The following is a 141,778-nucleotide window of genomic DNA, read 5'->3' as shown; positions in this document are numbered from 1 at the left end:
ATCCAAAGAGGAAATATAATTCAACTTAGTTGGGATGAAATGAGTATAATTTTTCACTATAATTTGATTTCTGATTTTTAAATATGGCACTTATTTCATTTTTTCATCGAATAAAAAAAGTTCATGAAAGTGCTCAAGACTCCGATGTCCGACCTATTAGTTGAACGAGAAATATGTTATCAACTAGGTTAGTGTTTTGCTGTGTGATGATATTGAGAGGATATATGTTAGAAATAACAAATCATATACTCCAAACAAACACGTCAAAGAGGGGGTTTAGTTTTCAAATTTTTGGGATAAAAATTCCTTTTTACCTCAACAATTTAGTGAATTATTTATCAATCAGAAAATAACTACTACCCCTATTAGACAATTACTACTCATAACCATTTAATAATAACGATCTGAAACTACCAAACAGTAATCAATTTCAAATTTGAAATTAAAATTGAAATTTAAAACTGAAAATATAACCCTGTTTGGGTAAAATGACCTTTAAATCTCTAATTGACAATAATACAAAATAATAAGATAAAATTAAAGAGAAGTATTATCACTTCGGCCATGGACGTAACATAAGAGCATCTCCAATGGTCGGTTAGCGACCGGCTAGCCGAACCATTGCAATCGGCGAGCGCGATTTCGGCGAGCGGATCGGCGTGGGCTGGCCGAAGCGCTGGCCGATCGGCTAGCCGCCATTGTGGAGGCCCGATCGGCCAGCGACCGGCGAGCGCCGATTTTCCGTTTTTTTTTTTTTTTTTTTAAATCATATACAAACGCGATTTTCGTTCCATTTTCATTTGCACCACTTGTTTTAATGAGTTTTCTCTCTCTCTATCTTTCTGTTCAAGAGCATCATCGAGTAATGGATCACAACAACGAGTCCAGTCCGGCGACGAGCGGCTCTCAGACTCCCACAGTACCCGTGGGATCTGGATGGGGGCAGATGGGCCCGGGGTTTAACATCCCTTGGAATCAGATGATGGGGATGATGGCTGGTGCGCCGGGGGGGGGGGGGGCGATGGGGGGGAACCAGGGGGGTATGCCGGGCGGCGGGCAGTCAGCGCCCGGGTGGGGGGGTATGCCCCAGATGCAGCAGCAGATGATGGGGATGATGTGGCAAGGGGGGATGCCGGGGGGGGGGGGGTGCAGGGGTCACCGGGCGGGGACGCGGTATATCGACCCTCGCTTGATTTTTTGACGGCTTCGTCTCACACGTCGACCCCGGTGGAGACGCAGTTCTCTGGCGATGACCTTCTGTCATTGCATGATATGGGGATCGATCTCGGGGACGACGATACTCCCGTTCCAGCCACGCCGGCCGCGCCGAAGAAGAAGACGAGGGGGAAGGGGAAGGGCAAGGCGGTCGACGAGTCATCGCAGCCCGCTGCCACTGGCCGGAGGAAAGGATGAGTACGTCGCGGTGGCCAAGGGGTGGTTGGAGGTGTGCGACGATCCACTGGTTGCGAACAACCAGCGGGTCGTCAACATGTGGGCGAAGATCAAAGCTGCCTATAAGAGGCACTGCCCGCGTGGGAAGGACTTCAGCAACGAGGAGGTCCGGAAGGGGTGGGAGCGCACCAGGGCCGCGGTTGGCCGTTTTTCGAATTTGTACGCCAACGCCCTCCGTCAGCTCAGAAGTGGGCAGACTGAGGACGACGCCCGGAGGATAGCCGCGAGTCAGTTCCCCTTGGAGGGGAGGTATAAGGAGTTCACCTTCTGGGAGTGCTTCTTGTTGTTGAAGGACTCCGAGAAGTTCCGGGCGGGGTGCGACGCTGGGTGGCCGAAGAAGCAGCGACTGAACTATAGCGGCGACTACAGCGGCAGCAGCGGCGGATCCCACGACCTCCCCCCAGATGCTGAGGAGTTTCCACCCACTCCTTCATTTACTGGTCGCCCCCGCCCGGTTGGACAGAAGCGGGTGCAGCGGGCGGCGAGGGGCGGATCCCCCCTATCGCCCCGCGAGGTCCAGTCCTCCGCCCTCCCAGCCGCCCCACTCGAGTACACTCTCCATTCGCGTAACCAAACGCGGGCTCAAATGTTACAGGTCTTCCGAGAGTGGAAGAACGCCACTGACCCCACGGAGAAGAGGTTTCTTTACGAGATGCTCGAGAGCATGCGTGCTGATTTAGAGATCGCGAGGTCACGGCTGGGGGGTTCCGACGTGGGCTCAGATACCACGGGTGGCGGCGGCGGCGGCAGCGGCGGCGACGACGAGGACGACGGCGACGACGATGAGGAGTAGAGAGTGGCGGGGCTCGTGTGTTGAAGCCCATTTATTTTTTTAAAAAATCATGTATTTTTTTTTAAATCTCTGTACTTTTTTTTTATGAAATGGATTATTTTCCCATATATTCGTCGTAAATTTAATTCCGTATATCGCAATTTTTTAATTCCGTAAATGTAGTATATTTTGAATTATTTTTATTGCGGCTGGCCTATGGCTGGCCTAAATCTGACGTGGCAGGTGGTTTTTTTAGTGTTGCTGACGTGGCAGGGAAGAGAATGGCTGGCCTATGGCTGGCCTATTTGCCATTGCGGATGCTCTAATTAGCAGCATAATTTCAACAAGAGGAAAATAATAGTAGTAGTAACATTTACTAAATACTTCATCTGTCTCAAGTTACTTGAGTCGTATTCCATTTTAGGTTGTTCTAAGTTACTTGAGTCGTTTTCCTTTTTGGCTAAAAACAGAACATCTAATCTCACCTACTATATTCTTTCTTTTACTTTACTCTATCTTATTTTATTCTCCCCTCTATTTTATTTTACTTTATTTAACTCACTAAATACAACCTTCTTACATTTCCGTGCTGAAACAGAACATGCATTAACCACTTTACCAACACACGCACACATATTTAATCTGTTCTTATACCACTTTACCACTAGGCCAACACACGCACACATATTTAATCTATTCTTATACCACTTTACCACTAGTGCCTCATACATGCGTGGAAAATGAAGTATAAGCTCTCTTCTTTTAATCATATATTCATCCACATCCCAAATTTAACTTGATGACAAACAGAATGAATTAATGCATGCATTGTCTCATCACGAGTATTTCATTCAGTTTGCTTGTATTGTAAAAAAAGTTTCAATCTTTATGACTTATTGTCTAAATGCATCCATTTTAATGTGCTTTTGGTGCCTATATATACCCTTAATTATTGCATAATTGCATCAATAATAAACTAGTCATCCCATAATGGCTCATTTGTTGTACAACTTGCTAATCATATGGCCTCTATTGCTGATGCCTTGCTTCTCTCTGGGACTTCCAAGCAATGCAGTGGAACTTTCTAGAATCAAGCATCGTAGCATGAGATACGACGATTCGATTGCCTTTTTGGCGGTCGGAGATTGGGGAAGAAATGGGAACTTCAACCAATCTATAGTTGCTACTCAGGTCTAATATTTGATATCATTCTTGAATTTTTTTTAGTCTATAGTTTTGTATCCTTTTGTTTAATAGTACTATGCTATAGCATGGAAATATAGTAATTATCTGATTATTTTTGCAGATGGGATATGTTGGGAAGAAACTGGGAATTGATTTTGTGGTGTCAACCGGTGATAACTTCTACGATGACGGATTGAAGGGCGAGGACGATCAAGCTTTTAAAACGTCATTTTCTAACATCTACACTGCTAAAAGCCTTAGAAAGCCATGGTTCTCAGGTAAAAATTCTGTCTTGATCTGCTGCATTAAGGCCTATTGCTTTGTATTTTTATGTACCAATGTCGTTGCATCGAAAACAGTGCTGGGGAACCACGATTATCAGGGGAACGTCGTGGCTCAGTTGAGTCCAGCACTTAAGAAGCTTGACAGGAGATGGAATTGTAAGAGAAACTTCATACTTGAAGCAGGTATGGATAGTGCTGATGCTTCTCTCTGGTTCAAAATCTTGGCCTTGCAAAGCACTTATAGCTCGTTCGTGTGCTAGGATCCGCGGATATCTTCTTTGTTGACACAACTCCATTCGTACAGAAGTACTTCGACAATCCTAAGAAGCAGGTGTTTGATTGGAGAAATGTGTTGCCAAGAGACAGATATATGTCTTCCACCTTAAAAGTGAGTATTCCAGTTCTTGTTGTTTTTTTCTTGGAATGTAATAAACTTATTTATTTGGTTTATGTCAATTTAGAATCTGAATGTGTCACTGGAGAATTCCAAGGCACCTTGGAAAATTGTGGTTGGACACCACACAATAAGAAGCATTGGATATCATGGTGACACTCAAGAAATAATAGATCACTTTCTCCCAATTCTTGAGGTGCTTTCTTTAACAATCAAACACATTAAATAAGTTTAAAGAATATAATTTTATTATTCAACCATGTTTTGAAACTTGTGATAGGCTCACAAGGTGGATATGTACATCAATGGGCATGACCACTGCTTGCAGCACCTCAGCAACGAGCGCGGGTATGTTCTAAAAACTTCTTACTTTACGCCCTCCTCGTCTTTGACATGGTTGTTGTGATGCAGTTCGATGCAGTTCCTAACAAGTGGGGGTGGTTCGAAGGCTTGGAAGAATAAAATCCGTTATGGATTGCACAATGACAGCATGCACTTCTATCATGATGGCCAAGGCTTCTTGTCTGTGGAGATTGCTCATGATAAGGCCAAGTTAGCATTTTACGATGTTTATGGGAGACCTATTCATCGTTTTAAACTCGAAAAGTAAAAAACAGAAAGAAGCTGTTTATCTAGTGTTGAAACAGATTTCACCTTCTGAAAAATAATGTGTTGTGGTGAATGTTATGTGACATTGTTGTCTTGTTTGGCAGGGAGTGGCAATATTTTTTCTTTGCAAACATAGTTTAAGATAAATTTAAGTGTAAAACTCTGTATTAATCTGAACAATATCAAAATGTAATTGCAGATGTTTCCACCAACAGAAAATGGGTTGGAAATTCACAGCAAAAGCACATAAAAACAAAGAAAAATGCATATATAGCTGACAAATCAAATGCAGCTTTTATTAGCATCATGACTGAATCACACAGAAATTCGAATCCTCTGCTAATGCTACCTTTGATGATAATTTGGCTGTGCCTAAGCCAAGCATATGTTTCAGCCACACTTGTGCAGAAACGACAACCAAGTGAGCTTCTTGGCTGTGGGGCAATACTAATAATAACGCTAGATACAAGAAAAACTTGACATTCTACTATGATGGGAAAGGGTTCGTCTGAGTTCAATTTAAAAGAACCGAAGCAAATGTAGCTTTCTATGATGCTTCTGGCAAAGCCCAGGATAGTTTCGAGCTAAATAGTAAGCCGAGTTCAAAGTGAAGGCTCATCTCAGTGGCGATGTACAAATAACTTTCCCTGTATCCATCCCATCATCAGTAGTACCAGCAATAGTACCAGCAAAAATAATAGTTGGAGAAATAGGATTTAGCTCTCCATTTTGTAATGAGACAACTATCAGTTATATTCACTTGCTGTCACACTCACAATGCATAAGAGTAGATATATGAATGGAAACATAATAGTGGAGACGATCAATTCCATAATCATAAGTTTGATAAATACAAAGCAATCAAGAAACATAGCAACCATACTACTTATTACAATCTCCATTTCTGCATGTGACAGGAGATGTTAAAGAACTAGCTGAGAATAGGATTTTGAATCCACAAACATTCAATCAATTTGAAGCAAGGTTACTATGTACAAGTCAAGTAGAACAAGACAGCAGCATCTCCACTCAAAAGTAAAATCATTTCCGATACCATCAGCCGCATCACCATCACAAGGCTTAGTTTGCAACAAAATGGTACCTTGAATCCACATAGCTCTCAACATCCCAAAGGAAAGAACCAAAAGTCACAGCTTCCAAAACAAGTCTCCTCAGGCCGCCAAAGCTAATTTTGATGGCTTCATCCTTTTGGGGATCAATGGTACCTTCAGGTGTGATTGCGATCTCAGGCCTACCAAATAATGATTCTGTATGTTTCTCAATGATGCTAATAGCCTCCTTAGATCTGATGGTTGCATATTTTTGAAGCGACTCACCATCAAATGACATGACATAAGTTCGCAATCTGGATGGCTTTAACCCATCAACACCAATACCAACACCGGCGCCTCCAGAAAATGATGACATTTCTGGGTGAGGTTGAGCTTTCCTGCGAGACTTATTAATGTCGCCATCACTTGGTCTTGTTCCCTCCAATGCAACTTGTTCATCAACATTGTCAATACTCTGGGGAAGGACTTTCATACTCTTCTCCAACTGAAACCTTTGGTCTATACGTTTAAGGAAATATCCATACATAACAGAAGCGGCATAAACCTGCCCAACCCTTATTCTGCTTATTTGAGCTACAGAAGTAGAGTCCCCAAGCCGGTTCCCAAGAATGAGAGACAAGTGGTTCTGAATCATCTCGTACGCTTCAGGAGAGTGCACGTGCTCCATTTTATCATCTTGGCCGGGCCACTTATCGACATGAGCAGGACCACCAGGCGTTGATGGAGTGATTGTAGGAATCAGGGATACGCTGGCATCCATGAATTTCTGTACCACCAATGCGTACAAGATCTCTTCCAGGGCCTTCTTTCTTTCATTAGCTTTAACCTCCGCAATTCTCCTACAGTCGAAAGGAAATGCCAGAATAGACATTCCACTTCAGTCTTTACTTAAAGGATAATACCATAATAACAATAATTTCACACATGAAAAACTATTTGATAGCTTTGAAATCCATATTCTTCATACTTGGTTAGACTATAAACAATACTATATATTATGCATCTTCAAAAAATCACAAAGATGTGGCTCTATCATGGACCATTTTAAGCTGTAACAGTTACTCCTGTTACCTGTATAAAACAAGATCAGTTCCAGATGCAGATGGCTCTTCCTTCTCTCTCTCTGCCTCACGGTCGGTTTGCAGTTGTTCAAGTTGCTGTTCTACAGCAGCAGGAACAAGATGCGGGTGACTTGCTAATATCTGAGAGAGAAATTGCCCTATGGGAGACTCCATCTGTAGAGGAGCAATAGGAGCTTCTGAACTGCCAGAGTCGGAAGGTTGCATAGAAGCTCTGGTTGCAGTGCTCCTCCCGCTCAAATAGCTCGTTTTTTTGTTTCCCGTCTTGAATTTTGAAACAAGTGGTGTTTGCTGCAGTTCACAATCCCAATTCAAAAAAGCTACTTTGTCATAACTAGTTCATCAACCAAGCAAAAAAAATAACAAGACTGCACATTACTATTACTATAGTTAGAGGATATCATAAACAATTTAGCATTAGTACATAAAGGTGAACTAAAACACAAAACCCAATTCCCCAAGTTCTCATACAAAGCCAGATTCAATTGTAGATGGATAAACTTCTCCTGTAACTACATACATATAATTATCCAATACAGAAGGCCCGTAAACCCCCTCCCCCCCATTCCCAAACCATAAAAAAAAAAAAAGAGAGAGGAAGAAAGAAAATGGCAAAAATGTATGCTAAATCAGCTATTTCCTTATCATGAACAAAAAATTGAAACTTTTTAAATCTACTTCTCAAAACAATTCATCTTATTGATCCAATAAAATTGAAAATCATACTAACTCGCCCACCCCAAAATTAATCAAATCCCAGCCCTAAATCGTGCCTCACCATATCAAAATTTACAGTGCAGATGAAAACGACCGATCATTACCTGAATCCAGGCGTTGGAGAGCACAGGCCTCAGCCCGACCCTAACATCGGGTCTTGTCGGGCCGGACCGGGAAGCCCAATTGGGGGAGATACTGCAAACAGAAGCCCGAAATGCCGCCACTGTTTCCATCCTGAATTGCTGCAGCAACTACCAGACAAGGAATTGATCACCCCCGTCAATCCGCAAGAATTTCCAAAAGGGAGAGGAAAATGTTGTAGAGAATTAAATACCTAGGCTAGATGACTGGGAAAATGTAGTACTACTATAATTAATTGATTTATCGTTGCTTCGCTCGATTCGAAACAATGTGCTAAAATTTCTATCTAATCCATAGGAATGGAAGCAGTGTACATTACTCCGAGTTGAGTTGTTAGAATGTGTCTAATTACCAGAATATCCCTATAATATGTTTTTGTTTTATTTATTTATGATAACATAATTATGTGTATCACATTCAAGTCGTTCATAATACTATGTTTTTGTTTTATTTATTTATGATAACATAATTATGTGTTTCACATTCAAGTCGTTCATATCCGTTGGAGCATTCCCATCCATGGAAATGGCCCGGACCTATTTCCATGGATTTTTTACTCCTTACTCTTGTGCAAGAGCACAATATCTACAGTCGTGCTCTTTCGCAATAGCATGCTCATGGGTCCCACCATTCCATTGTTCAATTTAAATACTTCAATTACTAAAAACATTTCCACAATATTCAAATGCTTTAATAATACCCGATACCATTACAAATGAAGTACTAAAAAATAAAAAATTACATAATTAAAATCCTAAAAATTAAAAGTTACATAATTAAAATCCTAAAAATTGAGATTGAGAGAGTTATTTAGTATATTGTCATTTTTTTGTGTTTGAAATGAGAGTATTTATAGATGAACGTATAAATGTTTGAGTAAAATAATGAAAAAATAAATTAAAAGTGCGAAAAAATAGATATATTTTATCAGGAAGTGGGAAAATATTTTTTTTATTAAATCTGAATTTTTCAGATTTTTTCGAATTTTAAAAAAAATAATAATAAAAAATGATAAACCAACGACCAATCAGAGCATGTCACGTTAGCTGCTTATGCTCTTGCCGTTGGCACGGACGTGCTCTATGCATAGAGCAGGGTTGTGCCAACGGCAAGAGCACAGTGGCGGACAGCAGAGTGCCGCGCTGTCGGTACTGACAACGTCCTTCCCCAAGAACACCGTTGGGATGCTCTTAATATCTGAATAAACTACAACTCACATTTTGTCATCTTCATTATGTTACATGTTAAATTCTCCGTAGAAATAAGTATAAACGTATTCATTTTGATATTAATAATCCACAAACGGTATCTCAATACGCCATGATATATGAATTGTTCGTATTTGTTAATATTCGAAAAGAATTATCCATGCCGTGATACCTTTGATGAGACATTTAATTCCAGCATGAAGTATACACTAATATCATTTATTGAAGTGTAAATGATACGTGAATAAGAAATCAATAAAGTCCTATTTAGGTTCTATTCCAAAAACAAATTAACTAACAAGGGGAGTGATCCAATATTTAAACTGATTTTTTATTTTTCATTTATAATATGAAACAATTAATATACAAATATATTAATTTATAATATGAAATATTGAATACTAAGGAATTAAGACATATTGAATTTCCTTCTCTCATTCACAGAATTCTTTAGGCAACTAGTTTATCATATCCCACCTTCACAAAGTAATCCCCCAATATAGCCAGTACAGGCCCAATTTCAATTCTTATTCAGCCCAACCCATTTTCATAATTAAACTTTTCAAAACTTTTAAATAAATTTGTTCGTCTTGGTTGTCATTTTACTTTATTTTTTCAATTAAACAAATTGAATAAAATTGAAAAAAACTGAAAAATAAATTTCCACTTCCTCAAATATTATCGTTTTATTACCATCTTTTCATTCGAGTAATTTTTGTTTCTTCTCACACATTACAAATGCATTAAATTTTGTTTAGAATAGGAAATCTTTCTGATTAGATTACGCCTAAAGTGTGATTCTTCTTTTTTTATAAAGTGTATATAATTATAAATTTTTTAATTATTTACAATTTATTTTCTTTAGCCGAAATAATAATAATGATAATGAAAATCGAACCCAAATTATAATGTCTTCAATTAATTAAACAATATTTACTAAGTTTATAGAACAAAATACTGAATTAGATGAAATTATTAAATAATTAAAATTAAATCTAATTTAGAATTAGATTAAATTATAAATATTTAAAATTAAATCTTCATTATAAAGTTTGTATGACGTTTTATAATATAGTCTGTCCGCGAATAGGAGTCCCGGTTCACTTTTACCATAAATGGTAATAGGGTCCCACCTTCCACTAACTCATTCCACTCACATTTCATTTAAAACTTATATATATAAGTGAGACCCTTGTTCCACTAACTTTTTTCCACCCACTTTTCTTACCATTAAAAATTTCTTAAAACCCGTGCCGCCCATGAATAAGACTCCTAATGGCGGACGGAGGGAGTAAAGAGTAATATAAATTTTACTCCCCCGTCCCACAATAAGAGTTATGTTTACCATTTTAGTCTGTCCCACTATAAAAGTCTTATCTCACTCTTTTTTACCATAAATGGTAAGTAGAACCCACATTCCACCAACTTATTCCACTCACATTTTGCTATAAAACTAAAATTTCATATAAGGGAGACTCATATTCCACTAACTTATTCAACTAACTTTTCTTTACATTTCTTAAAACACGTGACATAACTAAATAGGACTCTTATTTCGGGACGGAGGGAGTAAGTGACAAAATGTTATAACTTATTTTCAGTGATAATTTACTTTTTATACGTATATATGGCAAAAAATAAGAAATTTATCTTTTTCCTATACTAAAAATACATTTAGTCTTTGGCCACGCATACCAAGTTATGCTATGTTTCAAAATTAAACATAAGAAATAAGTAGTCAACTAAGATGTGATGATGTGATTATTGAATGACCCAAATTTTCTATCTTAGATCTCAAAGAAATTTAAATTTTATGATCTAATTTTATATTTTTAATATGGGTATGTTTAATTATTTATTTCTTACTATTAATAAAATATTTGTAAAATTTGTTGATTAGTATAGTTTGTTGCCATGAATTTATTTTAAATTTTATTATATTAAGAAGATTGATGAACACATGATCAAAACAAAAATAATAATAAATGCTCTAAATATGGATCCTGAAGAGTTGAACAATTGTTTCTATGATCGTGCTATACTTGCTCCCACGCTTGACGTTGTTGATGAGGTTAATCAGTTCATGATTTCGTTGGATCAGTCTCAGGGTTGAATATATTTGAGCTCTGATAGCATTTCAAATTCTGATTCGACATCGAATGGTTCTACTGAGATACATTCAGTTGAATTTTTGAATAGTTTGAAGTGTTCGAGTACACCTAATCATACATTGTTGTTGAAAGTTGGTACTCTTGTTTTGTTGTTAATGACACCAGATTGATAATTACACGGTTAGATGATTTTGTATTGGAGGCTCAAGTATTGGGTGGCCATAATATCGGTCATAAAGTCTTGATTCCTCGAATGTCTTTAATACCGTTTGATCCAAGGTTGTCATTCAGATTCTAACGACGACAGTTTCCATTGGTTGTGTATGTAATGACCATTAACAAAATTCAAGACCAATCTCTCTCTCATGTTGGATTATTTTTGAAAAAGCCAGTCTTCGGGTATGGATAACTGTATGTTGCTATATCTAGAGTCACAAGTTGTGAATGTCTGAAAAGTTTAGTTTGTGGACATAATGATGAATTATGATAGTAGAAGTGATTCTACTGTTAATGTTGCTTACAAAGCAATTTTTCAAAATGTATGAACTACTCCCTCCGCCCCTAATTAATTGACACTGGTTGACTTGACACGAGTTTTAAGAAATGTAGTGGAAAGTGGTTGGAAGAAGTTAGTGGAATGTGAGTCATACTTTGATACTATATCAATTTTATAATAAAATGTTAAAATGTGAGTGGAATGAGTGAGCTAGTGGAATGTGAGTTCTACTTTTTATCAATTTTATAATAAAACATTAAAATGTGAGTGGAATGACTGAGTTAGTGGTTAGTGGGTTCCATTACCAAAAGTAGTAAAAAGGAATGGTGTCAATTAATTGAGGACGGACGAAAAAGGAAATTGGTGCCAATTAATAGGGGACAGAGGGAGTACTGGTTCGTTGTTGTTTTCCTAAGTACGATTTTTGGACTTATGAATACATAATATTTGTTGATAGAATGAAATCATGAACTATTTATTCGTTCAAATAATTTTTTTTTTAATTTTTATCTTATGTACATTTAGGAATAAATTTTCCTTTATTTGTATATCTTATACTATTTAATTCACGCATGTCCATTTATGTTATTTTTTTTATTTTATGTTTCTACACCTTTAATTGATATTAAAATAATGCAATAGTATGCTAAATATGAAATGTTTTACCGTGGGTTGAGAGCATTACTAATGTTTGTATGTTGTTGTTTATAATGTTTTTAATTGTTTATAATCTTATTAATACTATTTTTAATTAATTCATATTCTTATTTTTTTTATATTCTTTATTTTTAGTTATTTAACTATAAATATATTTTCATATTTTCATTATTTGAAATTTTTTTGTCTTGTACATAGCACGAGTGGAAACACTAGTATTAAATATTTATAGACCAGTATCAGACTTTGGGCTTTATTTGCTGAAGCCCGAAGAGATAAAATACTGGCCCATTTTATATGTGAGGCCCATTTTACTCACTCACTTACCTGATAGCACGGATTGCTGACACCTGGTAACTCCATGCGGATCACGAGTCCTGACATAGTCAAACCATAAATAAAAAACAGGGATAAACAAATATAAATATGTCGCATAATTAGCATATTGGTCGTGTCGTATAGGTTTCATCTTACTCTCTCTCTCTCTTGAATCGTGGATTCTGCAAATAAATATAGTTGTTATGTTATGCTTATTTAAACGTACAGTTTGTTTTGCTTGTGTCGTATGGGTTCCGTCTTACTAGGCTCTGGAAGTAGGAAGCTATAGAATAGAGTCAATAGACGTCAGGTACTGCAATGCATATTTATGAGTTTCTTGTTCCCCCAATTTGTAAATGAATTCAATACAGTACACATTAGGTAAATGGTAATATTGAAGCCACAACAAATAACATCTCAAAACAAACTAGGAATGGATAATACAAGACCTGAATCCTTATTAATAGTGTTAAAGATAAAACCAAAAGTTGATCCAAACAATACCCTATTTGCGCTTGAGCACAACAAGCAGTTGAGTATGCTCATTATACCCAGATTCCATAGTGTGTGACAACTCTTGAGCTCTGTCTGAAATCTTAGCAAACATTTTGTCAACGACAGAATCTCCAAAGTGAGCAGTCAAGACCCCCTCTCCAGCTCTCATGTGCATTATCACTTTAGCTACATCAGTGGGTCCATCAACCATGGACCTTGGATCTGTGAGCTCCATTTTCTCAATGCTAAAACACCCATTATTTTCTATCACCCTCTTCACCTCCCCAACCGCCGGAGCATAGATTGGCAAGTTGAAGTTGTCTATTTTATCTTTATCCACAACTCCTCATCAGCCAACTCCATAGGCTATATCCAAAGTAACTGAACATAACAGCAGTAGGGTGGTCGGAAGGGGAGATCCCGTCAGGGATTCCCGGCACGACCAGAACCAAAACTCCTCCTTTCACAATCTCCTCAGCTCTCGCGCTAATAAAACATGACAAATCCTTTTCGTATTGATCCGAGTAGGCCTTGACCACATCTTGGCCCGCGCCGTGGTAGTGGACTCTGCCCTCGTTAGGCACCCCTTGAGGCTGCTGGGAGAGCCACTGGAGTGCGTATGAAGAATGCGCCACGGTGATGGAGCTGCGGGGGAAGAGGCGGCCGTGGCATCGCAGCAGCGTGGTAGTGCCTCTCCGGTGGGAGGGAGGAGAAGAGGGTGTTGAAATCGTTTCCGAGGTGGTCATTGAAGAACACTTGGAATTCTAGTAGTGTTTCAGATGGCCATTTCTTCTGCACTGCTTCTATCAGATTTTGAACGGCGAAGAACGTGTTTGGCCCAATCGAGCACCCTAAATCCGCTATCGCCACTTTGGTCGACCTTGGTTCTGCGTCTAGGCTCCCGATCACGGCTTCTTCTATCATTTCCTTCACTGCATCCGACGCTAGTTTCTGCGCCGGATCGGAATTGTAATAAGATCAGAGGAATCTTCAGTTACTAATTACTCATTCCGTCCATGAAATATTGTCCAAGTTTGACACGGCATGGGATTTTAAGAAAAGTGAATTGAAAAAGTTAGTTGAATAAATAGCCCCACATTTGTATATTAGTTTTATAATAGAATATGATGATAAAGAGTTGGTGAAACGTGGGGTCCGTTTACCTAAAATAGAAAAAAGCAAAGTGGACAACTTTTCATAGGCGATAAAATGGCAAGATTGGAAAACATTTCACGGACGGAGGGAGTAATTAAGTGCAAAATGATGTAAAAATCTGTGGTTATATAAGTATTTACCTGGTAATTGGAGTTTTTGGTGTAGCTGTATTCAGAATCACCACCATTCATTAGAAAAGTTTCCCCCATTTCTGCACTCTTCTCTACTTTGACAAGATCTAAAATGTAAGATTGTTATATAGTAGGGGTGCGTTTGATTGCCCAGAGAGTATTGGGTATGATAGGGTGGTTGTACTCAGTTTTTCATGATAGTGCTATATGGCTTATATCTCAGTTCGATGTTTGGTTGCCCTGATAGCACATATCCGACACCGTCCGATAACATATATAGTTTTTGATTTGGCATCCATAAACTACTGATAGCAACGACAATAGACAAATATGCCCTCATATGCATTATCTATTAACAATGGATGATTAATTAATTCTAATATCCATATTTTTTAAAATATAAAAAAAATATCCAACAATAATTTAATTTCAATTTTACTTTTACAAACATTATTGTTATTTAACTATTAATTAAATCAAACACACATAGACACACATGCTAATAGACAATGGAGTATTTAAATGTACAACAAAAAAAAAATTAATTAAAAAATTTCTTAGGTTTTCCTAAAACATAATTACAGATGCGCCGCTTTCTTCTTCATCTTCTATCTTTCTCCAAACTTCTGCAATTTTTCTTCTTTCTCAATTTTTTCATGAAGCTTTTTCTAATTTTATTCCCTTCCTCATTTCTCTTCCATGAACACGAAGTAGCCATAGCGTGGGGTCGACGAAGCTAATGCAGCCTGGGTCGACAACTGATTTTGGGAGGTTCTCGGAGGTATTCATGGACCGGCGGTGGGGTCGGCCGACCCCACGCGACCCCACCTGGGTCCGTCATTGGTGGGTTACCTAAAATCGTTGGCGGCGGTGGTTACGGTCAATTGGCGATGGCGCTGGAAAACTATAATTTGTGGAACGCCGACGGATGGTTTAACAATTCTGGTGTATTTCGGTGGAGTGAGGAGGAAGGGCAGGCGTGATATGGTCAATGTTCTGATAATCCCACAATCGGGAATGTCGACATAGTTCCTATCGCACATGAAAGCCTGGGTAGACTTATATCAAAAAGTTGGGTAACTATCTTAATTGCAGCCGGGTCGTGATATTTATCCCGGGTCGTCGTGGAGTATATCGTACCAACCAAAAGAAGGATAGAACCTAGGAGCCCTTATCTTGGCCTATCATACCAATCAAACGAGGCCTAGTAGTAAAGAAGTGGAGTAATTTTTTTTGTTTGAAGCAAAGTGGAGTAGTTATAATGTGAAAGAACTAAAAGTCAGACTTGTCTGGCTTAATATATCTTCTAACTTTGAATGGTCAAGTTTATTATACCATCTTCCCATAGTAATTGAAAAGATTCCAAGGCTGGCGCATAATTATTTAGAAAATACTTAAGATATATGCCATGACGATATAAAGCACACCAATCACTACAGCATTATTTTTTAAAAAATTTGCATGACAAATGCATGATAATATAAAAATACGCATGACAAACTCGAGATGTACATATGTATTCTTTTATTAAAATTCCGTATGTAATAGATTAAAGACAATCTAATTTTGCATGTGTTTTATCTGTCATTTGCAAAAATTTTATTTAGCATTCCCAGTAAACTCATACAGATTAAATTAGATAATCTACTTTTGCATGTGTTTTATCTGCAATTTGGATAGCTCCGATGCCGGCCCGAGCGGTTCCCAACGCCGGCCGCAAGGAAGGAAACAGGCGACGGCCAACCGCCGTCGTGCCGCGACCCCAGCCGGCGGTGCGGCTCCTGCTCCCTTTGTGCCGCCTCCACCCCCACCAGCTCGTTGTGGGCCATTTTGGCTCAAACCAATATGGACGATACGTCTCGGATGAGACCCAATCAACTTGATTCACATATTGCAATGATACGAGCGCTCCGACAACAATTGGGGATATCGTCATCGGACTAGTCTTCTTTTTAAATTTCCACGGATGTATTTTTTAGTATTTAATTATGTAATTTTTAATTTGTAGGATTTTAATTATGTAATTTAATTTTTAGGATTTTAAGTGCGTAATTTTTATTTTTAGGATTTATTTATGTTATTTTTATTTTATTTTTTTGTAATTTGTAATAGTAGTTCGGGTATTTTTAATGCATTTTAATATTGTGAAAATATTTTTATTTAAATTGAATAATAGAATGGTGGGACCATTGAGCATGCTCTTGCGGAAGAGCATGAATGTGGGTGTTGTGCTCTTGCAGAAGGGCATGGAGTAATAAATGAATAAATGTGGGTCCAGACCCACATCCATGCTCTTGGATGCTCTAATCCGGGTGAATCTGTCCCAACAAACCCACCATATGCCGGAATCAAAATTGATGAATTCTCATTTCTTATCGAAATTCAACGAAAAAGGAGCTCCAACGTATTTATGCACAAAGAGTATGAACTTTGGGTTCGACACGAGTTTTAATCATTATTGGTAAAGTAAGAGAGAGAGAGAAAGAGAGAGATAGAGAAAGTTTTTTAAGTATTGTTTGTGGAGAGAAGAGAGTTTCTAAAATTGGAATGTTCATACTCTTTGAGATAGAAGACAAAAGAAATAGTGCATACTCTTTGAGGACGGAGGGAGTATTATAGGACTAATTGCTTGTAAAATATACAAATCTCTAGTTTTTTCCATAAACTTTTATTTTTCAATCTAAATCCAAGAACTTTAAGTTTTTAAATAGTACTAATAAATAATCCAAAATTTTAAAATCGCATTATTTAAATAAAATAATTTAATAAAATCTTTGTGCAAATTCTTACATAATCATGATAAGTCACAAAAATATTCCGTCCCAAAAATATCTCCTTTTATTTTTTATTAACTTCTTTCTCTCTAATAAGGTGGACCTCATTCTCCGCTAACAATACTCTAGTTACTTTTTCTTTCTATCTTTTCTACTTTACCAATTTTGCGTTAATTTCCGTGCCGTTCCAAATGTCCATATTTTTGTGGGACGGAAATATATTAAAATGAAAACAATCATTATCCTAACCAAATGCAATTTGTATGATAAAACTCGCAAGTATCTCTATTTACAATCTCTCTAAAAATTAGTATTAAAAAAAAAGATTTATCGTCTAAAAAACTAAACATTACAATTTACATGAGTAATTGATGTTGATGTCAATAGACTATAATCACCAAAACCATGAAGAGTAGCCACCAATCACCACATATTCTATTCTTACATGTATATCTTCATTTGAAAAGCTTACCTGATAATATGAAGATATAATTATATTTGCTCCTGCTTCAAGGTAATCCAGATGAACATGTCCCACTACATGCAAGAAACAAAATTGATGAATTCAAGTTTCTTATCGAAATTCAAGGAAAAAGATGCTCCAACTTGTTATTGTATTCCAAACTATATATACTTACTAAATATACTTAACAGCGTTATTTGCTTTGTAAATGCACAAACTTTCGACATTTTCTAGTTTTTCTCCTAAACTTTTATTTTTGAATCTAAATGCATGGACTAAGATTTTCTGATTTTTCCCTTGAAATTAATTCTTTCAATTTCTTTACATAGAAGCTGACCTTGTTCATTTAGACTTAATTGGAAGTGCCAGCGTGGCAAAAATCCTCGAGCATTAGAACGACATCGTTTGAATACAAATAAATAATTTTTCCTTAAATACATGAACTTTTCATATATTGCGTCTGTTGTTTTAATTCTGTAGTTTGTCTGACTTGTAGATTCTGCAAATAAATATAGTTAAGTAATGCTAGACGCACAGTTTTTTTGCTCATATCGTATAAGTTTCCATCTTCATTCTGCAAATAGATATAGTTGTTAAGTTATGCTCATTTAAACGCACCGTTTGTCTTGCTAATGTCGTATAGGTTCCATCTTACTTGCCCCCTCTCATGAATCGTGGATTCCGCAAATAAACATGATGTAGTTTAGGGCTGAGAAAGTGGTTTGAGATGAATGAGTTAGCTAGATCTACTGTAATACTAAACCTTTCTGATTTTGTGATTAAAAAAGTTGGGTCCATTGAGTCTGCCTCTGAGATGTGGACAATGCTGGATACTCTTTTTACAGAAACTTCTATGTCTTCCAGAATATATCTTGAAAAGCTTTTTAAATTCAAACTGGGCCTTTCAAAGAACATAGATGAAAATATTGATCATTTTCAAAAACTTGTCCAAGACATTAAAAGGTCTGGGGACAAAACTATTGATGAGTATACCAACATTGCCCTCATGAATGCTATCCCTGATACTGTCATTAAGTATGGCAGGGATAGTGCCCTCTAGACCTTATAATCAGTTCTTTAAAATAAAAGGAATGAAAATTAAAGACAACTCAAACTCTAAATCTTCTTAAACTAAGGTTTTAAATGTTAGAAATAGATCTAAATTTAGAGGGAAAGGAAAAAACCCAGATGGAGATGGTAAAAAGCAATTTAGAGGCCGATCTAGATCAAAAGGCAAAGACCGGTGAGCACCTTAGAGAAACTAAAACTGCGGCTGAAATCTAAGAATCCGTTTTCATTTAGGTTGGAGAAGTTATAATTAATGGCAAAATTCTGTTGATTATCTTCTGCACCTTTATGACCTCCAAATGGCACCAACAATTATCGACATTGCCGCGCCCGCGATCTCGCCGCCGCAATCAATGGCACGCCGTCCTCGCCATGAAATCCCTGAAATGCAAATGCTTCTCCAAGCTCAAGATCCAATCCCAGGAATTCTTCGAATTTTCGGACCATTCTGTCCTGATCAATATCATCTTCCATTAATTAATTAAAAATAAATAAAAAGTATGAAAATGGACGAATACACCCTTAAACGACAAAAGGGTACAATGGTAAAAAGTATGACTTGAATTTGAGATTTTTGAAATTTTATGACTAAGAATGTGATTTTCTATTTGTTGAATACTAAAAGGGTATAACACTATTAAATAATTTATTAAGATAGTGAAAGAAACGAAAGAGAAAAACTTAGGATTAGCACGGGGGAGTAGCACTCCAAAACGCTACTTATGCGGCCTTTCAAGGAGACCGTGCTTTTTCAACTCCCTCAAAATAGAATCTATTCCAAACGCTCTAATCTCCAATCAGAAAAATTTCTAATTCTTCTTTTGGTGCTTCGACTCTTACATAAAGTTCTTGTTTGAATAATTCAAAAGTGGGAGAAGGCTTTTTACGACCACATTTTATTACTTTTTTATTCTTATTTTTTATTTACAGTTTTACTATGTCAGGAATATTAAAATTTGAGTCGGTAAATTTGCAATTTATTTTAATATGGACAGTTCACCTGTCCCTATATATATAGAATACTGCTTCATCTGTCTGAAAAAATATGCACTTTAGGATCTGACACATGTTTTAATGCAAAAATTAATAAAGTGAAAGAGAGGTAAAGAGAAAAAATAATTAAAGTATTATTAGTGGGGAATGAATCTCACCTCATTAGAAAGAAAAAAAGTTTCTAGAATTGGAAATTAAGTGCATATTCTTATGGATAGACTAAAAAGGAAGAGTGCATATTGCCGTGGGACGGAGGGAGTATGATGATTGTAACTATTAATGTTTAGTACTGTTGGATTTCAAAATCACACCTCGCGAACCCAAAACTCAGCCAACCAAAAGATTAGCCAGAATTGATTATTATAAAATTAGCATAACTATGAAATATACATATACATATACATATACATAAAATAGGTAGTAGTAGAAAACTATGATAATATTAGTTCTTATGATTTCGCGTGTTTAAGTGACAGTTACACGTTGAATGATCTTATAATGTCCTTAATGTGTCATATTTCTATGGGACTAGTCAGGTAGAGAGTATCAGTGTTACAGATGCTCTAAGAAGATACTATTGAATTTCTTTGTGAGTGTGCTATATATGCTGCCATCACTAATATTGGGAATTTAAAATATTGTTGAGTCGTTTTCGAGATAGTAGGTGTATAGTGCCTAAATTGTGGGAGTATAAAATATGTTGAGTTGTAATCTTTTGAATGTTTAGCAGGTATAGGATAGTTTCCTAATTTAAATATTTAGACATGTGATTATTTTGAATATGTGTATAAAAAGAACAAGTTGATTGGTTACATGGATATATAAAGAGTAACAATAATAGTGGTAGCTCAGAAACAAAACAAGCATGGAGAAGTTGATAACTTATTTTGTTGCTGTCCTTGTTCCTCTATGTCTTTATCTGTTGTGGTTGATTCGCAGAAAGGGCAGCGGCCGTGTGCCCCCGGGCTCGGTGGGCTGGCCGATCCTTGGAGAAACTGTGGAGTTGGCCCTGTTAGGGCATCAGAGATTAGTGAAAGAGCGGATGCAGAAATATTCAGTAGACGCTTTCAGAACATCGTTGTTCGGAGAGAAACTGGCTGTGTTATGTGGTGCAGCCGGAAACAAGCTCATATTAATGAACTCGAAGAAGCTCTTCACGCCCTGGATTCCTGTGTCAGTGAGCAAGGTCTTCTTCCCTGACTTCGACCACGTGAGGCATCAGGAGCCGGAGGCCACGTTCCACAACTTCAAGCAGGACGTCCTCAAGGCGGAGGCCCTGAGGCAGTACATCCCGGTGATGGACAAGTTGGCGCGTGCCTAACTCAGTGGTGAAGGCAGGCCCCGCCACGAAGAAATACACCTTCGAGCTGGCGTGCAGGTTGTTCATGGACGTGGTGGATCCAGAGCGGCTGGACAAGTTGCTGGGGCCCTTCTCTCTCATGACGGATGGCCTCGTCTCCCTGCCTGTCAACCTTCCTGGGACGGACTTCAACCGCGCTTTGAAGGGAAGCAGGGTGGTGCGCGCAGAGCTGCTGAGGATCGTGGAGGAGCGCAGCAAGGAGCTGGAGTTGACGAGCGAGGGACGAGGCGATGTCATGTCCAAGATGCTGCTGGCCAGGAGTGAAGAAGATGGGAGACCTATGAGTCATACCAAGATTGCTAACATTCTTATTGGTTTGCTTGTTGCTGGCCTCTACGAAGTTTCCTCTGCAATCATTGTTGTCACTCACTATCTTTCCCAGCTTCCTCACATTTATGACTTGGTTTTCAAAGGTGCGCATAACTATATAGTGCAGTGTACGTAAAATATTCACGAGTGTGTTTTTCCGTATAGAGCAAATGGAGATTCTAACATCGAAAGGCGCTGATGAGTTGCTGATGGATAAGGATGTGGAGAAGATGAAGTACACTTGGAACGTCGTGCTCGAATCCTTCAGGATAGCACCTCCTGCAATCGGAACATTTAGAGAAACAAAAACTGAATTCACTTTTGCAGGTTTCACCATTCCTAAAGGATTGAAGGTATATACATATTCTATTTATTACGGAGTAATTAAGTTTTCATGTTTCTTTCTTCATTTTCATTTGACAACTTAATTACTGAGCATGCAGATAATGTGGACGCCTCATTCCACCCACTCCAATCCCGACTACTTTCCAGAGCCAGACAAGTTTGATCCATCGCGCTTTGAGGGGACTGGGCCGCTGCCTTACACGTTCGTCCCGTTCAGAGGAGGAGCAAGAATGTGTCCCGGGAGAGGCTATGCTAAGCTAGTAATATTGGTGTTCATCCACAATTTGGTGACCACCTTCAAATTTGACAAGGTCTTTCCTTCTGAGAAAATATTGTTCAATCGTACTTCACCTGCACCGGCTCATGGACTTCCTATTCGCCTCCATCCTCATCAAAAATAAATTTACATTGCGTTACATGTAAAACTACTAAAGATCTATTATTCAAATAAAAAGTAATGTAAGAGCATTAGCAACCGCGCGTGCTTTATAGAGATAATGTTGAGAGTTCAGTGTGATATTTTTATGAATGGTGTAGTATTTACAAACAACAAGTTCGACCACATTCTCATGTTTCAGCGTAGATAATGATTTTGAATCCTAGCCATTCCAAATTGATAAACTTTTTTCATCCAAATAGCTAGGCCAATATATAATATTGTTGTGCTCCTCCACGATCCTCCAGCAGCTCATTTCTGGTATAACTGTAGTCAGAATCACCACCTTTCATTGGAAATGTTTTCCCCATTTTTGCACTTGTCTCTACTTTGAGAGTGATGAGTATTTAGTTAATCACAGGCAGTTACATAATACTTCCTTGCTCTGTTTTCTATTTTGAGATAATCCATGAACAAAATTAGCACATTTTTCTCTCTGCAATTATCTATTTTATTCTCTATCATACGTTATTCTCTCTACGTGGTCACTGATGAAAAGAAATGTCTCTATTAAAAAAAAGAAATTCCAACACTTCCATGTACTTTTTAATTGAAAGATAGTACACAACTTACCCCAGTTTTTAAGAACGTGACTCATGCAATTGTTTTATCTATCATTTGTCATAAACAACAAGTAAATGATAGTACTCCACTAGAAATAACCTAGCATTTGAATTTCAAGAGCCTGAACATTCACGAAATTTCATTTTTTGAACTTAAATGGTTGAAGATCATACTGTTTTCTTGTTTCTTTAATTTGTTTGAGTTTAAGGTCACTTTCTAGTCCATGTATACTTTTAAATTTTAATACTAACTGCAACAACGTCACAAAGCATAAACATCAAACTCAAAATTACTACAACTTGGAGGTTGGAACTAATGCATTCATAATTTCAAATTATATACTACTATATAATTATATACAATAATTAATTATTTGATATCTATTGAGATTCATTTCGAAATTGCTAATCAAATTGCAAATTGGGATGTATGATATCTCGACACAAGTTAACAATAAGTGCCAGCAATAAGGCTGAAAATTTTGAATAAATTGGATTTTATCATACAAAATCAGAGCAACAACATTCTTGACAATTATAGAAAATAAATGCTACATAGTTAAACGTACAGAACTTCAATACTACTGTATAAAACTTTGGCTGAACACTAAACTTGAGAGAGTGAAAATATACATCAATGATACATTTCATGAGCTATTAATATTTCTTATATCCAACTCTAAAGGATATTCTTGTGAGCCGCCGTGAAATAATATGTTCTTGTATAGTTGTGTTTCGTTATATTTTACTAATATTACTTTGTTAAGAGGATGAAAGATGATCGTGGAAGAGAACAAGTCCTAGGGTTGGGTATTTAGTTTTTGGTTTTTTTTTTTCAAACTAAACTGTAAAATCAAAAATTGTGAAAATAAAAATTGACCGAACCAAACCGAACCGAATTAAATCTAAATTATAAAAATCAATCAGAACCAAAAAATTAAAATTGCATAGATATATCCAAAAAATACAAACCAAAATCCAAACTACAAAGTCGATCCGAAAAACCAAAATTGCACAATACAAAAATAAACTGGAAAAAAAGTCAAAAAATTAAAAATTATTTTTCTATAAATATCACAAAATATAGTCTTATCAACTAATTAAAATATCCAAAACAAGTACAAATATAAAATCTAAATATTACTACATTTATTACTTTATAAAGCAATAAAAATAGAGTTTGTTTTTAGTTATAGTATATATATATATATATATATATTATACAATATAAGTAGGATTATAATATTAAAAGGAAATTTGATTTTTTGATTTTTATTTTCAGTTTTATATATCCAAACAAAACCGAAAAATCAAAATTTGTGTTTGATTAGAATCGGATACTCGGCTATTTTGCCCACCCCACACTAGTCGACGCGAGAATCAAAACATCTTAGTGTGATTAGAATTACACATTAAAATCATATCACATAGATAAAATACTCATAAAATTTCAAAGTCTTACTCAAATCTAAGTCACACAATGTGTGCAAAGATTGGATAAACCAATTACATTTTAGAAAGATGCACAATCATATTTGCAATTACAAACTAATATGCCACCATCTACAGAATTGGAAGCACAAAATCCTTCTCCCTTGAACTCAGCCTTGCAATTGTCTACACAATTTGTAAGACTACAACCTCTGTTATCAATTATAGTCGTGCATTTTTCCCCATTCACTTCAAAAACTGCACCAAACACAACTGCAAAAACAAATTTTAAAATTTTTCCAATGAAAAATACTATGTTCAAAATTTCAAAATAAAATATATCTATATACCTGATAAGAGAACGAAGAGAACTAGAGATAATTTAGCCATTCTACTTAATTCAACCTTTTTTCGTATACTAGTAATGTTATATTGCTCGCCTCGAATAATACGTTGTAATGGAGTGTCATTGTCTCATTTATATAGGGCTGTAGTTGAGCGATATCCAAAATAGGCAAAGATATCACATTGTCGTCACAATAAATTCCAATTACTCACTATTTTATTTCAAATATTGTTTCCATATATAGTAGCGCCAATTAAGGAATTACAAATAATTTTGAAGGAACACAAAAGTCAGATTTGGCTGCTTAATCAAATACTCCCTTCGTCCCGCTTTAGCAGTCCCATTAACTTTTCTACACTCGTTTTGTAAAAATGATAATAAATAATTAAAGTGGAGAAATAATAAAATAAAAAAGAGAATAATATAGAGAATAGTCTTATCTACATTATTCTCTTTTTTACTTTATTATTTCTCCACTTTAACTATTTATTATCATTTTTACAAAACGATTGCAGAAAAGTCAATGGGACTGCTAAAGCGGGACGGAGGGAGTACTTACTACGTATGACTTTCAAATTCATCTCTTTATAGGAGATTTGAAGTCTACATCATTTTTTTTTTTTTGAAATGGCATCTGCCGACCTGATTCCTAGCTTATTACAAATATAGTAGTATCTATTATATGACACTAATTAGGCAATCAAATTAATTCCGAGTGTTTTATCTTTTAACCACAAACCATCGATTTTGTATAAATTGTAACCCAGAGTCACATTTGACCGTGGCCCAGCTCAAGACAATTTTAAAAAATTCAGAGGTATTTTTTGGTTTATTTTAATTTTAAAATTTTAAATATTAGTATTATTAAATTAGCTATAGAGAATTTGAAAAAATTTTATTATTTAAGAAAATGGTTTAGTTTCATGTATGTATATAAACTTTTTTAACTAAAAAAATGAGTACCTACATAAGTTTTTAATGGAGTTTGACGTTATCCAAATCTCGCCAGCTAACATTCGTTATGTAAAATCAATTTAAAATTCAAAGATATAGTTGAAAAACTTTGGAGTCTTGGTAATGTTTCCCTAAGTGTTGCGTTCACCGAAGGTGGTCAAAGTAAGAACTAATTATGGTATATATACCTAATCCAGAATAGTCGAATAAATCAAAGTCTAATTATCACCAAAATTTTTTGTGATATTATTAAATTTTTGTATATTATCTCAAAACAAATTACTAAAATCTTTGTAGTGTAATCTAAAAATAAATTATTTAAATTTTTATTTTATTATTTAAATTATTGCATTACAATCGGAAAATTAATATGCATTTGTAGTATTATTTAGAAAATATTGAATGATTAATTTTAAGCATTCATTTTTAATGTTTGATTGCAATTATAATTTATAATTTATACTCCATTTGTTAGATACCGATTTTTCTACATGAATCATGTTGTAATTTATTTTGACTTAAATTGAATTGAGTTGTAGTTTATTATATTTAAATGACTTTATTTGAATTATTGTTGCAATCAAGCATTATACTAAAAATGAATTCTTTAAAAATAAACCATTCAATATATTTTAAATAATACTACAAATGCATAGTATTAATTTCCCGATTGTAATGCAATAATTTAAATAATACTACAGAGATTTAAATAATTCATTTTTAGATAACACTACAAAGATTTTAATATTTATTTTTAGATAATATACAAAGATTTAATAATACCACAATGATATTGGTCCTTAAAAATCATAAAAGAGGTATATAAACATTCAAATATCAAAATCACAAGTTTGGTCCTCAAATCGAACTAAATGGACAAATATACCCCTCAAAGGCTAAATGGTAGAATAGTAAAAATTGGGATTGAATTTAGGATTTATAAAACTTTTTAACTGAAAATGTGATTTTATAAATGTTGGGTACTAAAAATGTGCAAACCCTATTTTCTGGATACTAGTTTTGTAGTTCATTCTAATAAATAAAACTCATGTAATTTAATACTTCAAGCTTTATGAATTAAGCAGAATTCGATCAAATTTCATAATTTAAATAATTATTATCTTAATATAAAGACTCATTTTCATAGATACTCGAAAAATCTGACCATTCATTGTGAATAAAAGGAATAGTTCATTATTGGATCAACACTCTCATTTATTTTTTAAAATATTTTAATAAATAAACTAAATTATTAAATTTATGTTAAAATTAATAAAGTGGAACTATGTTTCAATATTAACATTCTTACTCACATTTTTTTCATATATTTAAATTCTGCATGAGTAAAAAAATGATATTATTAAAATTTTAAAATCTATATCAAGTCAAAAGAGATATTAAATCGCATATCACAAAGTATTATTCATGAAGAAATCATAACAAGATGACAGAGTAAAATACATAAAGGTGGTGTTCGGTTGCCAAGATAAAATAATACCAAGATATAATCTAGGATTGAGTTGTGAGATTGAATCTCATGAACCAAACACACTACAAATTTAATCCGGATACAATCTTGCACCACAAACAGCTGAATAGAAATATGATGTAGAGCCTTGAAGCAATCTGCGATCCGCGGAGTCATGGGCACAACATTGTCGAACATCTGATCGGCCACGGAGGCTCCAAAATGAACCGCGAAAAACTCCTTCCATGGCTGATCTCATGTGAGTCACCACATTCGCGGCATCAAGCGGTCCCGCCACCTTCGACTTAGGGTTCTTCAGCTCTATTCTCTCAATCCTAAAACTCCATTCTTCTCTATCACTTCCCTCATCTCCCGCAGCCTCGGAATATGGATCGGCAAGTTGAACTCCTCTATCTATTAGAAATGGACCACTCACCCCTTAAAAGGCCTTATAAGGGGGAGGGTTATCCACACTTATATAGAGAAGCTAGGATCATCACCAAGCCGATGTGGGACAAGATATTAGAATTTTAACACGCCCCCTCACGTGTGGGCCGGAATGACACATCGGACTTCCATCACGTGGGTAGGCAAGAGAAGAGATAAAGAGATAAACCATCATCGACTTGGGCCCTGCTCTGATACCATATTAGAAATGGACCACTCACCCCTTAAAAGGCCTTATAAGGGGGAGGGTTATCCACACTTATATAGAGAAGCTAGGATCATCACCAAGCCGATGTGGGACAAGATATTAGAATTTTAACACTATCCTCCTCTTCTCCACATCCCCCTGCACAAATAAAACAAAATAAAAATAGTTTATATTTTTAAAGCGAACATGTTTCCTAAAATAGAAATTTTTTAATTTAAATACTCCCTCCGTCCCATTGAAGATGACTCACTTTCTTTTTTAGTTTGTCCCAACTAAGATGACTCATTACTTAAAATGAAAACACATTTATCTCTACTTTATTCCCTCTCTCTTACGTTACTCTCTCCTCTCAACACACAAAATAAATTTGCATAAAATCCTGTGCCGCCCAAGAAAGGGGTCATCTTCCTTGGGACGGAGGGAGTAGCAGACTAAAATAAAAATAGTTTCTATTTTTAAACAGAACAAGTTTCCTAAAATAGAAATTTTTTCATTTTAAAGAACAAACTAAGATGAAAATAGTTTCTATTTTTAAAGAACAGACCTTCTCAGCTAAGTCTGTGAGGCTGTAGCCATAGAAATCGAAGAGGGCGCTGAGCTCGGTCTGTGACAAGCCGTCAGGAGTTTCCGGCATGACAATGAACATAATCCCACCGCTCACAATCTCCTCGGCTCTGGCAGCCAAGAAGCATCCTATGGCCGGCCGCAAATTGGGCCGAGTAGGCTGTGGCCACGGGCTCTGGGGCGCCAGAGCCGTGGATCCCGGCCTCGTTGTTGACCCCCTGAGGGGGCTTGGAGAGCCAGTGGAGGGACTGGGAGGGAGGAGTAGGCGATGGTGAGGGAGTTGCGGGGGAAGAGGCGGCCGTAGAAGGAGCCTCCCACGGCTGCTGCGTGGTAGGGCCGCTCCGGCGGGAGGGAGGTTAGGAGGGTGTTGAAGTCGTTGCTCGAGTGATCGTTGAAGAATACTTGAAAATCGAGGTTTTGGTTTGGAGAGGTTGGATTAGATTTTGAACTGCGAGGAATGTGTTTGGACCGATGGAGCAACCAAAATCGGCTATGGTGATTGATGACGTCACTTTGTCTGTGCCTAGATACTTGATCACTGATTCTCGGATCATTTCCTTCACTGTGTCGGATGCCAGTTTCTGTCCCAATTCATATTCATTAGTAAAAGTCCCACCCTTTAGGTAATTATATCATTTAATATCAATTGTTTCATTGCAATGTCATGCAAAAAATATATGGTGACATGAAAGCTGAAATTACACGTTGATTGAGTAATTGATATGTAATTTTGGTTAATCGACGTGTAATTTCGATTGTCGAATCAATATTCTGATTGCCTGAAAGTTTTGGCGGATATTTTATTCGCAAAAATGATGCGATGTGTATTAAATGGTAATTACTCAAATAGTGTGACATTTTTGGGTGATCACCTCAAACAACAGGACAAAATCGACCATTTACTGTGTATTAAATCTAGGATGGATTATGGATAGTGTTAGTACCTGATAGAGGGAGTTTTTTGAGTAACTGTGAGAATCATCACCACTCTTCATTGGGAAAGATTCACCCATTGTGTTGCTTCTCTCCCTACTTTGAGCTTCTTTTCGAAATGTAAAATTATGTTATTTTGGGAGTATGGGGGTCATGTATATATACTTATTTGGGTGGCTCAACTTTCTTGTTTTTCCCCTTTTTATATTGGACTTTATTATATTCAGTATTATTGAGTTATTGACTTCTTCCAGAACTGGAGTGAACAAACAATCGGATTTCATTAACTACCTACACCTCATTATATTGACTAGGCCTGTCAAATCGGGTATCCGCGGATACTCGATCCAAACTTTTCGGGTATCCGATCCCGAAATTCCCAAAAATCAATACCCGATACCCGATCCGAATTTGATTTCGGGTATCCGGATACCCGACTCGGATATCAAGTCCCAAAAAATCAGATATCCAGTCCCGATTGTAATTTTGATTTTGATTTTTTTTAGAAAATTAAATACTACTCCCTCCGTTTCTTCATAGTTGAGTCATTTTTCTATTTCGGGAAGTTTCTTCATAGTTGAGTCATTTCCATATATGGTAACTTTTTTCTCTCTCTTACTTTACTTTCTCTTACTTTATTCTATCTACTTTATTCACTTTAGAGCATCCGCAATGGTCGGCTAGCGACCGGCTAGCCGAACCATTGCAACCGGCGAGGGTGATTTCGGCGAGCGGATCGGCGTGGGCTGGCCGATCGCTCATCGCTGGCCGAAGCGCTAGCCGATCGGCTAGCCGCCATTGTGGAGGCCCGATCGGCCAGCGATCGGCCAGCGCCGATTTTCGTTTTTTTTTTTTTTAAAAAAATCATATATAAACGCGATTTTCGTTTCATTTTCATTTGCACCACTTGTTTTAACGATTTTTCTATCTCTCTAACTTTCTGTACAAGAGCATCATCGAACGATGAGTAACGCGGGTGGTAGCGGTAGTGGTAGTGGTAGTGGTGTGGATCCTGAGGAGTACGAACGGAGGATGAACGAGGCTATGGAGGCCTACATGAACCGCGGGATGGAGCGGTACATGCGTATGGTGGAACAGCAGGCGATACCTCGCCCTCCACGAGTTGTCCACCACCGAGCGGTGATTGATCGGGATCACGTAGCTGCACATCAGCGGCTGTACGAGGACTATTTTGCAGAGTACCCGCGGTTTCCCGCCAACATGTTCCGGCGGCGTTTTAGAATGCGCAGGGAGTTGTTTATGCGCATCGTTGGGGCATTGGAGCGTCAATATCTGTGTTTCCGCTTCAGGCACGATGCGGCTGGCAGACCCAGCCACAACCCTATCCAAAAGTGCACGGCGGCAGTCAAGCAGTTGGCCTACGGAGGCGCGGCAGACATGTGGGATGAGTACCTCCACATCGGTGAGTCGTCAGCCCTGAAATGTCTGAAGGAGTTCTGTGGGGGCGTGATCAGCATTTTCGGTGAGCAGTACCTTCGAAGCCTACTCCCGAAGATTGTCAGAATTTGATGCAGATGCACGGGGAGAAGCATGGGTTCCCGGGGATGTTAGGCAGCATAGACTGTATGCATTGGGAGTGGAAGAACTGTCCGACTGCCTGGAAGGGGGCCTACACGACCGGCTACAAGTCAAAGAACCCCACGATAATCCTCGAGGCCGTAGCTGATTACCGGCTGTGGATCTGGCATGCGTATTTTGGGGTAGCCGGGTCGAACAACGACCTCAACGTCCTGAACTCGTCTCCCCTCTTCAACGAGAAGTGCCAGGGCGTGGGTCCAGCCGTCTCTTTTGTGGCCAACGGCAACCGGCATGATATGGGCTACTACTTGGCGGATGGGATATACCCTCGGTGGCCGGTCTTTGTGAAGACGATCCGACAAACAAGTGATGAAAAGAAGGCCTACTTTGCGCAACGACAGGAGTCGGCGCGCAAGGACGTGGAGCGCGCATTTGGTGTGCTCCAGTCTCGATGGGCGGCAATTAAGGGCCCAACGCGTTTGTGGGATGTCGGATGCGTTTCCGAGATAATGTACGCCTGCATTATCCTGCACAACATGATCGTCGAAGACGAAGGCGTACAGCTGACTAGTTGGGTCAGTGACGATGAAGCCGGTCCAAGCCACGGAATGGCCACCCCTAGTGTACGACAGGGGGTACCTCTCGATGAAGCCGGCCGACTCAAGGAATTTGCCAACATGCGCCAAGTGGATGCTCATATTCAACTCCAAAAGGATATAATTGAAGAGTTGTGGGCACGGAGGATTGCACGACGATAGTTTTTTCTCTTTATTATGCATGTAATTTTTTTTATCTATGTAACTTTTTTAAATGCAATTACTGAATTTTCCCGTATATGTGTCGTAAATTTAATTCCGTATTTTAATCGTAATTTTAATTCCGTAAATGTAGTATATTTTGAATTATTTTTATTGCGGCTGGCCTAAATCTGATGTGGCAGGTGGTTTTTTTAGTGTTGCTGATGTGGCAGGGGAGAGAATGGCTGGCCTATGGCTGGCCTAAGCACCATTGCGGATGCTCTTATACTATTCTCTCTACCTTTTTCTCTCTCTTACTTTTTTATCTATTTATTTAACACACCCAACATTCATTTCTAAAACTTCGTGCCGAAAAGCTCCACCTCAACTATGGAGAAACGGAAGGAGTACAAATTTTTAGAATTTATTTAATACTAATATTCAGTTCTAATGATCAAGACACCATTTTTCTTTAGTGTTTCAGAATCAAGACGCCATTTTTCTTCTGATTTCTAATCAACATCCCATTTTCCTGTGTTTTTAGAATCAAGACACCATTTTTTTTTTGTGTTTCAGAATTGAAGCTTAGAATTATAAACTCATTGTAATTCTCAAGGCATAAAACCATCCCTTCAAACAGAATCTAAGAAACACAACTCAAATAAGGTGCAGGTGACAGCATTTTAATTTGATTTTAATTTGATATGGGGATTTAATACATTGCCAATAATTGAGGCAGTGACAGAACTACTATTCCGACGCCTCCGGAGGCTTTGGCAGTTGCAGATGGCGGAAGAAAGGGAGGCGGCAGCTGGGCTTAGAGAGCGGGAGCTGAGAGGAGAGGGAGAGACTGCCGAGAGGAGAGCACCCGATGCTGGTAGAGGAGACGCCGCGGCGGCAGTGGGCGGCGGAGGGAGGCGCAAGCGAGAGGGCAGAGCAGGAGAGATGAGGGAGGCGCTATGAATTTTTGCAATACCATTATACGACTCTCACTATTACACTAACTATTAACTAAAATGTAACTAAAAAAGAAAATTATATTCCATTTAATTAGAATAAAAATATAATTTATTAATTTAAAAAAATAATTTGAGTATACCTAATTGGATATCGGATTATCGAATAACTAATATCCATTTTGACTGGCCTAATATTGACCAACGAAAGCAATGCCATCTTAAGTAGTTGAAGCATAATTTTAATATAGGTAGACGACTAATAAAGGAAAATATGACAATTGTTTAATGTTTTAAACAAGTGGATTCAGAAATGTATAATAAAGGAAAATATGACAATTGTTTAATGTTTTAAACAAGTGGATTCAGAAATGTAGAAGTTTACTTTTGCACGGCGGCAGATATAGTGAGGGTGGTATTGGGCGGCGGCCAACAAATGTATGTCCAAATTTTTGATGCAAAGTTTATGAAATTATTTGACTTTATAAAAGAAAGTGAGATAAAAATTAGTGGAATGAGAATCTTACACTTCAATCCCTCTGACGTACACATTTATAATTTATGAATATTCTCTTTGTCTCATTAAAATAAAGAAACATTTCTCAAAATAAAAGCAACATCGTCTCTACTTTTTCCTCTCTCTAACTTTTCTCTTTCTAAATTTTCTTACAAAACAAGAAATATAGTCATACACCCTATACAACAAATATCATAAACAATCTCATATCCATATGCATATACTAATTGCATCACCATCCAAATACTATAATTACAAAAATCCACCATTCAGCGTATATAAATTTATGCCTTTAATTTCGCATTACACAAACATCAATCACATTCTTTTAATCAACACATATCATCCAAATCAATACGCAACATATATATAATCAATTTCATATACATATGCATATGCTCCATGTTTATTTTTATTATTCTGTACGGATCAAGCCTGATATCTTCCCGGGATTCCTCTATGACCCGAAGGTCCCTCTGTAATTGGACTCATAGGTCCCTCTATATTTGACCCGAAGGTCCCTCTGTAATTGGACTCATAGGTCCCTCTATATTTGACCTGAAGGTCCCTCTGTATTTTCAGATCCAGGACAAGACCATCACAGATCCTCTTTAATCATATGACTTATATAATTTCAATATCATATATATATAACATATTAGTTACACCAATCACATACTCATATCATATTCCACCATAAATATCAGAGTACACATAATCATATCATCGATGCATCATATAATCTGATATTCACTCTTTCCGTTCATATGCGTATGCCTCTCTATTCCATTTATTATTCTGGGACAAATCAAGCATGATATCTACCCGGGATTCCTCTATGACCCGAAGGTCCCTCTATAATTGGACTCATAAGTCCCTCTATATTTGACCCGAAGGTCCCTCTGTAATTGGACTCATAGGTCCCTATATAATTTCAGATTCAAGCATGACTGTCACAGATCCTCTTTAATCATATGCTTTGAAAACTCTAATGTCATATGGAAAACATATCCATTACACCTATCATATATCCATATCATATTTCATCATCAATATCAAATAACGCATAAATGTATCCAATTTAAATTATATAATCCAAAATTCACTCTAAATCAACATATTGCAATCAATCATATAACACATAGAAATTAAAAGTGTAATTTATACCCACCTGATATGTCGGATAATCTAATCGAGCTCTGATTGTGATCTACAATACTCAATCCAATTAAAATATTATTCTTCGAGTAAAACAATCTCTCTCCCTAAATTTTATTTTGTTCTAGTCTTTTATTCTGATACTTCTAATCTATCTTATGATACACTCATTTTCCGTCTCCCCTCCCTCTACAAATTATGGCTATCAATTTCAATAAGAAGCCAACCGACCGACGTGTGAAAAAGTTTTATTATCTTTATTTCAAATATTTGCATGATTGATACTTAGTTGTTTGATTTTAATACGTGTATGTAGACCAATATTTACTATAATGACATTGCATGGAAAAATAATATACTATAGTTTAAAATTATCCATTCATATATTTCTATTGTATTTCCTCTCCATCAGTAATATATGCTATTCATTTCTATAGAAAGTATATATAAATGTTTGACTTATTTCCAAAAAAAACTTTTGATTCCTTTTCCTATATATATACGTATGATAATAAATGAGAAATATATATTATAGCTCATTTCTTTAGCTAATATTTTCATATTTAAATACATGTCTTTATAAATAGTATATTTTATGCACATTTTCTTTTCAAGCACACATATTTAAATTATACATGTAATATCTAAAACTAATTTATGATACAAAGGCATATTTTGAATCGGGAATGTCACAAGAATAGTTGGAGTGATTGATAAATTCGATTTATTAAGTTACCAAATACAGTGAAACTCCAATTGACAAATACAAAATGATGCCACATTATTACTCCTTACTCATGAGGAAATTAAACTTGAAAATAGAAGCAATCCCAATGAATCATTTGCGCTTCAACACAAGAAAGAGCTGAGCATGATCATGCACACTCTCCAACCTCTTAGCAATTTCATCAGTTTTGGTTAACATTTTGTTGAAAAGTTTCTCCACCACTGAACTCCCAAAACAAGCCATGAAAACACCTTCTAGTGCAGCCCTCAACGACACAATCATGCTACCCACCTCAATCTCTCTAGTCTCTAACGGATACAACAACTCCATCTTCACAACGCTAAAGCACCCGTTCCTCTCTATCACCCTCCTCACCTCCCCCTCTCTCGGATCGTAGAGAGGCAAGTTGAACTCGTCTATCTTCTTCTTCTCAACCACTCCCTACATAAAAACCACATTATTGTTCAATTATATCATCATTTGAACTACATTTTAATTTGGTCTAAAAAATAAGCAGTTAGTTAAGTGACCTCATTAGCCAGCTCCATTAGACAATGTCCAAAATAACTATAGAGGACACTGGTGAGAATCTCCGAATGGGGGATTCCGTCAGGAGCAGCCGCGAATACCAGAATCACAATTCCTCCGCTCGCAACCTCCTCTCCTCTCGCACTCACAAAATCTCCTAAATCCTTTTCATACTGATCAGAGTAGGCCTTGAGCACGGCCTCAGGCGCATCCGAGCAGTGGATCCTGCCCTCGTTAGGCGCCCCCTGAGGCTGCTTGGAGAGCCACTGGACAGCGTAGGAGGAGTGCGCCACGCTGATGGAACTGCAAGGGAATAGGCGGCCGTGGAAGGAGCCTGGCACCCCAGCTGCGTGGTAGTGCCTCTCCGGTGGGAGGGAGGCGAAGAGGGTGTTGAAATCGTTGCCCGAATGGTCGCTGAAGAATACTTGGAATTCTAGGGTTTTGGAAGGATGTTTCTTTTGCACTGCTTTGATTAGGTTTTCAACTGTGAAGAATGTGTTTGGACCCACTGAGCAACCTAAATCTGCTATTGCAACTGTGTTTGAGATTTTGGTATCTAGATTTTCGATGATGGCTTGTTGGATCATTTCTTTCACTGAATCCGACCCTAGTTTCTGCCGATACAAGGAAATAGTCAATGAAAGAACCAACGGATTGAGTCGTCAAAAGGCACAAAAATTTACTTCATCAAACATGGAAAATTGACGGAAAAGTAAGTGAAACAAATGTGTTGACTTTTACTAAAAAAGGAAATGACTCAATTACCATGGAACGTATCAAAATGGCAAAACGACTCCACTATTCTTAAACCATTTAAGTGTTTCATCTCTAGTTAGTGTGTTACCTGATATTGGGAATTTTTGGTGTAACTGTAAGCACCATCTCCACCATTCATTGGAAAAGCTTCACTCATATTGCTTTAATTGAGGATTTCTAAAAAGAGTTAATGTGAGATAATATGATGCAGTGAATATTCATCTCCTATATATAGGAGTATTTTAGAGACCAAATTATAAAGTACTACTACTAATTTAATAGTCCCAGTCTTATTTGGCTGTCTCGTCTGTCAAGTTTACTTAGAGTTATTTATATATTTTAGCTTAGACTTTGGACATGCATGAAATTTCTTCCATTGATGTTTATTGACCTTTCTAGTAAATGTACATTTCACCTTTGTTACCCTACCCTTATTTGTCTTTAATTCCACAGTGAGTGTATACATCACATTAATTTTTTATTCTCATATATTTTGAAAGTAGATTAGATATCGACGATAAAGCGGCAGTGTCCGGGATAAGGATGACTGATAGTTGAATAATTTCCCATTTTGATAAGGAAAAAACAAAGAATTGAATTTCGAATGTTTGAATGGGGTTGCATACGTATAACAAAGAATATAAACTCACCTTTGAAGGAGAAGTATAGTTAAGTCATAAATGTTGTTTTATATAATTTCATTAGTTTTGGTTGCGTACTTATATTGAGTTTCTTCCCTCAACCGGCATTTGGAGGTTTTATTTAGTTTATGTTAAATGGTGAAAGAAAAATATAATTGAATTTATAGTAATACTGAATAGAGAAAATAAGTGGTCAGATATATTAATTATGATTTATTTTTGTCCATTTTAAAAAAAATTATATAGTTAGTGGAACATATCAAAAGAGGAAATATAATTGAATATATTAATAATGATTTACTATATTCTAAAATGGATTATGATATATTTGTTGGAATATGCCAAGAAAGAAAATGATGCAACTTCATTGAGGTGGAGGGAGTAATAATACATATCACTAACTATTAGATTTATTATTTTAACATTTTAACAAAATATCTCACTCCAGAGGTAATTGCATAAACGTACCTAATGTTTAAATTTTAAAAAGTTAAAATAAATGAACAATAACTGCATGAGATGTTGAACTTATTCTTTAGGCAATTTCGTTCAAATTTCTTTTGCTAAGGCGTTTTTAATCTAAATTGAAACATTCAATACCTTTGCATCTGCCTTAAGACCATATCATTTTCATTAATACAATGAAACAAAATCTTATATTTACCCATACTTAATCATTGTATTGTTGCATCTACAGATGGTAAGATACTTTAATAAAGCACAAAAATTTACAAATAAATTCCTACAAAACAGAATGATGCTTCTACTAATTCATTTGATTTAGATACCATCTAATGCATCTTGACCCATTGGAACATTTAACATGTTCTTGTGAATACTACGTTAGCAGTGGGAGAAATCATTGTGGATTGATGATGTCTCAATGTCTCAAAACGGCTGCCATTGATGCAAACTTTTAACAGATTAATCTTGTTCCAGCTGAGTGAAATCTTCGATCACACCAGCTGTGGCACGTTGTGCATTAAGTGATCGCATTTCATCAATTTCCATTAGTAAAAAGGGGTCGCAATCCACTCTGTCTGCGACCAATTTTTTCGGGCAACCTGAAAGGAAAACATCATCAAGCTCACACACTATCCAATAGCTATACTCATAACAGGGTAAATTTCATCAAGAAGAGGTGGCAAATATACCTGTCACCGGGCAACGGATCTGTGCGGTTCTCGTCCTTAAATGTTGCATGATAGCCCTCTTCTCGTATATGTGCTTGCAATCCATGCTATGGAAATTGCAAAATATACAGGAAAAGAATCAGTATGGATGCTCAAAGACAATATCCAGTTTGTGCTGAATGAACTTTCTTATTAGAAAAGGTAACCATTAAGAAAATAGGTTTATAACATTTTGAGAAGAGAGAAACAAAGGCTTGCAACATTTGTCTCATCAAGAATATCAAAAGTTATGCGGGAATAATATTTGAGAGAGAATTCTAGAGCCAACTTGACTAACGGAGAAGCATCATTAAGCAGAAGCACATACTTTACAGAGTAAATGCTGAAAGCATCTTGTAGTCAAATGGAGAAATGAAGTGATCAAACGATTAATAGTACCTTCTAACAGGTTCCGTTAGTTCAATGATAGGTTTTCCAGTCAGTGGACAGGTGGCGTTTAGAATAGTGCACTCCGTGCTGGTCATTATTATGTCCTCTTGCTCTTCACCTGGCATGGGTTGTCCTTCGTGATGAACTTTCTGCAGAAAACAACAAAACCCAACCAAATGGAACGTGTATTAAATCTAAGTTGAAATATCTTGGCAAATCCAAGCATGTTTCAGAGGCAAGATTGTTGATTCAGTGAGTGCAAAAATATAGCTATAATCACAAAAGCATGTATACAAACACATCCACAAAAGCATGATTTTGAAGCAAATGCTTAATTTCAATGCCAATACTACAATTAGTGATGGTAGATATTCAGGTCATGTAAACATACCCAGATAGCTTCACGGAACTGTCGTAACCATAACTGGCTCTGTGAGAGAGATGTCACATCAGCCTTTGATCTTTTGATTTTCTTATCGAAGAGCTTACTGAAGTTAGTTAGCTGGAACGCCGAAAACAGTTCAAACGAAACAAAATCAGCTATAACTTACAGCAAGATCAAATAAAATCAATACCCTCATGAAGGACTCCATAAGTAATGATACCTCAGCTGCAGGCTGGTAATCTTTTCCTATAGATTGGATACTGCTCGAAAGATGAGTACACTCATCTGCAGCTTTCACTAAGTCAACAACTCCATCTTCAAGCTGCTTCACCTGCAGTGCCAAATTGACAATACATATTATTTGATTATTTGAATCACATAATATACTTACTAACATATGATGGTTTCCTCTTCCAAACAAAACATATGATGGCTTCATGCAATACAAAAAATTCTGACATAATGGGGTAAAATTTGACGAGTTTAAGTAGGGATGCTGAATATTTATCATCACAACCAAATGGCATTTTTCTTATACCAAAGTAGGCTCATAAGCAAAGTAGACTAGACCATTACCAGAAAACACTTACCCACTTAACCATAGACAATATAATTCTCTACCACTGATTAAACAAGCATTCTTGGAAACTTATACCAGCATGAACACAAAGAACGCACAAAAAAGAAGCGACTAGTGCCGAAAGAAGAAAATCATGGTAGTTCAATAACCCAAGACAAACACAAGCTTAACTCTAGAAAATTGTAACAATGAATAAATATTACTCGATTTTCTCCTTTAAAAGGGACAACTTGTCATATCTTTTATTACTGGAGCATAACTTTTCTCACAAAACGAGCTAATCCATCAACAATTAGCTTGAATTGAGAGCAGAAATGCTATTAAGCCCTTGTAAATGTTCGGTAGTCAATTTACGACTGGAAATCCCAAAAATTCTTAATCACTTCAACATTATAGTAGGGTTTAAGCGAAAATACCATGTCGAATTCGTTGTCCCTCTCGAAATCGACTCCAACTTCTTTCATCATAACTGTAGCCCTTCTAATCTCCTAAAGCAATTGAATAAGAGCATAGATGAATAAAACGGATTCGAGAAGTGAAATTGCTAGGATATGCCAAAATTGAGCGAACTTACAGCAATAAGAGTCTGGTTCTCGGCGGCAAGCGTTGTAGCCGCCGACGCAATTCTTCCCTGTACACCGCTACGCGGAGCAGAGGCGGACGCCATTGCAGATTTTCAGTTTCTTCCGATATTTTTTGGCTCGATTTGTTGGAGGGAAAAGAAAAGATGGAAATTGATTTCACTTCACACTTTAATTAACAAAACAACAAATTTATTTAAAACCTGAAAATTTTGATTATGAAAATGGGCTGGTTTGATAAATGGATAATGGGTTGGGCTGAATATGAATTATTATTGGGCCTGTACGCCTATATTAAGGGATCACTTGCCTCAAAGTATTTTGTGATTGAGAAATAAGAAATTGATTTCTCATATGTCATAAAATCAAATTTCAATTCCATAGTATTATAAACATTGAAATATTTATATGTTAACTGTATCATATTATAAATGAAAAGTAAAAAAATCAATTTAAATATTGGATCACTCCCCATATTAGTTAATTTGTTTTAGAATAGAACCTAATTAAGACTTTATTGGTCTCTTATTCACGTATCATGTACACTTTAATAAATGATATCACAGTATACTTGATGCTGGAGTCAAATATGCTGTTAGAGGTATCATGGCATGGATAATTCTTTTCGCATATTAATAAAATACAAACGATTTATTATATGCCATGGCGTATTGAGATATTACACGTGAATTATTAATATCAAAAATTCAAAAATTATTTTTCTATAATTATCACAAAATTATAGTCTTATCAACTAATTAAAATATCCAAGACAATTACATATATAAAATCTAAATATTATTACATTTATTAATTTATAAAGCAATACAAATAGAGTTTGTTTTTAGTTATAGTATATTATACAATATAAGTATAATATTAAAAGGAAATTTGATTTTTTTGAATTTTTTTTCAGTTTTTTATATCCAAACATAACCGAAAAACCAATAGTTGTGTTTGGCTCGGATCGGATATTCGGCCATTTTGCTCACCTCACACTAGTCGATGCAAGAATCAAAACATCTTAGTGTGATTAGTGTGACTACAATTACACATTAAAATCACATCATATAAATAAAATACTCATAAAATTTCAAAGTCTTACTCAAATCTAAGTCACACAATGTGTGCAAAGATTGGATAAACCAAGTACATTTTAGAAAGATGCACAATCATATTTGCAATTACAAACTAATATGCCACCAACTGCATTGGAAGCACAATATCCTTCCCCTTTGAACTCAACCTTGCAATTGCCTACACAGTTTGGAAGGCTACAAACCTCTGTTGTTAATTATAGTTGTGCATTTCTTTTGCCCATTCACTTCAAAAACTACACCAAACACAACTGCAAAAAATAAATCTTAAAAAATTTTCCAATAAAAATACTATGTTCAAAATCCTGAAATAAAATACATCTAAATATATACCTCATAAGAGAAGGAAGAGAACTAGACATAATTTAGGCATTCTACTTAATTCAACCTTTCTTTTTTTTTTTATACTAATGTTATATTGCTCGCCTCTAATAATATTTTGTAATACTGTGTCATTTAGAGGTGGCGAAACGGGTTACCCGCGGGTACCCGTACCCGATTTTAGCTAAATTGGTTGTCCCAATACCCGCCCCGTGATATACCGGGATTATCCGATACCCGTGTCGGGTATCCTGTACCCGACCCGAAATTCGAATAAAAAATTTGAAAACCATAATAATCGTCAATGTTCCCTAATTTACTTAATTAATATTGATGGTAAACTTTGAATAGATTAAGAATAAAAGTGAGGGGACTCTATAGCTAGTTCCGATGAGTTTTCAATTGTATGTTCGTCGGAATATAAAAATGTTTCAAAAGAACTCTTAGAAACATTTCATTTTCTTCACTCATTTTGGAAAAATAATAATATAATTATTCTTCTCTACATTATTATTTCTCTTACTTTATTTTTTCTCCATTCTAACTATTTATTTTTAATTTTTCAAAATGATGTGTATATGGCTATTATTATTTAACTATTTATTTTTTTCTCTAATTTAACTATTTGAAACGCCTCTATTAATATGGAATGGAGGGAGTATTAAAAATGATATATGGCTCTAATACTAATAATAACGGGTATTAACGGGACTATCAGGTATACCCGTACGGGCAGTGGGTATACCCGCTGAAGGGGTTGGCAGCGGAAGCGCACACATAAATCAATTACAAATAATTCAGATCTATTTAGCGGATTATTTAGACAAATTCTATTCGCGTAATTATCTCACGTATCATGCTCATAGCTCAAATGATAACATGCTTTAAATTAATTGAAACCTAAAACATGCTTTTCTAAGGTTCAGCCATTATACCTTGATGATTCTTCAAAGAATCGAAGATAGCTAGCGTCTTTTCCACGTGAAGAACTTTAGTACAAAACCACAGATCTTCTGACTGGTTCCCGGACTATGAACTAATATCAGGGTGGGCTGATCTCACCAGTGCACTAGGACTTAAATAGAGAAGACAGAAATCCTTTCCCACGGAGGAGAAGAATTCGACCACTCCTAGGAATAGGGGGGGCCGAAAATTTTGAATAAAAATTAAGTGTATTTTCTGTCTTCTTTATTCTCCTATTTATAATAAGTCACATATTGGGCCCAGTCAGGGATCTATGGAAGGCTTTGGATATATGCTCCTCCAATTAGCTTTTTACTGATTAAATTAAACCCAATTTAATATAAGCTTAAAATCGGAATATTACGAGCAGCCACTACAGAAGTAATACTGCACTCCCCATCCAAATCCGAAATTATAAGTACTTCGGGTTTCCATTACTTTATATTTATTTCCCGCGCTTAAGATAGAAACATCCATTAATTAATTATTGTCTGCTATGGACTTAATTAATTAATATCTTATTTATTCCAAGAGAGGACTCAACAAGAAAATCTTATTTATTATTCATAGAGTAATTAAACTCCAACTAGCTAGGTTCCGAATAATAAAACTTTATTTCAAGCTTCTCTTGAGGATGTTATCAAACGAGACTCACCTCGCGCACGATTTAACATAATAGCAATCCTAGCACCGCTAGATATTAATCACCACTACCCAATATACCAGGCTTATTGGGTTGCGAAAAACCCACACCATTTGGTAAGTCAAAGTAGTGCATAATCAATACTGTATGCTCAATGCTAACGTACATTGATTGAGAAATAATTTACGAGACCTCGTCTTTCAGTAGATAGCATAAAGACTGTCTCGATGTTAGATCCATTCAGTGCTATACCACACCAACGTCATCTTATTTCAGTAAGGCTTAGAAATAATCGGACTGACATTGCAACCTTTCACGATAGGTAGTCTAAGCCTATCTAGGTTGTGAAATTATTCTTTTTCTTTGTTTAGAACTGACCGTGTTACCTTAAAGTGAACGACGCCCACAACCGGTCTACTAAAACAAAGACTTAGACTTTGTTAAGTTACTTATACATTTAAATATGCAATGAACATCCATTAAATGTAAAACATAACAACATTATGACAAAAATAATCTGTTTATTCATTTGGAAAATAAAATAAGAGGTTTAACAGTATTCAATCACTCGAAAGGTGATTTCTAGTATACAAACTCTAACACCCGCTACCCGCAAAACTCTAAAACACACTACCCGATCCCGCCCCATTTCCCGTTATCATCGGGTATCGGGTACCCGATACCCGGTAGGTAGCGGATTGAGATGGGAATTACCCATTACCTGCTACCCATTTTGTCACCCCTAGTGTCATTGTTTCATTTAAATAGGGCGTGTAATTGAGTGATATCCAAAATAGGAAAAGATATCACATTGTCATCACAATAAATTCCAATTATTCACTATTTTATTTCAAATATTGATTCCTAGCTTATTACAAATATAGTAGTATCAATTATAGTATAACACCAAAAGGCAATCAATTTTTGTATAAATTATAACCCAGAGTCACATTTGACCATGGCCCATGGGTTCAGGACAAATTTAAAAAATTCAGTGGTATTTATTTATTTATTGTAATTACAAAATTTTAAATATTAGCAGTATTAAATTAGCTATTGAGAGTTTGAAATTTTTTTATTATTGCAAAAAAAAAAGGTTTAGTTTCTTGTAAGTAGATAAACTTTTTTAACTAAAAAAATGAGTACCTACGTAAGTTTTTAATATTATCCAAATCTCGCCAGCTAACATTCAGTTATGTATAATCAATTTAAAATTCGAGCAGTGATAAACGTACATAATTTCTACGTAAATAATTGGATATTTTAGATATTTCAATTCAAAATTAGTTTATTATTTTTTATTATCTTAAAATAGATTACTATATTACATATTTGTCCTTTAATAATACATCCGAAAAATTAAAACTTTCAAATTAAAGATTATAGAATTAGAAAAAGATTTTCTTTTCTAATGTATATCTATTTGAGTGATGATAAATTAACAAAAATTGTATATACAAAATAGGATATTTTAGGTATTTTACATTGTAATAAATTTATAATGCAATTTATGAATTTGATATATTACATATTTATCCTTACATGACCACTTAAGAAAGTATAAGTTTCCAATCAGAATATGTAGTGATTTAGGAAAAGATTAATATGTCTTCCTCATTGTATCTAGAGATTAATATAATTGCTTAATTTACGTGAAGGGTGTAGGCAACGAAATTAAATTTCTGCTTCCTTTTTTCAGTATACATGGTCTTTTTAATTATTTATATATTTTATGATATAAAATTAAAAATATGTTACACAATACTAGTAAAAAATTATTTATTTTATTATTAAATAATTGTTATGATTATAATTATTATAAAATTGACTACATGCATATATATTTTTCTTATGCTATCCCCAACTGGGTCCTATTCTAATGCTTATAGCACCCTAATCCAAAATCAAGACTAAATCTCTACCCTTGAATTTTAAAATGAGTGGATGAGATTAAAGCTCACAAATCTCAATAAATAGTAGACAAAATATCAACAAAAGAGTAATATCGTCATTATGTTATCATATGATAATTTTCTTGAATGTTTTTTTACATCAACATTGTGTATTACAAATATCAACAATATGACATTAGAATATCAACACAAGGACAAGAAAATATCTAACACATTTTTATTGAGATTGGACATGCATAATATTGAGATTTCGTCTACAATATATTGAGAATTTTTGTTGCATTTGTTGATAAAAGCTGCTTATCAACATGTACAAAAATTGAAATATAATTTATCAAATTTCATCACCCGAACATCGTCGGAACATATGCAATTGAGATCTCGTTGGAATCCTTATTAAATTATCTTTAATTTGATATATTTTTTGCTAAAAAATAATTTAAATTGAGAGAGTTACGTAAATTTAAAGATTTGAGATGATTTTGAGGAGAGAGAAAATAGTTAGTTATAATTACTACATGTAGAATTTGACATTAATGTCCTTTTAATTTAATTAATAATTATTTAAATTTAAAATATATTACACTTGACATTATATCAACTACAAGATCTTCTAATCTAATGGTTAAAAATTGATCTCAATTTTGGATTCCTAATTAGTTAGCAGTTGATCACCTCTCATCCTCAACTAACTAATTATGATTATTAATCGATTTACTTGTATGCTCTATATCTCCAATAAAAATTTATAATACACAACTAAATAGAGAGTATATAATAGTTAAAAATAACTTAAAATGAGTAATAGTTATTCATGTCCAGTTATTTTATTTTTAAATAAACCTTAATATTGTATTATAAAAATAATACATGTATATATGCTACTACTAATTCATTTCTCATTATTAGTATCATATGATTAGTTGATGATCATTAAGTCGATTTTATTGCATATACTACATCTTCACATAAAAATCATGTAACAAAATTAAATATTAAATATAATAGTGAAAAAAAAATTAAAGTGATAATAGTCATTTGCATCCAATTATTTTATTTTTCAGTAAACCTTAAAATTGTAAAATATAAAAATGTCTACATGTGTATATATTTAATTTCTTAGTGATCACACAACTAATTGATGATCATTAATTCGATTTAATTGTATACTCTGCACCTTCTTCACGCAAAAACCATAAAACGAACTTAAACATGATATACTCCATGATAGTGAAAAGAACAAATTAAATTGATAATAGTCATTCGCTTCCAATTATTTTATTTTTAAATAAATCTTAAGAGTGTATATTATAAAAATGACTACATGTATGTATACTTAATTTTCCATTGCTAATATCATCCAACTAATTGATGATTATTAAGTCGCTTTTATTGTATACTCTACATCTTCATGCAAAAATCGAAATTAGATATGATATGTAATAGTAAAAAATAAATAAGTTGATAAAAATCATTTTGTCTAATTATTTTTTATTTTTGAAAAATCTTATAATTGTAAATTATAAGAAAGACTACATATATTATTTAGTACAAGTACCTAATTTCTCAGTGCCACTTCGATTAAGTAGATCGATGACAATCCAAAACTAATGATCATTAAGTTTATTTCACTTTATACTCTACATCATCATTCCAAAATCATAAAATAAAATTAGATATGATATATAATAGTGAAAAATAAAATAAATTGATAATAGTCATCTATGTATAATTATTTTATTCTTAATTAATTATTAAGATTGTAAATTATAAAATTAATTGCATGTACATATACAAGTGCTTTATTTGTTAGTACTATCACTCAAATAATTGATGCTTATTAAGCCGATTTTTTTGTATATTGTACATCCTCACACAAAAATCTAAAAATAAACTGAATACGATACATCCAATTAAACTACATTCACATCCAATTATTTTTTAATAAATTATTGATTATTAATTATAAAATTGACTATATGAATATATACTTAGTCACTTAATATTATCATTTAACTAAATGATCATCATTAAGTCAATTTCCTAGTATACTATACATCTCCATGTAAAAATCTTGAAACGAAATTAGATCTGACATAGAATAATACTAAAAATTAATTTAAATTGATAATAATCATTCTCGTTCAAATATTTATTATTAAATAATTTTTTAAATTATAAATAATAAACTACATGTATATATAGTTAATTTCTCAATGTTATCACCCAACTAATTATGGATCATTACGTCGATTTCCTTGTATATTTCACAACTTCACTCAAAATTCATAAAACGAAATTAGCTATGACATAGAACAGTTAAACTGACAATAGTTATTTGAGTCTAATTGTTTTATTATAAATAATTATAACAATTAAATTGATAATAGTTACTATAATTTAAATTATAAAAATGACTATACATACATAACCTTAAATTTTCTTAGTGATACCACCCAATTAATTAATGATCATTAAGTTGATCTTTTTATATTCTGCGTCTTCATGCAAAAAATATGAAACAAAATTAGATACGATATATAATAAGTGGTAACAATAAAATGACTATAGTGCGCGTACATCTATTTAATTTTCAAACAATTCTCTAATTGTAAATTAAAAAATGACTATATTTATATGTAATACTTATTTTTTTAGCATTATCGCCTAACTAACTGATGATAATCAAGTCGATTTTCTTGTATTTCTATATCTTCACCCAAAACCTTTACGAATTTAGTATTACGGTATATAATAGCCAAAACATTATTTAAAATAATAATAGTTATTCTTGTTCAGTTATTTATTATTATCATCATCGTCATTATTAATTTCTCTTTACTGTGGAATAACTTATTGATGAATAATCATTTTTTCATCCCCTATATTTTCTCGCGAAAATTATGAAATAAAATTAGATACGATATAGTATAAGAAATTAGATATGATATATCAAATTAAAATGATAATAGTTAGATATAAATTTAAGAAATTTAACGGATTACTTCCAAATTTTAAATGATAATATTAGTAAGAGAAAAAATTTACTAAGTGAAGAAATTCTATTTATGAATGCCTAAATAATGGGACGTTTTAATTCCCATGATTGTTTATAATTTCATACTATATATAAGTCTTGTGATTTAATAGTGATTTGACTTTACAAATCTAATAAAAAGGCAATTTAATATTGAATTAATAGTTAATGAGATAACCGGTTTAAATAAAAATCGATTTAAAATTTGAAGGCATTTTGTATATACAATTTTTGTTAATTTATTTTTACCCTATCTATTTAAATATATCTAAATCAAATGCAAATTATTATGAATCTTACAAACTCGTTCCTTCAAAGCATTTACGTCAATTAAATGTTAGTCATATAGTTTTACAAAGAAAAAGAAAAAATATTGTTGATATAGCTTTAAAATATTAAAAGCATTACGAAAAATTAAAAATTATACTATAATTCTTATAATCAAAATAGTAAACTCAATCAATATTCATATACCATCAAAGTTTTATTTATTTATCGTATAGTTAATTGAGTTAAAACCTACCTACTCCATTCATCTCTAGTAAGTGATAAATTTCTTTTGCTCACGTCTGTTTTGAGAAAATGATAATAAATAATTAAAGTACATTATTTTCCCACTTTGCATTTTCATCATTTAACTATTTATATTATTTTTTTCAAAACATGTGCGAAAAAGAAATGTGTCATTTATCTTGGGATGAGTGAAGTATAGTATTTATATAGAGCAAACTATAAAATATTATATATAGCTTAAAAATATTAAATACTACATGAGTTAGGAACATGTTACTATTCCCTCCGTCCGCCATTAGGAGTCCCATTTATGGGCGGCACAGGTTTTAAGAAATGTTAAGAAAAGTGGGTGAAAAAAACTAGTGGAATAAATGTCTCACTTGTATATATTAGTTTTAAATGAAATGTGAGTGGAATGTGTTAGTGGAAGGTGAGACTCTATTACCATTTATGGTAAAAGTGAACCGGGACTCTTATTCGCGGACGGACTAAAATAGAAAAACGAGACTCTATTCGCGGACGGATGGAGTATTATTTTATCGAAATTCAACTATAACAATCTAAAAATTAAGAATTTAGTGGATCTAAAAATTTGGAAAGTGAAAAGGTAAAAAAAAATTATGAAATTCTTAAATCAAAATCGTAAACTCAATTGTTGGTATCTTTAATTCATAATTGTTTCCAATTTTAATTTCTTTCATGATAAATTAAAATTAGTTAGGAAGTCTAATCTTTTTACAAAGAAACGAAGGAATATAAAATATGTATAAAGTTAAAATATTAAAGCTATTACAAAAGGGAATGTAAAATATGTATAAATTTAATATATTAAAGCTATTCCAAAAGTTAGAATTTAATTAGAAAACTAGAAATTTGGAATGTCAAATAAATTGAGCTAAGGTATTTGAATAAAAAGATATTTAATCTTTATTTTTAAAATATTAATTAAGTAGACAAGTTAGGAAAATGTAATTATTTTCTAATATAATTTTCCTGTAAAATTCTAAAAAATAAGAATTTAATAATACTAAAATTGAAAATTAAAGTATTAAAATTAAATTAAAGTCAGAAATAGCCAGGATATTGTTTGTTTAGTATGGGATAGTAATTATAGGATAAATAATTAAATATTTAGCTTAAAATATAAAATAAAAGAGTTAAAAATATGTGATTTTTTTATATCAAGGTTCAACTATAGCGTCCGAAAATATAATAATTTAATGAATTTAAAATTTTAAAAAATAAAGATAAAACATGAAAGTTTAAATATTTAAATATTTATAAACGCTACACAGCAATCTATAGATTGTTGTATAGTGTGTTGGATATTGATGGCCAAGAAAAATTGTTGTATAGTGTACAAAATATTGTTGGCCGTCTTTTTCAGAATTTTTTTTGCCACGTGGCAGCTTATTATTCGTCCACGTGTACAAATGAATGACTAGGAATGGTGGTATGATGTTATTTTAAGAAGTGGTGGCACCCTAACACTCCCCTAAAATTGTATATTCAATTAGGATTTCAATAACATATCTCAAATTCTAATTTGTTACCTCATATTGTGAATCGAGTTTGAACTCTTATATTTTATGAAGAAAAAGTTAAAATATTAACTATATAACTTTAAAATACTACTATTAAATAGATGAGTTATGAACATATGGTGTTTTTTTTTTTTTTTTATTTTTTTTTATCGATGTTCGACTGTAACGTTTCAAACATTGAGAATTATAGAAATTAATCTTTTGGAAAGTAACGTATTCAAATCAGACTACGAAATTTTTAAAAAAATAAAACTAGAAACTCAATTAGTAGTATTGAATTTTAGTTAGTCGTTTATTATAGTAAATTGAACTAAGAAACCTAATACTCCACTTTATATAAAAAAAAAAGTGAAATTTTAATCAGTACTATATATTTATAATACTAAATAGATAAGTTAACAACATATTGATTATTGAGGTTCAACCTAAGGTTGTAAAAATTAAGAAGTTGAAGAAATGGAAATTTTGAAAGTAAAAGAGTTAATTAAAGTTCTTAAAATCAAACAGTAAACTTCTTTAGTATTAATATATCTCAAATTTTAGTTTGTTGCGTTATATATTAGTGAATTGAGATAGGACATATAATATTTTATAAAAAGAAAGATAAAATATTAACATATAGCTTTAAATTAGTATGGAAGAGATGAATTAAGAACATGTGATTATTTTTTTATTAGAGTACAATTGCAACGTTAATTTAAAGAAATTAAAATTTTGAAACGTAAAGAATTATTATCAAAAGAATGAAATTCTTAAATATAAAAATCATAACCTCAATTAATATTAATATATTTTATATTAAATTCTAATTTGTTACATGTTATATTGAATTGGGTTTAGAACAACCAAAATAGAAATATTAACTATATATCTTAAGATAATTTGATAAATGAGTTAAGAACATGTAATAATTTTTGTAATTGAGGTTTAACGTAATGTTCTAAAAATTATGAATTTACATAAAAGAAGAATATAAAGAATTAAATAAAAATTATAAAATACTTAAAATTAAAATTGTAAACTTAATTAGTAATAATATATCTTATGTATCAAATTTAAAATTCTTTAAATTCTTTTTTTTTTTTTTTGAACTTTTCTTTGAACCCCAATAAAAAAATAATCAAATATACTTTTATAACTCATTCAATTAACATTTTATAAATATAACTAATATTTTACTATCTCATTAAAAATAAATTGAAATTTGGAAAGTAAAGGTATATACCTTATTAAAATACTACTCCATGTATTTTGGAAAGTAAGATATTATAATCTTTTAAATTTGTATTTTTGAAAGTACACGTATATAGTTAACGTTCCAAAATTAGTATTCTTATAAACAAATAATCTGTTTTATGATTACAGGAGTAATTAATAATGTATATGAACAACTTTGTAATTTAATTAAAAATAAAATACGTATAATGGAGTATAGAATTACAAAACATCATTTCCCATCAAGATTTTAATTTGTATGTTTATAAGATTGAATAATTGATTTGTTACCGGTAGATTTATAACAGGGATAATTTAGTAAATAAACAATATAATTAATAAAAAAATAATTCTTATAAAACTGATTGGTCCTATTTAAAAGGTAAATTCAAAGATATAGTTGAAAAACTTTAGTCTTGGTAATGTTTTTCTAAGTGATGCGTTTAATCGAAAGTTGTCAAAGTAAGAAGTAATTAAGTTATACGGTATACCTAATCCAGAATTGTCGAATAAATTAAAGTATAGTATAGACTAGAGGTGATTACGGTTCGGAACCGCCGGTTCCGGTTTTGGAAATTCTTGAACCGGAACCGAACCGTGAGGGTGTTTCGCGGTTACGGTTACGGTTCCGAACCGGCGGTTTTCCGACTGATTTTTTTACGGTTTTTCACGGTTCTGAACCGCCGGTTTTTTGCGGTTCCGGCTTGATTTCACGGTTTTTCGGCGGTTTTTCGCGGTTCCAGTTTGGAACCGCCCGGAACCGGCGGTTCCGGCAAGGTTTCGGTTCGAAAATTTTTGAACCTGAACTGAACCACGGTTCAAAAATCGACAGTTTCGGTTCGGGTAAATTCTCACGATTTCGGTTCGGAACCGTAACCACCGGTTACAGTTCCGGTTTTAACCGTTGGTTAGGTAAACCTTGGGCAAGTCTAGTATAGACCACATTACTGTATAAACAAGAGCTTCACATATCGTATCTACTACTACTCCATTCAAGATTCACTATCAAGTGGATGTTCTAAGAGTGTAAAATTAGTAAAATGGAAGAAAGAAAAAAAGTGATAGAATTTCATCTAAAGATGAGTTATTTATCGTTTAGATGAGTTATTTATCCTATTAAATATGTGCCAACATGCAGAATTTTGTGACGTTGAATGGTTGGAGCATAACTGAAAAAGAGTATTTTTATATGGATGGAACAATTGATAATAAATAAAACTCTGTAGCATAACTGAAAAAGAGTATTTTTATATGGATGGAACAATTGATAATAAATAAAACTCTGTAACTTTAGTACTACAGGCTTTAGGAATTCAACCAAACTTTCATCGGAGAAGTTTACCCCATTTCTGCACTTCTCTTTACTTTGACAATATCTAAACGGTAAGATTATGATATATCTTTCATATGATGAGTAATTAAGAATCAGAGGTTAGTAATGAAGTACTATAAAAGTTGAACTCACTCTACTGACGTTTTCAACTCACTTTTAATTTCATATTTTAAAATTCGTATCAGATCAAAGTGTAATAATATTTAAAGGACGGAGGGAGCATATGAAAATAAATCTATCTTCTCGCTCCTCAATAAAATGTGCAATAGCAATTTTCACTCTACTTTAGAACATTCCCATCTGTGCTCTTAGTTAAGAGCACGGAAGTAGGCCCGGACCCACTTTTACTCCTTGCCCTTAGCTAAGAGCACAACACCCACATCCGTGCTATTAGCTAAGGACAACCTCAAGGGTCCCACCATTCTATTATTCAATTTAAATACTTCAATTACTAAAAACATTTCTACATAATTAAAATCCTAAAAAATAAAAATTACGTACATAAATAAAATCTTAAAAAATAAAAATACATAATTAAAATCCGAGAAAATAAAAAAATACATAATTAAAATCCTACAAATTAAAAATTACACACGTGGAAGACTAATCCTCTATCCCCAATTGCCTCTTGAGACCCCGGATCATTTGCTCATGTGTTGCAAGTTGCTCCAGAGTCATCTTAGATGTATCGTTCAAATAAAGTTGAGCCAGGAGGGTCCACAACGTGTTGTTCGGGGGTGGAGGAGGCACAAAGGGAGCAGGAGCGGGAGCGGGGGTGGGGGCGGATGGAGTCGGGGCGCGACGGCGGGTGGCCGTCGCCTTCTTCCTTTCTTGCGGACGGCGGGAACTGCTCGGGCCAGCGTCGGGGCTACCCAAGATAGTTCCGGCAAGCTGGGTAGCCACATCATCGGAGGCGCCGTCGGATAGGGCTACCAACCTCGACCGTTTGCTAGAGGAGTTGGAGGAGGATGCTACTACGCCGCCCCTATACTTCGGATGAAGATGCCCCTCCTGCCAACAAGCGAGGTACTTGAACGCTTTGAACTCCAACCTTTGGTAGGTCGCCAAGGCGGCACTAATGATGTCGAGCTCGCTCTTGCCGCTCCCCGCCGCCTGCTCTTCCTGTTGGAAGTACCCCTGGAACTTGTCGATTGCCTCGTTGCATCTGTAGATGCAATTGCGCACCGTACTATCATTGCGATAGATGGTTCCCCCCGGCCGGGTTTCATTGTAAAGACGAGTGATGCGTCACCAATACGTATCCCCGGTTTGGTTAGTTTCAACGTCCGGATCTTCGGAGACTACCAAGTAGGCTTTGAACATTGCCATCATCTCATCCGGAGTGTACGGGGTGCGGGTGCCACAAGTAGGAGTAGGAATAGAAGTAGGAGTAGGAGAAGAGTTGCTGCTCCCTCCCGATCCGGGTTCGGGTGCCCACCCGAACCCGGAGGCATTTTGGTCGTCCACCGGGTAAGGACGGTAGCCACCCAAAAATTGCAAACCTTGGGTTCGAGGAGGGGCCGTAAATTGCGTTTCCGGACTAGGGATTGACTCATCGAAGTCGAACCAATCATGGTTCCAGCCGCGATTGCCGGAGGGGTGATCGCCGGAGTCGTACATTGTGTAGTGTGGTGGGAATTTAGATGAGTGAATATGAGAAAAAAGATGAGAGAATGTAGATGATAGAATAGATGAAATGTGATTTTTTTTGTGTTGAAGTGGGGGTATTTATAGATTAAAATATGAATTTTGGGGAAAACAAATTGAAAAATAAATTAAAATTTGGTAGAAAACGAATATAATTTTTTGGGAAGTGGAAAAATATTTATTTTAAATAAATTTCAAATTTTTTTAAATAAATTTTTTTTTGAATATGCCAACGGCTATGCCGTTGGCCAATAAGAACACGCCACGTAAGGCTGCTCAGCGGCACGGACGTGCTCTTAGCTAAGAGCAGCGCCGTGCCGGCGCGCCGCTAGCACGGACGGACGAGGCCTGCTCAACTGCACGGACGGACGGACGCCCTTTCTTCAACCGCTTATCAGGGTTCCATTCTACTTTATCACACTTATCAGGGTTTCAATTAGAGATGTCAAGTGGGCCCGGCCGGCCCAGTCCGGACCGGGCCCGATGAAGCCCGGCGATATTTAAGCCCAGGCCGGCCCAGACCCATGTCTGTGACGGGCCAGGCTGGGCCTGGGTTTTGGAATACAGAATGAGCCCAGTCCGGGCCCGGGCCCAGTTGATAAGTGGGCAGGACTGGGTCGGGCCGGGCCAACGTAAAAAAAATTCTAACCAAAAGAGATTGGCACTATATGTAAAAATAAAAGGAATGACATATATATAATTTCATTTACAAAATTTACAAAAATGTGTATACACCACACGCATGTAATATGTACATTGTACACACAAAAATGTTACTCTTTATAATTCCACAAAATCAAGAATCTATCATATACAATATATATAATTATGAAACTATTTTTAATTTAGACAAATCAATTAACCATTAATATCCATAATTATGCAAATCAATTAATAATTAAAATCTACAACTAATGCAAATGAAATGTAATCATGGAATTCAAATTTGTTACTGTAAATGGTGGAATTCAAATGCAAATAAAATCAATTAACGATTAACAATTTGTGTAAATCAATTATCAACTAATATCCATAATTATACAAATCATTAAATTAAATTCTATAATTATGCAAAGTAACTGAACATAACAGCAGTAGGGTGGTCGGAAGGGGAGATCCCGTCAGGGATTCTCGGCACGACCAGAACCAAAACTCCTCCTTTCACAATCTCCTCAGCTCTCGCGCTAATAAAACATGACAAATCCTTTTCGTATTGATCCGAGTAGGCCTTGACCACATCTTGGCCCGCGCCGTGGTAGTGGACTCTGCCCTCGTTAGGCACCCCTTGAGGCTGCTGGGAGAGCCACTGGAGTGCGTATGAAGAATGCGCCACGGTGATGGAGCTGCGGGGGAAGAGGCGGCCGTGGCATCGCAGCAGCGTGGTAGTGCCTCTCCGGTGGGAGGGAGCAGAAGAGGGTGTTAAAATGAGTGGATGAGATTAAATCTTACGAATCTCAATAAATAGTAAACAAAATCTCAACAAAAGGGTAATATCGTCATTATGTCATCATATAATAATTTTCGTAAATGTTTTTTTATATCAACATATTGTATTACAAATATCAACAATATGATATAAGAATATCAATACTAGTACAAGAAAATATCAACACATATTTATTGATACTTTTACATGGTTTTATTGAGATTTTTTTTATGTATTTGTTGATAAAAATCTGATTACCAACATTTACGAAAACTAAAATAAAAAATATCAAATTTCATCATCCGAACGTCGTCGGAACATATGCAATTGAGATCTCGTTGGAATCCTTATAAAATTATCTTTAATTTGATATATTTTTTGCGAATAAATAATATAAATCGAGAGAGTTACGTAAATTTAAAGTTTTAAGATGATTTTAATAAGAGGGAATTGATATTAATACCCTCTAATTTTATTTATTACTTTTCTCAATTAAAAATCTAATTCATGTGGCATTATTTCAACCACTAGATCTTCTAATTTAATGGCTAAGATTTAGTCTTAGTTTGGGATTGCTAATTAGTTTGCAATTGATCACTTTCCTATAGGACATATATGAGATTCTGCCGGTCCTGGGCCTGGGCCGGGCTTCGAATGAGCCTGGGCCTGTCCGGTCCTGGGTTTGTAAAGAGGCCCAATTGGAGCCCGATTAACACACTCGGCCCAGCCCAAGCCCGCTCCATTTCATTTAATGGGACGGAGGGAGTACTATGTTTTTGTTTTATTTATTTATGATAACATAGTTATTTATGTGTTTCACATTCAAGTCGCTCATATTTGTTGGAGCATCCCCATCCATGGAAGTGGGTCCGGACCCACTTCCATGGATATTTTACTCCTTACTCTTCTGCAAGAGCACAACACCCAGTCGTGCTCTTTCGCAATAGCATGCTCAAGGGTCCCACCATTCCATTATTCCCACCAATCCATTATTCAATTTAAATACTTCAATTACTAAAAATTTGGGTATCTGGGTATGTTTACATGACCTGAATATCTACCCTCACTAATTGTAGTATCGGCATTGAAATTAAGCATTTGCTTCAAAATCATGCTTTTGTGGATGTGTTTGTATACATGCTTTTGTGATTATAGCTATACTTTTGCACTCACTGAATCAACAATCTTGCCTCTGAAACATGCTTGGATTTGCCAAGATATTTCAACTTAGATTTAATACACGTTCCATTTGGTTGGGTTTTGTTGTTTTCTGCAGAAAGTTCATCACGAAGGACAACCCATGCCAGGTGAAGAGCAAGAGGACATAATAATGACCAGCACGGAGTGCACTATTCTAAACGCCACCTGTCCACTGACTGGAAAACCTATCATTGAACTAACGGAACCTGTTAGAAGGTACTATTAATCGTTTGATCACTTCATTTCTCCATTTGACTACAAGATGCTTTCAGCATTTACTCTGTAAAGTATGTGCTTCTGCTTAATGATGCTTCTCCGTTAGTCAAGTTGGCTCTAGAATTCTCTCTCAAATATTATTCCCGCATAACTTTTGATATTCTTGATGAGACAAATGTTGCAAGCCTTTGTTTCTCTCTTCTCAAAATGTTATAAACCTATTTTCTTAATGGTTACCTTTTCTAATAAGAAAGTTCATTCAGCACAAACTGGATATTGTCTTTGAGCATCCATACTGATTCTTTTCCTGTATATTTTGCAATTTCCATAGCATGGATTGCAAGCACATATACGAGAAGAGGGCTATCATGCAACATTTAAGGACGAGAACCGCACAGATCCGTTGCCCGGTGACAGGTATATTTGCCACCTCTTCTTGATGAAATTTACCCTGTTATGAGTATAGCTATTGGATAGTGTGTGAGCTTGATGATGTTTTCCTTTCAGGTTGCCCGAAAAAATTGGTCGCAGACAGAGTGGATTGCGACCCCTTTTTACTAATGGAAATTGATGAAATGCGATCACTTAATGCACAACGTGCCACAGCTGGTGTGATCGAAGATTTCACTCAGCTGGAACAAGATTAATCTGTTAAAAGTTTGCATCAATGGCAGCCGTTTTGAGACATTGAGACATCATCAATCCACAATGATTTCTCCCACTGCTAACGTAGTATTCACAAGAACATGTTAAATGTTCCAATGGGTCAAGATGCATTAGATGGTATCTAAATCAAATGAATTAGTAGAAGCATCATTCTGTTTTGTAGGAATTTATTTGTAAATTTTTGTGCTTTATTAAAGTATCTTACCATCTGTAGATGCAACAATACAATGATTAAGTATGGGTAAATATAAGATTTTGTTTCATTGTATTAATGAAAATGATATGGTCTTAAGGCAGATGCAAAGGTATTGAATGTTTCAATTTAGATTAAAAACGCCTTAGCAAAAGAAATTTGAACGAAATTGCCTAAAGAATAAGTTCAACATCTCATGCAGTTATTGTTCATTTATTTTAACTTTTTAAAATTTAAACATTAGGTACGTTTATGCAATTACCTCTGGAGTGAGATATTTTGTTAAAATGTTAAAATAATAAATCTAATAGTTAGTGATATGTATTATTACTCCCTCCACCTCAATGAAGTTGCATCATTTTCTTTCTTGGCATATTCCAACAAATATATCATAATCCATTTTAGAATATAGTAAATCATTATTAATATATTCAATTATATTTCCTCTTTTGATATGTTCCACTAACTATATAATTTTTTTTAAAATGGACAAAAATAAATCATAATTAATATATCTGACCACTTATTTTCTCTATTCAGTATTACTATAAATTCAATTATATTTTTCTTTCACCATTTAACATAAACTAAATAAAACCTCCAAATGCCGGTTGAGGGAAGAAACTCAATATAAGTACGCAACCAAAACTAATGAAATTATATAAAACAACATTTATGACTTAACTATACTTCTCCTTCAAAGGTGAGTTTATATTCTTTGTTATACGTATGCAACCCCATTCAAACATTCGAAATTCAATTCTTTGTTTTTTCCTTATCAAAATGGGAAATTATTCAACTATCAGTCATCCTTATCCCGGACACTGCCGCTTTATCGTCGATATCTAATCTACTTTCAAAATATATGAGAATAAAAAATTAATGTATAGACTCACTGTAGAATTAAAGTCAAATAAGGGTAACAAAGTTGAAATGTAGATTTACGAGAAAGGTAAATAAACATCAATGGAAGAAATTTCATGCATGTTATAAATTCCAAAGTCTAAGCTAAAATATAAATAACTCTAAGTAATCTGACAAATGTTACAAATATTGGAGAAATATTGCAAATATGTACTTGACGAGACACCCAAATGAGACTGGGAATTTTAAATTAGTAGTACTTTATAATTTGGTCTCTAAAATACTCCTATATATAGGAGATGAATATTCACTGCATCATATTATCTCACACTAAACTCTTTTTAGAAATCCTCAATTAAAGCAATATGAGTGAAGCTTTTCCAATGAATGGTGGAGATGGTGCTTACAGTTACACCCAAAATTCCCAATATCAGGTAACACACTAACTAGATCTTGTTAGATTATTGATGGAAAATACAATTTGGAATGCAGAAAATAAAACACTTAAATGATTTAAGAATAGTGGAGTCGTTTTGCCATTTTAATACGTTCGAGTCATTTCCTTTTTTAGTAAAAGTCTCATTGACTATTTCCTTGTATCGGCAGAAACTAGGGTCGGATTCAGTGAAAGAAAGGATCCAACAAGTCATCATCGAAAATCTAGATACAAAAACCTCAAAGACAGTTGCAATAGCAGATTTAGGTTGCTCAGTGGGTCCAAACACATTCTTCACAGTTGAAAACCTAATGAAAGCAGTGCAAAAGAAGCATCCTGACAAAACCCTAGAATTCCAAGTATTCTTCAACGACCACTCCGGCAACGATTTCAACACCCTCTTCGCCTCCCTCCCACCGGAGAGGCAGTACCACGCAGCTGGGGTGCCGGGCTCCTTCCACGGCCGCCTATTCCCTTGCAGTTCCATCAGCGTGGCGCACTCCTCCTTCGCTGTCCAGTGGCTCTCCAAGCAGCCTCAGGGGGCGCCTAACGAGGGCAGGATCCACTGCTCGGATGCGCCTGAGGCCGTGCTCAAGGCCTACTCTGATCAGTATGAAAAGGATTTAGGAGATTTTGTGAGTGCGAGAGGAGAGGAGGTTGTGAGCGGAGGACTCATGATTCTGGTATTCGCGGCTGCTCCTGACGGAATCCCCCATTCGGAGATTCTCACGAGTGTCCTCTATAGTTATCTTGGACATTGTCTAATGGAGCTGGCTAATGAGGTCACTTAACTAACTAACTGCTTATTTTTATTCCATCAACATTGTTATATATAACCTAGTTGAGATGATATATATAACTGAACAATAATGTGGTTTTTTTATATAGGGAGTGGTTGAGAAGAAGAAGATAGATGAGTTGAACTTGCCTCTCTACGATCCGAGAGAGGGGGAGGTGAGGAGGGTGATAGAGAGGAACGGGTGCTTTAGCGTTGTGAAGATGGAGTTGCTGTATCCGTTTGAGACTAGAGAGATTGAGGTGGGTAGCTTGATTGTGCCGTTGAGGGCTGCACTAGAAGGTGTTTTCATCGCTTGCTTTGGGAATTCAGTGGTGGACAAAGTTTTCAGCAAAATGTTTACCAAAACTGATGAAATTGCTAAGAGGTTGGAGAGTGTGCATGATCATGCTCAGCTCTTTCTTGTGTTGAAGCGCAAATGATTCATTGGGATTGCTTCTATTTTCAAGTTTAATTTCCTCATGAGTAAGGAGTAATAATGTGGCATCATTTTGTATTTGTCAATCGGAGTTTCACTGTATTTGGTAACTTAATAAATCGAATTTGTCACAACAGAATCAATTTATTAGGGGCAAATTGTCAAAAATATCATGAAATATGATCAAATTCTGGCCCGTCCAACACTTTTTACAATATGAAAATTAAACCACAAAATGAAAATTTTGCAACTATACATCCCACTTGTCTATTTTCCATTTTCCAGCAAAATAAGAGATGATGTGGCAGCCGGTGCAGAAGAAATGGCCTTCCGAAACCTCTTCAACGACCATTCCGGTAACGATTTCAACACCCGATGAGGTGATCATACAGACTGTATTTAATTATAAAATTAAAATATAAAAATAGATCACATATTTTATTAACATTAACCTAGTCGGATCAATTCAAAAAAGATTTTAAAGGTTTCCGAGCCGGCAGAGCGGTAGAAGTAGTGAGAGGAGGAGTGATAGCTTCTCCTCCTCCCTGCGACCCTCCCACTTGCAGTTATCCCGGACTTAACTATCAAGGGAGTTGTCGACAAAGCTAAAATGATAGAGAAATTAAAATGGGTGTTTCACCATTGAGAAAATGGAGCTAACACTGATGTGCTGAGTTGATAATGCATTTGAGAGCTGGAATGCTTTGGAGATTATGTTGTTGAGAAAATGTTTGAGAAAAGCATCAACATATGTGGGAATTCATCGAATCTAGTTATCGATCGTAGGGATGATGCTACTCAGCTCTTTCTTGCTTCTATCTTCTATCTCTTTTCTTGCTTCCTATCTCAAACTCATGGCTTGTATTATCAATTAAATCACCAATTTTAATTAGCTTTTGAGTTTATTATTTGATGTTACAAACTTTTCAATCTGTATATTACTACCATTTATGTAATATATAATATCAGAATTAGTATTCACTAGTTATGGAAAATAGTTGTTTTTTATTATTATTATTATTATTATTATTATTATTATTATTATTATTATTATTATTATTATTATTATTATTTTCTTGGCTGTATTATTCTTCTACTCATAGAGAAAAGTAAATATGATTATAGAGACATAACTGGCTGCCGCATAAAAGTAAATTAAAAATGTAATGACATTTTCATTCTTATTTGTCTTTCCTATGCTATTAAAATGGGCGGCGCAGATAGACCAATGATCGATTCCCATTACTATTGTGTAGTTGTAATATTTCTTAGGCCAAGGATCGATTTCTATTACTATTGTGTGGGAAGAATGACCAAGGATCGATTCCCACTACGACGCATATGATGTGGTTCCAGAGGAACAAATTTGCATGAATGGTCAAGATTCACACTACTGTTTTGTAGTTGTAACATTTCTTAGACATACCTTGGGAGGTGTCCTTCTGGCAGGACAATGGTTCTCCTTAGTGGACCACTGTGTACTCAGATGGCCTGATTGAACACTCTTGGGGTTGGGATTTCAACGTTTTGCAAGAATGATAACGCTGCAGTGGTGCACGTGTTATGAGTTGCTGTAGATAATTAATGATATTTGAAATAAGGGGTGATCATTTGTTTTTCAATTTGTTTTTATTTTATGTAAACTAAATTGAGTAGAAAGATGAATTTTCATAAAAATAAAAAGTGAATTGAAGCAAATTAATCGAAAATCCCAAATTCAAATTATTGAAATCAATTCGAATCAGTCTGAAAAGTTGAAATTGAATAAAATTATCAAACCCCCCAAAAATAAAAATAAAAAAAAAATATCACAAGACCAAAAATATCAATGAGATTGGTGGATTAGAAAACAAAGATAAAAGGCAAAAACACTTATTTTAAGGAATTAACGTCGTTTTTAACATAAGTAGATAACATTGTTTTGATCCACAAAAAAATTATCCATATTTGATAAAACATCTGCATCGATTTCGCCCAAAATTATTGCGAAAAATTGCAGTTTCGTGATTTTTTTTTATCAAAGTAATTTGTCGTGACAAAATTTCATATCGTTAGAAGGCTGTTAAAAATATAATTTGCATCCAAATAAATGGTGGTTTAATCCAATCCCCGGGTTAGGACTAATTCATTTTTATTGCATCTTTTCATTAGTAAGATATCCTCTCGAGATCAAATGTTTTATCCCTTGGTCATGCGTAAATCCAAAATGTCCAATTTATTACTTTCTCGTCTATCATTAAATGTCTCATTTTTTTTTTGGTCATTCATTAAATATCCCACTTCATTTTTATTATTTTAGTAAGTGTGCCTCATATTCCACTTACACTTTATTATAGACAAAATATAAAATAAGAGTAAGATTCTTATTCCACTAATTTTTATCTCACTTTCTTTTATAAAGTCAAATAATTTCGTAAACTCTCCATAAAGAATTGGGACATACATTTGTTGACCGCCGCCCCATACCACCCTCACTATATCCGCCGCCGTGCAAAAGTCAACTTCTAGACTACATTTCTGAATCCACTTGTTTAAAACATTAAACAATTGTCATATTTTCCTTTATTAGTTGTCTACCTATATTAAAATCATACTTCAACTAGTACTTAAAATGGCATTGCTTTTGTTGGTCAATATAATGAGGTGTAGGTAGTTAATGAAATCCGATTGTCTGTTCCCTCCGGTTCTGGAAGAAGTCAATAACTCAATAATACTGAATATAATAAAGTCCAATATAAAAAGGGGAAAAATAAGAAAGTTGAGCCACCCAAATATGTATATATACATGACCCCATACTCTCAAAATAACATAATTTTACATTTCGAAAAGAATCTCAAAGTAGGGAGAGAAGCAACACAATGGGTGAATCTTTCCCAATGAAGAGTGGTGATGATTCTCACAGTTACTCCAAAAATTCCCTCTATCAGGTACTAACACTATCCATAATCCATCCCAGATTTAATACGTAGTAAATGATCAATTTTGTCATGTTGTTTGAGGTGTTCACCCAAAAATATCACACCATTTAAGTAATCACCATTTAATACACATCGTATCATTTTAGCGAACAAAATGTCCGCCAAAAATTGGCAATCAGAATATTGATTCGACAATCGAAATTACACGTCGATTAACCAAAATTACATATCGATTACTCAATCAATGTGTAATTTCGGCTTTCACGTCACCACATATTTTTGCATGATATTTTAAGTGAAACGATGGGTAGCAAATAAAATTACCCAAATGGACAGACATTTTCTAAATAACGCCCCAAATAATGGGATAAAATCGACCATTTACACTTCAATATGTACATGTAATTAATCACATTCCACTTTTATTAATGAATATGAATTGGGACAGAAACTAGCATCCGACACAGTGAAGGAAATGATCCAAGAATCAGTGATCAAGTATCTAGACACAGACAAAGTGGCGCCATCAATCGCCATAGCCGATTTCGGTTGCTCCATCGGTCCAAACACATTCCTCGCAGTTCAAAATCTAATCCAACCTCTCCAAACCAAAAACCTCGAATTCCAAGTATTCTTCAACGATCACTCGAGCAACGACTTCAACACCCTCCTAACCTCCCTCCCGCCGGAGCGGCCCTACCACGCAGCAGCCGTGGGAGGCTCCTTCTACGGCCGCCTCTTCCCCCGCAACTCCCTCACCATCGCCTACTCCTCCCAGTCCCTCCACTGGCTCTCCAAGCCCCCTCAGGGGGTCAACAACGAGGCCGGGATCCACGGCTCTGGCGCCCCAGAGCCCGTGGCCACAGCCTACTCGGCCCAATTTGCGGCCGATTTAGGATGCTTCTTGGCCGCCAGAGCCGAGGAGATTGTGAGCGGTGGGATTATGTTCCTTGTCATGCCGGCAACTCCTGACGGCTTGTCCCAGACCGAGCTCAGCGCCCTTTTCGATTTCTACGGCTACAGTCTCACAGACTTAGCTGAGAAGGTCTGTTCTTTAAAAATAAAAACTATTTTCGTCTGTTCTTTAAAATGAAAAACTTTCTATTTTAGGAAACTCGTTCTCTTTACACAGAGAAACTATTTTCATTTTAATTTGCTATTTAAATTAAAAACTTTTTATTTTAGGAAACTTGTTTGCTTTAAAAATATAAACTATTTTCATTTTGTTTTATATATGCAGGGGGTTGTGGAGAAGAGAAGGATAGAGGAGTTCAACTTGCCGATCCATATCCCGAGGCTAGGGGAGATGAGGGAAGTGATAGAAATGAATGGGAGTTTTAGGATTGAGAGAATGGAGCTGACGAACCCTAAGTCGAAGGTGGCGGGACCGCTTGATGCTGCGAATGTGTTGACTCACATGAGATCGGCCATGGAGGGAGTTTTCGTGGCTCATTTTGGAGCTTCCGTGGCCGATCAAATGTTCGACAACGTTGTGCCGATGACTCCACGGATCGCAGACTGCTTCAAGGCTCTACATCATATTTCTAATCAACTGTTTGTGGTGCTTACCCGAAAATAAGTAATACCACTAGGTAGTTCTTTGTCATCTTGTTATGATTTCAGCATGAATAATATTTTGTGACATGCTATTTAATGTCTCATTTTGATTTGATATGGATTTTAAAATTTAATACTATCATGTTTTGACTCATGCAGAATTTAAAGTGTATAAAAGAATGTGAGTAAAAATGTTAAATATTGAAACATGGTTCCACTTAATTAATTTTATAATAGGAAAGCAACATAATGTTGTTTATAATTACTGATTAATAAATTTTGTTATACTATAAATAAAAATTTTGTGTGAAAAAATTAACTACTAAAGTTCATATACTATTGAACAAATATTTCATATCTAATTGGTGGTAAAATAGTATTCTTTTGGAATTTGACCAAATGATGTAACCGCCTATTAGAGTGTGGCATTAAATTACCTTAATTTTGCATCTAATAATTTAATTATGCATCATTTTCAAATACATAGTCAAAGATAATTTCAATTATATACTCAAATTTAGTGAATGGCTCTATACTATAGTCCATATCTTAAATGCCAAATCAAGCTAATAATAATCAATTAAGAGTATGAATTGAATATGATTATACGAATGATTTCTAACGTTTTTTTTTTATTTGTATCATAAATTAATATTTGTTTAAGTTTAGTAATGCTCCAACCATTCAACATCACAGAATTCTGATTAGTTTCATGAGCGTATTATACATCTAATTATGCATAATCTTAGCGCATATTTGGTATGGTAGATAATTATCTATGAATAAAATTCTCTTAAAACATCCACTATCAAAATAATTGATAGTGAATGAATGGAGTAGTAGATATACGATACGATACAATACGTGAAGCTTTTGTTTATACAGTAATGTGTGGAACTATACGTTATTTTATTCAACTATTCTGGATTAGGAATACTTTAATTACTTCTTACTTTGACCACTTTCGATGAAACACAACACTTAGGAAAACATTACCAAGACTCCAAAGTTATTCAACTATATCTTTTAATTTAAAATTGATTATACATAACTAAATCTTAGCTGGCGAGATTTGGATAACATCAAACTCGATCCATATTAAAAACTTATGTAGGTACTCATTTTCTTAGTTAAAAAAGTTTATCTACTTACAAGAAACTAAACCTCTTTTTTTCAATAATAACAAAATTTCAAATTCTCAATAGCTAATTTAATACTGCTAATATTTAAAATTTTATAATTAAAATAAATAAAAAAATACCTCTGAATTTTTTAAATTTGTCTTGAGACCATGGGCCACGGTCAAATGTGACTCTGGGTTATAATTTATACAAAAATTGATTGCCTAATTAGTGTTATACTATAATTGATACTACTATATTTGTAATAAGCTAGGAATCAGGTCGGCAAATGCCATTTCAAAAAAAATAATGATGTAGACTTCAAATCTTCTATAAAGAAATGAATATGAAAGTCATAGTATTTGATTAAGCAGTCAAATCTGACTTTTTGTGTTCGTTCAAAATTATTAAAACATCCTTAATTGGCGCTACTATATACGGAAACGAAATAAAATAGTGAGTAATTGGAATTTATTGGGACGACAAGGTGATATCTTTTCCTATTTTGGATATCGCTCAACTACAGCCCTATATAAATGAGACAATGACACTCCATTACAACATATTATTTGAGGCGAGCAATATAATATTACTAGTATACAAAAAAAAGGTTGAATTAAGTAGAATGGCTAAATTATCTCTAGTTCTCTTCGTTCTCTTATCAGGTATATAGATATATTTTATTTTAGAATTTTGAACATAGTATTTTTCGTTGGAAAAATTTTAAAATTTGTTTTTGCAGTTGTGTTTGGTGCAATTTTTGAAGTGAATGGGGAAAAATGCACGACAATAATTGACAACAGAGGTTGTAGCCTTACAGATTGTGTAGACAATTGCAAGGCTGAGTTCAAGGGAGAAGGATTTTGTGCTTCCAATGGTCGCATATCAGTTTGTAATTGCAAATATGATTGTGCATCTTTCTAAAATGTAATTGGTTTATCCAATCTTTGCACACATTGTGTAACTTAGATTTGAGTAAGACTTTGAAATTTTATGAGTATTTTATCTATGTGATGTGATTTTAATGTGTAATTCTTGTCACACTAATCACACTAAGATGTTTTGATTCTCTCATCGACTAATGTGGGGTGGGCAAAATGGCCAAGTATCCGATCCGAACCAAACACAAATTTTAGCTTTTTGGTTTTATTTGTATATATAAAACTGAAAAAAAACAAAAAATCAAATTCCCTTTTAATATTATACTCCTACTTATATTGTATAATATATATATACTATAACTAAAAACAAACTCTATTTAAATTGCTTTATAAATGAATAAATGTAGTAATATTTAGATTTTATATTTATAATTTTTTTGGATATTTTAATTAGTTGATAAGACTATATTTTTGTGATAATTATAGAAAAATAATTTTTTTTTGTTTTTTTTTTTCCAGTTTATTTGTATTGTGCAATTTTTGGTTTTTCGGATCGACTTTTGTAGTTTGGATTTTGGTTCGTATTTTTTGGATACAGCTGTGCAATTTATTTTTCGGTTCTGATCGATTTTTATAATTTAGATTTAATTTGGTTCGGTTCAATTTTTATTTTCACAACTTTTGATTTTACAGTTCAGTTTGAAAAAAAAGAACCGACAACTAAATACCCAACCCTAGGACTTGTTATCTTCCACGATCATCTTTCATCTTCTTAAAAAAATAATACTCCATATTAATAAAATATAACGAAATACAACTATACAAGAACATATTATTTCACATTGGCTCACAAGAATATCTTTTGGAGTTGGATATAAGAAATATCAATAGCTCATGAAATGTATCATTGATGTATATTTTCACTCTCTCAAGTTTAGTGTTCAGCCAAAGTTTTATACAGTAGTATTGAAGTTCTGTACGTTTAACTATGTAACATTTGTTTTCAATAATTGTCAAGAATATTAATGTTGATCTGATTTTGTATGATAAAATCGAATTCCTTCAAAATTTTCAGCCTTAGTTGTTGGCACTTATTGTTAACTTGTGTCGAGATATCATTCATCCCAATTTGCAATATGATTAGCAATTTCGAAATGAATCTCAATAGATATCAAGTAATTAATTATTGTATATAGTTATGGAGTAGTATATAATTTGAAATTATGAATGCATTAGTTCCAACCTCTAAGCTGTACTCCCTCCGTCCCACAAAAGATGTCACACTTTCCTTTTTAGTTTGTCCCACAAAAGATGTCACATTTCCATTTTTGGAAAAAGTTCTCACTCACATGAATATAATACTAATATTTTCTCTCTCTTCATTTAACACACAAAATAAAACCTCCTAAAATCCCGTACCGTTCCACAATTGTGACATCTTTTGTGGGACGGACGAAGTAGTAATTTTGAATTCGATGTTTATGCTTTATGACTTTGAATTTAATTCACATGTTGTTGCAGATGGTATTAAAATTTAAAATTATACCTGGACTAGAAAGTGACCTTAAACTCAAACAAATTAAAGAAATTAGAAAACAATATCATGATCTTCAACCATTTATGTTAAAAAATTGAAATTTCATGAATGTCCAGGCTCTTGAAATTCAAATGCTAGGTTATTTCTAGTGGAGTACTATCATTTTTACTTGTTTATGACAAATTACAGATAAAACAAGTGCATAAGTCACATTCTTAAAAACTGGGGTAAGTTCAATTAAAAAGCACATGAATATGTTGGAATTTCTTAATAGTATTTAAATAAAAAAATGCTGCGGTGATAGGATCATGGCACATGCTTATTTTCAAAATAACTACACTATGTCGTCCCTCCGTTCCTCCTAGGTAATATAGACATTTCTTTTTATCAATCACCACGTAGAGAGAATAACGTATGATAGAAAATAAAGTAGTTAGATAATTGCAGAGAGAAAAATATGCTAATTTTTTTCAAAAATGGATACGACTCTTTTACTGTGGATTATCTCAAAATAAAAAACGACTCTATTAATGCAAAACGTTATGTAACTGCCGCTGATTATCTAAATACTCATCACACTCAATGAAAGGTGGTGATTCTGACTACAGTTATACCAAAAACTCCAATTACCATGAAACTTATATATCATCATATAAATTTGCTCTAAATTAGTAATATCGAATCTCTTATCTAAGAAGCAGTGAAGGAAATAATAGAATACCAAGGAGTACTATTCTTCAGCGAATAGTACTTGTAATAAGCTAGGATTCAGGTCGGCACATGCCATTTCTAAAATAATATTAATGATGTAACTTCAAATCTTCTATAAAGAGATGAATTTGAAAGTAATGCCCCACCCAATATTAAAATGAGTAGTAATTTAGAGACATAACGTCTCCATGCCATAATACCCCTATATTTTTTTGCCATAAAAATAATTTATATATGGACTAATATACCTTTATTTCAAATAAAGGAAGTTATATCCGTTTGATTATAAAAGGAAAGTCCAATCAAAACACATTAACTATTAACTATTAACTTTCAATAACTTTGGAGAATTATAATTAAGTTGTTAATAAACCTCTTTAATTTTGCATAACATAAAAGGATTTGAATTGGTTTACCTTCAAATGAAATTTTTTATTTTATTTTATTCAAACACTAATATAAAGATTAACTTTTCAATTGAATTTGTTCATCTAATAGTAATCAATAGCAACTAATTATTTTGTTATTAGATAATTCTTAAAATTCTAAAATTTAAAAATAATTATCTACGTATATATTAATTTCTTAGTATTATTATCAAACAAAATAATCTAAGTCTTTTGATCTAATTATTTTATGAGTATTAAATCACTTTTAAAATTTGACTTATTAGTAGTCATCCACATCCATTTATTTTATATGGTAGATTAAAAACTTACTCATTTAATAGTCATTCATAATAAATAATTTTATTATTACAGAATTAACTTTATACCATGAAATTACTACGATTAAATAAACGGAAAAACTTGTGATTATATTTTTTCATCGAGATACAACGTAATGTTCCAAAACTTAATGAATAAAGTATGAGAGAGTAAGAGAAATAATTAATAACAAATTTCCATAAATAAAAATGATACTACTAATTACAGTGAATGGACTAAAATGAACATAACCAAAAGAATTAGTACTTTTATAAAATTATTAATGCATTAGAATTTTGATTTTTTGAAAAATATTTATTTTATTATATTTTCATTTTCAAACAAAAGAATAGTTGAAATTGATAATAGTTTTCTTATACTTTTCTCTTTTGAATTATAAACGGATTATAAAAATTTGAAGTGAATTACATTTAAAAAATTATAAAAGTGTGTAACAAAATGTGGGTCCCATTTCTCTAATATTCTAACTTCTTTAGGTATATATTTTCATTTTAATTCATATCTTCCACATTTATATATATTCCATAATATATATCCTTATTTAAGATCATAATTATGCACATAAATGCTTTTTTTAAGATGTAGGGGCAAAAAGGTAGATGTAAAAAAGTGTAGATTTAATTAAAAATATAATATAGTATAAGATTACAATTTAAACCTCATTATGACATTATGGCTTGGAGACATTATGTCTCTAAAACGTTTTTCTATTAAAAGAGTATATACTATTTGATTAAGCAGCCAAATCTGACTTTGGTGTATTAGGGTATCTCCACCAGCGCCTCTCCCGGTCGCCCGTCGGCGACGTCCGACCGGACGTCCGCCATAGGGAGCGGGAAGGGCGCCCACGCCCGTCCCGAGTGCCCCGCGAAGGGCTTGCCCCTCGCGTCGACGTCCGACCGGACGTCCGCCACTGTGGCGAAGGTCGGACGTCCGGAATTTTAAATTTTTTATTTTTTATTTTTAAAAAAACTCTATAAATAGGGCTCCTCCAACATCATTTCATTCACACCACTTGTGTTGACAAGTTTCTCTCTCTAACCTTTTTTTTCAATTATCTATAATGGCGAGTAGTCGTGCGGGTGGTAGTGGCGGAGGCGTTAGTGATAATGATGGATATAGTGATGATGGATTGGATCTCGCTGTGCAAGAGGCGATTGATCGACGGATCCGTCAGAGGCAGCAGCGGCGGCAGCAGGCGGCGGCGGCCGTGCCTCGGCCGATCCATCGCCGACGGCATGTACCCCGGGACCACATTGCTGCACATATTCGGTTGTATGAGGACTACTTTGCTCCGCAGCAGCGTTTCGTCGCCAACGGCAACCAGCACAACATGGGATACTATTTGGCGGATGGGATATACCCAAACTGGCCCGTCTTTGTGAAGACGATCAAGCATGCGATCGGGCCAAAGAAGTCCTACTTTGCGACCCGGCAGGAGGCAGCGCGCAAGGATGTTGAGCGCGCATTTGGTGCGCTCTAGAGTCGATGGGCGATGGTGAGGGGTCCGGCACGGCAGTGGTATATTCCCAACATCGGCGACATCATGTACGCGTGTATCATTTTGCACAACATGATTGTCGAAAGTGAAGGGGACGAACTGACTCAGTGGACCAGCGAAGATGACACAGATGCCGGTCCAAGCCACGGCGTGGCCACCGCGAATGTGAACATGGGGGTACCTCATGGAGAGGTTGAGCGGTTGCGCGCATTTGCCGACATGCGGCAAAGAAATGCCCATATTCGACTTCAGGAGGATATCATCGAAGAGGTTTGGACGCGGAGGGGTGGACACTGATGTGGTTATTTTTTTTTTCTATCTACTATGTAATTTTTTTTTGAATGATGTATGTTTTTTTTTAATGAAATATTTGTATTTCCCGTTCGTATTTGTGTCGAATTTTAATTCCGTGAATTTTAATTTAATTGTGAATTAATTTAATTGTGGGAAGGGCTAGTGGGAAGGGCTAGTGCAGTGTGAAAGGCTAGTGATGTGGCAGTGGAATGGGAATGGCTAGTGCTGACGTAACATGCAGTTTTTGTGGGAAGGGCTAGTAGAGGGGTGAGTGGGAGGGGCGCCACCGGGAGACACCGTTAGTATTTGCTTAATTGGCACTACTATACATGGAAATTAACAATATTTGAAATAAAATAGTGAATAATTAGAATTTATTATATACGATAGACAATGTGATATCTTTTCTTATTTTGGATATCGCTTAGTTACAGGCCCTATATAAGTGAGAAATGACACACCATTACAATATATTATTAGAGGCGAGCAAAAAGAAAGGTTGAATTAATAATTAAGTAGAATAGCTAAATTATCTCTAGTTCTCTTCCTTGTCTTATATATAGGGTTTAGAAGGGCAAAAGAGGTTGTATCCCTGCAGATTGTCAAGAATATTGCATGGCTGCATTCGAAGAAGGGCAAGGATTTTGTGCTTCCAATGGAGTTGGTGGCACTTTAGTTTGTAACTGTGAATATAATTGTGCATCTTTCTAAAATGTAGTAATTGGGCTTATCCAATCTTTGCACGTACTGTGTGACTTGGATTTGAATAAAACTTGAAATTTTATGATTATCGATTTTTGTCTATGTGATGTGATTTTAATATGTAATTCTAGTCACACACTAATCACAATAAGATGTTTTGATTCTGGCAAGAACTTGTGTGGGATGCGAAAAATGTCTGAGTATCTGATTCGAAACAAACACAAATTTTGGTTTTCCGGTTCTGCTCGGATATATATAACCGAAAAAAAAATAAAAATATCAAATTGCCTTTTATTACTCCTTCCGTTCAACACTAAGTGATCAACTTTCCATTTTTGATTATCCTACTGCAAGTGATTGATTTCCTCTTTTAACAAAAAACAAAACAACTCTCTTATTTTAGTCGATACGATACAATACTATATTCTTGTGATAATTATAGAAAAATAATTTTTAATTTTTTAACAGCTTTTTTCATATATTGTGCAATTTTGGTTTTTCAGATTTTTTTGTGTGTGTGTATTTTGTTGGATATATGTATGCAATTTGATTTTTTTGGTTCGGGATCAGTTCTTATAATTCACATATAATTTGGTTTGATACAATTTTTATTTTCACAAAAATTTGATTTTTCGGTTCAGTTTAGAAAAAAAAAGAACCAAAAATTGAATACTCAACCCTAGGACTTGTTATCTTCCACAAACATCTTTCCTTAATCATACTCAAATAAAAATCAAACATCTTTCCTTAATCATACTCAAATAAAAATCAAAGGAATAAGAAAACAATATGATATTCAACCATTTATGTTCAAAAAATGAAATTTCATGAATGCTCGGGCTCTTGAAATTCAAATGCTAGGTTGTCTTCTAGTGGATTGATTGTTACACAACCATTTTTACTTGTAGTTTATGACAAATGACAGATAATACAAATGCACAAGTCACATTCTTAAAACTGGGGTAAGTTGAGTATCTATCAATTAAAAATACTCCCTCCGTCTCAAGGAAGATGACCCCTTCCTTAGACGGCACGGGATTTTATACAGTTAATTTTTGTGTGTTAAGAGGAGAGAGTAAAGTAAGAGAGAGGGAATAAAGTAGAGATAAAGATGTTTCCATTTTAAGTAATAGGTCATTTTGGTTGGGACAAACCAAAAAGGAAAGTGGGTCATCTTCAATGGGACGGAGGGAGTATATGGAAGTGTTGGAATTTCTTTTTCTTAATATTTGTCATGGCATATTTTTAAAATAATAATGCTGCTGTGATAGCATCATGGTACATGTCTTATTTTCAAAATAACTACACCATGTAGTCCCTCTGTTCCTTCTAAATAATAGAGACATTTCTTTTCTCCACGAAGATTAAAAAAATAGATAATATATTAAAGTAGAGAGAATAATGTGGAGTATGATATCAGAGACAAGTACAGAAATGGGGGAAACATTTCCAATGAAAGGTGGTGATTCTGAATACAGTTATAACAAAAACTCCCAAGTACGAAGGTACCTTATATATCATGATATAAATTTGCACTAAATTAGTACTCCCTCCGTCCCGGCTAAGATGACACATTGCTTAGCCGGCACGGGGTTTTAGGAGTTATTGGTTAAAGTGTTTAATTGGAGAGAGAGAAGGTGGGTGTAAGTATTAAAGTAGAGAGATAAAGAAAGATGAATATTTTAATAGGAGTGAGAAAAAGTGGTTGAGTGTATTAATTGGAGAGAGAAAGTTACCAAAAAAAGAAATGTGTCATCTTAGTTGGGACAAACTAAAAAGGAAAACGTGTCATATTAAGCGGGACGGAGGGAGTAATATCGAATCTCTGGTCTCATTACAATTCCAGCGCAGAAACTAGTGTCGGAAGCAGTCCACAGGTCAGAAAAGCAACAGACGCAAATATAATTATATCTTCATATTATCAGGTAAGATTTTAAAATGGAGATATATATGTTGTGAGAATAGAATATATGGTGATTGGTGGCTACTGTTCAAGCTTTTGACGCAAAGGGAGTTCCAAGAAGGTGAGGCAAAGGGAGTTCTAAATAATTATGCTGCACCCTTCAGATCTGTTCAATTATCTATTATGGGAAGATGATATAAGAGCATCTCCAATGGTAGGCTAGCGACCGGCTAGCCGATTGACGTGGCTAGCCGAACCATTGGAGCAGGCTAGCGCCAAATCGGCGAAAAAAACGGCGTGAGCTAGCCGATCGCGTGTGGCTGGCCGATGCGCTGGCCGCCATTGTGGTGGCCCGATCGGCCAGCGCTATTTTTTAATTTTTTTTTTTTAATTCTTTTTCTTAATTCTTTTTTTTTTAATTTTTGAAAAACTATATAAACGCGATTTTCTCTATCTCTAAATTTCTGTACAAGAGCAACATCTAGCGATGAACAACAACAACTAACCCAATACAAAATTAAGACCTATAACAGAAACATGTCATAGCGAGACCGCCGTTCGGCTAGCGGCAAACTATAACGGATTCAAGGCATACTAACATTTTTTAATGTATTTTTTTAATAAATTAGTGAGGAGTAGAGTGGGGCGGTGGCTCGTGTGTGGAAGCCCGGATTTTTTTTTATTATGTAATTTGTTTTATTTTTAGTTAATGTACTTTTTTTAATTTAAATAAAATTAATGAATTTTCCCGTATATGTCTCGTAAATTTAATTCGGTAATTTAATCATAATGTTAATTCCGTAAATGTAGTATATTTTGAATTATTTTTATTGCGGCCGGCCTATGGCTAGCCTATGACTGGCCTAAATCTGACATGGCAGGTGGATTTTTAGTGCTGCTGACGTGCCAGGGAGAGAGAGTGACTGACCTATTTGCATTGGAGATGCACTAATGAACTTGACCATTCAAAGTTGCCATTCAAAGTTGGAAGATAAGTTAATTAAGCAGACAAGTCTGACTTTTGGTTCTTTCACACAATAACTATTTCTTTACTACTATATAACAATCTTACATTTTAGATCTTGTCAAAGTAGAGAAGAGTGCAGAAATGGGGGAAACTTTTCCAATGAATGGTGGTGATTCTGAATACAAGCTACACCAAAAAATCCAATTACCAGATAAATACTTATATAACCACAGATTTTTACATCATTTTGCACTTAATTACTCCCTCCGTCCGTGAAATGTTTTCCAGTCTTGCCATTTTGATCGTCTATGAAAAGTTGTCCACTTTGCTTTTTTTTTCTTTCTATTTTTGATAAACGGACTCCACGTTTCACCAACTCTTTATCATCACATTCTATTAGGGCTCGTCTGGTAGCCTGTAAATGGCGTGAAACACCATTCTTCCCCTTCTTTTCCATCGTTTGGTAGCACATACACCATTCCAGCGACCCGGTATACATTCGTCGGGTTTCACGGCTACATCTACTCTTATCAGCGCAAGTGTGTCAACAATATCAGAGTGAGGAGTGGTATTAGTTTTTGGCTTTCGCCGATTACGCTGAAAGGAAGCTACTTGTGCCAATTTGCCCTCATTTGGCGGTAATTACTTGTGTTTTGTGAACCCCAGAAGGTGAAATTTGGTCGTTGCTGTTGTGTAATTCTACACTCGCCGGCGTCGGACTCTTTTCAATTCTGGTTCCTTCGCACTACCTTCATCCGGGTATGTCAAATTGTCCATTTTTGGGTTCGATCTGTTGGCTGTGAATATGAATTTGGTGTTGATGTTTGAATTTGGGTCTGATTTGAACAAATTTGACTCTGCATCTATAGCTTTACAATTTGCACAGCCGAATTGCATTGTTTAGGAGCTCAATCTGTTGGGGAATGTTTTGCATATGCGAATTGTGTGTGGTTGTGATGTTGCATTCTTTCTGAATTTGTGCTCGATAAGTATGGGTTGCAGAGTTTATTTCGTCCTGCATCCTCCAATGTTAATTAATATTATGATAGCTTAGTTACCGTTCTGTGCTGCCGTTTTAGTTCGAGTTTGCGCTTCTGTGGATTGCGATCTGTTGGTTTGAGATTAGAAAATGTTATTTTGTCGTAGTTCCTTGCTTCTGTCCCTTGAGCAAAGTTTGAAATTTTGCATATGTATTTCAGTTTGTCATGAATAATTGATTTGGGACAGCCTCAAAAAATGTCACTCCAATTAGATATTGTGCTTTTATGTTGCTGTTCCTAAATTTGGAGTTGAGAATTGATTATTTTTGTCTTGATTCCAGTGGTTGTGAATTCGGTAATTTCAGTTTACCATCTATACTAGTGTTCATAGTTCCACCAAGGTAGTCGCTCTGTGATGGAGGAAGGAAGGGGAAGAATCTACCTTGAAATTAGGCATTGTGCTTGGAGTGATTGGTGCAATTGTGGCGATATTGGGTGTTTTGGGGCTGTTGATTATTGTTATTTACAGAAGGTTGCAGAGGAAAGGGCTTGATGAATTCAGAAGTGAGAGTTTTGTGATGGAGAAAGGCTCTCCTTTGGGAAGTAAGATCAATCCTAGTAAAATGAATTGTGTTTTAGTCTATTTTTGATCTATGAAATGAGTTTGGTGTTTGCACTTTTAATCGGGGCATGTTCCGCAGCCGATGAGGATGGCATCGATAGGGCGGCCCCCGTACCATAAGTTCACACACGAGGACATGGAGGAGGCGGCGAACAACTTTGATCCATCCAATCTAGTGGAAGAAGGGCAGGTATGTGTACATATTGCTCTGTGTCACTCTGTGTTTGTGTTGAATAGTAGTATGATGTTTTGTGTGAATTATGGGAAAAAATGTTGATGAGCAGCTATATAAAGAAAGGCTGAGAGATGGATCTGTGGTGCTTGTGAAATGCCTGCTGAAACGGAAGCATTCTCCTCAAGCTCTGCAGCACCACATGGAGGTGATGTCCAGGCTGAAGCACTGGCATTTGGTGAGGTGCTAGGCCACTGCATTGTCCCACCAAATTGGAACCTGCGTCGATAACTAAATCATCGAGGAGAGGGGTAGTTTAGTCACGGTCGATTTTGTTTCCTTCATTCTCCATTTCAACCAAACGCTGGAAATTGGGTCAAACTCCTACATGGGCTGAACCAAACACTCTTCAATTCTATCCACCAAATCATGAAATCCCATTTACTATAAACCCATGTTAAATATTTTACTACCTACCAGACGCACCCTTATAAAACTAATATACAAATGTGGGGCCATTTATTCAACTAACTTTTTCAACTCACTTTTCTTAGAACCCCATGCCGTGTCAAACATGGACAATATTTCATGGACGGAATGAGTAATTAGTAACTGAAGATTCCTCTGATCTTATTACAATTTCGGCGCAGAAACTAGCGTCGGATGCAGTGAAGGAAATGATAGAAGAAGCCGTGATCGGGAGCCTAGACGCAGAACCAAGGTCGACCAAAGTGGCGATAGCAGATTTAGGGTGTTCAGTTGGGCCAAACACGTTCTTCACCGTTCAAAATCTGATAGAAGCAGTGCAGAAGAAATGGCCATCCGAAACACTCCTAGAATTCCAAGTATTCTTCAATGACCACCTCGGAAACGATTCCAAGTATTCTCAACAATGAGGCCGGGATCCACGGCTCTGGCGCCCCAGAGCCCGTGGCCAGAGCCTACTCGGCCCAGTTTGCGGCCGATTTAGGATGCTTCTTGGCCGCCAGAGCGAGGGAGATTGTGAGTGGTGGGCTTATGTTCCTTGTCATGCCGGCAACTCCTGACGGCCTGTCGCAGACCGAGCTCAGCGCCCTCTTCGATTTCTACGGCTACAGTCTCATGGACTTAGCTGAGAAGGTAGGTCTGGTTCTGGTTCTGTTCTGGCTATATACTTAGATCAATATATGCTATACTATGTTCTGGCTATATACTCAGATCCATATTCCGAGGCTGGGGAGATGAGGGAAGTGATAGAGAAGAATGGGAGTTTTAGGATTGAGAGAATGGAGCTGACGAACCCTAAGTCGAAGGTGGCAGGACCGCTTGATGCTGCGAATGTGTTGACTCACATGAGATCGGCCATGGAGGGAGTTTTCGCGGCTCATTTTGGAGCTTCCGTGGCCGATCAAATGTTCGACAACGTTGAGCCAATGACTCCAAGGATCGCAGACTGCTTCAAGGCTCTACATCATATTTCTAATCAACTGTTTGTAGTGCTTACCCGAAAATAAGTAATACCACTAGCTAGTTCTTTGTCATCTTGTTATGATTTCTTTGTGAATAATACTTTCTGATATGCGATTTAATGTCTCATTTTGACTTGATATAGATTTTAAAATTTTAATATTATCATGTTTTGACTCATGCAGCATTTAATGTGTACTCCAATAATTGAAACATATTTCCACTTTATTAATTTTAACATAAATTTAATAATTTAGTTTATTTATTAAAATATTAAAAATAAAATAAATGGGAGTGTTGATCCAATAATGAACTATTCCTTTTATTCACAATCAATGGTCAGATTTTTCATTTTGAGTATCTATGAAAATTAGTCATTTTTTATATTCAAATAATTATCATTTAAATCACGAAGTTTGATTGAATTTTGCTTAAATTGTAAAGCTTGAAGTATTAAATTACAGAGTTTTATTCATTATCAGTTGTTCCATCCGTATAAAATTGAGTTTAGTCTATACATATACTCCCCCCGTCCACAAACAATAGATCACTTTTGCCATTTTGGGACGTCCATAAAAAATAGATCACTTTCTTAAAATGCAAAGTTTATCTCTCATATTTTTTCCACTTTTTATTCCCTCTCTCCTACTTTACTTACTTTTTCTCCCTATCTCTCTTACTTTACCTACTTTTTCTCATACTCTATCTTACTTTACCAATTATACATTAAAACCCGTGCCATACACAAAGTGATCTATTTTTTGTGGACGGAGGGAGTATAAAATACGAGTTTTGGCCTATATTTTGAATATGTATAAATTTTGGGTATAAATTTAAATATTTATAAGTTTTAATTTATAACTACCAATCATATGAATAAATTCTAGAGTAATTATTCTTGCAGTTATTTACCGTTACTCCCATGATTGTGTATAATATGAAGAGAATTAGTAAGAATATACAGTTATTTATATATCCCATTGACACATTATTAAAAATACAAAAGACATATAATCTTGAATTGGATTAAAAAATAAACACGGTTAGTAATACTATTAGAAAAGAATTATATTAAATGTCATCTATTAATGAATTAATCTATATCTATTTATACATGTATAAGAAGAGTTTTATAAGAAATAACAAAAATTCCATTATAATTTAATTTAAATATATAATAGTTTTTGGTATGACTTTAAATGTACGCAGTTAGTGCAAAATTGTAAAACGTATATTAAAAAAGTAAACGGTTTTTAATATGATAAATTTCTTGAAATTGATGTCCTTTATTATTGTATTAATATTAATTTATATTTTAATAAATTTAATTGAGTCAATGTTAGAATTTATTATTTAATAGGAGATCAATGCTAATATCAATAGATTTAGTAGAGGATTAATTCTTATGATACGCTACATTATACTCCCTCCGTCTACGATTAAGAGTCTCATTTCTAAATGGCGCGAGTTTTAAGAAATGTTAAGAAAAGTGGATGGAAGAAAGCTAGTGGAATAAGGGTTCCACTTGTATATATTAGTTTTAAATGATATGTGAGTGGAATGAATTAGTGGAATGTGGTGTCTCTTTACCATTTATGGTAATTATGAACATGGACTCTTATTTGTGGACGGATCAAAATGGAAAAACGAGACTCTTATTCGTGGACGGAGGGAGTATTACTTATGTACTTTTAAAATATTAATGATAGGTTATCCATTTTAATTAACAACATAAAAGCAATATTAATGTTATACGTTTAGGAAAAGTGAAAAGTTTAGATATTTGTACTATAAATATATGGTATTTGGTAACTAAAATTTCACTCTTTCACCAATTTCTCTTTTATAGAAGATTCAGAGTTGACGCCTTTGTTCTTACCATAGGAAAAAACTTTACACTATGCCATGATTCTTTGCCTTATCAAGCTTAATCTTCTTCAAAAGATATAACCTTTGATCTTCTTTAAAAAGAACTAAGTGACAAAGAAAAAGGGATGAAATGTATGTGGTGAATGGAGTCGCAACGGTCGCAAGGATGGCTAGGTGGCGAATTGGCGATAGCATTTCCGGCGGACAAAGATTGGAAAATTTTCATCAATGAAGAAGAATAAAGAGAAGAGTGATGTTGCTTATGTTCCATTTATGACATTGGAATAGGTAATGAATTTTCGAAATCTTTCATTCATTATATAAAGTGAGTTTTTGGGAGGCATTTTTGGCGGGAAAATGGAAAAAAAGAAAAAAACCTATTCTATTCTTTTGAGATGATCCATCATTCTATGTAAGGCTATAGCTACAATGAGTGTAGCTGCATCTAAAATGCCATTTTTGTGCAGTTAAACGGGAAAAGTGAGTGTATTTATGTGTATGGAGTAAGAACAATGACTGACAAAAGTAAATTTCTCATGGAACCGTGTGTAGCCTTCCAAATAGAAAAGAATGCAGTGGTGTTACATATTCCAAATAGAAATCTGGCAATCTTGATCACGGCCAACTTTCAATTTGCCCAACAAATTATACAAGAGCAAAACTGAAATATTTCTATCTATAAATACCGAGCAAAACTTTCAGAACCTCATTAACAAAAAATTCTCTCTCTAAGTCGATTTTCTCTCCTTTTCATTTCAAGAATGGTCCAACGATGGTTTGTTTTTGAGATTGGTATTATGAATTGGTGATTAGTAGGTTGTCTCAACATTATTAAGAATTTTTTCGTTTTGATGTTTCACATTGTTGTAAAGATACAATTTGCCTAATTAATGATAGTAGTATTTCTTCCTCCCTTTTTTTTTTTTTTTTTTTTTTACTTTCGTTAATTCTTTATTATAGTTTATCTGGTGTAACAAAGAATATAATACCTGAGATATTTTCATTTTTCTTTACAGTGCGGTGGTGGAGAAATGGATTGGAGAAAGCAATTCTCCTGAAGTCTTCACGCAAGAAAATCTGGAAGGTTATTAAGATTGCCTCGAGCCAAGTATAAACTGCGTTTGAGCAGTTGGAGTTAAGTTGAGCATATGTTTGCTCGCCGTGGCCTGAGAGGCTCTGAAATGGAGATTTTACAAAACGGACCTCTTTTTCTCCCGGTATTGGAGAAATTCCTCTTCGCTTGAAGTCAGAGTTAAAGGTGCAGGTTTTTAAGAAATCGTTTGAGCATTTCTGAATCCACGCAGGTGGGCGACCAAACCGCAAGACAGAGTGATAGCATGGTGGCGAGGAAGGTTAGCTGGCGATGCTGGCCGGATCGCCAATCAGGACTCTTGAGCGTGCTGGGCTTGGATCGAGAGACACAGAATTATGGCCCCACTTTGTTATTAGTATCAACTATTTAAGCTATGTAATTTGTAAATGTACGTATATACTACTCCCTCCATTCCATAGTAATGGAAGCATTTCTTTTGCCCGCAGGAGTTTTTAGCGCAGTTGGTTCCGGGAGAGCAGATATTGCTACAAGGAGATGGGTTCGAATCCCACTACTGGCGTGTGGGAGCTTCCATCTCTCAGGCATAAGTGTGAGGCCTTGAGAGATGGGCTCCTGTCAGGACAGTGGGTTGAAGGCCTACTCTCTAACGGGCCGCTGTGTGGTACGGAGGGAGTATTTATTTAAATTGTTAAAGGCAGTATACATCTTTAAAAATGAGTAAGAGATTTGTTTAATTTTTGAGGTTTCACAAATTATCGGAATATATATAGACTATAGTGAAGCGTTGTCTGTACATAAATTCTACGTACATTAATTTTTAGCTTATCTAATGCATGAGAAACGATCTTCTGGGCGACACTATGTGAGCGCCTTGTAGGCGCGGCTGAGAAATATTGAAGAAAGCCATGGAGTGGGTGCAAACCTAATTCCACGGTAATTCGCAGGCATCAATTCATTAAATTGAGAGAACTGTTACAAAAGTTTCATTTGCAATGGCTACAAGCCTACAATAATGTGTGTGTAGATTATGTGAGAGAGAGAGAATTGATTGACAGGTGAGAGGGAGAGCATTGATGACAGAATATTATTAAAAAACCAATGATACACCACGTCAGCAGGCGCCTACAAGCGCTCGTATATAGTCGTCCCGCAAAGCATTTCTCTCTAATGCATATCAATAAAATTGTACTCCCTCCGTCCTAAGGAAGATGACCCATTTCTTGGGCGGCATGGAATTTTATACAAATTTATTTTGTGTGTTGAGAGAAGAGAGTAAAGTAAAAGAGAGAGAATAAAGTAGAGATAAATGTGTTTCCATTTTAAGTAATGGATCATCTTAGTTGGGACAAACTAAAAAGGAAAGTGGGTCATTTCAATAGAACGGAGAGAGTATTAACATCAAATACGAATTATTATGAATATTTTAAACTGCTTCCTTCGTTGCATTTTCGCTAAATTAAATGCTAATTATAAGGTTTTACCAAGGAAAAAAATTTATTTTTTATATAACTTTATAGCGTTAATGTTATTCCAAAATATTAAGAATTTAATTATGAAATTATGAGTTTGGAAGCTTAAGAATTAAATAAAATTTTTAAAATTCTTATAATTAAAATCATAAACACAATCAATATTTATACATACTACTCTAGGGGTGCGTCATATCATAACTCATATTTATGTGATAACCTAATAATCTTATCATTTTATGGGTCAAAAGTATCATTTTTGCTAAAAATGATATTTATATCCGATAAAATGATATTTTTTCAGCATGCATTAAATGATACTTTTATTCCATAAAATGATATTCTGTTCCATAAAATGATATTTTTCGTCCATAAAATGAGGGTTATTAGGTTATCACCATAAATATGGGTTATGATATAAACAGTGGCATGCTATTTCTTTAATGCATATGTTACGAACCCACAAGACTTACTTATTGAAGAACCAGCAACGACGACAGAGACAAGAGAAGAGGAGGAGGAGTCGTCACCAATGAGAGAGGAACTGCTGGAGCAAACGATGAAGACTACAGAGGAGAAAGTCGGGGAGATCACAACCAGGAACCTGAGGCCGAGAAAGCAACTCAAACCGCCGGATCGCTACCAAGACTTTTAGCCAAATAAGCGATCCAACTGTTCGATGGATGGCCTCAATGAGTTGTTTAGTTTAGTTTAATTATTTGTTTCATTTTCCGTTATTTTATTTTATTGTTTTCAAGAACGGTTTTTGCGTCGAGCGGTTTATAAGATCCATCGGGTTTTCTTGTTCTTTCCCGATGTATAGGATTAGGTCGAACCAATCCTAGGGTCCTAGATATAAATAGGGCTTCTCATTAATTCCGTCATTCAATTAATGAAGTAATATTTTGCCCACATACTTGTGCGATACACAAACAACAAAACCCTTCACGCTGCCGATGGAAATCTCTTCCGCGCCAGCAACCTATCCGTTTTGTTTCAGCCGCCGATCCCAAGCTTAGGGACGCCGGAATCGTGTGTTATTGGTTCGTGACAGCAATTCTTCGTTAAGAAAATCGTTATCTTAACAGCATCCCTACTACTCCATCCGCATAGTGGCATACTATTTCTTTAACGCATATGTTTTAAGAAAGTGAATATAAATAGTTAAGGTACATCATTCTCTTCCGCAGTACAATGCACATCGGTGCAAATAATCTGTTTTATACTAGTGATAATGTTTATTAAAAATTTGTGTATGCATGTTAAATTTTCAATAATTAATAATATTCGTATGTTAGATGTTTCAATCAATATATGCGGCTAGCCGGCTATGTTATTTTAATTTTTTTTTATATTTTTAGATGTTTGGTAACATGTCACATTTTACGTTTTAGTGACAATTTACTAGATTCGGATCCCTTTTATACTCTAGATGTCAAACTTTTTTTTCTAAGTTGTATTACAAAAGTTGTCTATTTTTTGGAAAAAGTTCCCCTTCTATTAATATAAATATTTTATTTCTTCACTTAATACACAAAATACATTTTCTAAAATTTCATGTCATTATCTAAGTGTGACATCTTTTATGAGACGAAGGATCATATACATATCTGATTTTTAAAACCCACATAATAATATAGTTTCTCATTTTTATGTGAAAACTATTTTGGCCCGTGCATGGCACGGGTGATAACACTAGTTTAAAGAAATAGAGTAGTATATATGTAATGTTGAAAGCATTTTTTAATTAGGGCTTGATTGTAGGGATATATTCCGTTTTGAAATGAAAATATATATATGTGTGATGTTGGAAGCGATTTTTTATGGCTAAATTTTAGAGATATTTTTTATATACGAATTATACGTAATTGACTGGCCGAAAATTATACTACGTGAAGATTGATTATTTTATAACAAATAGACAAACAAGAACATTTGATGGTGATATGGTACATTGCCTTGAATAGTTTAAATTAATTAAGGAAACATATCACACATATTTAGGGGTGTGAATCATGACATGTGATAGTTAAGGTTATGGTGTTCAGGGTAATACTATCTGCATTGTTTACAAGTATTATTTTATTTAAATCTTGGTATCATTTTGAGATTGATTATGTGAACTGTGTAGAATCTCAAGTACTACACATAAAAGTGGTGAGATTATGTAAAATTATGTCACATAACTAGATTTAAATTCTTTTTTGTAATTAATTATATTATGATTTGAATTTGGGACATAATGAAAAATAATGATCACGCATTATAATTTTACTAAACTAGATTGTATACATAATTTATAATAATTTAATTTTTTTTATTAATTTAGTTCAAGACTAAATTAGTTTTGTATACATATTTATAGTATTATTTTTGTGATGTATATATATTGCCTATTTTTTTAAGATTTAAATAAATATAAAAATAAATTAATGGTACATGCATTTGCACAAATATTATTGCTAAAATTATTATTATCAATATATTTATCAATAGAGGCTAAGCCAATGAGTGTGGTTGCAGAGTATTGAATATATTAACCATTTAAGGTTTCCATCATTTCCATATCTAAATGTAATGAAAATAAAATGGGTTATGCATCATCGCACGGGGTGTGACACTACTAGGAAAAAGAAGTTGATTGAGAGCAAGGGCGGATTCGTGTCAAACTGGCCAGGTACACATCTACATTATCTGAATTAATGATTCTAATTTCTACCAATAATCCCTCTTTTTCTCAATTGTGACAGGCGACGCTCCTCGCGTTGATGGCCAGCTGGCGGTGGCCAGAGCATTCGGGGACAAGAGCTTGAAGAAACATGTGACGTCCGAGCCTGATATAGCAGATTAGCAGTCCAGACAATAGACAATGACGTTGAGTTCTTAATTTTAGCGAGCGATGGAGTGTGGACTGTGCGATACTATCCATAAAACTTTCCTTATACGCATTCTTGAGTCGATTTTACAACTGAGGGCTCATTTATTTGCCCTTACATTTCTGCAGGTAATGTCAAACCAAGATGTGGTCAACTCCATCAAAGCGATCAAGGATCCACACGCAGCAGCGAAGCGTCTTGTTGATGAGGCGCCTGTCGAGGAAAAGCAGGGACGACATCTCCTGCGTCATCGTTAGGTTTCAATAGCTTGATTAGATAGGTTTTTTGCTTTCACTTACTTAGTTTAGCTACTTAGGATTTGAATTTATTTTTGCATGAAATTGAATGATATTTTTTTTCTACTTAAGAAGGCCCTGGTTTTTGCATATTGAATGCATACTTTTGTATAGTTTAATACCAAAATGTGAATATTATACTTGCATATTTACATATTACCCTTCTTAATAAATTAAAAATTGTCAATCCCATCGAATTGGATTTTTTTATCTATCTTATTTTTAGGCATCGTGATTCTAAAAAATGTGAAAAAATTGTGGGCGAAAAAGATTAGTAGATTTGTTGATTAAATACAATAATAAATATTATATGTTCTATTTATTAAATATAATAAAATAAAATAAGATACGTAATGAAGGATGCCCAAAAATGACGAAATAAGATACAATCAAAGTGAAAAAATAAAATTTATTTATGCAAACAAAAGTTATTGCTTCTATCCTCCACAAACTGCAATTGAGGGCCCAATAGAGGCCCAACTGGTGTCCAGCCCACCTGTGCCTAACTCCCACTACTGCCATTATCTCCCGAAAGAATACAATGCACATCTGAAGAAATTTTACTAAATTTAATCTAAATTAAATTTATAGGATATTAGAATATAATTAAGTCAAGTGTATGTGTTATAAGTCCACAATTGATTTTCTTTATCTGTTCTTTCAGGATAACAAGATTGTAAACAGACAGTCGGAACTACATAGAGTTTTGATTTTCTATTTAAGCTCTTATTATCCCATCTCCATAATAATAAAAAATACAATTATTAATTCTCTCTCTTTCATGTACTCCCTCCGTTCCACCTAAGTTGATTCGTATTCCTTTTTAGGGCATCCCAACGAAGTTGAGTCATTTCATTTGTTGATAAAAAAATAAATTGTTCAATCACTCTTACTTTATTTAATCACATACTTTACTTTCTCTTATCTCTCATACTTTTATCCCTCTTCTATTGTATTTCACTTTCATCTAATCTATTCAACGCAATTTCTTAATATTCATGCCCGAAAATTTATACCAACTTAGTTTGGACGGAGGGAGTATAATTTCTCCTTTCTTTTCTTCTTAAAATACCATAAATATATTCATTTCTTTCCAACATGAACGCATAAAAGCAAGGAAAAGGTTAAGCTCCCCATACCTTGCTAAAATCTCTTTTCTTATTATTGGTATAAAATATTTTGTGTAAATCATAATCTATTATCACAGTGAAACATATAGAAAATTAAAAATAAATTTAAAAAATAAGTAAATTATTTTTTTCACCCTCTAAATAATGCCAAACGATGTCAGATGACCAAAACCCATCGTCCATCATCGCGATTAAGTCGCAAGCACCGTGCGAATTTCAAGTCATCCTAATAGAACAATGTGAGAGTCACTGTGAGTATGTGCTGGAGCGTACGAATTTAAAGCACCATGTGAATTCAAGCGTGCGAATTTCAAGTAATGCTGGAGCGTGCGGATATCAAGTCACCGTGCCAAAAAACTGATTGTTCTTATATTCAATTCAACATCACATTTTCAAAGACGTGTGAAGGTTAGAGAGAGATAACACATAGCGAGAATGTGGAGAGAAGAATTTATTTAATTTTTTGTGATTTATAGTTTAAACTTTCCAATTTAAAGAAATGACGAGATTTGAATTTTTGAGGGGACCACCTCAAGATTAGATAATACTATGAGAAATAAGTGTGCGCTGTGGAGTTATAGTTTAAACTTTCCAATTTAAAGAAATGATGAGATTTGATAGTAGCCAATAAAATGATAGAGTATACCAACAAAATAGAAGCAAAATTTGGAAATTTTGCCAAGTTATAGCTCCGGCATGCCACATGGGATAAGTTTTTAACGGAAATATGTCGTCAGGTCGGGTAGTTTGAGAAATTTGCACGATCCAATAAAGTTCGTGACTTTAGGCACGACTTTTATAGTTTGAGGAAAAACTAAACTTTCCCCAAAGTTTATGACTTTTTAGGCAATTTGCCCAAATAAAACTAGAGAAACTTGGAAATCATAGTACAAATGGCTAGTATCAAGTATTTCTAGAACGAAAATCCAAATACCTATCATATAGTAGTAGGCAGCATTCACGTCATTAATTAGACTAGTGTAACACCCGTGCTATGTACGGATCTTTAATTTATTATTATATTTATACAAATTTTAAAAATTAAACAAACACATTTTTCTAATATTCCTTTTATTGTATGTAATAATTTGAAAATAAAATTAAAAAAAATAAAATACATTAGTAAATAATACATAATGATTAATTTAAAAGTAAAGAAAATTTTTAGTTACAAAAATCATTTCTAACAAAAAAGATTTCTTTCAACTAATTTATGAACAAATAAATATAAAAAAATTTGTATTGTGTCGTTAAATAGCAAAACATACTATGCTCTACAACTTGTTTCTGTAAATGATATAATATTAAATTATTATGCATCAAATGTAGAAAATTTAAAATTTATTTAATAAAATATTTATTTGTATATTATCATAATATTTCTCTATATATTACAAAATAAACAAAATATCTTAAAAGTTCAAAAAAAACATAATGAAATCTGTAGAAATTTGAGTAATGAAACAACATATAGGAATAGTCAAAACACTTATTTACACATGCTGAAAAGTTTGTTGATATATTATAAAAATGTTTATCTATGCATTACAAAATAAATTGAACATCTCATAAAAGTTCCAAAAATTATTATAAAATCAATAGAAATTGTAGTAATATTACATACAATAAGAAGAATAAACACTCAAGAATTGGCATATAAATATTAGTATATGTAAAAATTGTATGTAATCATAAATAACAAATACACAATATAAATATTTGTAGATAAATATTAATTCATTTAAATTCAAAATATTCTATTAAATGTAGTTTATAGTAAATCTATTATAATTAAATGTTTATAAGCATAGTGTGTTTATAAATAGAACAAATTTTCTAAAATTATTAACCTTTATCACCATAATTATCATGAGTTAGATCATGAGTTAAAAAAAAAAGTCTACTTACTACAATAAAAAATATACTCAACTTAGATCATGACTTAAATTTTAACGTAGCAGTTACAAACTTACAATGATTATTCTCATTAATTACTTTTAATTCATTTCATTTTGTGGTAAAATAGTATTCTTTTAGAATTTGACCAAATGATGTAACCGCCTATTAGAGTGTGACATTAAATTACCTTAATTTTGCATCTAATAATTTAATTATGCATCATTTTCAATTACATAGTCAAAGATAATTTCAATTATTTACTCACAATTTAGTGAATGGCTCTATACTATAGTCCATATCTTAAATGCCAAATTAAGCTAGTAATAATCAATTAAGAGTATGAATTGAATATGATTATATGAGTGATTTCTAACGTTTTTTTATTTATATCATAAATTAATATTTGTTTAATTTTAGTAATGCTCCAACCATTCGACGTCACAAAATTCTGACTAGTTCCATGAGCGTATTATACATCTAATCATGCATAATCTTAGCGCATATTTGGTATAGTAGATAATTATCTATGAATAAAATTCTCTTAAAACATCCACTATCAAAATAATTGATAGTGAATGAATGGAGTAGTAGATACGACACGATACGATACGTGAAGCTTTTGTTTATATAGTAATGTGTGGAACTATACGTTATTTTGTTCAACTATTCTGGATTAGGAATACCTTAATTACTTCTTACTGTGACCACTTTCGATGAAACGCAACACTTAGGAAAACATTACCAAGACTTCAAAGTTTTTCAACTATATCTTTTAATTTAAAATTGATTATACATTATTGAATGTTAGCTGGCGAGATTTGGATAACGTCAAACTCGATCCATATTAAAAACTTATGTAGGTACTCATTTTTTTAGTTAAAAAGGTTTATCTACTTACAAGAAACTAAACCTTTTTTTTTTTTTTTTTGCAATAACAAAATTTCAAATTCTCAATAGCTAATTTAATACTGCTGATATTTAAAATTTTATAATTAAAATAAATAAAAAAAAATACCTCTGAATTTTTAAAATTTGTCTTGAGACCATGGGCCACGGTCAAATGTGACTCTGGGTTATAATTTATACAAAAATTGATTGCCTAATTAGTGTTATACTATAATTGATACTACTATACTTGCAATAAGCTAGGAGCCATTTCAAAAAAAATAATGATGTAGACTTCAAATCTTCTATAAAGAAATGAATATGAAAGTCATAGTATTTGATCAAGCAGTCAAATCTGACTTTTTGTGTTCGTTCAAAATTATTAAAACATCCTTAATTGGCGCTACTATATACGGAAACGAAATAAAATAGTGAGTCATTGGAATTTATTGGGACGACAAGGTGATATCTTTTCCTATTTTGGATATCGCTCAACTACAGCCCTATATAAATGAGACAATGACACTCCATTACAACATATTATTTGAGGCGAACAATATAATATTACTAGTATTAAAAAAAAAAGGTTGAATTAAGTAGAATGGCTAAATTATCTCTAGTTCTCTTCGTTCTCTTATCAGGTATATAGATATATTTTATTTCAGAATTTTGAACATAGTATTTTTCGTTGGAAAAATTTTAAAATTTGTTTTGCAGTTGTGTTTGGTGCAGTTTTTGAAGTGAATGGAGAAAAATGCACGACTATAATTGACAACAGAGGTTGTAGCCTTACAGATTGTGTAGACAATTGCAAGGCTGAGTTCAAGGGAGAAGGATTTTGTGCTTCCAATTCTATAGATGGTGGCATATTAGTTTGTAAATGCAAATATGATTGTGCATCTTTCTAGAATGTAATTGGTTTATCCAATCTTTGCACACATTGTGTTACTTAGATTTGAGTAAGACTTTGAAATTTTATGAGTATTTTATCTATGTGATGTGATTTTAATGTGTAATTCTAGTCACACTAATCACACTAATATGTTTTGATTCTCGCATCGACTAGTGTGGGGTGGGCAAAATAGCCGAGTATCCGATCCGAACCAAACACAAATTTTGGTTTTTCGATTTTGTTTGGATATATAAAACTGAAAAAAAAAAATCAAAAAATCAAATTTCCTTTTAATATTATACTCCTACTTATATTGTATAATATATATGTATATACTATAACTAAAAACAAACTCTATTTGTATTGCTTTATAAATTAATAAATGTAATAATATTTAGATTTTATATTTGTACTTGTTTTGGATATTTTAATTAGTTGATAAGACTATATTTTTGTGATAATTATAGAAAAATATTTTTTTATTTTTTTTCCAGTTTATTTTTGTATTGTGCAATTTTGGTTTTTCGGATCGACTTTTGTAGTTTGGATTTTGGTTTGTATTTTTTGGATATATCTATGCAATTTTAATTTTTCGGTTCTGATCGATTTTTATAATTTAGATTTAATTCGGTTCGGTTTGGTTCGGTTCAATTTTTATTTTCACAACTTTTGATTTTATCGTTCAATTTGAAAAAAAAAGAACCGAAAACTAAATACCAACCCTAGGACTTGTTATCTTCCACGACCATCTTTCATCCTCTTAACAAAGTAATATTAGTTAAATATAACGAAATACATCTATACAAGAACATATTATTTCACAGCGGCTCACAAGAATATCATTTAGAGTTGGATATAAGAAATATCAATAGCTCATGAAATGTGTCATTGATGTATATTTTCACTCTCTCAAGTTTAGTGTTCAGCCAAAGTTTTATACAGTAGTATTGAAGTTCTGTACGTTTAACTATGTAGCATTTATTTTCAATAATTGTCAAGAACATTGTTGCTCTGATTTTGTATGATAAAATCGAATTCCTTCAAAATTTTCAGCCTTAGTTGTTGGCACTTATTGTTAACTTGTGTCGAGATATCATACATCCCAATTTGCAATTTGATTAGCAATTTTGAAATGAATCTCAATAGATATCAAGTAATTAATTATTGTATATAGTTATGGAGTAGTATATAATTTGAAATTATGAATGCATTAGTTCCAACCTCTAAGTTGTAGTAATTTTGAGTTCGATGTTTATGCTTTTTGACTTTGAATTTAATTCACAGGTTGTTGCAGATGGTATTAAAATTTAAAATTATACCTGGACTAGAAAGTGACCTTAAACTCAAACAAATTAAAGAAATTAGAAAACAATATCATGATCTTCAACCATTTATGTTAAAAAAAATGAAATTTCATGAATGTCCAGGCTCTTGAAATTCAAATGCTAGGTTATTTCTAGTGGAGTACTATCATTTTTACTTGTTGTTTATGACAAAATTACAGATAAAACAAGTGCATAAGTCACATTCTTAAAAACTGGGGTAAGTTCAATTAAAAAGTACATGAATATGTTGGAATTTCTTACTAGTATTTAAATAAAAAAATGCTGCGGTGATAGGATCATGGCACATGCTTATTTTCAAAATAACTACACTATGTCGTCCCTCCGTTCCTCCTAGGTAATAGAGACATTTCTTTTTATCAGTCACCACGTAGAGAGAATAACGTATGATAGAAAATAAAGTAGCTAGATAATTGCAGAAAGAAAAATGTGCTAATTTTTTTCAAAAATGGATACAACTCTTTTAATGTGGATTATCTCAAAATAGAAAACGACTCTATTAATGCATAACGTCATGTAACTGCCGCTGATTATCTAAATACTCATCACACTCAATGAAAGGTGGTGATTCTGACTACAGTTATACCAAAAACTCCAATTACCATGAAACTTATACATCATCATATAAATTTGCACTAAATTAGTAATATCGAATCTCTGATCTCAGAAGCAGTAAAGGAAATAATATATAGAATACCAAGTAGTACTATTCTTCAGCGAGAATAAGCTAGGATACAGGTCGGCACATGCCATTTCTAAAATAATATTAATGATAACTTCAAATCTTCTATAAAGAGAAGAATTTGAAAGTCATGCCCCACCCAATATAAAAATATACTATTTGATTAAGCAGCCAAATCTGACTTTGGTGTATTAGTACTTGCTTAATTGGCGCTACTATACATGGAAATTAACAATATTTGAAATAAAATAGTGAATAATTAGAATTTATTATATATGATACAATGTGATATCTTTTCCTATTTTGGATATAGCTTAGTTACAGGCCCTATATAAGTGAGAAAATGGCACACCATTACAATATATTATTAGAGGCGAGCAAAAAAAAAGGTTGAATTAATAATAGTGAATAATTAGAATTTATTATATATGATACAATGTGATATCTTTTCCTATTTTGGATATAGCTTAGTTACAGGCCCTATATAAGTGAGAAAATGGCACACCATTAAAATATATTATTAGAGGCGAGCAAAAAAAAAGGTTGAATTAATAATTAATAGAATGGCTAAATTATCTCTAGTTCTCTTCCTTGTCTTATCATGTATATATATATAGATATATTTTATTTCAGAATTTTAAACATAGTACTTTTTATTGAAAAAAATTTAAAATTTGTTTTTGCAGTTGTGTTTAGTGCAGTTTTTGAAGTGAATGGGCAAAAAAATGCACGACTATAGGAGTATTTGACAAAAGAGGTTGTATCCCTGCAGATTGTCAAGAATATTGCATGGCTGCATTCGAAGAAGGGCAAGGATTTTGTGCTTCCAATGGAGTTGGTGGCACTTTAGTTTGTAACTGTGAATATAATTGTGCATCTTTCTAAAATGTAGTAATTGGGCTTATCCAATCTTTGCACGTATTGTATTGTGTGACTTGGATTTTAATAAAACTTGAAATTTTATGATTATCGATTTTTGTCTATGTGATGTGATTTTAATATGTAATTCTAGTCACACACTAATCACAATAAGATGTTTTGATTCTGGCAAGAACTTGTGTGGGATGCGAAAAATGTCTGAGTATCTGATTCGAAACAAACACAAATTTTGGTTTTCCGGTTCTGCTCGGATATATATAACCGAAAAAAAAATAAAAATATCAAATTGCCTTTTATTACTCCTTCCGTTCAACACTAAGTGATCAACTTTCCATTTTTGATTATCCTACTGCAAGTGATTGATTTCCTCTTTTAACAAAAAACAAAACAACTCTCTTATTTTAGTCGATACGATACAATACTATATTCTTGTGATAATTATAGAAAAATAATTTTTAATTTTTTAACAGCTTTTTTCATATATTGTGCAATTTTGGTTTTTCGGATTTTTTTGTATGTGTGTATTTTGTTGGATATATCTATGCATTTGATTTTTTTGGTTCAGGATCAGTTCTTATAATTCACATATAATTTGGTTTGATACAATTTTTATTTTCACAAAAAATTGATTTTTCGGTTCAGTTTGAAAAAAAAAAAGAAAAAGAACCGAAAACTAAATACTCAACCCTAGGACTTGTTATCTTCCACAACCATCTTTCCTTAATTAAACTCAAATAAAAATCAAAGAAATAAGAAAACAATATGATATTCAACCATTTATGTTCAAAAAATGAAAGTCCATGAATGCTCGGGCTCTTGAAATTCAAATGCTAGGTTGTCTTCTAGTGGAGTATTTGTTATACTCTCATTTTTACTTGTTTATGACGATTGACGGATAAAACAAATGCATAAGTCACATTCTTAAAACTGGGGTAAGTTGAGTATCTTTCAATTAAAAAGTATATGGAAGTGTTGGAATTTCTTTTTCTTAATATTTGTCATGGCATATTTTTAAAATAATAATGCTGCAGTGATAGCATCATGGTGCATGTCTTATTTTCAAAATAACTACACTATGTTGTCCCTCCGTTCCTTTTAGATAATAGAGACATTTCTTTTTTCCACATATATTAAAGAAAATAGATAATGTATTAAAGTACAGAGAATAATGTATGATATTAGAGACAAGTGCAGAAATGGGGGAAACATTTCCAATGAAAGGTGGTGATTGTGAATACAGTTATAACAAAACTCCCTAGTACCAGGTACCTAAAATAAAAAATTAATAAAACAATGCATATTTTTAAAATAATAATGCTGCAGTGATTGGTGTACTTTATATTGTCATGGCCTACGTTTCTAAATAATTATGCTGCAGCCTTGAGATCTGTTCAATTATCTATTATGGGAAGATGATATAATGAACTTGACCATTCAAAGTTGGAAGATGAGTTAAGCAGACAAGTCTGACTTTTGGTTCCTTCACACAATATATCATAATCTTACATTTTAGATCTTGTCAAAGTGCAGAAATGGGGGAAACTTTTCCAATGAAAGGTGGTGATTCTGAATACAGCTACACCAAAAACTCCAATTACCAGGTAAATACTTATATCGCCATCATTTTGCACTTAATTAGTAACTGAGGATTCCTCTGATCTCATTGCAATTCCGGCGCAGAAACTAGCGTCGGATGCAGTGAAGGACGAGATAAAAGAGGCAGTGATCGGGAGCCTAGATGCAGAACCAAGGTCGACCAAAGTGGCGATAGCAGATTTAGGGTGTTCAGTTGGGCCAAACACGTTCTTCACCGTTCAAAATCTGATAGAAGCAGTGCAGAAGAAATGGCCATCCGAAACACTCCTAGAATTCCAAGTATTCTTCAATGACCACCTCGGAAACGATTTCAACACCCTCTTCTCCTCCCTCCCACCGGAGAGGCAGTACCACGCTGCTGCGGTGCCAGGGTCGTTCCACGGCCGCCTCTTCCCTCGCAGCTCCATCACCGTGGCGCATTCTTCATACGCTCTCCAGTGGCTCTCCAAGCAGCCTCAAGGGGTGCATAACGAGGGCAGAATCCACTACTCCGGCACGGGCACAGATGTGGTCAAGGCCTACTCGGATCAATACGAAAAGGATTTGTCATGTTTCATGAGCGCGAGAGCTGAGGAGATTGTGAAAGGAGGAGTATTGGTTCTGGTCGTGCCGGGAACCCCTGACGGAATCTCCCATTCCGACCACCCTGCTGGTGTCCTGTTCAATTACTTCGGAAATAGCCTAATGGAGTTAGCTAATGAGGGAGTTGTGGATAAAGATAAAATAGACAATTTCAACTTGCCAATCTATGCTCCCGCGATGGGGGAGATGAGGAGGGTGATAGAAAACAATGGGTGTTTTAGCATTGAGAAAATGGAGCTGACAGATCCAAGGTCCAAGGTTGATGGACCCATTGATGTAGCTAAACTGATAATGCACATGAGAGCTGGAATGGAGGGGGTCTTCTCAGCTCACTTTGGAGATTCTGTCGTTGAGAAAATGTTCGCTAAGGTTTCAGACAAAGCTCAAGAAATGTCACACTTTTTTGAATCTGGGTATAATAAGTCTACTCAACTGCTTGTTGTGCTCAAGCGCAAATGAGGTATTCTCAGTTCATGTTGAATCAGCTTTTGGTCCATCTTCTTCACTATTAATAAGGATTCATCTGTTGTTTTATATTACTATAAATTACTTGCTAGTTTTGATTTGAGCTGTTGTTATTTTGTGGCTTTAATTTTCTGATTAGGTGAAGCTAAGTCATTCACCTAATGTGTAATCATTCATTGAACAAGATAACTCATTATTCTATTTGGTGCAGTTTCCTTCATCTAGTGATTCTAGTAAAAAAATATGTTGCATATCTGCTGTCTTAGTCTATGTAGTTTCCTACTTCCATACCGGAGTAAGATGGAACCTATACAACACGACCAAAACAAACCGTACGTCTAAATGAGCATAACTCAACAACTCTATTTATGTGCAGAATCCACATTTCATGACAGAGAGAGAGTAAGATGGAATCTATACGACACGAGCAAAACAAACAGTATGTCTAAATTAGCATAATATAACAACTATATTTATTTGCAGAATCCACAATTCAAGAGAGAGAGAAAGATGGAACCTATGTGACACGAGCAAAACAAACAGTTGGTTTAAATTAGCATAACACACAAAATAAGCTGCATAAAATCCCATCCCGACCAAGGAAGGGGTCATCTTCCTTGGGGCGGAAGGAGTATGCTAATTTATAAATTTAGTTGATTTAGTATTTAAAGGGAAAATCATAACCATAATTAATAAAATATTAAGAGGAAAAGAGATGAATATGATATGTCGTCTCATTCTTTGTTTTATGCGTTTAGAGAACAGCATAATTTGGTGTGTTGCGGAACAACAGAGGATCCACCCCTCTTAAGTGTGTCAAAGTAGAGTGTGATAAAGTAGACTGGAACCCTGTTAAGTGTGATAAATTAGAGTGAAAATTGTGATTGCACATTTTAATGAAGAGAGAAAAGATATATTTATTTCTAAATATAAAAAATGGACATCTTAAGTGGGACGTAAAGAATAACAGATATGCTGCTGATTGGAGCTCAATTGTATGAGTTTGATAAATGAACTTAGTTAGAAGTTAGAACCGACTAGCTAATGAAAGATTATTAAACTGGGTTTGATTGGATCTGAGGTATTGTAGTATTGTTTACAAGTAAATACTTATTTGTCATGGGCCTCATGGCATATGTCATTCTACTATTTTCTATATAATTATGGTGCAACCTCCAAATCTGTTCTATTTTCTATTGATGATATACTGAATCTGACCGGCCAAAGTTGGAAGATATGTTAAGCAGACAAGTCTGACTTTTGGTTCCTTCACACAATAACTAGTACTTCATTACTAACTGCCTCTGATTCTTAATTACTCATCATATGAAAGATATATCATAATCTTACAGTTTAGATATTGTCAAAGTAAAGATAAGTGCAGAAATGGGTGAAACTTTTCCAATGAAAGGTGGTGATTCTGAATACAGCTACACCAAAAACTCCAAATACCAGGTTCACCACAGATTTTCATATCATTTTGCACTAAATTAGTAATATCGAATCTCTAATCTCATTACATTCTGGCGCAGAAACTAGCGTCGGATGCAGTGAAGGAAATGATAGAAGAAGCAGTGGTCAGGAGCCTGGATGTTGAGTCGATGTCGACCAAAGTGGCAATAGCAGATTTAGGGTGTTCGGTCGGGCCAAACACGTTCTTCACAGTTCAAAATCTAATAGAAGCAGTGCAGAAGAAATGGCCTTCCGAAACCCTAGAATTCCAAGTATTCTTCAACGACCACCTCGGCAATGATTTCAACACCCTCTTTGCCTCCCTCCCACTGGAGAGGCAGTACTACGCTGCCGCGGTGGCGGGCTCATTCCACGGCCGCCTCTTTCCCCACAGATCCATCACCGTGGCGCACTCCTCCTACGCTCTCCAGTGGCTCTCCAAGCAGCCACAAGGGGTGCATAACGAGGGCAGAATCCACTACCCCGGAGCGCCCGAAGAGGTCGTCAAGGCCTACTCTGATCAGTACGAAAAGGATTTATCATGTTTTATGAGTGCGAGAGCTGAGGAGATTGTAAAAGGAGGAGTTTTGGTTCTGGTCGTGCCGGGAACTCCTGATGGAGTCTCCCATTCCAACCACCCTGCTGGTGTCCTGTTCAGTTACTTTGGATATAGCCTAATGGAGTTAGCTAATGAGGGAGTTGTAGATAAAGATAAAATAGACAAGTTCAACTTGCCGGTCTATGCTCCAGAAATGGGGGAGATGAAGAGGGTGATAGAAAATAATGGATGTTTTAGCATTGAGAAAATGGAGCTCACAGATCCAAGGTCCAAGGTTGATGGACCCATTGATGTAGCTAGTTCCATAATGCACATGAGAGCTTCACTGGAAGGGGTCTTTCTAGCTCACTTTGGAGATTCTGTTGTTGAGAAAATGTTCGCTAAGGTTTCAGACAAAGCTCAAGAAATGTCGCACGTTTTTGAATCTGGGTATATTAAGTCTACTCAACTGCTTGTTGTGCTCAAGCGCAAGTGAGGTATTCTGGTTCATGTTGAATCAGCTTTTGGTTCATCTTCTGCACTGTTAATAACAATTCAGCTGTCGTTTTATATTATAAATTACTTACTATTTTTTATTTGAGCTGCTGTTATTTTGTGGCTTTGATTTTCCGGTTAGGTGAGCTAAGTCATTTACCTAATGCGTATTCAATTCATTTTCAAATCGGGGGAATAAGTAACTCATAATCCTATCTGGTGCAGTTTCTTCATCTACTGCAAAAAGTGTTGCAGTGTCTGCTGTCTATTCTATAGATTCCTAAATCCATACCGGAGTAAGATGGAACCTATCGGACACGAGCAAAACAAACTGTACACTGTACACCTAAATGAGCATAACTTAACAACTATATGCATTTGCAGAACCCACAATTCATGAGAGAGAGTAAGATAAAAACCTACACAACAGGAGCAAAGTAAACTGTACGTATAAATGAGCTAACATAACAACTATATTTATTTGCAGAATCCACGAGTCAGACAAACTATAGAGCTAAACAACAGACACAAATATATGAAAAACTAGCATAGAGACATTTGCAGCCTCGCATCTACCCGCATTTGACAAAAACAAAATGGATGGAGAAAGATATGTACTAGTGTTCCTTGTTCCTCTTCTCGACTTCCTCAATGCGTTCGATCTGTTTATTATAACAGCAAATGCGGAAGATGCACCTGCACCAACAATTCAAAGGCAAGATGTAAATGTAACAATATCATGCAAGACTCAAGAGAACAAACTCAGGGCCATGAAGTTGAGAGTTTACCAGTAAAGGAGGCAAGCCGCAACGCACAGCACTCCATTCCTCTGAGACTTGTACATCTGTAATCAGTCACATTGATAAACACACTTGAGTTTTTTACCAAATCCATATTTGAATAAATTCCTGCTTCAACAGAGGACTATAGTCTATAGAAATCAACATACATGAACATCAATAAGCGTATTCAACAATGTAACAACCACATCAACCAAAAACGAAGTTTCCACCTAAATTGCAATTTCCAGAACAAGCATAGATTCATTCCAAGACGAAAAGTGAGAGATATTATCAAATAACAACGGCTTAATCTCACATAAATAAATTACTAATTCCGTAATTTCCTGATAAAAACACTGATTAACCAGCGCACAATCAAAAAAATTCAGCGACAAAAACTAATGTGGAAGCCAATACCGATTTCTCATAGCGATTCCTCTCCGCGGCGGTGCAGACCTCTCCAGTGCACATCAACCGATGCTCATTCTTCCAGTATATATCTAACAAAAATTGCAATGAAAATAAACACGCAATTGAATTCGATCACGAAAATCGAGAATCAATCGGGGTGAAGGGGAAGAGGAGCATACCGAGAAGCTGGAATCCGGCAAATGGTACGATAAAGAGTGCTGGCTTGAGAATTAGCGAGACGGCTGCCACAATCCGAGATCGTATGGCTTTGGGCGAGGGAAGAGTGAGGACAACGGCCAGCGCGGCCTCCGCTGCCACCAGATACGCCATAATCATCCACTGCAATGCCATTTCTTCTCTGGTATTCAATTCTTCGTGTTGTATTAGCCAAACTTCTCGACGATCTTCGATGCTTTTTCGGTGCGTTGAGTCGGTTATGTATGGAAGTGAGATATAAATATTAATTTGACCCCTCGAGTTTGTCTTATTAAGTTTTTTCGACCTATAAATGTGAAATGAATAATTGGATAAGCTTCACAAAGTTTGTGAGTTTGTCAGCGTAAAAGTATTATAATTATAAAAGTAGTAAGGTTGGGATCTTCTATAGAGTAAATGTCAAAACTAGTCATGAATTTATGCTCATTTTATGATTTTGGTCCTATATTTTATTTTTGAATTTTTGCATCCTGAATATTTTAACTCCGATCACAATTGATCCTACACTAATAATTCCGTCAATTTTCAAACGGTTTTCATCCGATTTTGATGGTTTTAACAGTCCCATTTGAGTTAATATTGTTTAAAAATTAGTCAAAATCGGATTAAAATCGTTTAAAAATTGATGGAATTGTTAGTATGGGAATAATTGTGATCTGAGTTGAAATATTCAGGATGCAAAAATTTAAAAGATAAAATATATGACCAAAATTATAAAATAGCATATGTTGATGAGTTTAGCCTTTACACTCTTTCTAATAAATTAGAAGCTAAATTATTTTAAATTGCAATCAAATGGAGTATTGTTTTGGGCCTACCGAATTCAAATTTGTGCTTTAAGGTGAGGGGAGGCTTTGGTTGGACATTTGATGGAGTTCTATTTAATTAGTGGAAGATGAACTTGTTATTTAAAAAATTAAGTAATGGAGTTCTTTACAAATTTGATACTCGTTGTCTAGGTTTTCTACTGAAAATTCTTTAGATTTGAATATGTTTGAGGCCCATAAACAAACAAATTTGAAATCTATTTGAGATCCAAAAAAGTGAGAGAGGATTTCTTGCATTACACGAGTATTTTTAAATCTGAATAAATCTTTTATTTTATTTTAATAAATATCGAATCGGGAATATTACACAATCCAAACTATGTTATTATCCAATTTATATTCTTTCTATTAAATAAATTGCTATTTTTCTGATGACTATCATAGTATTTTTTGGCTCGATAATATATATATGGGACAATTAAGCTCTTCGGGGTCGACCACCACCCCTCCGGCACCCTAAATGTAGTGGCGGATCTAGGATTTATAAACGGAGGGGGCGAAATATATATTAGTAGGTTGGTTTAGGGCGAAAATGACAATTTTATTTTCAGGGCAAATGGAGGGGGCAGATATGGTAAATTTACATCCGGATGAAAGGAAATTAGTCGGGGGCAGATATGGTAAATTTACATCCGGATGAAAGGAAATTAGTCGGAGCCCCCCCCCCCCCCCCCCCCAACCACTCCGCCACCATTGAGCTAAACTGGACAAGATATTTAATTTGACTATTGTGACACCTTGTATCTTTGTTGTAGCTTGGAAGTCTTAACTTAGTGAAACGATTATTTAATTAGGTGAGATTAAATATTTCGTGGAGAAACACTGCATGCGCGCGTAATCATCAAGTGCTATGTAGCAAGACAACTAGCACGTCACACACAAGAAAAAAGAGGAATCCACTTGATACAATTGCACCCATCTACTCTCCTATATTAATTACTAAAGTGATTTAGTGGATAAGATTCTACTCAAATTTTAAGGATTCTTAATAATTTCAAGATGGACAATATTAATCTGTCATATAGTTACAAAATTTGTTACATATTTTAGTTTAACAATTTTACTTTCCTTTTTATGTATTGTAGATGCAGCAAATTTGGACATTTCTCATTGCGTCACTAAAAATGTGTTACTGCAAGACATTTTGTTGTAGTGTAAAGAATTATCTTAATTATCAAATGGAGGTTTATTAAATTACAGTATATCACAAATTATTTGGTAAGTTTTTACGAAAAAAAGTCAAAAAAAATTCAATGTTATTGATATTGTACTGAAATATGTCCTCGCCATTAATATAATCATGCAATGTCAGCGTCATTATTAATATTGTTGTCGTCGTTTTCTCACCAGTAATATGCTGTTTACTGGCTAAATTATTCACACATAATTAGGCCCTAAAATCTCATCAAGATTGTTATATGATGTTAGTAAAATTATCATTATTATTATTACTGTTAAAAATAATCAAGAATTTTAAAACTCGATTGAGCACCTTCGGGTCTACTCAAACGCTGCCTTTAAATTTTCAATTTATTTACCAATAAAAAAAGCTAGTACTCTTCATTTTAAATCCCAACTAAATTATAAAATAACTAAAATTGGACAAAATTCATACGTGTGCTACTTAAGAAAAGTACACCACATGGAACATAGAATTAGTCATTAAAAGTGAATAATCACACATGTTACATCACCTTTTCCAAAGTGCAATAATCAAAGATAGCATTTATAATACTATAGCCTCCATCTTTATCGTAAAGTTCATATATTTTGCATATTTCTCTAAGCAACGACTGGTGTTCTATTTTCCAAGTTAGATAGATAGCCTTTTACTTCCTAACACTATATGAATCAAATTCCACCCAATTCCTTCTTCGAACGCTACGCATAGGTTCAAACACAAACAATCTTCATGGGTGTTAGTTCAATTTTCATGACTAAGTATCCTATGATAATCCATCTAAGATTAAATTTTTAGATTATGAAAAAATGGTCAAATTTTGGTCCGTCCCACACTTATCAAAATCTGAAAAGTAAATCATGAAAGATGAAATTTTTGCAATTATATCATCTTTCACTTTTCCGACAATCACGAGCTGATGTGATAACCTGTATGAAATAACATGTTTTAAATCGGATGTCACATCAACGCGTAATATGATAGAAAATCGAAGGATGAGATAATTGCGATAATTACATCTTTTGTGATTTATTGTTCAAGTTTTGAAAAATGTGGGACTGACCAGACTCCGATCATCTCTCGTGATTTGTTTTGCAATTTATCCTAAAATGTATTTCAAACCTATATAGGAGTAGATGCTATGAGAATAGAGATACTAATTTCAAACGCGATGCTATTATACTCCCTTCCGTCCCTAAAGAGTATGAACATTTGGTTCGGTATGAGTTTTAATTCATAATTAGAAAAGTAATAGAGAGATAGAAAGAACAAGTTTTTAAAGTATTGTTAGTGGAGAATGAGTCACACCTCATTAGTGAGAAATGAGCTTTCAAAATTATAAAGTTGATACTTTTTAGGGACGAACTAAAAAGGAACTAGTTCATACTTTTCAGGGACGGAGTGAGTATAGCTTTTCACATATGGAAGGTTGGAGAAGAAAATTCATTTTTTTAAAGAAAGCCAAAACAAATTGCTTGGTATTGACTTAACTCAAATGTCTAAAGTCACTTCTCATTTTAACACAAAAAAAAAAAAAAGAATCATAACATTACATTTGCTTCAACCTTCTTTTTAACTAATTTCAGTTGTGATTCATGTAACGCATCACCTACTGAAGGGTGGGTTTCTTACATCTGATCCACCAGCAAACCATATTGCTTCATACAAAATATTTCCAGTTGTTGTGCTGCCTTTTTCACCACAATCATATATCTACACACGCACATTTTGTAGGTTCATTATTAGCCTTTGTTCAAATTTTGTTTCCTTCAAAAATGAGGGTCAGAGCTCAGAACCCTCTAAATCTGAAGCTCCTCCTCATTATAGTCACCACATCATCTCTCCTCCTATTCACTCTCAAATCAACCTTACCATCATCCTCGTCTCCGGCCGGTTTCCTGTCTAGGAAGGCGAAAGGCGGCGCGGGGTGCTCGCCAGGGAAGCTGCCGACGTCGGTGGCGGAGGCGCTGGTCCACTACACGACGTCGAGCATCACCCCGCAGCAGACGCTCAAGGAGATCTCGGTGACGGCGAGGGTCCTCGACCGGGCGTCGCCGTGCAACTTCCTCGTGTTCGGCCTCGGCCACGACAGCCTCATGTGGCACTCGCTCAACCACGGGGGACGGACCGTGTTCCTGGAGGAGGACGCGGCCTGGATAGAGCAGATCAGCCGGAGATTCCCCATGCTGGAGTCGTACCACGTGGCGTACGGGAGCAGGGTGAGCGAGGCGCGCGGACTCATGGAGGCGGGGAGGGGGCCCGAGTGCACGGCCGTCGCTGATCCGAGGTAGTACTTATTTGTTATAGAAAGTGTGTCGATAAAGTTGCTGAAATGTGAGTCATACTTTTATATATTCCCTCCATTTCAGCCTAAGCGAGACATTTCATTTTTTGCCCTGTTTTGAGATTTATATTATTGTCTCTCTTACTGAATTTTATCTCAACTTTAACTATTTATCATCATTTTTTTAAAACAGGGCAAAAAATGAAACGTTTGCTTAGAATGTGATAGAGGGGGTATTAGTTTTATAAAATACGAGTGAAAATGAGTTGGTAGAATGTAAGGTCCACTATAAAAAATGATAAAAGTGAAATGGAACATTTAATATGACATCCAAAATGAAAAACTAAGCCACATAGTGGGGACGAATGGACGGAGTATATATTAATAAAGTAACAACATTATAGGCTTTGGGCTATGAACTTGCATCCTTTTATTAAGATCATCATAGATTTTGGGTTATGAATTTGTATCCTTTTGTCTATGTTAGTTAATTAAAGTCCAATTATAATTAATTAAAGCCATATACTCCCTCCGTCCTACTCAAGATGACCACATTCTTGAGTGGCATGAGATTTTAGGAAGTGTTGTTAGGTGGAATAAAGTAGAGAGGAAAAAGGTAGTTGAATATTTTAATGAGAAGAGAGGTGAGATGAGGTTATTTCCAAAATTAGAAAGTAGTCATCTTGATTGCGACAAATAAAAATGGGACGGAGGGGGTATCTTATTCATTCCATATATATTTCAGGTACTCGATGTGTCAGTTGGCGCTCAAGGGGTTGCCCAGCATTGTCTACGGCGTGGAGTGGGACGTGATCATGGTGGACGCGCCCACAGGGTACTACGATGAGGCACCGGGGAGGATGTCGGCCATCTACACAGCCGGGATGATGGCTAGGAACCGCCACGGTGGGGCCGAGACGCATGTGTTTGTGCATGATGTGAATAGGGAGGTGGAGGATCAATTTTCGCGGGAGTTTCTTTGTGAGGGGTATATGAGGAAACAACAGGGGAGGTTGAGGCATTTTCTTGTACCCAGCCACAGGGATGATCCCAATAGACCGTTTTGCCCTTTAGTTCGAACAGCCGCTTGATTTTATCATTTTTTTTCTTCTTTTTTGGTTTTGTGGCTCTATGTAGAAGGAATTGAATTTGTTGATAAATTTTGATATATAATGGGAGATGAATAAAGAATAAGATAGATGGGTGAATTGCGTATAAAGGTTATCGTTTAGGTAAATTTTATACAACGTCGTTTTCATTAATTTAATTATTTTTAATTTTTTTAATTAATTTGCGACATTAATGCTTGTATTTTAGCATTTCGCTATTTGGGGCTCACAGTTTCAACTCGCAACATTTACAACTCGCTGTTAGTTGGATTAGACTTCACAACTTTAAACTGTAATTTGGGTATTAACACTCGTAATTCGGATCGAATGGAGTATAAGGGCAACAACAACGCGGCTCGTTGTTGCCTCGGACTTGTGCGGATTATCGTGTCATTCGAAAATTGTCAGCCTTAGTCTTACCGTTAATGTTAGTAAGTCATTGTACAAATTAGCTTAACACGACACGATAATGACCAGATAAATGATATTACATGATTAAAACTTGTTATAACATAATTAAAACTTTATTATGATTAAAATATAAATAATAAAATTAAAATATACTTCCACCATTCACGAAAAAGTCTCATTTTGTCATTTGAGATGTTCACGTAAAATAGTCTCATTTCTAAAAATGGAAAGTTTAACCATCTTACTTTACGAATTTCTCATTAAAATTTGTGTAATCCACAAATGAGACCAATTTTCGTAGACAAGGGAATAATATTTTTAATTAATATAAATAATACCCCATAGTTTTATTTCTTATTGGATAACCTGAATCTAGCAGTAATCATCATGTTCTTATTGAGTCATTTTATTTCGTGAGAATCTGTTCGTATAAAAAATTATCAGCCATATTAGAGCACTCCCAGTGGTTAGGCTTTACCGTCGGCGAAAAATCGCCGGAAATCGCCGGATTTTCGCCGGGTGTTGGGGTGATTTCGGCGAAAAATCGGCGTTAATTCTACCGATTCATCGCCAACTCCCGATTCATCGCCGATTTATCGCCGAATCATCGGCGCCCACTGTAGCGCGATTCGGCAATTTTCGGCGATTTTTTTTTTTTTTTTTTTTTTTTTTTTTTTTTTTTTTTTTTTTTGCAACCAACGGCTATAATTCCTACACTATATATAATTCATCCTCCTCCATTCATCACACAATCTTCATTCTCTCAATTTTTCAATCTCATTATCTCAATCTTCAATCTTCAAAATTATTAGTTCAAGTAGGAAAAATTCCCGAAAAGGTAAGGGCAAAGAGCCGAGTACGCAAATTCCCACTGATGAAGCAAATCAGCAGTGGATGAACTCATTGTTGTCGATGGGTTCTCCTCCCGGCCAATATCCATATGTGGGTCCGTCCCCATTGCAGACTCCTCCGGTGCGCAGACTTTCTCCGTACTTCCAGTCTGCCCTCAGCATGCCCTCTCCAGCCGACGATGTGTATCGCCCCCAGATAGTCACATCGTTGTTCGACACCCCTGGATCCATCCCAGACGACGAAGGATCTCAGGACGCGACGTACACAACGGATCCGACACTCAGCACGGACGACTACGAGGTGGAAGAAACGCCCGCCGAGCCGCTTTCCAGGAGCAGGAAGGGGAAGGCGCCGGCGCCGGCGTCGACGGCTGCGACTGATACGGCTTCCGATGAGAAGCCGAAGCGGGTAAGGACTACTTACACTATGGAAGAGTCCGAGCTGATAGCCAACTGCTAGGCGGACACGACGCAGAACGCGCAGCGCAGCAACTACCAGACTGAGCTCGTGTTCTGGGAGCGGGTTGCGGAGAAGTACACGAGCAACAAGACTACCTCGATGAAGGACCATGGCAGCGAGGCGATCCGCCGGCATTGGGAGCGCCTCATGAGGGACTGCAGCCACTTCAACGGTATATACTCTAACTTGATGACGAACATGACGAGTGGCCAGAACGAGCACATGGTCCGTGATGAGGCCATGCAGAGGTATAATGGCCAGTTCTTGTCGAAGGGCTTCAAGTATTGGAACATCTATGATAGGCTGAAGGATCTCCCCAAATTTCGGACGGGGATGCACACCGCGCTGCACGGGAAATCGGTGCGCTCGCGACTTAGCGGTGCGGAGAGTGAGGGAAGCGCGACCCCCATCGACTTGACTGGGGATGGTCCGCACGAGCGCCCTGTGGGAGCGAAGAAGGCGAAGGGGAGGCGGAAGGGGAAGGGCGCATCGTCGGATGCCCAGTCGGAACCCCAGTTCATACAACAAGCCACGCTCTCTGCCAATGTCGCCAATCTGACGCAGCTGTACACGCTGTACTTCACCGGCGGCGGAACCCCAGAAGAGAAGCAGTCCCTCTGGTCGACCATCCAAAATATGAAGATCCTGATGGGCCTCCCGCCGGACGCCCCTCCCTCTTAGTTTTTTAAATATTTATTTTTTATGGTTTTTTATTTGTAGTTTTTTTTTTTCTCGTTGTATTATATTTTCCAATGATTAATACAACGATGAATTGTTCATTATAAATCTATTTATTAAACACATTTGTAGGGAAAATTAAACAATATTAAAAATGATGATGTAAAAATGAAATGTTGAGTTAGGGAAAAATAAGGGAGAAATAAGGGAGAAACCATTGGAGCAATTGGCTAAAAGTTGGCTAAAAACTGGAGATAAATTTTAGTGCTGATGTGGCGCTGATGTGGCAGGAGTTAGGGAGAAATAAGGGAGTTTTTAGCCGGACCATTGGGAGTGCTCTTAGTGTATTCAATATGGGTTTGGATCCCCTGTTGTACATTCAGCCACAGCAAGGAAAGTTGTTACATACACTATATTATTTGTACAGGAGTTGAAAATAATACTCTTCCCATCCTAATAAATATGAAACGTTTATTTTTCGGCATGAAATTTTATATAGTGATATTGTGAGTTAAAAAAAATAAAGTAAGAGAGATAAAAACGTTTCATTTTTAATGGCAAAAAAAAATATAAATATTTTAATAACATAATCGTAAATGGAGTATAATATTAGCGGGTATCTAAAACCATTCAATATTGCAAACTTTGTTGATGTGGAAAAAAATGAGAAATCACATCACTTTCCTAAGTGTTTTGTTTGGAAATGAACACGTCATGAGTAGCAATTCTAAAATTCTGCGCTAATCCATATATATTTTGGCATTTGATCCTTTATTTGTCTGTTTACTCTTGTCTTGCTGGTTTGATGCATAAAATTTTCTCACTTTTTCTTGTCCTAAAAGCAGGTCATTATTACGTACACATTTATAACAGCTAATATAATTATAATTATTATTATTATTATTGAATTAAAGATTTGGAAACCGAACTTCGATCTAATCATAAATATAGGACTTAGTAAATAGAATACAAAAAAAAGAAGGAAAAAATAAAAGAAAAAGAAAATAGCAAAATACAGTGGATATTTTTACTAACGTGCGCCTCGTCATGGATAAACACTGTATTGATTAACGTGCGCCTCCTCGTCTCCGGTAATCTTTTATTGAAGATTTTACGTAAATATATATACATAAAAAAATCGATAACAGAAGCATGATGTGAGCTGTAAGCTGTTGCAGCTTCGTTGTTGACATTATCACAAAATCATTATCAACACGTAATCTTCACATCAAAATTCTCACAAATTAATCTCTTATAAGATTATTCAATTCAATACAGTCCAAAACAATTAGCTTTCTATAATCACAACTCCGATTCCAGGATATTCATCTTGATCGCCATCTCTCCATCTTCACTCTTCCAACCTAAACAAAAATGGAATCTCTCCGATTTTCTGCTCACGTCAGCACTCCGGCGCCGGACTTTCCGGTCACTCGCAGGGCCGTGCTCGCTCCGAACCGGATCGGGTTCAGAGTATCCGCGCAGAGCGAGGCTGCTGCAGAGCCTGATCTTAGCGTGACGGTAAACGGGCTCAAAATGCCGAATCCCTTCGTCATCGGGTCGGGTCCGCCCGGAACCAACTACACCGTCATGAAGCGCGCCTTCAACGAAGGCTGGGGCGCGGTTATCGCCAAAACGGTACCGTTTTTCACTAATTGCTAACTTTTGCTTTTCGATTTCAAGTGTGATGTGAAAATTCATTGATTTTTTTTGCTGATTTTGTGAGCTGTGTGAGTGATTTTATTGAGAGAAGTGATAATGCTCCGATTAAATTGGGATAACAAGTTGAAATAGCTAAATCTGGATGGTAGTTGGAATTGATTGAAATTAGGTCATCTAGATTTTGTTTTCTAAAAGTACTACGGCTGCTGCGTCAATCATTAGATTTGGACCAATATTGTGTGTAAAATGTGTGTTTCTGGTATGATCATGAATTGGTGAAGATGGAAAAAAGGCTTGATCATGGACATGTGTGTGTGTAGGTGTCACTGGATTCTTCGAAAGTTGTGAATGTAACCCCTCGGTATGCTAGATTACGGGCTGGAGCGAATGGATCTCCTAAAGGGCAAATCATAGGGTGGCAAAATATTGAGCTGATAAGCGACCGGCCTCTAGAGACTATGTTGAAGGAATTTAAACAGTTGAAGGAAGAGTATCCGGACAGGATACTCATTGCTTCTATCATGGAAGAATACAACAAAGCTGCGTGGGAGGAGCTCATTGACCGAGTTGAGCAAACTGGAATTGTAAGCCACTGCTCATCTCTCAATTTGATCTTGTTAGCAGTTTGGATAGCTTTCTCAAACGTGATGTTTCTTTTGCAGGATGCTTTTGAAATCAACTTTTCGTGTCCTCATGGAATGCCAGAGCGTAAAATGGGCGCTGCTGTTGGCCAAGATTGCGCACTTTTGGAAGAAGTTTGTGGATGGATTAATGCGAAAGCAACTGTCCCTGTTTGGGCAAAGATGACTCCAAACATCACAGACATCACGCAGGTTTTGTGTTTTCGCTACTGCAAATTATGGCCAATTTTGTACTTCTTAGAAAACGATCTCTGCTGGTTTGTTGAAAACGAACAAATATGCACAATGTTTATTCTTGGGAATCTGTTGCTCAATATATTTAAGAACAAAAGCTTTAGTTTCTTGGTAGACTAGAATTTTTAGCATTATGTGGGGTGATCTGCATACATGAGCTCTAGTATCAGCATTGCGATTGTTATCTAAATCTGCATATATAATTGCTGGTTATCTGTGTCGCGATTTCTTGAATCATATTCCTGACATTGGAAGATTATGTTTAACTAAAAAATGTAATGTGATGTTAACTTTCCTTCGTTTTTTGCTGCAATCTTCTTTCTTTGTACAGCCAGCTAGAGTGTCTCTGCAAGCCGGATGCGAAGGGGTTGCTGCAATCAACACAATCATGAGCGTCATGGGGATTAATCTTGACACCTTGCGCCCAGAGCCTTGTGTGGAGGGGTAAAATCTACACTTTTTAACATGTTTCAACCTTTTCTCGATGTAAACTCTCCCCACATCTTCTTAATTATCGCATCGTATGTGAACTTTAGATATTCGACTCCGGGAGGCTATTCAGCCAAGGCAGTCCATCCTATTGCACTTGCAAAAGTGATGAGTATTGCACAGATGATGAAGAAGGAATTTGCTGATAAAGATCTCTCGCTTTCTGCTATTGGAGGAGTTGAGACAGGGAATGATGCAGCCGAGTTCATACTTCTTGGAGCCAATACAGTTCAGGTTTGTCACTACAGAATAAAGGGAAAAAGCAGATCAGTAGCTAAAACGATTTATGATTTTTTTTTCTAGGTCTGCACGGGCGTGATGATGCATGGATATGGTCTCGTGAAGACGCTTTGTTCTGAGCTGCAGGAATTCATGAAAAAGCACAACTTTTCATCCATTGAAGATTTCAGGGGGTATGAACTCAGAACTTTCTCAACAGCTTCATAAATATGCAGGAACCTTGGTATTTGTTGTGACGATGTTCTTCTCTTTCACTCTTTTATGCGTACAATCAGAGCTTCTCTCGACTATTTCACGACCCACATGGATCTGGTGGCAAGGCAGCAAGAGGCGATTCGCGAAAGGAAGGCCACCAAGAAGGGGTTGCAATCTGATAGAGACTGGACGGGCGATGGCTTCGTGAAAGAATCAGAGAGTATGGTATCAAACTGATGACTCTTGTTCAAATGTGATATTTCTGTTCAATCTGTACCAACACAAAATTCAACAATGGAGAGCTCAAGTTGTTTTTTAATCTCCTTGTTTTGTTTTGTCTTGTACACTACTATACATCAAGCAAATGGGACATTTGAAAATGGATTTGGTGTTTTCAAACATTTGAATTGTTACATAAAGATGAAGACATTAGAAATCCTAATTGTACTTTATTTAGATAAGTTGTTACATGAAAACAAGTTGGTTGTGGATCCAAGAAATAGAACTCGGATCAGATATAGTAAAGAATGTCGCCAACGGCATCAGAAGTCAGAGGCGGTAAGTGAACCCCAATCCCGAAGGATTAGGGCAAAGCTGCCGCACAGTGAGGCCCGTGACAGCTTCACAAAATGGAGGTTTCGACCGTCATGGACTGGTGGTGGAGTCGGTCGGCCCCAGCCCATGCGGATTTCGAGAAAACAAGATTACAAGAGTATCATATTTTATAAACTGTTCCAACTTCCAAAAGAGCAGCATTAGGAATGTTGAGTGCAACTGGAGGCTCCCTACAGTTCTTACCAAGAAAAACATAAGTCATTACCAGCAGCCTCTTGAACAAATTTGAGCCCTGCCTCGCCATCAAATGGGACTGCCCCAAGAAATATGTCGTCCCGTTTTCCCGAGCGTCGAGCATTTCCCCTAGCTCCTGCGAAACCGACATTCGAATTTTAGGGCTCTCCGGGGGAAGCATGAATCGAACCCGCTTCCTGTTCCCGCTGCTCGATGGAGCATCCAGAAGACCACGTCGAGACTCGCCTACTCCCACGGTCGAAGAGCATTCACTCGAGCTCATATCTGTGTCGGTGATCAGAACGTTCCCGTCGTTTGACAGGGTACCAAGAACGATCATCCTACCTTCTGGCGAATTTAATGCTTCGTGGTCGTATTCCTCCCTCACGATGAACTCTCCGATCGAGTGGATTATATCGTCCTCGAAGTCATCCGTGTCCCTGACGTTGTCGTGGTATCCGTATCGCACTATGCAGCGGTACATTTTGTACTCTTTCGGGCCGACTCGGCCTATGAGATACCGCCTGCTCTCGTGGACGTACGGCACGGGAGAAGCCTTGAAGGTCACAAACACCACAACTTGATGAAATGCAGCAATATTTGAGATGAAATGAGTGAAGAAGGCAGGGATTCCCGTGTCGACATCGGAGTAGACGAAGCCAATACCCGGCACCCTGGAAACACCGAGGCTAGGACTGTAATCCGTTAGCCACTCGATCGATACCTTGTTCTCTACATCGGATTCATACTTCTTGAGAGTGCCGTAGTGCCAGGCGGCCATGATCGTTATAAAGAATACAAATAGGATGAACAAGCACCACGCGCCATGAAAGAAACTCGTCAATGTTGACGTAAGATATATCGCCTCAACGGAGCCAAAGAAGAGCAGAAAATATACTGATGCAAACAGATGCTTCTCCCAGTACAGAGCAATCACGAGCGACATCAAGCAAGTCGTTACCAACAAGCACGTAGTAACAGACAATCCTGCCATCAGAAACGACGAGAACAACGGCTAAGAAAAGGTCAGTATCATGCAAAAGTGCTACAAGAGCCATACCTGTTGCTTTTGCAAGCTTTGATGTATCATGCAAGCCAATGGTGAATGCTATGCTCAAAACCATAAACAGCCAGTTTGCGTCGGGAACATAGACTTGCCCAGAGATTTTATTCGACGTGTGAACAACTTTCACTCTGGGGAAACAATCTAGCGCCTGACACTGGTGTATGATGGAGAATCCGGCTGTAATGGTAGCTTGGCTTCCGACAGCCGAAGCAAACAGCGACAACACAGCAAATATATGCTCAAGATCCTCTGAAAAACGATCGTTTCAATAATAAGAAGCGACTATCCAGCTATCACAGAAGGAGATATGAGGAAAAATAAATCTTACTATTAGGTATAGATTCACTTAGATGAAATGCACCATCACCATGAAGATTCTTCGAGATATATGCAGCTTGTCCAGCATATGTTAACAAAAGGACAGGATATACGAAGCAGATGAACGTTATCTGCATCAGTGGAAGAGTTCGTTGTTCAACTACAAGAGACCAGTATGTATATAAGTTACACCTACCTTGATAGATTTCTTGGAAAAGTGGCCTAGATCAGCAAACATCGCCTCTGACCCTGATAACACGTGATCAAAAGGAATAATTACTTCAAAAGGGATTATCGAATGGAAATAGAATGGTTTCAGTAGTACTGATCGAACCTGCAATGCATAAGACAGTGCTGCTTAGGAGTTTCCCGTGTCGGAGATTAAATTTCCTCAAGAACCTTAGCATGTACACTGGGGAGACAGCACGGAGGATCTGGGCATCGTAATGAATAATGTTATAGAGGCCGGACCCGCTGATGAAGAGAAGCCATGTGATGATGATTGGGGCAAAAAAGCACCCAATTCTCTTCGTTCCGTGATGCTGTAACGTGAAAAGGCCAACCAATATGGCACATGCCACAGGAGCTGGCAAATCTGGATACATACGGAGAAAATCAGGATGTTGAATGGATATCTTACAAAGTTGAGGCTACTAATGTTCGAATCGAAGCATGCAACGACTTACATTTCTGAAAGACATTGGCCACATGGTCCTTCCTATGGTCTGAATAGAAAACTGGTGAAAACAGCTAAAAGCTTTTAGTTCAAAATTATAAATTTCTTCCTTCTTCCTTTGTATGCATCGAACTCTTACCTTGTGATATTTCCGCCAATGAACGTCCAAGACCAGACGTTGCTGATAACACTGCACTTGCACACGGATTAAGATTAGTTTTCCTGTCTTATCAGTAGTAGTATTTCAATGACTTTATCGAACAAAGGCCAACCAGAAATTGATGGTCGAAGAACTGCATCACTTAATATCATGCAAGCACCGAGCAGAGCAAGGAATAACAGCAAATAGTGACAGCTTTTATATTTCTCTATAGCCTTTCTAGCTTTGTTTTCTGGTTTGCCTTGGGATGGTGATGAAGAGATCTCGTCTTCTTCATGATACAACATCTTGCTCGATCCGCTATTGGATGGAATCAACCCCACTTTAGCATGCCTACAGAGCAATGAATATAACGAAAATGGACCACCTGCAAGGATCAATGAAGTCTGAGTTTCAAAAGCTCTATCCCGCAGCTCACAAGAGAATCAACATCGTTACCTTCTCCATCGTCATCGGCCTTCAATACGATGAAAGAATACTTCAGCAAGGGAATGAGGGTGAGGGTCCAGAAAATAAACGAGAAGAGTTCGTGTATCTCTTCTGGCGATGAAATGTCCCCTGCGTCAATTGTTTCGAATACATACAGGGGAGCCGTGCTCAAGCGGCCATATATTACACCAAGGCTCTGAAACGACAAAATGAATGTCTGCATCCATGTTTCTTTCTGCATATCCACGATAAACAGATCGATAGTTAAAAGTCCAATACTATTACAAATCTAAGTATCACACCATCCTAATAGCAGAAACAGCAAGTTTTGTATAATATGCATGACATTATAAACTATTTATGTGAAAATATGTCGTATGATTCGTACTTACAGATACTTGAAGGTAGCTCCTTCCCATTTATCTTAAAAGACTCATTCAAATATGTAACATAGGAAACATTGTATACATCATTCAGCTATATATATAAGTAAAGCCTTTCTCAACTCCAGTAGATATTTGATTGTCTCCTTCGTCAACGCCCGGGGATTTAGGCATACTTGAAATTTCTATACCTAGAGATGAAACCTATGATCCTAAGCTGAGCCAAAATTTAGTACTAATTGAGGCAGAAAATTAAATTGACTACATATATCAATCTCATGGCTCTAACAAATCAGCAATGAAGTAAATTAACACTATATCTACTCTGATTTTCCCAGCAGTTAACTATTACTACTATACAATAACTTTGGCAATTCATAATCAATAATCATCCACAATAAAAAAGGATATCTATGCTTGCATATGCACACACATCTGGAATTTGTTGCAAAAATAAAATCTTGAAAATTGGAAAAGGGTTCAGCAAACTTACTATAGAATCAACAGAAATGGGCGCAGAACTTATTGCCATAGCATCCATTTAATCACATAGACAATAAAGAATGGAACTTTATTGCAAAAGAGAAAAGCCCAGAAAACAATTCAGCCAACTTTCTTCATCCAACTATTTTGAATTTTTGATCTGACATCAAATGTTTGCTTATTGAGCTAAAATGCTTATGCTTTTTAAAGGGAGGGTGGGAGGTTTAGACGAATATATATATATTTATATATGCGTTATGTTTAGATTTTGGACAATTTTTTGTTGTACCTATATGTGCATGCATGACTATAGTGTAAGGTTGACTAAAGAAGAATATTAAATGTAACCAGATAGTGCATATCTGTATACACAAATTTGGGCTTCTATGTTCACACTCTTTTATTAGAACGGCAAATAGTCTTTATTTGAAAGTGACAAAATTGATTTGAGGGAAAAATTCAATAATTACTGTCTAGTAATTTACCTAATTTACAGTCTAAAAATTAAATTTAATTAAATCTACAAAATTTGAGGTGTTGGGATACAAGAATTGTTTGACGAAAATTGAACTATTTTTTCACTATTAAGAAAATGCGTAGTCATTACTCATTAGGTTCATTAGTACTATTAATTGGGATTAAGAACGAATTTAAAGAACAAGAGGTAGTGCAATAATTTTGCACGATTTGAGATAAGTTTCGAATATTATATTGGAGAATAAAGTAGCGATTAACAACCTTCAAATATACATGCAACTCGAATTGTGTAGCATATTTTCTTAATAAGAATTATCTACATTTAGAATTTATTACTATATCTATAGTATGAATTTTTAATAAAAAATTATCTACATTTAGAATTTATTACTACTATATCTATGCCGTGGATTGCTTTGTTTGCTTTATATTCTTTCCCTTTTTTTTGTTTTCTTTCTCTATTCATTTCACTTGCTTTGTGTTTATTGTGAATTTCCACTTTTAACTTCTGATAGGCATTGTTCCATTCGTACCATTTAAATATTAAGAACAAAAATTTTATTATATGGTTGGCAAAACCATAACCATTTAACAAAAATTAAAATACATTGTGATGATGGAGGCTTTAATTTAGCATTAATCATACGATTTAGGTCACAGTTGAAATTTAATATTTTTAGCTTAAAAATTGATGTTATAAGACAAGATATAAGAGATACTGTAAAGCCACGTGACATGCATTTCAAATATATCTAATTCCATTTATTGTACAATCTCTCTCTCACACATCCAAATAAGTTTAGACTATATGCAAATTATAAGTTAGATTAAATTTTAAATTTACGGCTATAACAATCAACTTCAATATTATATTACCAAAAATGCCATCTCTATACAGTAAAAATGGATGATGTGAAGATCAGCAAAACATACTCATCTCAGACCTCAGTTATATGTAACTTATTTCAGCCAAAAAAGGACTCTACCAATGAAATTTTATAGTTTGTCAGTTTCCGGCAAGTGTGTTTCTCTACTCAGAGGTGATCAGAACTTTCAAGCCTTTTTCTTTTGGACTTCGCTGCGAATAAGTGCTACAAAGTCTGCATATGCAGCTCCGCTTGGCATACGATCTTCCACCATGTTCGACAAAAACATCGCCTCTGCAAAGAAATAAAACAAACATATAAATCTCCTAAGATGAAGCTGTCTTATAATTCCACAAAATAAAGCAGTGTTGTTTTCTGGTAAGAAAAAAGGTCATTGAACAAAGGCAGCTGAGCATTTCGGGAGGATGAGTTTGCGTTCGCTAACCTGATGAATCCCCCTTTTTGCAGAACTTCAATCTGCAAGTCAGAGAAGAAAAGTGAAAAAAGTGCATCAAAATGAAATAACTTATCAATTCACTCAGACAAAGATAAGACATGTTCGTACCGGAGGTAGGAACACCTTTGCCGCCTGATTTCGTTTAGAACATCATTTAGCTTCTTTGACAACGGATTGTCATATTGCTGTAACATGAACTGAAAAGGGGAAAAGAGAAGACATAAATTTCTAGCAAATAAATGAGGATTTTAACAGTATAATAATGTACATATGCAAAAATGTATGTTCAGCTATTAAGCATGTAAAGAACACCTGGTTTGAGATTTCTTCAACTGATGATACACCAAAAAGCTGTGTCAAAACATTTTGCTGAACGGAAGCGCCAACATATACTAAACAGTCTATCCCATTCTCAAGAAGATATATTCCCTCATCGGATATGTGAATGCTGGAGAGTGGGATAACAGCTGGAATAATAGAATCCTCCGATTCCTGACATTCAATCATTAAGAAGTGAAACATGAAACAAATTATACCTACATATATATATATGTGAAAACATAATGATACAAAATAAGGTAAATACAAACCTTTTCATCAAGGTCATGAATGGCTATCATCCTAGGGTAAATCAATGGAATGACAGAGGGAGTAGGTAGAGGTGAAACGTAATTTAACCAAAACGATCTCTCATCAATTCTTCCATCAGAGCTCAATCCATGGCTTTTGAGTAAAGCTGGAAAAAGACACAATAAAAATATTATACATCGTACTCTCACACAAATGGTTGGGAAAGGAATCAGAAGAGAAGACTTTGATAGCATATATACATGGTCAAATTTAAGCAAGCAACAATAATATAGTGATTATGTCCACATTTTTATGCCGTCATCGATTGGTATGTATTCAGTAGTATCCTCATTCATATTATATTCTTCAAATTTATACCATTCATCTATATTTTATAAACTATTATCCATTATTAGCAGTATATCTTCTTTGACATCTTACTTTTCTCAGATGTATCTGAGGTTTTTAGGATAAATATTTGCTAGTTGTAGTCCTGGATGACAGGAATCTTACCTAGGGTATAAAGCGGCAGAAATTTGAGTGCTTCTGGCATAAGTAGTGCAGAAGATGATTTGGTAGCGCAAAACTTGCTGTAGGAATGCAAAATATTGATACAAGCTTTTGTTGCTATATCTTTAACTCGAGATAGAGGAGCTGAAGTCATTTCCTTGGCCGCTGTCATATTAGAAGAATAAGAATATAAAAGTCAGCAAAATATGTTGATGGTTGTGTATAATCTGTGAGAACCAAAGATTTACAAAGTGCATAGTAGTTTAATGTACCATACGGAAGGATGAAAGGAAAGAGCAGGCACTTAGTTGATACTCAAGAGACAAACAAGCAGAACACGAGATTCTTGCAAACACAAAAGAAATAAATAAATTACCTTGTTTCAAGATGCAAGAAAATAGGGTGTCCAAGTCGGGAGCTACGAACAGACTAGTGAGGTTGTTGGTGCATGGCAGATACAAAGTTGAAACTCGAATTCGTCTTTGGCCATAAATGGTGGTGTAAAGAAGAGCACACTTAAAAATCAAAATGATATAGTGATTAGATGAGCATAGCTTTTCCAACCAAGAACAAAAAGAGAAATCTAAGTGGGATTAAAATACCTGAAAAGAACACCCTGATTCTTCCCGCAATTTGTCATTGTGTTTTAGGGAAACCATTATAGTTTTGTCACAGTCAATCTGCAAAAATAAATTGATGAGTCGAAGTCGCTGAGAATTTGTGTGACACTGTAGCAGTAAACAGAATCTCTATGTATTTAAAACACAATCCTCTAAAATAGAATGTATACATGATAGAATTGTCAATTTATCATGCCTATCCCATCCAATATGCGAAGAATGAATAAGCAGACACTGGAAATTGAGATGGAGATGGAATGTTGATATTATGTTTTTTCAATTTTCAGTTGGATAAGCCAGGACATGCAACGAATTTCTGATCTTACTTGTTAATCACCACCAGGACCAGTAAAGAAAGAGAGATGGATATTATATACACAATTTATCTACATGTAGAGAGAGAGACATACAGCAGGAAAATCCACATCAGCTGGGTTGCGATTGTAGTAATTTCCAGAATATTCCTGAACTTGAATACCCTACTCGGAAAATACAAATTTGTGTTTCCTCAGAAACTTTTGTATGAGAAATATACAGATCAAAGTTCAAACCTACTAGAAACTAACCTCACTGCATCTCAAACGCATTACTGCTTCAAATCCTTGAGGCCTTGTGACATTCCACCGAAGATCATTAGAAAGCTTAGCAAGGTCAGAAAGAGCCGAGAAAGGATAATAGTAGTACACCTGGAGAGGTAAAAATATCCATTAAATATTTGCATCTCTGTAACTTCTGAAGAAGCGCATCTCAGTCTTCAGTATTGCAAACAAAATGGTTGTGACTTGTGAGGACCTATGAGTTTTATACTGGGTTTATAGATTATATTATTTATATATAGAATGATACTCAAGGTACTCTTATACAAATACAATATGTTTTGAATCCAAATATCTAGTAACATACCTGCCCTCCGGTGGTTCTTGGAACAACAGAGAGAGAAGCAACATCTACATATGTTTGAGTTGTGATGAACAAGTCAACACAGACCTGAAAATGTAAGTGTTAAATGCATGATAAGGACAAAGATGTAATTGGTTACAATTGCCAAACGAATTCTATGGTAGTATTTTGCTGACATCGTTTTTGTTCTTGACAAATAGTTCAAAGTTACCTGGAACTCTGCAAATTCAGTGGCCATGTTTTGGAGAGTTTTGTCCATTGGCTGGAGTAACTTGTGAGGTTCCTGATATTGGAAGAGGAATGCAAGTCATAAATCAATTAGCAAGTGGATGCACCACATATGTACTTTGCAATCCACCCAGACAGATAGAAAGCCAACCGACAGATATGAACAAAACACCAATGCATGTTTTTATGAATTAAGCGGCAGTTGAGTTGCCTAAAACAACATACAGAATGCTAAAACTTGTGAACATTAATGTGTAGATGTCTGCGCAAGTGCAGGAGTATGTATCAGTACATGAATGAGAGAACAGAGTGCTAATGAAAACTTTATTACGGCATTACCTTTTCTCCAGCTGATGTATTACTTTTGCCTTCAGCATCTCTTGCAAAAAGGGATCCAATACCAATTGATGGCAAGACTGCAGCATAATGAACAATTATATTAACCGAAGTTAGAAATTACTGATTCAACATATTGGAACCCTCAAATGAACCAAGACACGAGAAATTGAGCAGAGCACTAGTAATGCTATAATGAAAATACAGACACACACGTCTATGTATTAACAATAATAAAATGCATACAAGAGTCTAACAATATAAAATTATTAAAAGCAATAGTAAAGTAGAACATGAGTAGAAGACAATATTTAACACATCTTCACCTAATGTTTGTATTCATGAATATAAGCTTACTTGATTGGAAAACAAGAAGTTTGCCTCCAGTACTTTTAATTGCCAGGAAAGCAGCCTATGGTAAGACAAAACAACAAGGTTCATTTTTGTGGCCACACTCTGAATAGATATCATCTGCCACATACAAAAACTGAATTATGATATATAACCTTCTCTTACCTTCGCTGCAGCCCCAAATGCTGATTCAGTAGTTCTATTATCCTGAAACATTCCAGGTATGCTATCCAACAATATCTCCAAATGTTCACGGCACTGATTTATAGAGAGATAATAAGAAGCTGAGAGCGGGCAGCTTTTTTGGCCACATGTAATCCACACAAATTTGAAAAGGAACCAACCTCAGTAAGTTGAACAACGATATCACTTGTAAGAGGAGTATATACATCTTGTACATCAGGAACTATGAGTATAGATGGCTGCACGGAAATAGAACAGATAAAACTGTTAGCATATTTAGCAGAAGCTATTAATTCAATAGTGATAAAAACCACTTATCTGGCTCAATGGTTAAGTAAACCAATTAAGTAAGCCTAGGGGATTTCAAAACCGGAAAAGTGATAGACCATATAACACTTGCCAATTATTTATAAAGCAAACCTCCAAGATAAACAGGCATGAAGGTTTTTAAGAAAAAAGTAGTATATTCAACTGATAGGTAAAGGCTGATAGCTCTTAACAAACCTGCTGTTGTGCACATTTTAATTTGTAAAAGTGGATCGTGGAGTCAAATGTAGCAATGGCCACCATGGTTCGAGGACCCTCCTGCAAGAAAGAAGGCTAATTAATGCCAAACCATGCTCGTTATTCTCTTTCTTTGGGAAGCCAAAATGTAACAAACCCAAGTAGTCTTCTTATTTCTCAGTTCAAAATTAAGTTCTATCTTAGCCACCACAATATCTTGGGATGGTTAACTGGTAATGTAGTGAGATGGCAAAGAAACTATTTGATTGGAGTTTGTAAGTTTCACACTGTCATGCCCTGGCAACCACTTCAATTTCTAAAGGGAACATTTGGATAACTACCAACGGCAACTAACCACATACTCCCTAGCAAAAAGGCTGTTGCAGAATTTGCAAGGTATTAAGACAGCTTGGAGACTAAAATAGCACATAGGCACCAAACTGGGTGAGCCTTGTTCCCTTGGCCAATGTGTTTAAGTTACTTCCAAATTTTAAAGCGCAATGTTACTTCAAATGTTAGTTTTAATCAGTAATGCAACAACTATTAAATATTTGTGTCTTGGTACTCACTTATATATCCTTCATAACAAGGCAAAACAAAACAAAATTAATCAAATGATAACTTTACTGAGTCCAGAATTCATGAAAAAAAAATTTGAGGTTTCAGAGTTAATTATAAATCCAAAAGACAAGATGACAGGATCATGGTAATTTTGTTGGGGGCAGCCAATTTCTATAGTGTACTATTCCTTTCCCATTTAGAATTGTAACTACCAGTTTCATGAATTTCAGATAAAACCGTAAACGCAAAACTTATGTCTAGTTAGAATGAAACAATACATATTAGACTCATCAAACGTTAGATGCCAGTTCGAGAATGTATAAGAGTGAACTTACAGGAAGGTTGGGTATAACTTGGCTAATTGCACTGCAAGCCGCTGCAGTAGCACCAGTCTGTATGGCATGCATTGATACGTCAACAAGGAAGAAAAACACTGCAGGCATTGGATCTCGCACCTAAATACGTCGGAAAAATGCAAGAGGCGAAAAAATTAGTGGCTCAGGAGAAGTGGTTTTCAGGATCTCAGCAAAGTTAAATAGAATGATGAAGTAATTGCCACAAAACCAAGTAGATGGAGCATTATAGGGTTAAAAATGTCACAATTTTGAAGTTGCAAAGGAAACGGTGGCCGTACAATGTAAATTCTATAGTTTTAACTTATATATGCATGTTCTTCAAAATTTCTCTACTTGAGAAGCATCCAGCCCACTGTCATATCACATCTCACTACGGAAATATGTAGCTCAAGTTTGATGACCAAAATTAATGCTTCATTACAACTTGAGAAAGATGTGCAAAAAACTCAGGCGCATCTGAAGGAGCTTTTGACTTGGACATTCATAATTTCACACAGAACAACAAAATAGTTATTTTAAGTATCAGGTATTATAATGGAAATACTTCTCTAAAATGACTTGTACCATGAGAAGGACCTTCCAAATTATTTTTGCAATTTTCCATGTACTAACCGATCTACACACTAGCCCTATTGCTGATGTAGCACAAGCAGAAGGTAGTTGACAGGAATATTATCAAGATCAGAAATGCTCTCTTAGCACCAGTGTGTCCCAACTGTTACCTATTTAGTCCAGAACAATTTCTCTGTCAAGGGTGACACCAATGATTCTATGGCCAATGTATAACTAGTTAAGTAGGAGTACATTTTTTATCGCATCCATATCAAATATCTTGCTAAACAAAAGTACAGGTCTCATATGTCTAACCATGTATTCCTTAGGAGCAATGAATTCAACAGTTCCCCTGCATAATTCGGGTCTTTCGTCAGCATCTCTCCGACGACCATCTGGACCCAAGTTGCATTGATACTCATGTGGAGTTTCACCAGTGAATCCTGCCAAAAAAAAAGATATTGTAACAGTGTAGATCCATTAAGGCCCACCATTACAGCCCATTAAATTATACTCTTAATAATAATAATAATAAAGTGGGTCCCACAATCCACTAAAACTACTTTAACCACCCTTCTCCTCTCTCTTACTTTACCGGTTGTGCATTAATTATCGTGCCATTACAATTGCACATATTTTTATGGGACGGAAGGAGTATCAAACAGACATTCAACAACCATGCTTCTTACCACATAAGTTACAAATGAAGCGTTTCCCTTGATCGATAAACTTCATGAAAGGATTGATGTAACCCTTGCAACGGGAACATCTAACAGGGCCACTTTCACCAAAATCAACAACCTAGCAAAGCTTACAGTGAGCGAATGACTGATGATATTACCCTAACAGAGGGTAAGCTCTGGAAATAAGTAGGGACAAGAAAATTGCGCAAGAAGTTCTATTAAAAGCAGACCAACAACCACTAAATATGGGGAATAGAAGTTCGGTAGATTAAAGAAAATTTCAAGCATCAATAATCCCTGAAAACAATGAGGAAAATAATCAACACACTTCCAAACCAACTGGTATGTACGAATCTAGATGTGAATGCATTTGTTCTTAGATCTCCAGTCTAAAACCTCAAACGCCACATGGAACGTGTGAATGAACATCTTACTGGGCCCCTTTTATATGAGATTTTGAGACGGTTACTCTTTGGAAGCTCAGTAAGATGATAAGTTAAAAGCTACATTGGTGAAAGTTAATGTCTAATGATGGTTTCTATGGCAGGCCAGTTCTAAAACATACTTTGTTCGTTACATGATGCGATTGTTGCAATTGACAAAGAACTCATTTTTTAAATAAATAAACTCACACAAGAAAACTAATCTTTTTGCCACCATCCACTACAAAGAAAACAAGAAAGAAGCGCCAAATATTATTAGATAGGGTAAGAATTTTTTCTTACATGGATGGGCTCCTCAGACGGATGTGGAAGAGCTAGGGGCTGGACCAATAAAGCCAACTGCATTTTAGACGTGGACAGAAGATCTACAGTACATGGAACCTAATAAGCAGAAAACACAGGCAACCTTTTTATGTGCAATACAATAACAAGGATAGAGGACCAACTATAACAACCAGTCATGAAGGGAAACTAGTAGTGAAGAAACTAATAATAAGATATACAACTAATAATTCATTTCAATACCTGATTTAAAGTACATCTCATGTAACGTGGGCTGCAATTCCCATTGTCTTTGACAATGTAAGTACTTGTTGCGGGCTTGACAAAGAAAGGATCAAATATAGGATTAGATAAAACTAATTATATCATGGGTAAACAAATAAGTTATTATCACTTAAATCAAGAGATGTCAAATTGCCAGCTTGGACAGTAATACTAGACCTAAAAAGTATAGAAGAGTTTAACAAGAAATTGCTAGGTATGCATAGATAACAAATTACAACATACCGGAGGAGGATTTGCGTGATTATCCATATGAGTCTCATGTTGTATAACAGCAGAACTTGAGCTATAGGGAGGAATGTGATTGGCATCAACTTGTGATGGATCTGTTTGACCCAAGGCCATAGATTGATTTGGAAATGGTGGTGGGCCTGGTGGCATCCCAAACATTTGCTGCTGCTGCTGCATAGCACCATGGGTGGGACGAGATAGACCCACCTACAAAAGACTTAATTTAAGGGACAACTTAAGCAATATTTAGTAATTTAATTGTACATTGTAGGTAGCATAAGTACTACTATAATTTAGTTGAAATAGACAATCACATTATATATGGTAAACCTGTCTTTAGTTTTATCGTACAATGAAGAACTGATATAATGGTCACATTGAGACACTATATTGTGAGAACTGAAAAGCTTTATTAAGTCACATAAGTGCTCATACAACACATTTAATCAGCATCAGCTTACCGAAGTATGACTCTTCAGGCTATAATACATAAAATAAAGAATATTGAAAGAATGATAAATAATAAATCTTCTTGAAAGGACAAGAGTATCAAAATACAACCAATGTATAATTCAAAAGGTCACCTGTAGCGGTTGCTGCGGCCACGACTGCATGCCATGAAGATGACCTGAAGATTGCACTGTTCCCTGAACTGGTGGTGGAGTCAATGGACCTGGAGGAGGTGGCATGTTTGATGAACCTGGAAACGTAGGACCCTGCAAGAAGGTTGAAAACGGGGGACCTGGTTGACCTACAGAAGACGATACAAAAGTGGGTGGACCACCGAACCCAGGACGAGTTTGTAGAGGCTGAGAAGGCGCCTGAGATGACAGCATAGTGGGAGGAGGAGGCCTTTGCAGATTACTCACTGGAGGAGGAGGCCTTGACCCACTTTGCATCATCCCAGGGGCAAATGCAGGTGGTCCGTTACCAACTGGTCCATTGGAGATCATTTGGGGTGGAGTTGGAGGACCCAATGGTCCGGGACGAGGAGCAGCAGGTCCTCCAATGGAAGATTGCAACACCCCAGGCGGGGGAGGTCTTGAAGCAAAAGGAGGAGGCTGAGATGCTAGTGTAGGGCCATTCGGTCTAGCAGGCATCGCATCTGGACGCAATGTACTCTGTCCTGGAGCCACAGGAGGTGCTGAACCCATCGATAACACCCCAGGTGGAGGAGGTCTTGAAGAAAAAGGAAGAGGCTGAGATACCAGAGCAGGGCCAGCCGGTCTAGCAGGCATCGCATCTGGAGGCAATGTGCTTTGACCAGGGCCCACAGGAGGTGCCAAACCCCTCTGAAACGCGCCATATGGGGGTGGGCGCGGTTGGCCAGCAGCAAAAGGCAGTGGCTGTTGACCACCGCTGCCGGCATTACTCAATTCCTGGCGATTAAACTGATTAATCTGTAGGTTTTGTAGGTTATTAGCAAGTGTATTAGGGTTATGATTGGGAGGAAAAGCCCCCGGTCTCGGCCCTCTCGGAGTTGCCATCAATTCAGCAATATCCTAAAACGATAATCAGTAACAAAGCGTTACTATCTCACACCAACTGAAATCCGAATCCAATCCAGCTCTACACACCAAAAACAACCGACAAAAAGCAGCTAGATTAAGAAACAATCTCCACAGCAATTCACAATAAAATCAAACAATGTACCACCAAAATAGCCAAACCTGAGACAGGAAACCGAAATTCTAGCCGTTGCAAACAGAAACAACAGCTTCTCCCCCCAAAAATCGATCTACCAAACTCAAAACAAAACAGAATGATTGAAATTTGCAGCATCAACTAAAAATCCAACTGAAAAACAATGTAATTAGCTTCCATCAAGTAGTTACCGGAGTATGAAGTGCAGCAGCTGTCTGTTCGCCGGAGAAGGGTTTGGAATGAATATTGATGAATCGCAGCGCGTTACGGACAGACAACGGAAATGCGACAGCGCTAGTAATATATTTTCCTGAAACATGAAGAAATATTTCAACGAAATTGATTACTGCTATATATTTCAACTAAATTCATGACGTGTGGGTCTCTGATTGGTGGAGGAAAGCCCTCTGACCTCGAAATATATATTTATAAATAAAATTCGAATAATATCAAATACTAGTAGTACTACTAATTTAAGTCTTCTTTCCCTTTTTGAAATTGCGTAATACAAGTAATTGGATTTGTAAGATATTTTCTAAGTTAATCTCAACGACGCCTTGTATTGTTTTTTTTTTTTAACAAAATGTGTAATAAATAATTAATCATAATTAATTTACGATAGACAATAGTGTTATTTTATTTGTTTTTGTCGTCAGATATTTGCATAGCAGGCTTAACAAAAATATTCACATGAAATTCGAGATCTAGTGTTGACCCAATAGAAAGTGAGATGATGGACTATAGTGACCAATATTTAATTATAACCAGAGTCACAACGTGGAATATGCCGGTGGATATGCAACACTTTTTCATTCACTGGTATTGGTTAATGTATTTGGGTGGAGAGAGAAAAAGGTGAGCGTAAATATTAAAGGGAAAGGAAAAGAAAGTTAAATATTTTAATTGGGATGAGAAAATAGATTGGGTGTATTAGTGGAGAGATAAAGTTAATCGAACTAGAAATATATATATTATTTGAATAAACAAAAGGAGGAAAGAGAGTACTTTTTAGCTGGGACTGAGAGAATATTATTCTTTGAAGTATTCAATAGATATAGAAAATTTATTTGAAATTATATACATACCACATTTTTTCTTGAAAAATAGTAGTATTACATTATTATAATTTTATAAATAATGCTCCGTCGATCGAAAATAGTTTATTTTTATCATTTTAGTACATGTACCTCATTCTCGACTTCCTAACTTTAACAATTTTATGTTAAATTTGTTTCTTTTCCAAATTCTCTATCTTAATAAAGGAACAACAGGATTTTAACTTATTTAATTAATAGATTATGAATCAATTTTTGATTAAATAATTAAATATGTACTAGATCTTGAGCATCAGCAGCGATAGTCCCTACCGACGGACGCCGTCTGTGCCAGGCTGCCAGCGGCGCGGCGAGCACTGTCCGTCTGTGCCGACGGCAGGGCGGTGCTCTTAAATAAGAGCACGTCCGTGCCGCTGAGCATGCTGACGTGGCGGCACGCGATTGGCCAACGACATAACCATTGGTAATTTCTTATTTTATTTTATTTTTTTATAAAATACGAAAATAATACCAAAAAAAATTGGATTCCCAAAAAATAGAACCGTTTATTACCCTTTTTTGAAATATTTTTAATTTTTTTTAATCCCAAAATCACCTATAAATACACACATTCATCATCCACATTTCACATCAAATTATCTCTCATTCATATTTGTTTTAAATTATGTAATTTTTATTTTTTAGGATTTTAATTAATGTAATTTTTAATTTTTAGGATTTGAATTATGTAATTTTTATTTTTTGGTAATTTATAATAGTATTCCGAGTATTTTTAATGCATTTAATATTGTGGAAATATTTTTATTTAAATTGAATAATAGAATGGTCGGACCCTTGAGCTTGTCCTTGCAGAAAAGTATGGATGTGAGTGTTGTGCCCTTGCCTAAGAACAGGAAGTAAAAGTGGGTCCGGACCCACTTCCGTACTCTTAAATAAGAGCACATATGGGATGTTTATTGTAAATTGTTACACGACTATTGATCTGATTATGTTAAACAAGTGCTTGAATTTGGAGTACTTAAATGAGTGTATAATTATTTTTCAAGCATGCAACGTATGACTTCATCGTAAAATTTTATGATCCGAACCATGATTTTTGTTTATACTATTATAAAGCTATTTTTATTTTACCCATTCCGTTATTATGCTTAATTTTCACGTTGCAATTTAGGTTTGTAGCTCAAAGTCAAAAATAGCAGTCCAAATTATAGGGTAAATTAGTTTGAATGGTAGAATTAGTGAGCTAAGGCGCAAATTGAGGAGATAAACAGTTATCACCCTTGATATTGCAACCATTTATTACCACCTATCCATGCATATATTAACCAACATTTTCCTCAATTATCATTCTTAATTCTCAACGATAAATCAAAAATGGTGTTCCCAGATATCCCATCTCGGCAACCATCGATCCCCAGTTTCCTTTACCACACGCACACGCACACGCCGATGCCGCCAAGTTCGGTGGAGACCAAGAAAACGACAACCCCCGAGAAGAGCCCGAGCTTCATGATCCAGGCGCCCAGCGACAAAAGGATAGCCATGTTCTCGCCCCAATACTACGCCGCGTGCACAGCCGGCGGCATTTTCAGCTGCGGCCTCACTCACATGGCCGTCACCCCACTCGATCTCGTCAAGTGCAATATGCAGGTCCATCATCCAATCGATCTTGTTTTGTGAAAACGTGTCATTTTAAGTGAGACATCCCAGAAAGGAAAACGAGTCACTTTAAATGAGGCAGATGGAGTTATCTCTAACGAAATTTCATTTGCAGATAAATCCTGCAAAATACAAGGGCATAGGCTCAGGATTTGGAGTTCTACTAAGGGAGCAAGGAGTGAAAGGCTTCTTCAGGGGATGGGTGCCGACGCTGCTCGGATACAGCGCGCAGGGAGCCTGCAAGTTCGGCTTCTACGAATTCTTCAAGAAGTACTACTCTGACATTGCTGGCCCGGAAAATGCTGCCAAGTACAAGACCTTCATCTTCCTCGCAGGCTCTGCCTCCGCTGAAGTCATCGCTGACATTGCCCTCTGCCCCTTTGAGGCTGTCAAGGTCCGCGTCCAGACTCAGCCCGGCTTCGCCAAGGGCCTCTCCGATGGCCTCCCCAAGTTCATCCGCGCTGAAGGAGCCTCGGGCCTTTACAAGGGGCTCGTTCCACTCTGGGGTCGCCAGATTCCATGTAAGTGTCTCATCATCATCATCATCATTAGACATGTCGAGCCTCTCCCATTTTAAATCGATCAAAACTGCAGATACGATGATGAAGTTCTCCACCTTCGAGAACATTGTTGAGGCCATCTACAAGAATGCCATTCCGCTGCCCAAGGACCAGTGCAGCAAGAAGACGCAGCTTGGAGTCAGCTTCGCAGGTGGATACATTGCAGGAGTATTATGTGCTATCGTTTCACACCCTGCTGATAACTTAGTCTCCTTCCTCAACAATGCCAAAGGAGCAACAGTAGGCGATGTGAGACGCTACTTTCATTATCCCAACCAAACCACATCATCATATATTACTTCTGTTGCATTAGTTTTGAGCATGGTATTCTATTCCCTGCCTGCAGGCTGTGAATAAACTCGGGATAATGGGTCTGTGCACACGAGGCCTCCCTCTCCGTATTGTCATGATCGGTACCCTCACTGGGGCGCAGTGGGGCATCTATGACGCGTTCAAAGTCTTTGTTGGCCTGTAAGTCTCCCTATCCTTCGTTCCCCATCGTGATACCCTTTTTTCTCAAAACATCCGATAAACGATACATGGTTTCTCATTTCAGGCCTACTACCGGTGGCAGTCCAGCTCCTGCAAAAAATTGAGGGCAATTTAAAATAGATGGAATTAAAAAAAAAACACTTTTTTCATCTTGACTTATTATTTTCCGGAGGCACTACCAGTCTTTCTTGAAGCAACCGAGTAGTAGTAGTAGTAGATGGATGGATAGATAGATTCTGAATAATTTTGGCACTTACAAGCAGGCAACCTTGATTATTGCTGCTTCTCTGAGACCACCAAAAGCCAATTTTCTGTTAGTATTAATGTATTGAGTTACAATTCTCTGTTCTTAACCATGTGTACAAAAACTCAATCAAAAAGATTACAAGACAGATCTGAAACAACATTGCAAAACACGAGAGAGACGAATGATTCAGGGTGTGCGCGACAATACAACCAAACCAACATTCTAGAAAATTGAAAACAAACAATTCCTGCGCTGGTGAATATAATACTTTTATTTGCTTTGAAGCAAAGAATTGAGTTACAAGTAACAAGAATAATACATAAAAGGAACTCGGAACCCAATTAATGAACACCCGAACCAGGATCAGGATAGCCTTTTGTTGCGTCACAATCCTCAAATGCAGATATTCAACAACTTCCTTGTTGTGTCGGGCTATTTGATGTGCTACTGTTGCTTACTCTTCACTCATTTTTGGGTCTAGGTTAGTCATCTATGTACTTATCAATTGGGTATATGGTATCAAATACTACTCTTGCAAATGTGTGTCTAACTTCCTTTAGACTTCCCATAGCTAACAACTCATAGTCGATCTTACTACCATTTTTGGGTACAAATCCCTGCTCCGCCCCACCTCCAACACATTCAAACATCTTGCAAACCTTCAAGTAAAGTGCCACAGGGAAAAACACCTACAAAAACAAAGACAACGGTATTAACACCATTTTCCAGATTAAGAGAAATAACGATGAAATTGAAGAAACAAGATTAAGAGGGGCAAACTGTAAAGGCATGGTTGAGCACAGAAAATTGCCTACTGTAGCTTTCACTGAAAGGGAAAAAAACAAAAAGAAAAAAAATTATAAGGACCGAGTGCTTACGACATCTGAATACGGAGCTTTTGGATATTTGGCCATTGCCTGGGAGACAAAGTAATCGTCTGTCATATGGCGAAGGGAACTTTGGACAGAAGCCGCTAAATCTTTAACCTCATCCAACAACTCTCTAGATTTCATGTATTTTGGTTCCAATAGTTCATCAAAACTTATTTCATGTTTTTTACTGATACGTCTAGCAATGCTTAAAGCTTCTGATAGGTCTCCACCATTGTGGACTGCAAGGCTGAATGCAGCAACCACAAGAGGGTCCCTTGGTTGTGCGGAGAGTGCTTCATGAAATGCTAGAATAGCAAACCTGATAACCACAAGATTCTGATGGCATCAGATGTCAAACTATGTGGCCACATTTGTCTTTTTCTCAGAAATGGGATCTTACCATAAGCTACTGTGACATGGTCTGTCAGGGGCAAGAAGTTTATCGAGGTTGGAGAATAAAGACTGCAAAATAAAGGGTCAGATACTTTTCACACTGAGACATTTAACCACCAAGTTAAAGATAACACAACAGATAAGACATCTGACAAATCTAATGCCTCAGCACCTATAAGTCTGTAAAAATAAAGAACAAACAGCACCCATCAAATATATAACAAGACTGCAGAGTACTGCCATAATTACCAAAAGCATGTTACAGCGCTTGTCACGTCTGCGAAAACCAGTTCTGACAAAATAGGCCGCCTGCAAAATAAAGCTACTTTTTTATTTCCAAAAAATGGCAGAAATACATAGCATGCCATGAGGTAATATTGCGCCTAATCTATTGACATTCTTTAACTAGGATATAAAAAGGAGATGAATGTTTGCTGGCGCCTACCTGAATAGGCAGAAGTATTTCCAAAAGACCAAGCTTCCACAAAGATCTTAATGAGGCTTCCGCGGAACCATATGCCAGCATGTAGTTGACTTCCATGAGAAGCCTTCCCTAAAACCATAGTTGATTGAAGCACAAGGAACACTCAGTACATCATCCAGAACAGTTGAACATATTCATGAATGGATAAAAGCCTTCTGGATACCCGATCGAGCCTTAAAACTGTAGCAGATAACTTTCTCACTGCTAGAGCAGTCTCCCTTGAAAATCTAAAATCCAACCGAGCAGCAATTCTGACACCACGAAGAATACGTGCTGTAAAAATAAAAGGAGAAACAATTAGTAAGCAATAAATTAACCAGTAAAGTGGCAAATGGCAATAACTGACTATGTCAGAAATAAAGACACCGGATGCAATCACTGACATAAAAACAAAGGAATAATCCATTTGAAGTAGAGTTACTGGAAAGGAAGTAACAAATACAACTTACCACAATCCTCGGTCAAGGAAAGATTCGCAGGTTTGATGGTCCGGATCTTCATATAAAAAATAAATCTGTAAATGTGTCATTTAGCAGTAAAAGATAATTTATTTAATGGTTCCAATAGCTTAGAGATACATGCTCACTTTAGCTTTCCGGATGTCATTTACTCCACCAGTGTAGTCATATATCAACTTTGCATATGGGTCAAACATCAATCTGAAAAAAAGAAAAAGCAAATGAAGTTTTGACCAGTTAAAAAGAAAATGGCTATCAAGCTTATGGGGTCAAGTGGAGACCCATTTATCGTGAAATCCCTCTGAAGGCAGTTTCTCCAGCGAATATAGTCCTGCTCATCACAGCCAACAGGCTTCTCAGGTTCCAAACTCAAGAACCTCCCAAACCTTGTCGCACGGGTGCTAAAGCTTGAAACCTAAAACATTTCAGAACCTTATCAAAGTGGTATCCAAAATCCAACATATCAGTTGAACTTCGGCAAATAAAGTTGAACCAAAAGGAGGTAAGGAGTGGACAAATAAAATGACACAAGAAGTCAAGGAAGGGAACAAAGGAATGACTAGTGTTTAATCAGCAGCAAACCAAAAGGAAATTCCAGACATTAGAGAAATCGACACGCATAAGAGAAATCAAGCCCTCTCATATGAAACCATAACTAATCCGAGAGACAGATCACAGACAGAAACTAATACAAACTTAGTATTAGGGTATAAAGTGCAATACATACGACAAAATAAGAATCTAATCATCTAGAGATCTTTGAAGTTTGAATATGACATAAAGCTAACAAACCTCCACAATAGTATCATCAATGTGCACATGACAGATAGGAAACCGCCTCCCAATCATCTCACATCGAGAAAAAGTCCTCATCACCTGTAAATTAAATTAGTCAGTGATGTGTGATGCCGAGATTCTTAGATTCTTATTGTGGGGGGTATTCAGAAGCAAAGATGCTCTTGTTAGTGTAACTTTTGAAGTTCTGAGCATGTGGTTTTCCTAGCTTGGTGTCGAGGTCCACCGGACACTTATCTTATATTTATAGTATAAATATAATAACATCCAAAAATTTGCATGCACAAAGATGCTTATTAAAACGTGAATATGGAAATTTATTATAGTCTATGTATGCGATTAATCAACGAATCTCATTACATTGCATAAGCATGTCATCATAGCCATGTAACAATATCTGCATATATCATACTTATATATGGTATCAAGATATTTATTCTTATTATATGTACTACATTATATTTGTTTTAAATGAATGATTTCTAAACTAATCAAGATATGATTGTATTCTTATAATTACTTGCAACAGTTTATCTACCTCCACAAGATTCTATGTTCGTAGTTTATCTGTTTATGCAAAAAGTTGAACAAATAATTAATTTAACTGATTGGCAAGCTATAATAAGGTATGCTAAACTTTAAAATTCAGTGGAAATTTGGGATTTTTAACATTATTTATTCCCCCAAAGTTCTTTTCCTTAAACTCTCAACAATGCTGTAAACCATAAAAACTGCAAAGGGCAACAATTATTTAGCTTGGTGGGTAATGTTGCAAGAGACTGGTTATCCAGACCACAAATTTAATACCTTTAGAACAAATGGGGGGTACAATGTAGACTTACGTCTTTAAGTTCAGCTGAGGTTATTACATCAAAATCTTTAGGAACCCGTTTCAATATTAGATCCCTTACACATCCTCCAACAAGATATACTTCAAAGCCTGCACAAGATAAAAGAGTGTGGCCAAAATTTGAGAGATTAAACGAGCTTCAAGTAAAGAGGCAGGAAAGCCCATGGAATCAATACTAAGTTAAGTTTTAGGGGCATGGTAGATCTTTGAATCGGAAAACTAGTACAATATTTAGTGAGACGTTGATAGTAAGTTCAAGCAAGGATAGCAATTATATAAGCAAAAACATGATATCAGAACAGAAATGAACCCTTTATGAACAATTATTTACTGAAATGCCACAAAGTGGCAGACCAGTAGGATTCATGTTGCTAGTACTTAAACTGGCCAAACTGACTCAATGGGAGAATATCAGTATATGACCACACAAATAAATTCATTTGATAAGCTCTTATGCATGAAGTTGGCCGTCACAGTAGGACATGAGGGCAAGCTAAGGTTTGCATGTGTTATAATTTTTGGAAAAAAAAAATTAATGGCATCCACAGTTAGTAAGAAAACTACACAATGGTTTCTTTGCCCACAATGATTCTAACAGACATAAACAAACACATACAGCATTGCAGGCAACTATTATAGCACTCCCCCCAAAAATACAGCAATAATAGCCAAAATGCAATACGTAAAGCGTGAATCGAGTACCTCTTTTTCGAAGACCATTAAGAACCACTCTTGTGGGCCTCGAAATTTTTGAAGTACTAACTCCAAGGTCTTCAGACTTCAACTTTTTCCAATTCTTTCGACGTCCATCACCGCCACTCAAATTATCAAATGCTGCATCTTCACCCCACCACCGAAAAAACAAATGAATAACTCAAAAAATGGAACAAATTAAACTATCGAACCAGAATCCCCAAATTAGATAACTAGAGATTAAATACTTTCAGTGCCTTTGTCGTTCTCCGTATCGTCAAATGCTTCAACCGAAGCAGCAAAGCCAAGCCTAACCTAAAAATGGTTAAATTAAGAAAATAAACTAAGAGTTAGTGGATAAATTGAAAAATCAAAAAATGAAACCAGATGAGCAAACCTGAAGAGCACAGTGGCGGAGAGGATAACGGAGAGATAGCGATGGAAGTCGAGATATGCCGAGGCCGGTTGAAATGGCCATTGGAAGCTGAATCACATGGGAAATTAGGGTTTATCACTTCAATTTTTTGACATGGAAAGGAATATAGACCTTAAAATCACTGGGGTTTAAGGAGATGAGACCAATCATCTCAACTAAAGCGCGCTTCTGGTTGCTACACGCTTTTTCAACTAAAGCGCGCTTCTAATTGCTAAAATTAAATTATGCAGTTTGATTGGATCAGCGATTTTAAATTTTTCCTTTTTTAGCAAGATTGGATCACTTACTTTTGCGGTGTCACGACAATGGGCTTCAAGTGGCCCAATAAGAAGAGGGCCAAATTGGGCCCATTTAAAACACCACTCATATCAAATCCATAGCATCGACTTCAAAATGATTATTTTGCACTAATTCCAATAAAAAAAATTCTTTTATTTTGCAAAAATCCCATCATGAAAATTTTAATAAAAAAATATTGATGCATTGTGAGCGTGAAAAGGGTCTCAACTTAACGTAATACTAGTAATAATTAATGAATATAGTGTTGTTAGAAAATGGTGGATCATGTAATAACAAAATTTATTTAATGAGAGAAATATAACAAATGAAAATTGAGAAGGAGTACTGAATGGTAAAAAAAAAAAGAGTAACTATTGTTTAAATAATGAGGGAGTAACATATAACATTGAGTAAAAATGACTGACTCGTGCAGTTCTGCAAAAATAACGACAATTAATTTAAAATCCGTGCAGCACAACTTGTTCTTTCATTTCATTTCATTTATCAGAATCGGACTCCAACAATTTAGGGCGCAGGTGTGTAGTCATTCATGACAAGAAACTGATAAGATAACTTGAAATTATTGAAGTACTTACAAAAAAATGTACTAGTATCCAATATTTTGAAAAAAAATTACGTTTGTGTCACGATAAAAATACATTGGCACCCATACGATGATCGATGTAGCATGCACGTGAAATTAATTTCCCGTGCATATGTCGGCAATATATAACGTGGAGTTCTTGCAAAAATTCGTACGATTTAATTTAAAAATATAGTATATTATTTACACTTGATAATTTATGCGTGAGATTCTAATATAAAAGTAGTGATGGTTGCTACATATATTGTGGACACATAATTAAGAAATGTCACATGTGAATTTTAACGTAAAACGTGATCATTTGAGAGCTTAATATTTTTGAAAGTTAGTTTTTTTAACAACTAGTGTAGCACCTGTGCTACGCACAGATTATTACTCCCTTCGTCCCGCTTTAGCAGTCCCATTGACTTTTCTGTCATTTTTTTATAAAAATGATAAAAAATAGTTAAAGAGAAGAAATGGTAAGTTAAGAGAGAGAATAATATAGAGAAGAGTCAATGGGACTGCTAAAGCGGGACAGAGGGAGTATATTTTAAAATATTAATTTTTAATTTTAAATTAATTAAACAAAATTAGAATCAATATTAACAATGAACAATATTTTAAAATATTAATTTTCAATTTTAAATTAATTAAATAAAATTAGAATCAATATTAACAATGAAAAAAATGAGTTACAATTTTAGTTATATGAGAATTAAAAATCTATACAAATCTATATTAAAGCATAATACAGTGAAACAAATCACATAATATAATGTTTTAAACATTAAATCATGGAGTAAGAAGATAAAAAGCTGTCACAATAAAAAATTAAACAATGGATAATTACTCATAATTTTTAAAAACTTCTTTATACACTACATTAACTTTAAAATTAAAAACAACCTCATCATTATAAAGTAAAACCTTCAATTCTTCACAACTCGTCACTCTCCAACAGAACCCATAGGTAAATAACTCGTTTGTCATCTCCAAAGTCCCCCGCCTCACCTAAAACTACCATAAAATACCATAACTTTAAAAAGGAACAAAATCAATTTGCAATACATAAAATCAATAATCAATATGTATAGCTAGTTTCGTCCAACAATTTGTATAGCTTTCAATAAAATTAAAGAAAAATTAAATTATACATTCTATTTACCAATAGGAAGTTAGGAACAATACTTTCATATGGCTCAACCTACTTATAGATATGTATAAAAAAATTAGGCAATTATAATTTCAACATAAATTTTTTAATATGGATCAATTATAAAGTAACATAGATAGACTAGAAATCTAATTATTGCTAAATTAAAATTATAATTATTAAAATACAAAAATAAAGAAAATGGTGGTAACATCAATCTAAAAAAGAAAAATATAGTAATGAATGAAAGTGGATGGAAAGAAATGAAAAATATAACTAAAAAGAAAAAAAATACCAATAAGTTCATATAATATTAAAAACAAATATGATGTTTTATCAAAATTGATATATAAAAATGAATGGAAAAAACAAAAAATATAATTAAAAAATGTTAAGAAACAAAAAATATAATTAATAAAATGAAACGGAACGAAAACATAATTAATTGGAAAAAAATAAGCATGTAAATTGTTGCTTGGAAAACCAGGAACAATGCTGTTTCTTAGAAAATATGCGAAGCATTACGGGTTCTGCCAATGGGTTGCTCTTGGTATTATTTTCGACTAAACACCTGCAGAGAAAACAATGCATGTAAATGTTGTCAATATCAATATTCTTCTAGCAGATAAGATTAACATTTGTAGGTTATGACTATTTACATATTACACATTTAATCTCAAACATAGAATAAATATAATATACAATTAACCAAACTAATAATCATAAAAATATCGAAAAAGATTAAACTAAAAAATGCAAATTGGGCACGCGTCTGCCGACATAAAAATGATGCTACATATAAAGGCCACCACATCATCAACCGTCCCTCGTCTACGACCCCTCCACCCCATTCCCTAATACAATATGCCGTCGAGAAACGCAAACAAAAAAAGAATACAAAACCACACTGAGAAGATAATTTCACAACTAAAGAACATGTATTTATAGATACAAACCAAAGACAACATCAATATTTTAAACCTTTCAAATTCCATCATACCTCACAAAAAAAATCCCTCATTTATATAGTTAATCAATACTCCTAACAATTAATACAAATAGTATCAATTAGGAAACGCCTAAGTGGTTTTGTAAAAAACGCATAAATCATTAATCATATCATTAATCATTATTTAGTGAAATTGGCTATAGTTTTTTAAAAATGTGTAAATAGTTTATAGAAGAAAAACGTTTCAAAAGGTATCACATTATGATTTAATCAGTGACCCAAAATTCATACTCCTAGTATTTAAACTAAAAATTAAATATGTGTAACTGCTATGGCTAAATTATTTCATGACATTCATTACACATTATATTCATTATACTTACTGCAAATATCTAGATTTGCCCAAAAGTTCTAAATATTTAAATTTAAACCTAAAAACTAATAAATATTCAATATTAAGGCTAAAATTTGCCTTTTATATATGTATATAGATGCGTACATTAAGACATATTTATATTCAGAAAACGTTGAGAAAAATATGAATATGTGCATGGTGAATAAATCAAATTTCTAAATGTGTCAATCTCCTTTTCTATATTGAAAAAATCGATGATGCAACTTTTATTTATAATTTATAAAATATATTTTAAGGCAAGGTACTAGAAGTGGTGTGTCACCACTCTCCTTGAATAAGAAACACATAATTCCTCTAAGTAATCTAAACTATATATATTAATCACTTTCAATATATTGGAATATTTCTCATATATTTTGTTATAAACTTGAGTGCAAGAAAATGTGTCTTGCGTCTACTATGTAAAGTACTCCTTCCGTCCTATAGAGTTTTAAGAAATGTAAAAAAATATTGATTGAAAAAAGTTAGTGAAATATATTAGACTCACTTTTATATTGATTTTATAATAAAATGTGAGTGAAGTGAGTTAGTGAAATGTGAGACCGCCTTACTATTTATATATGGTAAAAATGAAGTGTGACAATTATTGTGAGACGGACCGAAATGAAAAAGAGTGACAATTATTGTGGAACGGAGGGAGTAATAGATATGGGTTTTATATACTTCCTCCATCCCACAAAGATTGTCTCATTTTTCCATTTTCGTCCGTCTCACAAAATTTGTCTCATTTCACTTTTTACCATTTTTGGTAGTGTACCCTATATTCCACTAAGGGGATGGGATCATCTGTTGTGCACAAATGCACAGCAGCTCCTGCTGTTTTTCACAATTCAATAAAATAATACTCCCTGTGTTCCATAGTAATCGAGGCAAAACTTTTCGGCACGGAGATTAAGAAAAATTGTGTTATGTGAGTTAAGTAAAGAGAGAATAAAGTGGAAAATGAAAAAGGTAGAGAGATGAAGATAGAAAAAAGTAAGAGAGAGTAAAGTAGGTGTGGAAAAATGTGTTGACTTTTACTAAAAAGGGAAATGACTCTATTACTATGGAACAGACGAAAATGAAAAAACGCCCCTATTACTATGGAACGGATGGAGTATATATTTAATTATTTTAATCACTTGTGTGGAACAGCAGGGGCTGCTGTGCATTTGTGCACAGCTAGCAGAGGATCCACATCCTCTACTAACTCTTTCCTACTCACATTTTATTACTCCATAAAACTAATATATAAAAGTAATAATCACATTCCACTAACTTTTTCAACTCACTTTTCATTACATTTCTTAAAACTCGTGTCGGGTCAAAGTGGACAACATTTGGAGGACGGAGTACCAAATAAGTACGTACTCTCACTTTTCTTTTTGATTTATCCTAAAAAAGATGTCATATTTCTTTTTTTTGGAAAAAATCTACTCTCTCATCATTATACAAAAATATTTTTTTTTCACTCAACATACAAAACAAAACCTCCTAAAATCATATGTCATTCCATAAGTATGATATCTTTTGTGAAACGGGGGGAGCATTAGTATTTTCATCGAGAGCCCGACAACTTAGAGCGGTAGCTCATGAGATGAGATAATAGCCTAGGGAAGGAGTTAAATGTGACTAATACCGACGTTACACCAAATAAGTTCTCTCTCTACTAATAATATTTTGAAATAGATTCTCGAATTTGATGTTTATGTCCTTTTATTTTCTTTAAACACTGATACATCATTCTCAATATTGTTAGTCGTTTTAACCATTCTTAAAACATTGATATTGCAAGAGTGATCGTGAGTTCTCCTTGGCTTGTAAGAAAATAGAGTAAAGATAAACATTGATTTAATGCAATAGGGACACTACTTTTGTTGACATAGTTTCTATATAGGGTTGATGTGAACTTGTACAATATGGATCGACGGTGGTACTTTGCAGCACGGAACATTGCTATCCTCTATTTTGTGACACATCGAAACCGACACATTTTCTGATTTTTATTTTATTTTTTGAAACTGACATATATGATTTGAGATGACAATATGTCATGCGTGATTGTGATTCACTCTAGCAATTACTCCTAAGATTTACGCGTGAAGAGATAGATTTATAAATCAAATTTTATCAAATCTCACGTTTACAAATTTTGTAGTGGAATATATGTTTTTGAATCACTAGCTAAATCGAATTTAAGGATTAAGTAAATCTAGATTAAAATTAAAATATGGAGTATGGTAAATGGACGATTTTGAGAATAGATGGGGCTTGTAAGTTAGGGATGCGTGTATGGTGATTTCTTCACCAGAGAAATGTCGTTTAGGTAGCAACAAAAACTGCTACGTCCATTAGAATTTGGATTGATATGTAACTCTTCGTTTCAATTAGTCTCTTTAAATTTGAACCACACCACCTAACTCATTGCATCTAATATACACGACCTACTACACTACTTTACCACTCGAAACGAAACTCGTGGGGTTAGATAGTGAAAAAGGTTGTCGTCAATGTCGGGAGGCAGAGTCGGTGGCCACAGTGAATAAAGGACGAAGAATGAAAGTGAACCCCAAAACAGAGAATGATGTGGCCACACACTATGGGTCCGTGACGATATACAAAGACAAACTGATGGAGTATTTTTCACCCTCATGGCCGACGAAGGAGTCGGTAGACCCTTGACCCTACCCGAATCCGCCATTATACACACACACACACATACATGCTAACTATTGGATGATTTTCTTGTAAAGTCCTAAATTGTCGCCAAATTGTGATTTTGTGTAGCAGCTTTAATTAAATCAGGCTGTAAATTACTGGTCGAATTATCAATTTATAATTATTTTACAACTAATCAATATAATGGCACATGGCTTGATGACGTACTTACGTGTCACTATCAGATAGCAACTAAAACAATATC

The 141,778-nt window shown here is 35.2% G+C and overlaps 15 protein-coding genes and 6 pseudogenes across 22 annotated transcripts; 12 read left to right on the top strand and 9 right to left on the bottom strand.

Moving 5' to 3' along the window:
* The first annotated feature begins 3,185 nt into the window (after positions 1–3,185).
* On the top strand, positions 3,186–4,779 carry LOC125201027 (purple acid phosphatase 7-like). The gene is made up of 7 exons (XM_048098899.2): positions 3,186–3,415; positions 3,531–3,687; positions 3,769–3,876; positions 3,954–4,081; positions 4,155–4,283; positions 4,368–4,435; positions 4,499–4,779. Exons 1-7 carry the CDS (start codon positions 3,215–3,217, stop codon positions 4,695–4,697), a joined length of 990 nt encoding a protein of 329 aa, XP_047954856.2. The 5' UTR covers positions 3,186–3,214; the 3' UTR covers positions 4,698–4,779.
* A 717-nt stretch (positions 4,780–5,496) lies between these two features.
* LOC125201025 (UV-B-induced protein At3g17800, chloroplastic-like) lies at positions 5,497–8,048 on the bottom strand. Of its 2 annotated transcripts, XM_048098898.2 has the most exons (4): positions 7,900–8,048; positions 7,670–7,816; positions 6,841–7,139; positions 5,497–6,608 (listed from the first exon to the last, which is right to left on the bottom strand). In XM_048098898.2, the coding sequence occupies exons 2-4, from the start codon at positions 7,796–7,798 to the stop codon at positions 5,777–5,779; spliced, it is 1,260 nt and encodes a 419-aa protein (XP_047954855.1). In that variant the 5' UTR covers positions 7,799–7,816; positions 7,900–8,048; the 3' UTR covers positions 5,497–5,776. The 2 variants fall into 2 exon arrangements, with proteins under 2 accessions (XP_047954855.1, XP_047954854.1); XM_048098897.2 differs by having other exon boundaries at positions 7,670–8,023.
* Positions 8,049–13,001: 4,953 nt separating this feature from the next.
* On the bottom strand, positions 13,002–14,355 carry LOC125193342 (loganic acid O-methyltransferase-like; annotated as a pseudogene).
* A 6,082-nt stretch (positions 14,356–20,437) lies between these two features.
* Positions 20,438–22,017, top strand: LOC125200802 (beta-amyrin 6-beta-monooxygenase-like; annotated as a pseudogene).
* Positions 22,018–26,687: 4,670 nt separating this feature from the next.
* Positions 26,688–29,019, bottom strand: LOC148932241 (loganic acid O-methyltransferase-like; annotated as a pseudogene).
* A 5,525-nt stretch (positions 29,020–34,544) lies between these two features.
* Positions 34,545–36,050, bottom strand: LOC125202847 (putative S-adenosylmethionine-dependent methyltransferase At5g37990). Its single transcript, XM_048101322.2, has 3 exons — positions 35,946–36,050; positions 35,104–35,715; positions 34,545–35,014 (listed from the first exon to the last, which is right to left on the bottom strand). Exons 1-3 carry the CDS (start codon positions 36,012–36,014, stop codon positions 34,685–34,687), a joined length of 1,011 nt encoding a protein of 336 aa, XP_047957279.1. The 5' UTR covers positions 36,015–36,050; the 3' UTR covers positions 34,545–34,684.
* A 1,090-nt stretch (positions 36,051–37,140) lies between these two features.
* Positions 37,141–39,763, bottom strand: HPY2 (RING/U-box superfamily protein). The gene is made up of 7 exons (XM_048100106.2): positions 39,600–39,763; positions 39,442–39,513; positions 38,666–38,776; positions 38,452–38,562; positions 38,070–38,209; positions 37,653–37,738; positions 37,141–37,562 (listed from the first exon to the last, which is right to left on the bottom strand). The coding sequence occupies exons 1-7, from the start codon at positions 39,690–39,692 to the stop codon at positions 37,423–37,425; spliced, it is 753 nt and encodes a 250-aa protein (XP_047956063.1). The 5' UTR covers positions 39,693–39,763; the 3' UTR covers positions 37,141–37,422.
* Positions 39,764–56,451: 16,688 nt separating this feature from the next.
* Positions 56,452–57,603, top strand: LOC148932240 (E3 SUMO-protein ligase MMS21-like). Its single transcript, XM_089066202.1, has 3 exons — positions 56,452–56,674; positions 57,006–57,091; positions 57,182–57,603. Exons 1-3 carry the CDS (start codon positions 56,559–56,561, stop codon positions 57,319–57,321), a joined length of 342 nt encoding a protein of 113 aa, XP_088922328.1. The 5' UTR covers positions 56,452–56,558; the 3' UTR covers positions 57,322–57,603.
* Positions 57,604–58,762: 1,159 nt separating this feature from the next.
* On the top strand, positions 58,763–60,139 carry LOC125198444 (putative S-adenosylmethionine-dependent methyltransferase At5g38780). Its single transcript, XM_089063534.1, has 3 exons — positions 58,763–58,831; positions 59,004–59,615; positions 59,722–60,139. The coding sequence occupies exons 1-3, from the start codon at positions 58,763–58,765 to the stop codon at positions 60,049–60,051; spliced, it is 1,011 nt and encodes a 336-aa protein (XP_088919660.1). The 3' UTR covers positions 60,052–60,139.
* Positions 60,140–62,906: 2,767 nt separating this feature from the next.
* Positions 62,907–64,623, top strand: LOC125214574 (loganic acid O-methyltransferase pseudogene; annotated as a pseudogene).
* Positions 64,624–75,014: 10,391 nt separating this feature from the next.
* LOC125219594 (putative S-adenosylmethionine-dependent methyltransferase At5g37970) lies at positions 75,015–78,239 on the top strand (annotated as a pseudogene). Its single transcript, XR_016135216.1, has 4 exons — positions 75,015–75,627; positions 76,190–76,451; positions 76,550–76,660; positions 77,293–78,239. The product of XR_016135216.1 is annotated as a putative S-adenosylmethionine-dependent methyltransferase At5g37970 (transcript).
* A 6,836-nt stretch (positions 78,240–85,075) lies between these two features.
* LOC148932239 (putative protein phosphatase 2C 58 pseudogene) lies at positions 85,076–85,724 on the top strand (annotated as a pseudogene).
* Positions 85,725–94,760: 9,036 nt separating this feature from the next.
* Positions 94,761–96,229, top strand: LOC125219573 (loganic acid O-methyltransferase-like). The gene is made up of 2 exons (XM_048121593.2): positions 94,761–94,963; positions 95,043–96,229. The coding sequence occupies exons 1-2, from the start codon at positions 94,895–94,897 to the stop codon at positions 95,997–95,999; spliced, it is 1,026 nt and encodes a 341-aa protein (XP_047977550.1). The 5' UTR covers positions 94,761–94,894; the 3' UTR covers positions 96,000–96,229.
* Positions 96,230–96,362: 133 nt separating this feature from the next.
* LOC125219566 (loganic acid O-methyltransferase-like) lies at positions 96,363–98,591 on the top strand. Its single transcript, XM_089065619.1, has 2 exons — positions 96,363–97,460; positions 97,538–98,591. The coding sequence occupies exons 1-2, from the start codon at positions 97,392–97,394 to the stop codon at positions 98,489–98,491; spliced, it is 1,023 nt and encodes a 340-aa protein (XP_088921745.1). The 5' UTR covers positions 96,363–97,391; the 3' UTR covers positions 98,492–98,591.
* Positions 98,592–98,945: 354 nt separating this feature from the next.
* On the bottom strand, positions 98,946–100,149 carry LOC125219582 (uncharacterized). The gene is made up of 4 exons (XM_048121604.2): positions 99,863–100,149; positions 99,690–99,772; positions 99,279–99,334; positions 98,946–99,186 (listed from the first exon to the last, which is right to left on the bottom strand). Exons 1-4 carry the CDS (start codon positions 100,032–100,034, stop codon positions 99,108–99,110), a joined length of 390 nt encoding a protein of 129 aa, XP_047977561.1. The 5' UTR covers positions 100,035–100,149; the 3' UTR covers positions 98,946–99,107.
* Positions 100,150–103,640: 3,491 nt separating this feature from the next.
* LOC125219203 (glucuronoxylan 4-O-methyltransferase 1-like) lies at positions 103,641–105,409 on the top strand. Its single transcript, XM_048121120.2, has 2 exons — positions 103,641–104,193; positions 104,936–105,409. Exons 1-2 carry the CDS (start codon positions 103,682–103,684, stop codon positions 105,279–105,281), a joined length of 858 nt encoding a protein of 285 aa, XP_047977077.1. The 5' UTR covers positions 103,641–103,681; the 3' UTR covers positions 105,282–105,409.
* A 3,437-nt stretch (positions 105,410–108,846) lies between these two features.
* On the top strand, positions 108,847–111,479 carry LOC125200982 (dihydropyrimidine dehydrogenase (NADP(+)), chloroplastic-like). The gene is made up of 7 exons (XM_048098836.2): positions 108,847–109,337; positions 109,682–109,945; positions 110,024–110,194; positions 110,568–110,680; positions 110,773–110,959; positions 111,029–111,138; positions 111,241–111,479. Exons 1-7 carry the CDS (start codon positions 109,074–109,076, stop codon positions 111,395–111,397), a joined length of 1,266 nt encoding a protein of 421 aa, XP_047954793.1. The 5' UTR covers positions 108,847–109,073; the 3' UTR covers positions 111,398–111,479.
* Positions 111,448–115,651, bottom strand: LOC125200981 (potassium transporter 25-like). Its single transcript, XM_048098835.2, has 10 exons — positions 115,475–115,651; positions 114,608–114,833; positions 114,282–114,536; positions 114,149–114,199; positions 114,020–114,070; positions 113,668–113,928; positions 113,530–113,582; positions 113,344–113,464; positions 113,010–113,264; positions 111,448–112,936 (listed from the first exon to the last, which is right to left on the bottom strand). Exons 1-10 carry the CDS (start codon positions 115,520–115,522, stop codon positions 111,876–111,878), a joined length of 2,382 nt encoding a protein of 793 aa, XP_047954792.1. The 5' UTR covers positions 115,523–115,651; the 3' UTR covers positions 111,448–111,875.
* Positions 115,652–116,788: 1,137 nt separating this feature from the next.
* On the bottom strand, positions 116,789–126,825 carry LOC125202542 (protein transport protein SEC24 B-like). Of its 3 annotated transcripts, none has more exons than XM_048100953.2 (26): positions 126,692–126,825; positions 126,527–126,594; positions 125,441–126,425; positions 124,851–125,063; positions 124,587–124,661; positions 124,344–124,442; positions 123,625–123,736; positions 123,251–123,378; positions 122,363–122,482; positions 121,467–121,547; positions 121,124–121,201; positions 120,945–121,037; positions 120,786–120,840; positions 120,432–120,508; positions 120,076–120,147; positions 119,868–119,951; positions 119,531–119,650; positions 119,375–119,443; positions 118,947–119,024; positions 118,721–118,859; positions 118,348–118,509; positions 117,855–118,000; positions 117,577–117,756; positions 117,373–117,461; positions 117,253–117,284; positions 116,789–117,101 (listed from the first exon to the last, which is right to left on the bottom strand). In XM_048100953.2, the coding sequence occupies exons 3-26, from the start codon at positions 126,341–126,343 to the stop codon at positions 116,995–116,997; spliced, it is 3,312 nt and encodes a 1,103-aa protein (XP_047956910.1). In that variant the 5' UTR covers positions 126,344–126,425; positions 126,527–126,594; positions 126,692–126,825; the 3' UTR covers positions 116,789–116,994. The 3 variants fall into 3 exon arrangements, with proteins under 3 accessions (XP_047956910.1, XP_088921898.1, XP_088921897.1); XM_089065772.1 differs by having other exon boundaries at positions 125,441–126,358; XM_089065771.1 differs by having other exon boundaries at positions 126,527–126,602; positions 126,692–126,752.
* Positions 126,826–128,907: 2,082 nt separating this feature from the next.
* LOC125201090 (mitochondrial phosphate carrier protein 3, mitochondrial-like) lies at positions 128,908–130,619 on the top strand. Its single transcript, XM_048099009.2, has 5 exons — positions 128,908–129,205; positions 129,330–129,735; positions 129,809–130,023; positions 130,121–130,245; positions 130,331–130,619. The coding sequence occupies exons 1-5, from the start codon at positions 128,930–128,932 to the stop codon at positions 130,368–130,370; spliced, it is 1,062 nt and encodes a 353-aa protein (XP_047954966.1). The 5' UTR covers positions 128,908–128,929; the 3' UTR covers positions 130,371–130,619.
* Positions 130,620–130,761: 142 nt separating this feature from the next.
* On the bottom strand, positions 130,762–135,607 carry LOC125201089 (uncharacterized). Of its 4 annotated transcripts, none has more exons than XM_048099007.2 (14): positions 135,456–135,607; positions 135,307–135,373; positions 135,068–135,205; positions 134,358–134,455; positions 133,513–133,596; positions 133,002–133,135; positions 132,849–132,921; positions 132,712–132,757; positions 132,426–132,535; positions 132,224–132,331; positions 132,028–132,087; positions 131,786–131,847; positions 131,392–131,704; positions 130,762–131,202 (listed from the first exon to the last, which is right to left on the bottom strand). In XM_048099007.2, exons 1-14 carry the CDS (start codon positions 135,534–135,536, stop codon positions 130,996–130,998), a joined length of 1,581 nt encoding a protein of 526 aa, XP_047954964.1. In that variant the 5' UTR covers positions 135,537–135,607; the 3' UTR covers positions 130,762–130,995. The 4 variants fall into 4 exon arrangements, with proteins under 4 accessions (XP_047954964.1, XP_088921817.1, XP_047954965.1 ...); XM_089065691.1 differs by having other exon boundaries at positions 135,068–135,199; XM_048099008.2 differs by having other exon boundaries at positions 135,316–135,373.
* Positions 135,608–141,778: the final 6,171 nt, after the last annotated feature.

Source organism: Salvia hispanica, chromosome 2 (genome assembly GCF_029641045.1).
Source record: "Salvia hispanica isolate PSC_SH4W2 chromosome 2, Shi_PSC_v1, whole genome shotgun sequence".
NCBI lineage: Eukaryota > Viridiplantae > Streptophyta > Magnoliopsida > Lamiales > Lamiaceae > Salvia > Salvia hispanica.
The sequence above is the reverse complement of the archived record's forward strand: the minus strand, read 5'-3'. Positions and strand labels throughout refer to the sequence as shown.

Excerpts from the sequence above, each read along its gene's own strand:
- LOC125201027 (XM_048098899.2), top strand. The coding sequence starts at position 3,215 with ATGGCTCATTTGTTGTACAACTTGCTAATCATATGGCCTCTATTGCTG. Across the intron at positions 4,284-4,367 it reads ACTTTCTCCCAATTCTTGAG|GCTCACAAGGTGGATATGTA; the intron begins GTGCTTTCTTTA and ends AACTTGTGATAG. Across the intron at positions 4,436-4,498 it reads CACCTCAGCAACGAGCGCGG|TTCGATGCAGTTCCTAACAA; the intron begins GTATGTTCTAAA and ends GTTGTGATGCAG.
- LOC125201025 (XM_048098898.2), bottom strand. The coding sequence starts at position 7,798 with ATGGAAACAGTGGCGGCATTTCGGGCTTCTGTTTGCAGTATCTCCCCC. Across the intron at positions 7,140-7,669 it reads TCTCCAACGCCTGGATTCAG|CAAACACCACTTGTTTCAAA; the intron begins GTAATGATCGGT and ends TGTGAACTGCAG. Across the intron at positions 6,609-6,840 it reads ACTGATCTTGTTTTATACAG|GAGAATTGCGGAGGTTAAAG; the intron begins GTAACAGGAGTA and ends TTTCGACTGTAG.
- LOC125202847 (XM_048101322.2), bottom strand. The coding sequence starts at position 36,014 with ATGAGTGAAGCTTTTCCAATGAATGGTGGAGATGGTGCTTACAGTTAC. Across the intron at positions 35,716-35,945 it reads CCAAAAATTCCCAATATCAG|AAACTAGGGTCGGATTCAGT; the intron begins GTAACACACTAA and ends TTGTATCGGCAG. Across the intron at positions 35,015-35,103 it reads TAATGGAGCTGGCTAATGAG|GGAGTGGTTGAGAAGAAGAA; the intron begins GTCACTTAACTA and ends GTTTTTATGTAG.
- HPY2 (XM_048100106.2), bottom strand. The coding sequence starts at position 39,692 with ATGGCGTCCGCCTCTGCTCCGCGTAGCGGTGTACAGGGAAGAATTGCG. Across the intron at positions 39,514-39,599 it reads AGAACCAGACTCTTATTGCT|GAGATTAGAAGGGCTACAGT; the intron begins GTAAGTTCGCTC and ends CAATTGCTTTAG. Across the intron at positions 38,563-38,665 it reads ATTACCAGCCTGCAGCTGAG|CTAACTAACTTCAGTAAGCT; the intron begins GTATCATTACTT and ends TCGGCGTTCCAG.
- LOC148932240 (XM_089066202.1), top strand. The coding sequence starts at position 56,559 with ATGCCAGGTGAAGAGCAAGAGGACATAATAATGACCAGCACGGAGTGC. Across the intron at positions 56,675-57,005 it reads CTAACGGAACCTGTTAGAAG|CATGGATTGCAAGCACATAT; the intron begins GTACTATTAATC and ends CAATTTCCATAG. Across the intron at positions 57,092-57,181 it reads GATCCGTTGCCCGGTGACAG|GTTGCCCGAAAAAATTGGTC; the intron begins GTATATTTGCCA and ends TTTTCCTTTCAG.
- LOC125198444 (XM_089063534.1), top strand. The coding sequence starts at position 58,763 with ATGAGTGAAGCTTTTCCAATGAATGGTGGAGATGGTGCTTACAGTTAC. Across the intron at positions 58,832-59,003 it reads CCCAAAATTCCCAATATCAG|AAACTAGGGTCGGATTCAGT; the intron begins GTAACACACTAA and ends TTGTATCGGCAG. Across the intron at positions 59,616-59,721 it reads TAATGGAGCTGGCTAATGAG|GGAGTGGTTGAGAAGAAGAA; the intron begins GTCACTTAACTA and ends TTTTTTATATAG.
- LOC125219573 (XM_048121593.2), top strand. The coding sequence starts at position 94,895 with ATGGGGGAAACTTTTCCAATGAAAGGTGGTGATTCTGAATACAGCTAC. Across the intron at positions 94,964-95,042 it reads CCAAAAACTCCAATTACCAG|AAACTAGCGTCGGATGCAGT; the intron begins GTAAATACTTAT and ends ATTCCGGCGCAG.
- LOC125219566 (XM_089065619.1), top strand. The coding sequence starts at position 97,392 with ATGGGTGAAACTTTTCCAATGAAAGGTGGTGATTCTGAATACAGCTAC. Across the intron at positions 97,461-97,537 it reads CCAAAAACTCCAAATACCAG|AAACTAGCGTCGGATGCAGT; the intron begins GTTCACCACAGA and ends ATTCTGGCGCAG.
- LOC125219582 (XM_048121604.2), bottom strand. The coding sequence starts at position 100,034 with ATGGCATTGCAGTGGATGATTATGGCGTATCTGGTGGCAGCGGAGGCC. Across the intron at positions 99,773-99,862 it reads TGCCGGATTCCAGCTTCTCG|ATATATACTGGAAGAATGAG; the intron begins GTATGCTCCTCT and ends AATTTTTGTTAG. Across the intron at positions 99,335-99,689 it reads GGAATCGCTATGAGAAATCG|ATGTACAAGTCTCAGAGGAA; the intron begins GTATTGGCTTCC and ends GACTGATTACAG.
- LOC125219203 (XM_048121120.2), top strand. The coding sequence starts at position 103,682 with ATGAGGGTCAGAGCTCAGAACCCTCTAAATCTGAAGCTCCTCCTCATT. Across the intron at positions 104,194-104,935 it reads ACGGCCGTCGCTGATCCGAG|GTACTCGATGTGTCAGTTGG; the intron begins GTAGTACTTATT and ends TATATATTTCAG.
- LOC125200982 (XM_048098836.2), top strand. The coding sequence starts at position 109,074 with ATGGAATCTCTCCGATTTTCTGCTCACGTCAGCACTCCGGCGCCGGAC. Across the intron at positions 109,338-109,681 it reads GCGCGGTTATCGCCAAAACG|GTGTCACTGGATTCTTCGAA; the intron begins GTACCGTTTTTC and ends GTGTGTGTGTAG. Across the intron at positions 109,946-110,023 it reads GAGTTGAGCAAACTGGAATT|GATGCTTTTGAAATCAACTT; the intron begins GTAAGCCACTGC and ends TTTCTTTTGCAG.
- LOC125200981 (XM_048098835.2), bottom strand. The coding sequence starts at position 115,522 with ATGGATGCTATGGCAATAAGTTCTGCGCCCATTTCTGTTGATTCTATA. Across the intron at positions 113,583-113,667 it reads CACTGTCTTATGCATTGCAG|GGTCAGAGGCGATGTTTGCT; the intron begins GTTCGATCAGTA and ends ACGTGTTATCAG. Across the intron at positions 113,465-113,529 it reads TTTCCAAGAAATCTATCAAG|ATAACGTTCATCTGCTTCGT; the intron begins GTAGGTGTAACT and ends CCACTGATGCAG.
- LOC125202542 (XM_048100953.2), bottom strand. The coding sequence starts at position 126,343 with ATGGCAACTCCGAGAGGGCCGAGACCGGGGGCTTTTCCTCCCAATCAT. Across the intron at positions 120,509-120,785 it reads ACTTCTTGTTTTCCAATCAA|TCTTGCCATCAATTGGTATT; the intron begins GTAAGCTTATAT and ends ATTATGCTGCAG. Across the intron at positions 119,025-119,374 it reads CTGATGTGGATTTTCCTGCT|ATTGACTGTGACAAAACTAT; the intron begins GTATGTCTCTCT and ends TTATTTTTGCAG.
- LOC125201090 (XM_048099009.2), top strand. The coding sequence starts at position 128,930 with ATGGTGTTCCCAGATATCCCATCTCGGCAACCATCGATCCCCAGTTTC. Across the intron at positions 129,206-129,329 it reads TCGTCAAGTGCAATATGCAG|ATAAATCCTGCAAAATACAA; the intron begins GTCCATCATCCA and ends TTTCATTTGCAG. Across the intron at positions 130,024-130,120 it reads AAGGAGCAACAGTAGGCGAT|GCTGTGAATAAACTCGGGAT; the intron begins GTGAGACGCTAC and ends CCCTGCCTGCAG.
- LOC125201089 (XM_048099007.2), bottom strand. The coding sequence starts at position 135,536 with ATGGCCATTTCAACCGGCCTCGGCATATCTCGACTTCCATCGCTATCT. Across the intron at positions 132,922-133,001 it reads AGGGATTTCACGATAAATGG|ATTGATGTTTGACCCATATG; the intron begins GTCTCCACTTGA and ends TCTTTTTTTCAG. Across the intron at positions 131,705-131,785 it reads CCATGTCACAGTAGCTTATG|GTTTGCTATTCTAGCATTTC; the intron begins GTAAGATCCCAT and ends TGTGGTTATCAG.